General features: G+C 51.9%; 3 protein-coding genes across 6 annotated transcripts; all 3 read left to right on the top strand.

The window, feature by feature from the left end:
- The first annotated feature begins 36,984 nt into the window (after nt 1–36,984).
- ID3 (inhibitor of DNA binding 3, HLH protein) lies at nt 36,985–39,416 on the top strand. Of its 3 annotated transcripts, none has more exons than XM_007064833.4 (3): nt 36,985–37,654; nt 37,858–37,936; nt 38,634–39,416. In XM_007064833.4, exons 1-2 carry the CDS (start codon nt 37,328–37,330, stop codon nt 37,912–37,914), a joined length of 384 nt encoding a protein of 127 aa, XP_007064895.2. In that variant the 5' UTR covers nt 36,985–37,327; the 3' UTR covers nt 37,915–37,936; nt 38,634–39,416. The 3 variants fall into 3 exon arrangements, with proteins under 3 accessions (XP_007064895.2, XP_043388232.1, XP_043388231.1); XM_043532297.1 differs by having other exon boundaries at nt 37,168–37,654; nt 37,858–37,935; nt 38,630–39,416; XM_043532296.1 differs by having other exon boundaries at nt 37,168–37,654; nt 37,858–37,952; nt 38,631–39,416.
- Nucleotides 39,417–65,089: 25,673 nt separating this feature from the next.
- Nucleotides 65,090–84,445, top strand: CATSPER4 (cation channel sperm associated 4). Its single transcript, XM_027827215.3, has 11 exons — nt 65,090–65,253; nt 65,637–65,720; nt 67,608–67,751; nt 72,433–72,534; nt 74,205–74,302; nt 76,625–76,745; nt 77,685–77,818; nt 78,727–78,919; nt 80,664–80,878; nt 82,182–82,344; nt 82,652–84,445. Exons 1-11 carry the CDS (start codon nt 65,167–65,169, stop codon nt 82,766–82,768), a joined length of 1,458 nt encoding a protein of 485 aa, XP_027683016.3. The 5' UTR covers nt 65,090–65,166; the 3' UTR covers nt 82,769–84,445.
- Nucleotides 84,446–94,098: 9,653 nt separating this feature from the next.
- Nucleotides 94,099–135,399, top strand: E2F2 (E2F transcription factor 2). Of its 2 annotated transcripts, XR_006286587.1 has the most exons (9): nt 94,099–95,473; nt 109,630–109,735; nt 110,397–110,616; nt 111,829–111,987; nt 112,908–113,022; nt 116,528–116,684; nt 117,359–121,648; nt 129,955–130,064; nt 133,256–135,399. XR_006286587.1 is itself a non-coding variant. In XM_037881924.2 (7 exons), exons 1-7 carry the CDS (start codon nt 95,180–95,182, stop codon nt 117,571–117,573), a joined length of 1,266 nt encoding a protein of 421 aa, XP_037737852.1. In that variant the 5' UTR covers nt 94,099–95,179; the 3' UTR covers nt 117,574–122,673. The 2 variants fall into 2 exon arrangements, 1 of the variants encoding a protein (XP_037737852.1); XM_037881924.2 differs by lacking the exons at nt 129,955–130,064; nt 133,256–135,399 and having other exon boundaries at nt 117,359–122,673.
- The last annotated feature ends 5,221 nt before the right edge of the window (nt 135,400–140,620 follow it).

The following is a 140,620-nucleotide window of genomic DNA, read 5'->3' as shown; positions in this document are numbered from 1 at the left end:
GTGCATGTGTTCCCAGGAGTCTGGGCAGTTACAGGCGCATTCGGGGCCGGTGCATGCACTCCCCGATTTGCCTGCAGAGGCAGGACTAGGGACAGATGCATGGGCAGGCAGGCCCGTAGGGCCACGCATGACGCTCGACGATCCCAGGCTGAGGCCCTGCATTCTTCAGCTCACGTCTCTTTGAGGGTGCAGGCTGATGGGCCTTTTCAGCAATGACCCCCGCCCCCATCCCCAAGGCTGCGTTGGGGACTTCTCTGAGAGGTGTGAGGGGGGTGGAGGATGGGGGAGGACCTTCCACTGCCTTTCCTTCCCCCGCACCCTGCCCAAAAAAACCCCTTCCCTGATCTTGCACCTCAAACTGCGGCCAGCACCTCTTTTAGAAAGTGAAGCTGCCTTCTCAAATAAAAAGATGAGAGCGAGAAAACTGGCAACCCCATTTCCTGCCCCATGCTCTCTCTCTCCAAACACCTGGGGCTGCAGCTGCATGAAATTCACGGCTTGTTTTTAGAGGTAGAGTCAAAAACACCAGAGAGCAAAAAAGGTGGGAGGGGGAGGTTTGACAATCAGACGCTTCAGAAAATTATTTGAATCTCGTGCAGTTGCTGGGTGGAGATTTGGGGGGTGGGACGGTGGGGGGGACTGATTTCAATAGCACCAGCTCCAAGTGTTCAGGCCCTCAAAAATCAGGAGATTGTCTTACAAACCAGGAGATTTCTTTTTTAAATATTCTTGGGGGTTCTTTTTGTTCACGCCTGAGGGTGCCCTGGGGTCCATGTTTTCAAGCTTTTCTCTGCAGCCACAAGGGCTGGGGGAAAAAACATTTTTTTATTTTAAATAAATGAAAGCCAAGCTTGTCCCCTACTCACGTGACTCCCAGCCTGGCTATAAGAAACAAACCAAAACCAAATGTCACAAGACTTGTGATAAAATCTTGAGAGCTGTTGACACACTGCCCCACCCAGATTAAATTCACACCCCCCTCCCCCCCCACGCAACCCCCAGAAGTCTCATTTAAGCCAGGCCCCAGCTCAGCCCTTGAATCCAAAGATCTCCAAGTGCTTTCATCTCAGAACCCTGTGAGGTAGGTCAAAGGATATGAAGGGAGCTCCTCACCAACCACAGAAATGCAGCCACCTCTGAGGAGGAAAGCAGCCATTCTTTATCAGCGCATAGTAATGCTGTGCAACAGTTTAGGACAGGAAGTGAAGCAGAATCCAAGTGCCATTGCGGGGAGAAATTTTGGGAGGTGGAATGCAATTACCCAGAGTGGAATGAGGCCTACCTGCTTTGGGTAACAGTCTTGCAGTGTTGCCAACCTGCATTAGTTTTACCATGAGTCGCAATTTTTGGTGTATTTTTGAAAGCCCCAGCTCCTGGACTCCAGAGAGAGTCTGAGAATCTCAGCTTTCGTGGACAAGAAAAGGCAAGTTTCTAGCCCTCCTGGTTGCAGAGAAAAGCTTGAAACAAGTGCAACCCAAAGGTTCAAAACTAGGAGAAAATTAAAAAGAACTCCAAATATGACTTTTTTCAAAAAATATGATTTTTAAGCCAGCCTTGTGACACTTTGGGGGCCTGACTCATGAGTTTTGAAGGTGTGAAGCTAGCAACACTGGCTCTTGCTCCTGTGAAAAGTGCACTGGGACCACTCACAAGCGATCAGGATAGTTCAGGTTTCCCTCTCCTACTTTCCAGCAGCACCCCCCCCCCCAAGTACCATCATTTTACCACAGATCTCATGGTATCTGGGGCTTTTTCTTAAATCCTCAGCTCCCAGAGTCACATGAAACCCTGATAGGTTTCAGAGTAGCAGCCGTGTTAGTCTGTATTTGCAAAAAGAAAAGGAGGACTTGTGGCACCTTAGAGACTAACCAATTTATCTGAGCATAAGCTTTCGTGAGCTACAGCTCACTTCATCGGATGCATCCACTGAAGTGAGCTGTAGCTCACGAAAGCTTATGCTCAGATAAATTGGTTAGTCTCTAAGGTGCCACGAGTCCTCCTTTTCTTTTTATGAAACCCTGAGAATCTCTGCTGTCATTGTCAAACAAGCTAAGCTTCTAGTCTTTGCGGTAATAGAGAAAAGCTTGAAACTGTGACCTCTAATGGCTCCAGTGCCAGGAGGCAAAGAAACAGAACTTGCCGTGTAAAATCTCCTGACTTCTGAGGGCCTGGCACTGGTTGTGCCTCGTTGGCCCAGGGCTGACTGAGATTGAAGCGTGTTATGTACTGAATGTCCAGCCCCACTTCCCGCAGCACGTGGGGGGCTGTCCAGGCCCAGAACTGCCCACCCGACCCCTGTTGACCTGTAAGCTCCAAAAGCATCCCCACACAAGGTGATGGTAGTACCCATCCCTACAGGTGTGTTCTCCAGGGGCCCAACCTGCGTTCCAGGGGTCTTTCCACTGACTCCAGTGGAAGCTGGATCAAGCTCTGAGCCTGGGATGGCTGCCAGCCAGAGTGAGCGAGTCGGCCGGTGGAAGCTGCCGTCCTGGTCTCTCCGTCTTGGTGCCCAGGTGAAAGGTCTGTGTGGTTGGGCGTAACACAAGCCACCGTTGGTATAGTGACCCAGGGAGGGCCAGGATGAATTCAGCCCAGGGCCCCAGTGCTCTCAGTCTGTGTCCCTCTCTGCCACTCCCTTTGTTGGCCTCCTTCCCAACCCATCGCTCCCAGGGCCTCACTCCTGACGGCTCCGGCTGCATAACCCAAAGGGGGAACTAACACACACAAAACGCACGGTCAACCTGTGGAACTCCTTGCCAGCAGGTGTTGTGAAGGTCAAGACTATAAGAAGGTTCAAAAAAGAACGAGATAAGTTCATGGAGGATAGGTCCATCAATAGGTATTAGCAGAGCTGGTGTCCCTTTTTGCCAGAAGCTGGGAATGGGCGACGGGATGGATCACTTGATGATTCCCTGTTCTGTTCATTCCCTCTGGGGCACCTGGCACTGGCCACTGTCAGAAGGCAGGATACAGGGCTAGATGGACCTTTGGTCTGGCCGTTCTTATGTTAAAAATCAAGAACTAAAACAAGCAAACTGGCATCTCGGCGTCCCTCCAGGAGAGGAGCAGCTGCAGGGCTGGCCCATGTTCCACTTCTCCATTCCTTTCCTGCTCCGATGCTTTCCCTGTCAATAATCTCTGCTCAGCTAGCACCTGGTGAATGACACACCTTTTAGCTGCTTGCCCAGGTGCACGGAAATAGGCCACTCTGATGATGCCTAGAGGGCAGGGAAAGAAAAATACTGTTGTAGTCCTGAGATACCCAACCCAGATCATGAGCTGCAAAGTCACATAATGAGAGATGGTCCCTGCCTCAGAAGAGTCTCAATAGACAGGAGGTATTACTTTAGCGTGAAAGTTCTTTCAGACAGGGAATGTCTTTTTGTTGTGTCTGTACAGCGCCTAGCACAATGGGGTCCTGGGCCATGACTAGGGCTCCTAGGGGCTACCACAATTCAAACAAATCACAATTATTCTCCCCCTTTTACAGATGGGGAACCTTGGCACAGAGACTTGCCCAGAATCCCAAAGGAAATTTTTGAATCGGCGTCTCCTGGGTCCCAGCCCAGTGCGTCACCACAAGACCAGCCTCCCTTCTCCAGGAAAACACCCTCCCGGTGTAAGTAGCATAGAGCTTTGTGAAGACATCCCAGCTAACGATGTCCATGCTGGAGTCCTTTTCTGTCCGTAGAGCCTTACAATTTATTTGTCCCTCACAATGATTCGCCAAGCACTTTTGGAAAATAATTAGGAACAATGGGATCATTTGACACTGAGTCAGGACAGTAGCCCCAGACTGAATCCAGTCTCCTGACTCAGACAGTGGCCAGGACCAGCCACTTCAAAGCAAGGAGCAAGAACCCCAGCGTGGACAGTAATGGACTATGTGCGAGGTGCTGTACACACAACAATGGGGTCCCGATCCATGCCTGGATGTGATGGTAATACAAATAACAATAATATAATAACTCGTCCCTGGGGAACTTTTCCTGATGTCCGTCACTGAGTGGTTGTTTCGTGCCCTGAAGCAATGAGCCTTTATATCCCATATACATTTCCATCCAATCAAAACTCAATTGGATTTTCCCATTTGTCCATAGAAATGCCTGATCCTTTCGTGAATCCTGCTAAATTCTTGGCTTCAATGAGACGTTGTGGCAGTGAGTTCCACAGGCTACATATGCACTGTGTACAAAATAAACCATTTTCCTGGCTCATTTTTAAATGTGCTGCCTTTCAGTTTCATCCTGTGGCCTCTCGTCCTTGAAATTAGGAGAAAGTGTAATGGCAATTCCCAGTCTGGAGTGCATTCGCAATCACTCAGTATTCCCGTTGTGTTGTTTAGACATGCAGGCCTCACTGTATCATTTCTGTCCTGGGAGTGGATGAGCATAATTCTTAGGATTGGGTTTCCACTGCAAATGCTCTCATGGACGAGATGGCCCCTTGAGGTCCCTTGCTGCCCTACATTTCTGTGATTTCTGTGATTTACGAGGTTAAAAAAAAAAAATCCACGCTCCGCAGATGTTCTCTACTAGTTGCTTCAAACTTGCTGCTTCTGTGAAAATTCCTGCCTCATTTGCTAGAATATTGACCTGTAGCGAACAGTAAAATGGAGGGGCATGCAGGCGAGGGGAACGCAGTTATCTGCTCCAGGGAATATCAGTGGGCAAAGAGCTGATACAGCCCCAGCACACGGCTGATACAAACACTACAGACAGTTGCTGTTCTGTGTATTCTCATGGCCTAGCAGATAGAGCACTAGATTGTGACTCAGGAGACCTGGCTTCTGTTCTCAGTTACCTGCCGGGTGACCTAGGGCAAGTCACTGACCTGCTCTGTGCCTCAGTTTCCCCATCAGTAAAAAAGGGCTAATGATAGTGACTTCCTTTTAAAGTGCTTTGAGATTGACACTGCTCTGCTCAGGAAATAAAACCTGAGTTAACCACGTGTCCCCATCTCTGCACCAACCCCACATGCTCGTTTATTCAACAGAGATTTTTGTAGGTGATGGAGCCATGCATGGGGGCAGCTGCTCTGGGGCCCAGACTGTGGTGGGGGTTCCCAGAAGCATCAGGGCTGGCAGCATGGTGGCCCCTCCACACACAATCCTCCTGGGGGGCCTTGGCATGAGTGCAAAGGCCTCCCCATATTCCCAGCTCCAAGGAGCTCTTCCAACCCGAGTGAGGCTGCAGCTCTGGGCCGGTTCGGCTGTGGGGGCGAAAGGGGGAAGCCGCTCTGATGAGGCGGGGAGGGGCTATTGTGGCAGGGTCAGGGTGGGGGTGGGAGACGGTTTGCAAGCGGAGCCTGGCACAGACCCTCTCGGAGGGCGACATTCCGGCGGGAGCCTCTGCTGTCTTTGATACGTGTTCCAGATGGCAGGGCAGACTTGCTGGAGTCAGACGGATGCCGGAATGTCAGGGCCAGCTGGGTTCTTCATTTCCAGGTGGAAGTTCTCAACTCCTCTCTCCTGTCGGCAAAGCCTTTCCCAGCCGGCTCAGCGCAATCCCAGCCCATTCGTTCCCATCGCTGACAAACACAAAGCTGGGGCTTGATTCCCACCAGCCCCCCACCCCACCCCATTCAGTTGATTATTGGCGGAGGGTTCACGCGGGAGTGACATCACGTGGCAAGGTGAGCGCTTCACAATATCCCTCGGCACCGTGGAGCCGCAGGGCTGGGTGGGGGGGGGGCTTTTCCGCTCCAGAACCAGGGGTTTCAGATTCTGACCCAAGAACTTGTTGGCTCTCAGTCTGAACGTTCCCCTTTTGCCCCATCCAACCCCCCTGCAGAATTTGGTGTGAGTAGTGCTCTTATTTTTCAGCGAGAGCCAGGAGGAGCAGAGGGGGCTGCAGGCCAGGAATGTGGTACCTCAGCAAGGGATCAGGACTGGAGTAATGGGCTCGGGGGGCTGTGTGGGTGTCAGGCAAGAGTCTGGCAAAGGGTAGTTTGCCTTAAGAGCACAAATACAGAGGACCATGTATTCTGTATTCACACCCCACCCCGCGAGCCACACCAGTGGAAAAACGGACAGTAACATAGACACACACACGCACATCCCCGTCCAAACAGTAATACGGGCACCCACCCCTTCCCAGTGTAATACAGATGGACAACAAAATACACACATCTCCAAACAGACACACCCACACCCAGCCCTATACAAACACGCCGTCCTACAAATAGTAACACACACACGCCTATACAGACAGTAGTACCGTACGCACACCTCTCTACAGAGACATGTACACATCCCCACTTGTACACTCAGTATCACAGTCACACACACACAGACACTGAGTCAAACACACTCACAGACCCTGGTGGGGAATATGGAGTCAGAGTGAGATCGGTCATGGAACCAGAACTCCACATTTTCCCCCTTTTCAAGCATTTTTTTTAAACTATAGCGTCCTAATTGGGGCCTTATGAATTAAGTCTGTCTGTCTGTCTATCTGTCTAATTCCCACTAACACTAATGCCTCCTTAGCCTGCCAGACCAGCGTAAAGTACCTTGAAAATCAGGCCCATATTTTTGGGGGTAAGGAATCTATCTTTCTGCCTATTGATCTATGATGTTTTATTGATATTGCAGCAGCGCTAAAGGGCCCCCATCAGGGATCAGGGCCCCAGTGTGCAAGGTGCTGTACAAACACAGAACCAAAAGACCCCCAAAGAACTTCCCAACTAAGGATAGGATGAGAGATGACCGGTGGACACGGACCGACGGGAGAAGACCAAGAAACCAGTGAGTTACTTACGAAGAGCATGAGACGCAGCTGTCCCAGCACAACTCCTGGCTGTCCAGGGTTTTAAAGGCATCCCAGGTGAGGAGAGGGCCCAGGAGGGATGTGAAGGAAGATGAGATGATGGCTATCTATCTATTAAGCTATCTAGCTACATTCTTTCTGCCATTCTCTCTTTCCCAGGCTTGTTAACAGGAACAGTTTCCTTATTATTTTAAAAAAACGAGGAGGACTTGTGGCACCTTAGAGACTAACAAATTTATTTGAGCATAAGCTTTCGTGAGCTACAGCTCACTTCATCGGTCCTCCTTTTCTTTTTGCGAATACAGACTAACACGGCTGCTACTCTGAAACCTTAGGGACTACGTTCTTTTTGCTGATACAGACTAACATGGCTACCACTCTGAAACTTATTATTTTAGGCAGGCACAGGCCTGTACCTCTATTCCCCCCCCGCTTTGTCTATTTAGATTGTAAGATCTACCGGGCAGGAGCTACCTCTCGCTATGTGGATGTACGGCACAAGGAGGCTCTGGTCTCAGCTGGGATCTCCAGCGGCTGCTATCATATAAATAATAGTGTCCTAGGTACTTACACATGAAAAAGAAAGCTGAGAGCAGGGGGGTCTCAGTTTTGGAGACAAAGGCAGAACACGATCCAACGGCGGGACGTTGAAGTTAGCTGAATTCAGCCTCGAAATGAAGATGCAGTTTCCTAGCACGGAGGGTAATGAAACGTTGGAACGGCTCACCAGGGGAGGTGGGGGACGGACGCGCCCCTACGTGGAGTCTTTAAAACGAGCTTAGATCTCTTTCTACAAGGCAAGCTCTCTAGTCCGGCTTCTGGGGGAAATTCTCTGGCCTGTGCCAGACAGGAGGTCAGGCTAGATGATCACAATGGGCTCTTCTGGCTTTAGTGTCCATGAATCTATGAAATCTTACACCAGCTCCTGGCTCGGGTCCCGTGTGACTCCGGGCAAGTGGCTCCATCTCGCTGTGACTCAGTTCCCCATCTATACAAGAGGAGGAGGATACTCCTTTGCTCTGTCTCGTCTGAGGCTGTATCTGTGCAGCGCCTAGCGCAGCCGGGCCCTGATCTTCGGCTGACGCCTCTTGCCCCTGTTGGAAGAGAAGTGACACGAGAACACTCTGGGCCTGAGGCTGCTCTCGCCCATGTCAGGCAGGGGTGATGCCATTTGAAATCGCTGGCGTGACGCTAGCGAGAGGCGCTTCAGAGCCTTTGGCCTCTTTATTTCCAGGCTTCTTCCACGCCTGCAAGAGCCGGGTGCCTCTGGCCAGTTGTGCTCACATCTGCATCCCCAGCCCCTCCTTAGACTTGTCCTGCCGGGCAAATCTCCCCTGCCGAGCACGGCAGGGTGAATAGCAATGAACCGCTGGAAAGCGATGGCCTATTGTGCTTAACCCGGTGCATTAAACAATCCCTGGGCAAGCAGGGCTCCTCAGACAGTGGGGTTTCTCACCAGCCTGATTGTCCATTGACGAGTCATCTGTGTTTGCTCCTTACCAGCTCATTAAAAGCCCATTTCGCCTGGGGATTATCCCCACTGTGTGGTGCCTGTGTACGCTGGGGGTTGATTATTTGGCTGATAATGGACCCCCCCCGCCATGCTCCCCTCCTTTGCAGTCTGGCTGAGGTCTCACACACATCACCCCCTCCCTCTAGCCCCACTTGCCCTAACCCAAAGAAAATCACAGGCCAGGCCTTGTGAGGCACCTTCAGACTCCAGCTCTGGACAGGCAAAGAGGCATCTGTGCATGACTCAAAGGGCCTGCAGAATCTCACCCCCCCACACACACCTTGGCTCTCCTCCCTCTGTGGCCCCTGTCCCCATGCCCAGCGTCACGCCTGCACTCCGGGCTGCCCCCCACCCACCTTGTGCCTAAGATTACTTTCCCGCTTCCAGAGCCTGGTGTGCATCAGCAGCCGCCTGTGGGAGTCAGCGGGATGGCACCGCTGTGGGTGAGAGGAGAACCGGGCCCCTGATGCAGCAGGAGCCCAAAGCTCCCCACAAAATCTATGTCTCGCTAAGATCAAACCATTGAGCACCTGGGTGGGGCACGTCTGGGTTATCTTTATTATAGCCCATGATGATGTGCGGCTGCATACTTCTTCCCACCTGCACCTCTGTGCTCCGTGATGGGCTTTCTTCCCCTGCTGGCTCTGAAAGGCTGCCCTGGGCTTTGCCTCGTCTGGGGCAGGCTGCAGAGCCATCGGGGCAGGGTGCTTGCCCTAGCCTAGCTCTTGTTAGGGGCTTGTTTCCCTTAGAATTGCTCCTGTTAAATCACCTCCCATCCCCGTCCAAACCCTAAACCGCCTCCCTGTTAGCATTGCTAAAGTCAGGGGTGCAGATTGGCGCCAGGACACAACGTGCTGGTCCTCCGGCATCATCATCACGGCGAATCCCAAAGGGCTGCAGCCTCCTGGCAGGTCAGCCGCCACCTGGCTCAGACTCAAGCGAGGTCCTGAGGGTGGTCTGCCTGGCTATTCAGTTTATGTCCATCAGTGGCCCTCCAGTGCTTCCCATGATCCCCCAGTGGTTTATCTTGCCATTTGCCCGTTTGTTGTTCCCTGCCTGGACGTCACCTACCGCTGCCTGCAGGAGCCCTCGCCATCCCGGTCGCATGCACCTTCCCGGGCCAGTCCTGCTGCTCATCTCCGGTACGACGCTCCAACTTGCAGGCGCAGGCCCCAAGGAGCCATCCTGCCGGTGTGCCGAGGCCGACACGGGGGCCTTGCCGGAGCTTTGGCGTGAGGCTCCCATTTTCCACCTGCAGATCTCCCAGCACTCTGCAAGGGTGGGTGGGGACCATTCCTCTGTCGCACAGAGGAGTAGAGACGTGGCCAAGGTCATGCAGCAGGCCGTGGCAGAGCCAGAAATAGACTCCAGGTGGCCTGATTCCCGGTCCAGTGCCCTCCTTCCTGCCACTGCAGATTGTGAGGCTACTTCTGCCCTTTCTCTTCATCCTCTTCCTCAGCGACGGGGCAGCCCTGATGTGCACAGTGCCGCGCAGACAAGGGCACTGGTGGGTGAGGAGGCTTACGACAGCAGATACACTTGCGCGGCCAGATCCTCAGCGGGTGTTAGCTGAAATCCATGGAGCTGAGGACCTGGCCTTGAGCGGTTACAAACACAGCATGTTTCATAGGCTGCTCCCCAGGGGCGGACAGGGCGTGCCTCAGGGAGACTGGCTCTGGGGCGAGGAAGGCCGCGTCCACCGGGGTAGGGAGAGGCGCAATTGAAATGGGCAAATCTGGCAGGGTGCTGATGGAAAGAGGCGGGCACGCGTGATTCTGGCCCTCGCCCGACTCCCCTCGGGGCGGCAGCCGGGCCTGAGTCACGGTGCCAGGTGGAGCAGGGGCGGTGGGTCACTTGGGAGCCAGCACTGCCACGGAACGGGGCATTCGGGGACTGAGTGTGCCAGAGGGGAAGGGCATGGTGTGGGGCGGGAGGGCCGGGCTCCCAAGCACTGCGCACTCAGCAACGAGGGAGACTGTACTGGGGTGGTGGGGGATGATGGGTTTGGGGTGAGGAGACTGTACTGGGGTCAGGACACTATGGATGCAGGAATTGATTTGCCCAGGGGAGGAGGAGTATCTGTAATGGCCCAATATCCCAGTCTGTCCCCCCCACACCACACACAAACACAATCTCCTCCTCCCTCCCCCCCCATCCCCCCGTGCAAGCTGGGAGTTCTCATGGGCATGGCCCTGCAGAGAGACAGCTTGACCGGAACGACACCCCACCCGCCGCCGTGCCGTACGATTGCCTTCACCTGTCACCTGCTCTTGGTGAATGGAAACTTTGTGTCAGAGAGGAAGCTGAGCGGCGGGTTGGCAGCTTGCTGCAGAGGCTGCTGGCTGGGCAGCTGTGCATGGGGTGGAGGGATTGGGGATGGGGGGGCGGTGCCAGGCTGCATGGGCATTGCAGCCACACGATCTAGGTGGTTGGTTCAGCTCCAGACCAGGCTCTTGTGTGAATCCCGTCGGCACCGCTGGGTAGAGGCTGGTGTGACACTTGTTTGCTGGTCCCTGATGGACTGGAAATCTCACCTCCTCAGCAGGGCCGCTCAGAACTGAATGGGCCATGCACCCTGCCTGAAGTGTCCTTTCAGCCCCAGAGGTGCCCCTGCCCCGGGTCAGTGCTAAGGGGCATTGTCAGGGCTGTGTGTGTTTGTGTGTGTGTGTGATGAATGTCTCTGTCTGAGCTGAACCTGGATGAGGAGAGGGCTGCAGGGACAAGCTGGTGCCTTTCACTAGCACGAATGACACTTCTAACAGGAGACACTGTGGACAAAGCACAGGGCTGGGCGCCAGGAGGGGCCAGTCCCGACTGAGTCACTTTAATCACTCAGTGCCTCAGTGCCTCAGCTGTGGAATGGACCTGCGAGGCAGCCATAGCTTTGCAAAGTGGCCAGAAACATACGGCTACAAGCACATGTATGGTTTAAAAAAAACACAGTGCCACGGGGCCCTGACCCGGAGCCCTGGTTTCCAAACCCATCAAAGAGCATCCTCACTTTGTGTCTAGGTCCTAGTCAAAGGCCTCGATGCCTTTCACTTCGTTTCTAGGCACCTCCCTGCCTTCAAATCCGAAACACTCATTTCCCAGCTGGCAGCTCCATTGTCTGATGCGTTCTGAGAAAGAGGGGTTGCCTTTGAAGGCCTTCTGCTTTTTTTCGGGGCCCGGCAAAGTGACTGAGCTCGCTCGCTGTCTCTCTCTGTGTTCTTATTTATAGCGATCTCTGTATTTTAAGGGCTTTTTGACGAGTGAAATAACAATTCAGGTTAGTTTGAAAAAGCGCCTTAACCACCACAGGAAACCAAATTGTACAAATGCAGATGTGAATGGAAAATACTCTCGAGATGGCAGATTATTGGCTTTCACCTTATCTAAAAATAAAGTAGGTTATTAGAGGCTGATAAACGCTGAGATAAAGCGGCTGGCTTTCCACCGACAGAGGAGAAGAGGCTGCTACTCCTGGGCAGTAATAGCTCACGCAGGATTTGGGCGGGGGAGGAGCTCTGGCGAACGTATCGGAAAACCGTGTCTTGCAATCCCGCTGCAAAGAGGTTGTTCCCGCCATTCGCCATGTTATATTTTCAGGCGCCGGGTTTGTTCTTGTGTATTTTTTGCAAAGGGCCAGAAAAATTTGTGATGGAGGGGCCTCGCGTGCGCGCCGTACCGCCCTCTACTGGACAGCGCATGGGTTCCTTCCATTGCACAACTGCGCCTGTCGCTGGGTTCCTGAGTCTTGGGAGCTCTCGGGTGGCTGGCTGTAGGTGACGGTCCCATCAGGCCAAGTTCCTCCCGGCTGGAATGCCACTGACTTCATCTCTGGCCCAGTCAGGTCAACGATTGGCTCTGGGTCAAGATCAAGACCCACCAAGCTGTCTCATGTTGCAGATTTGGGCCAGGGCTGCGCTAGAAACATTGCCTGCTAAAGAGTGTCGGTCGGTTTCACAATGTTTCTCGGCTGGCAAAGGAGTCGCAGTTGTAAGACAGCGTTTGAAGATGCCGCTTGGTACATTTATGAAGGGACTCATTGCCCCTTCCAGGCCTAGGTAGTACCAGCAAAAAAGGGCTTATGCTGGGAAGGCCGGCTACTGGTGTGGCTATGCCTGCCAACCCGCACTAGTGTGGAATGGGCCTTCCGGTGGGTGTAGGAAACCTGAGCTGTGACTGTTGCGCTGAGTCTGGCACATTGTAGCTGGAAGCTCCTGATTCTCACTCTGGCTCCTTTGATGACCTTGAGGGGATCATGTCACTGCCCCGTGCCTCAGTTTCCCCATTTGTAAAGTAGGATTATAACCTACCTGCCCACCCCAGATGGCTCTTGAAAGCTACCGAATCTCTCTTCTGTGTTTTCAGTGCACCACATTGTGTGTAGAGCCCTGCATGGATAGCAAATTTGTATCCGCATCACAGCCGACCCACGACCCGCAAAAATGATCCCTGGATTTAAAGCGGATTTGCAGGCCACTCGCTCTGTGATACTTTGCTCTCGTCTCGTGCTGTCCACATGGGGATCTCAGAGCACACTGCGGATGTTAATGAAAGCACCGGACAAGCGCTGCTGTGTCTCATGTAGCCGCCCGCTGGCGGTGCACCCGAGGCAGAACCTGGCCCGGGCTGCGTGGGACCACGCAGAGCGCAGCTCGCTCTGCCCATGCGGCAGCAGTGAGAGCTTGTCTTTGTCAGCACATCACCCGTGGGTCTCACCCACATGCATCATGCTCTCATTTGCCCCCACCCTGCTCTGTAAGGGGGCTGCTGCCCCCTTGAGTGACTGGCCACGTGCGCTGGCCCCTGACAGGATATTGTAGGAGGGAGAACATGCTTCAGTTGCAGAGGTGTGTGCTGCCAGAGCCATCAACCCGGCGGCTTCTTTCCTCTGAGTCACCAGTAGCCCAGCACCTGTGTGTGACCTGGGGTGAGGAGCTGGAAATAGGCTCGCTGAGGCAAAGAGACACACACCTGCGGGGCGCACTTGTATGTTCTCATTCTCCTCACAACGAAACCCATGTCAGAAATAAATAAGCACAGAAAGGCCTGATTAACAGTAGATTGAAGCATCTCCCCTCCTTCATTCACTCACACAGACGCACACACTTAGACAAACGCACACAGAAACATGCACAAACACACACAAGCCACACCTGTGCATTCGTGCCCATCAGTATGCGCACACGTGTGTGTGAATGCACACAGACACATACACACAGATCCATGTGCACTAACACAGAGAGACAGGCCTACACGAACACATGGACATATTTACAAGTAATGCGTGTGCCTACACACAAACACACCCACACACGATCACAACCCTTCCTGTAGGCCTGCAGAAGCAGATGAAGAATACCACTTGCTTAGACAGGCACAAATATCCTTGCATGCACATGCAGACATACAAACACGCTCATCATGCACCAACAGTTACACATGCAAACACACATTTATAGTCCCATGCATTCTCCCCCCCACTCCCCCGCCCCCCATCGGTGCCTGCACGTCGACATCCCTGGAAACACAAACAAACTCATGTCCGTAAACACATGAACCCACATGGATGCACTCACATGCCCACATCGATGCATGCACCCACCCAAGCTCACAACTGCAAATGCACACTCAGACGCTTCCCGTAAATACCCAGGCACACCCACTGCACCCACACACAAGCACAGTTGCACACACGTGCACAAGCACAATCATCTGCATGCAAACCCACGCGTGTGCTCCCAAGTCCACGGGCCCCGGGGCACAGGCATTAGGCAAATCACTTGCCCATGCAGACGGTCTGGTGCTGAGTGTTTGGAGGCTGCTTCCCTATTGCCCTTCGTCTGTTTTCCTCCTCCTCGCTGACTTACTTTCCCAGATCTCACCTGGCCTGGCCTTTCTGTGCTCACACACTTGTGTGGCTGCACTCGCGTGCTAGTTGCCAGGAGCTAGCACCAGGACAGGGTGCAGGCGGGCTGGCCTAGTGACGACGCAGCACATTGCCGCGTGGAGATCTGAGCGCCGAGAGCAGCAGGAACTGTCTGACTTCTGCCCCGGAGCAGCATTGTCTGCACAGAACATTGATCATGGGACCATGTCAACGGGTTGGCTGGCCCTTTAAGGAAAACCAGCCTCTTCTGCCACAGATCAGCTACCCTCCTTGCTGATCCTGACCAGCTGGCGGTTAGATGGTGTGGGGCAATTATTAGACTCAGCTGGAGAGCAGATGGGCGATGGCCCCAAAAGGCTGGGAGAGCTCAGTTAGGGGGAAAGCAGCTGGAGGGAGTGGTTGGCTAGCCGGCCCACCCGCCTGCCCTGTGGGGGAAAGGGTAGCCTCAGAGGCAGGCCCTTGGAAAGGCCTAGGCAGCCCTGGCCCCAGGGAGATGAGGCTAAGGATTTGGTCTGGAAGGAGGCAGCCAAGGGGGAGGATTGTAGGGAAGAATTCTGGAGGGCCAGTGGCCCTTGAATGGCCAGAGAGGAAGCCCTGGGAGGTTAGGATGACCAGACAGCGAGTGTGAAAAATCGGGACAGGGAGTGGGGGGTAATAGGAGCCTATATAAGAAAAAGACCCCAAAATCAGGACTGTCCCTATAAAATCAGGACGTCTGGTCACCCTATGGCAGGTGCTGTTGTGTAGAGGGAGTGAAGAGGACTCTGCAGGGGACTGGGCCCAGGAAGGCGGGGTGGAGTTTGTCCTGTGGTTTGACTTGGCCTTTGGGAGAGTCAAACTGCAGAAGAGCCCAGGTGGGGAAGAAGATCTCCTGTTTGTTGGACATTATTGGTTTGGGACACTGGGCACCATAGATGGGGGCAGAACTGGAGAGCGACCTGGCTGGAGACAGCCTGCCGAGGCCCGAAGATGGAATTGGGTGCAGTCGCTTGCAATGCTGGGCCTTGCCAGGAGGGACGGTGAGTCTTCTTCCAAGCCACTTTGTTCATGCCATGCCTTCCTCCATGTAAGCATTCAGGGAGCGTTTCCATAGCTTCCTCTCCCCTCCGATCCCTATGCCTGGGTGACAAAGCACAGCCCCAGAGATAGGTGTGGGCAGCAGAACACAAAATTTCTTCAAGGTTGCATCTAGGATTCTGTTTGGCCTTCCCTTAGATAACCTCACCTCCAATTTCTGCCCTTTCCATGACGGGGGGGATCTCCGAGCACTCTGTATACACTAGTGCATTTGCCTCCCACTGCAGCCCCTCTCCCGTTTGGTATTATCCCCATTGCATAATGGGGGAAACTGAGCAAGCCCCTTCATCACTCTGTGCCTCAGTGTCCTAGTGATAGAATCCGGGTCTCCTGGCTCTCTGATCTGTGGTTCCAATCTGGCTCTCCGATTGGGGGATTTGAGCATTGGCCTGCTAAACCCAGGGTTGTGAGCTCAATCCTTGAGGGGGCCATTTAGGGATCTGGGGCAAAAATTGGGGATTGGTCCCCCTTTGAGCAGGGGGTTAGAGTAGGTGACCTCCTGAGGTCCCTTCCAACCCTGATATTCTAAGATTCCTTCTGTAGTGCACTGCAGCTTCCATACCCTGAAAGGGGAGTGAGGGCCCCGGGCTCCTGTTAAGTCAATGGAGGGCAATGGAAGTGGAAAGCCCTCTGTGCCAGGCTCTAGGTCAGCATGACATCTCTTGGTACTCAGGTTGCCTTTGCTGGGCTGGGTGATGAAGGGCACAAGCTCATGTGGCTTGTGACTGCAGCTGCTTTTGTCCCCCCAGGGCAGCAAGGGTCCCATCCCCAAGCCACTGCTTAGTTGTTGGCCTCTTAGCCTGGAGGATGGCCCTCAGACTGGCTGTTTTCCCGCCCCCCCCCCCCCCCCGGGCAGGCTGCTCGACTGTTCCCATCCCAAGCTTCCATTGCCTGTAGCAATGGTGTCCAATCTCTGAGAGCAGGTCGGCAACTGGCATCAAACCGGGGGCAACTCGTCTTTGCTCGTCTCGCCGGCTCCTTTCTCTTGGCCTTGCGCGGAACGGATTTTGCTGAGGCCTGAGTTACCGAAGATGGGACAGTCCGAGCTCCATCCGTTGTAAGATACCAAAACCTGTGTGAACCAGTAAGGGTTAACAGGCAACCCTACAATAATAAGCCAGGGTGTGCTCAGCTCTGCAGAGCAAACCAATTTGCTGCACGCTACCGTAACGAACCGGTGTGCACGTAGCCCTACGATACTGCGCTCAGCCGCTCATCAACCACCCCGACACTAACAAACCAGGGCGTGCAACTGAGTGCCTGTGAGCAACCCTACAATAACAAACAAGATGTGTGCATCATGTGACAGTAGAGGAAATTGGTAAGGAAATGCCCCGCATTAGGCTCCCAAAGGGATGGATATTAATCAGCCAGGGGGCGAATATATGAAAAGGTACCTCGCCTGTGTTCTAACGGGAGCCTGTGGTTGTCGTGTGATAAACAGCAGCCCCGGTCCTGGGAGGTCAAGGCTAAATACGGCCGTTTTCTCTTCGGGCGGCCGCTCAGGAAGATGACAAAAGGAGGATCTCAGGAAGGAGCTGGGAGTCCCTGGTTGTCTCTTTTTAGGCCGCTTCGATGTGGTGGGCCCAAGCAGTCCAGCTGTCCGTCAGGCAGGTCGTGAGAAAGGAGGCGCAGGCCAGCGTCCCGGTGCAGGAAACAGAGCGTTTAGAAGGCAGAGACTCTGGGCTGCTGGTACCACATCCTCCAAGATGAGCGCGTGAGATAGCCGGCTGCAGGAAGCAGCTGTCAGGGAGTCCCAACAACGGACTCTGGGAAAATTGGCCACCAGCTGCTAACATTTGCTTATCGCTTTCACTCTGTCTCCCCCCACACACGCCCCCCCCTCGGCCCCACCCTCTGATCTTCTGCAAAGCCTGGCTAGAGAGAGGAAAGGTTTGTAGAGAGAACCTTCTCCACGCACATGGATATGATCCCTGGTGCCTCCCGCTGCACGTTGGTAAGGGCGGCTTTTCATTGGGTTTGCATTCGGACCTGAAGATCCCAGCGAGCACATTGAGGCCTTGAGATGCAGGCTCCTCGGAGGACGCTGTGAATCACTCCCCTGGCGCCAGCCATCCCAAAGTCGATGCCCTTTCACATCCTGCTCTCTCCTCTCCTTGGCCTTTTGGTTTTGGTTTTCAGGATGCCCAGGTTTTGTTATAAAACCTTTACTTCCTTTTCAGCTGTGGTAACAACCCTCCCCACTCCAACTCCCCCTGAATGTAGGAATCGAGCTAATGAAATAACTGTCCTATGGTGTAGCACCTGGAGGCTTCAGCGGAGAGCAGACCCCAGGTACTGTGTACACAAACTCTGAGACAGCCTGCCCCAAAGAGCTTACAATCTAAGTCGGCCAGGCAGACCAAGGGAGGAAGGGGAAACTGAGGCACAGAGAAGGGCAGTGACTTGCAAAGCTTTAGCTCCTAGTCCAGTGCCCTCCCCACTGGATAACACTGCCACATTCCGCACTCTTCATCCAGAGACCTCCAAGCACTTTAGAGAGGAGAACAAGAACCAACACCCCCAGTTTTCCCCCCTTTGGAGCAGGGACTGTCTTTTATTGTATATGTGTGCCGTTCCTAGTGCAACAGGGCCCTGATCCTGGTTGGGGGCCCCCTACTGTTACAATATAATGTGTCCTTTCATTGTGAGCAGGGAGCATCCTTCTTAGTGTCTGGCAAGCAGTGCACACGTTGTACGTACATCCCTAAAGAAAGAAATAATAGATGGGGTAAACTGAGGCACAGAGCAAGCTAGCAAGCACAGCCAATAACCTGGGGGTCCTGATTCTGTCTGGTGCCTACTCTGCCCCTGTCGCTGCTTAAGTCATGGAGACCCAAGAACAGCTCCTTAGTGCAGGTTGGAAAGAGAGGCCAATCGTACGCCTTTTATTTAGCTTCCTCTCTCAAATTCCTATGATTGTATATTACATCATAGGCTATATTGATAGAAGTTCTAGTAAAACAGGGAGAGGGTGCTGAGTCCCTGGAACTGAGGGGAAGGCAATGGGAACTGCAGGGACTCAAGACCCATCAGGATCAGACCCTGAGTTACTGTGGGCCTAAGCCACAAGAATTTATGAAAATTAGCAGCAGGTCAGGGAAGCGTGGCGCATACGTTCTCCGCTGGCTCTCACCCGCTTGGTAATCTTCCCCCCCCGCCCCCCGGGCTTTGCCATGGGCAAGGGACACCTGCGTCGTTTGACAGGCCGGTGCCAGCACTGAGACTTGTTGCTGTTCTAATCACATTTGAAAAACCAAACAATTAACATACACGATGTGGCTACTGCCTAAAGAAATGGGTGAGGCCCTCCCTGGTTCCGAGCACCCCTGATCTTTAGGAGAGTTCAGAATCTAGATTCCTATTTTAAAAAACAACAGACAAACCATGGCCCCACCAGAATTGCACCCCAACAGTGGGATCAGAACTCCCCTCTTCCCATGCTCCTAAAGCAAAGACCCTGCCACTGGACCTAAATCCCTGTTAGTAGCTGTGAGGCTATGACACACAGCTGAGTGGCTCCAATTCCATCCAGTAGAGGGCAGCATGCATACACATTTGCATCCTCACTGCAGAGGATAACTGGAGTGTTTGGGTTGGTACAGCCCCACCTCCATTTCTTCTCTCCCAAATTAGATTTTCTCTCTGCTGCCATTTTTCCCCTTCCTTGTCCTTGATCTATCACTGCAAGGGGTGAGAGGCCAGGTTAATACTTGGCCTCGTGCCAGCAAGAGGGTCCGTTGCGATGGAGCTGGTCAAAAAAGGGACAAATCTGTGCCCTAGAAAGGAGACTGAGACTAGTTTCACGGAGCAGCCAGCAGAAGGTCACAAACAGTGAAAAGCTGCTGCCCTGTGCCAAACCCCACCTACGCAGCATGCCGAGGCAAGGTGCCGCCCACAGCAGATTGCGCAGCTCTTTGCAGTATGATTATCCCACACTTTTTGACAAAATAGCATTAAGTGGTCGTCATTAGCGTTCAGAGTGAACGCGGCTAAACTGGGGCGGTTCACACCACAGACCCAAGCAGACATCACTGCCTCTTTGCACCGGATTCATGGGGTGGCGACTTTCTTTGCAACCATAACGGCTAGAGACTTGTTGTTAACGAAAGCTGAAATGCTAGAGCATCCCCTACGGTGCCTGAAGCAAAAAGTGGTGACTCGCCAAGCTCATGCAAGTCAGCCCAATCCAACCCCTGGCCAGAGTATTTTTTCCTCCCTGTGTGTACAGGGTCAAAGGTGAGAAATCACTTGCCACTACAAGCCCTCCATGCAGGGAATTTCCAGTAGGAGCATGGAGGGCAGCCCAGGACTGCAGATTCAATACCCAGCCGTGAAGGGGATTATCCCACATTCTCTCTGTCTCTCATTCAACCACTCAGGCCTTGATCCTGCAAGGCCTTGCACAGCAGGGAGATGGAACTGCTGGGCTCCCATGAATGGGGCTCGCACCCAGGCACTAGTAAGGTCTCCCACCCGGAGTGGGAGGAGCTCTCTACCCAGCAGTCATCCTTGTGCTGCTGAAACCTATCCCATTCCCCTCTAGGGCTGCTTTTCTCAGGAGTCGGTTGGTAGCACTCTGGTTAAAGCAGAACTGGGGTTCCCTGTGCTCCCCTTATTCCGCTGTAATAATACAGTGCTTTGCACTGACGCAGCCCCGTTCACACCCAAAGATCCCGAAGCACCAGGGTCCATCTGCTGGCTCATCCCATGCACACCACCAGTGCATCCTGGTGCACCATTGCCAACCCCAAATGCTCAAGATCATGAGTCAGGCTCGCCAAAAATCACGAGATTGGCTTTAAAATCATGAGATTATGTAAGAATAATAGATGTGGTGCTCTTTTTATTTGCCTTCTGCTTTTTGAGCCTTTAAGACGTACCGGGGTCACATGTCGGAGCTTTCTCCCCAGCCACAAGGGCTAGAAACTTCACTTCTCTTTAAGAATGAAGGCTGAAATCCTCCCATATTCACTTGACTCCAGGAGCTGGGGCTTTATGAAACCAATAATTATCATGAGACTCATGACAAAATCACAAGAGTTGGTGGCAACGCTGCAGTGGTGTAGCCCTTTCAAAGGAAGGGGCAGTCCTGGTCTCAGATATACCCCCAGCCTTTGTTTGCGATGGAGGGGCTGCAGCAGCCCCCGAATCTCCACAGAGGGCTCCCCAGCAGCGGATTCTCTGTGGCCGAGGGGTGACGGGTGGGGGAGAGCGGAGGTTCCCGCGCTGGGCCCTGCCTCAGGAAAGGTCGGCGCACCCGGTGCTGTTCTATTTCGGGCCTTGCTAACGGATTTCCCTTCCGCGTGCCTGCGCCTCGGGTCACCCTCTGCAGGCACCAACCCATCCCGGGACTGGGATCCTCCATGACCCGCACGCATCCCCTCTGCAAATCGGGGTGCCCCGTCTGCTCCCCCAGTGTTGCCCTATGCATCAAGCGGAGCAGCCCGGCTTCTCCCCCCAGCCTCGCCCCATGCATGGCTCCGGCAGCATGGTTACGAACTGCATTCCTTCCTCTTTCCCACACACAGGCAGTCAAAGGCTCCAAAGCCACTCGTGATTTTCCCTGTGTGTCCCCCTCTCACACACACTCCCTACCCAATGACTGGAGACGCTATTTTTCACTCTGGTCTTTAATCTGTTGTTACAAAATAAAGCCTCTTTTGTTGGGGGGGCGAGAGAGCAAAGCCGCTGTGAAAGGAGCCGAGGGTCCTGATTGCTAATTATGCATGGTGAATGTTGATAGCTTGATTGTGTGTCCTGCAGCTGCACAGACAGCAGAGAGCAAGGGAGGGAGGGCGAGAGGAGAGAGGCAGACAAGCTGACGCCAGGCCTCCAACTCTCCCACCCATTTGCAAGTGCTTCTGGTATTGTTTTCAATGGCCTGGCCCCAGCACCTGGGTTCAGCTTGCAAGCACAGCAGGGACGATGTCGGAATCTGGGGGGGACAGCATTTCTGTGCAGAGAAGGAGGGGAAGGGGGAGTGTGGGGGGGGAAGGAAAAAACCCTGTTGGATTAGAGCTGTTAACCCCTTGCTTTGGAAACGGCAAGAGGATCCTGTGGCAGAGGAGGAAATGCAGAAACACCCCACATGTAGGAACCCAGACGGCATGGGCACAGCGTGGTCTCGCAGTAGCAGCAGGGAGCCTCGGTTGAGATCAGGACCCCCGCTGCGCTAGGCGCTGTACGTACATACAGCGAGGGACTGTGCCTGCCCTAAAGCGCTGACAACCTAAATAGGCAAAGGGTGGCAAACAGGAAGGATTCTTGTTCCCACTTGTAAAAAGAGGATCTGAAGCCTGGGGAAGGGAAGGGACTTTGCCCAAGGTCACGCAGCAGAGCTGGGAACAGAAGCCAAGTCTCTTGATTCTTAGCTGTAAGGGCTAGCTGCTGGGCCGTGGTGTTTTTATGCTGAGCTCACTCCTCAGAGAGTGTGGGCCTCTGTCCCCACATGCTGGCTAGTAATTGGTTCACACAAAAAGATAAGAGTCTACTACAGCTATCAGCTTGAGGAGCTGCTCCCTTTGTTCAAACAGCCTAGATTCTTGTTTTCAGCAGTGTGGGTCTGTTTCAAACCCCAATGCCAGCCGTCACAGAGTCAGTTATAAGTGCACATGCCTGTGAATACAGAGGGGATGCAGGCACAAAAATATACACACACATTCCTCCACAAATGCACACACAACAAAGACACGTATGCACACACAGCAGGGCATGTAGACTGAGAGCTAGTTAATGAACACGTGTGACCTGCACAGAGGTTCATACACAAATACACATACATCCATGCAGCCCTGTTCGTACTCACGCCCATGCAAATGCGTGTGGTCAAGAACACAGCTGCACACGGAACAAGTGCCGCTTGCGTAGAGCGGTGCGCCTGTGTGAACACACACACACACACACACACACACATGCATGCCAACACGTCCCTACACGAATGCATTTCCAGACACAGGGCTGCACACACCAATGGGGTGGCATGCACCCAGAGCAACTGCTAGCTGACAATGAGACAATCAGCTGGTGAGGAAGGATGGTTGAGTGCTTAGGGGACTAGCCCAACACTTGGGAGACTAGGTCACGTTCACTGCTCCACCAGACTTCCCGTGTGACCATGGGCAAGTCGCTTAGCCTCTCTGTCTCTCTGCTTCCCATTGGTACAATGAGGATAGCAGCCTGGCTCTACTCACAGGGGTGACAATAAACATGCTGAAGACTGTGATGTGCTCAGATACTAAGGATCCTGTTATTTGTACATATCTATCCAAGAGCCTTCTGGGATAGCGTATATGCATTTTTATAGACAGACCAGCCTTTGATGTGATCTGTTCTACTTTTCCCCTAACTCTTGCTCTTGAATCTTGAATCCCTCCTAGATAGAGAGGCAGAGGGGGAGGGCGCAAAAAGGAGGTCATTATGAGTTGTCCTGAGCGAGAGTCGTCCTAAAAAATATAGCTGTCAAGAAACAGAAAGTAAGGACGTATTTGTTTACTTCTCAGCCAGCTTGTATGGCATCTATTGATAGGTGTCATGGTAGTCAGCGAACGGACACGTGGAATCTCTGACAGCTCGTTATGATGTGGGAAGTAGATTTGAGAAAAGTGCATATGGTACCAATCTTCTGAAGAGGGAAGAAGAGTGCTCCTGGCAATTATTATTTCCTGTAAATGCAGCTTTTGTCATTAGGAAAACAATGGAACAAATATTAGGACAAGTAAAAGAACACTATGCATCTAGGTAGGGTGACCAGATAGCAACTGTGAAAGAACGGGACAGGGAGTGGGGGGTAATGGGCGTCTACAAAGAAAAAATCCCCCAAAACGGGACATCTGGTCACCCTACACTAGGCCAAGATTTTCAAAAGGGGCTAATGCTTTTGGGAGTCTCATCTTCTTTTGTGAGGGGAGGACAACTTGAGACATGCTGAAAAATGAGGCCCCCTTTAAAGGCTTCTTATGTTGAGCACCTAAAAATTAAGGATTCCCAAATCACGAATCATCTGGCCCTCCTGGATAGTAGAACCACCAGCCCGACTTTATTATAATATTACTTGGCTCTTATGAAGTGGTTTTTTAAAAATCAGTAGATCTCAAAGTGCTTTAGAAAGGAGCTCCATATAGTTAGCCTCATTTTACAGAAGGGGAAACTGAGGCACAGAGTGGTTAAAGTGACGTTAACCGGCCAACGGCAGAGCATATTTTGAACAAAATTTGCCAGACAAAGCTGATTGCCTTTCTTGGACAGATCTGCTAAACTAGTAGATGAGGAGGATGCAGCAGATGGGACACATCTGGATTTTACTCTGTCCTTTGTTCCTGTCTCCCACCAAATCTTACTCTTACAATGAATTCAGATGCGCTCGGATGGGAACACCGTTGCCAAGACTGAAACCTGGCTGAATGACCATAAGCAAAGGACAATGATAAATGGCAAGGTGTCAAACTGTAGAGAGGTATCTAGGAGATAGCACAGGAATTGGCGTGGGGTCCTGTCGTGTTTATCGTCTTCAGTCAGGATTTGGAAGAGAGGTTAAACAACACCTTGATGCAGTGTTTCCCAAAGCATGCCTATATCCTCTGGGGAGGAAGGTGCAAAGGAGTTGCTGGGAAGTGGGTTGTGGCTAGACATCTCAATTGTTCACCAGCCTCCACTTTATTCTTATTTTTTTTTGAGGAAGTCTGTAGCTCTCGTGGCTGTGAAGAAAGCCTTGAAAATGTGAAGCATGTGTTATCCATGCAAGCTATTTCTGCCTGTGTTTGCAGAGAGCCTGAAACCTATGGTGTGAATTGCCCCCTTCACTTCCATGGGTGCTAAGTCAGCTGCCTTCAACGATACTTTAAATGTCAACATTGTTAATTACTTTAAGCATGTAAGCAAGGAGAAGGGAGTGTTGTATGACGAAGACCTGTGCATTCTGCTGTGAGTGACTACTCATTATTAGGGAGACCTTTAACACCAGGTAGCAGGGCTGAAAGGGGGTGTAATTGCTTTCATTTTCCTGAAGCAACTCTTGGATTTCCAAAGCCTGGGAAACGTGGCTTTATTGAAAGCTACAGATGATGCCAAATGGCGAGGAGTTACAAACGCAAGTGCTTGACAGGGCCCTGGAGAGATGAGAAATGCAGGTACAAAGTAACAAAATGAGATTCAGTTCTTCTTTTTACTACGGATTATGTCTGTTGCGGTAGCATCTAGGGCCCGTAGTTAGGGATCACTGTGTTCGGTGCTGTACAGCCAGGTTATTGCTATTATTTTATTTCTGTTTCACAGCACCGAGGAGCTCCAGTCATGGACTAGGACCCAAATGTGGTAGGTGCTGTACATTAATATTGCTAGGTGTATTCTAGGAGCCCCAGTCATGGACCAGGGTCCAAGTGTACTAAGCACTGTGTATCATTGTTGGTATTTATTAGGTGTATTATGGTAGAACCTCAGAGCCCCAGTCACGCACCAGGATCCCACTGTGCTAGGTGCAGTACAAACACAGAACAAAAAGACTATCCCTGCCCCAGAGAATTTACATTAGACAAAATGTGACAGGCGAATAAACAGACAAAGGGGATAGAAAGATGTTAGCCAACGCAACTCACAGTTTTATCATGAGTCCTGTGCTGTTTGGTGTTTTTCTTAAAGCCCCAGCTTCTGGGGTCATGTGAGACTCTCCCTTTCCAGTTAAAAGAAAAGTCAGATTTTAGCCCTTATAACTGTGGAGAGAAGCCTGAGAACGTGACCCCCTACAGTCTGAAATACCAGAAAGTAAATTTAAAAAAAAAACAATTTTTTTATTGTTTTTTTAAAAAAAACCTCATGATGTTTTAGCCAATCTCATGATTGTCTGAGGCCTGATTCATGGTTTGTGAACCCCTGAGCTGACCTTGCTGCCTAGGGGTGACTGCAGGCAGCAATGGAAAACAGGAGGTTGCAAGGCGATTGTGGTACAGGGTGGGCTGCCAAGACATAACGGAACTGAGCAGGTCTGCCCTGTTTTTGCTGGAGGACTGGCCAGCTGGAGTGGGAGCTTTCCCAGCCCTCTGCTGAGGGGGGTGTGTGTGTGGAAACTTTCCCATAGAGTGCCTTTCTCCCTAGTGTTTACCTGGTGTTTGCCAGGCAGGTGTTCAAACAAAAACATCTTTTGAAACAATGGGACTAAAACTCCCCTCGACTGTCCAGTCTCTATCCTGTTTGCAGTAGCGCATTCCCATTCATTCTCCAGCCCATCGGCAAGAAGAGAAGAGTCCAGATTTGCCTCTCTACTGCAAACCAGCAGGACTTTCTTTGAACCCTTACGGCCTCTATAAAGAAGCAAAACCGGGCACAGACCCTTTTTCCCCTTTGTGCTTTGCAAATCACCTTTTACTAACTGGTGGTAGCACAGCGACAGATTTTGGCCAATCCCAATAGTCCTCCCCTTGCATGCCACCACCTCTGGACTGCTCCAGAATGGGTATGGAGCAGGCAGGGCTCTTACTCCGGCACCCCTCTGCATTGGCCAGCACGGTGCTGCCTCCGGCACTCTCCCCAGGAGCAGTGCTCCCGAGGATGGCCCTGATTCCAAGGAGAGTCATGTATGCCTGTCCGATCTGGCCCACAGACGCTGGAGGTGGAGAAAGGCCTGGGCGGTAAGCCATTCCATGGGGAGCATGCTTGTCCTTGCTTGCCCAGGCGGGAGCTGGCTGCGAGGTGGGACAGGATCCTGCCGCGTGAAAGGCACCAAACTGCCTTTCACTGTGCGTCGCTACTTGATCTGTCAGCATTTCCGCAGCATCTAAGCTGGGGGTAAGGTGCACGTGAGCTGGCAGCATGAGAAAAGGCGACTGGATTTCATTAATGGAGAGGAAAACCTCTAACACAAGGAGCCCGTGTGGTCTAGTGAACTGGGGCCTACTGGGAGTCAGGAGATCGGCATTCGAGTCCCAGATCTGAAAGTGACCTTGGGCAAGTCACATGACTGCTCTGTGCCTCAGTTTCCTCTTCCACCCTCTCGAGGTTCTATAGACTGGGTGCTCTTTGGAGCAGAGACTGTCTCACTATGTGACAGCACCTAGTGCTGGACTGAGATCTTGGCCGGAACTGCTAGAGGCTCCTGTAACACACCTAGTAACTGGGAGCTTTGCCACTGAACCCATAGGAGCAGACCTGGCTCCGGGATGAAGTGCACAGTCCTCGTTTTTCTCTAGCTATGGACCTGTTCTGTCCTCCTGGTTTCATTGTCCCTAGCGCTGGGTCCCAATGCCGCCCCTCTTCCACTGCTTCCCTGGGATTCTCCCCGAGGATTTTACTGGGGGCGACGATTCATGGAATTTAACAGAGGAAAGAAGCAGAGTCCGGGCTGGGTTTTCATGGCTGCAGACAGAGAGTGGCTGGTCTGGCAGAACAAGTGCCCATTCACCTGCTGGGGACAAGGTCCCCTGGCATTATCGGCCCCATGAGAGAGGTGGCCTCTTGAATTATTCAGGCCCTTGTCTCTGCTGTTCCCGGATTCCTGGCCACCGGGGGAAACAGGGTGTCTCAGATGGCGCATAACAGACATCCAGGTTAAAAATCCGCAGTCATTTGACGCTAGACCAGGCAAAGGTCTGGAGAAGACCGTGAGGAGTGATCCTGCGCAGGTCCCAGGTTTGGGCAGCATGAGAATGCACAGGGCTTTCCCCCCCACTATCTCCTAGGAACCGCCAATGATAAAATAACAATCCAGAGTCAAGAGGCTGGGGCCAGCAGACTGATTAGATCCTGCCTGTCACTTGTTCCTGGGATCAAGACTTTTGTTTGTTCTTTGTACTGCAGTAGCACCTAGTAGCTGCTGCCCTGGGCCAGGACCCCATGGTGCTAGGAGCTGCACAAGCAGAGAACAAGGAGATGGTCCTTGCCCCATAGAACCTACAAGCTAAGCTGGTAGCTGGAAGGAACCTTCTTAGGCCACCCAGTGCAGCCTTCTGCATTTTCGTTATTCTGTTCCATACTGAGCTCCTAGAACTGAGAAATAGGAGACTGCAGTGACTTTGATCCCCCCGCCCCCTACTATCACTGGGTCCCCTTCTCAGCTTCACCCCACCAGAAGGTGTTTGAGGGAAAGGGGGGAGGGGAGATGAGAGGATTTCCATGCACCTGCTGCATTTCGTCCCCCTCTGGAGACCATCCCTGGCTGATGAAGACACTTCTAAAGAGCAAAGGGACAAAGCCTGTGACACTTACTCCCAGAAGGACTCCCCTTACTCATGCAAACACTCCCTGTGAGGTTAGTGTGGCCAGTGAGTAGGGGTCTGGCCTGGAGGATTGGGCCCATGTTATTTGCCTTTGGAATGCACCAGCGTGCACCAAAGGACAGGGGTTCTCCAAAAACCCTGCCATGAGGAGGTTACCCTTTGTCCCCCCGCTTTCCTGCAAAACACTTAGGCCCAGATCTACAAAGGTATAGAATCGTAGGACTGGAAGGGACCTCGAGAGGTCATCTAGTCCGGTCCCCTGCATTCAAGGCAGGACTAAATATTATCTAGACCATCCCTGACACGTGTTTGTCTAACCTGCTCTTAAAAATCTCCAATGACAAAGATTCCACAACTTCCCTAGGCAATTTATTTCAGTGCTTAACCACCCTGACAGGAAGTTTTTCCTAATGTCCAACCTAAACCTCCCTTGCTGCAATTTAAGTCCATTGCTTCTTGTCCTATCCTCGGAGGTTAACAAGAACAAATTTTCTCCCTCTTCCTTGTAACAGCTTTTTATGTACTCGAAAACTGTGACCATGTCCCCTCTCAATCTTCTCTTCTCCAGACTAAACAAGCCCAACTTTTTCAATCTTCCCTCACAGTCATGTTTTCTAGACCTTTAATCATTTGTGTTGCTCTTCTCTGGACTTTCGCCAATTTGTCCACATCTTTCCTGAAATGTGGCGCCCAGAATTGGACACAATACTCCAGTTGAGGCCTAATCAGCGCAGAGTTGAGCGGGAGAATTACTTCTCGTGTCTTGCTGATACATCCCTGAATGATGTTTGTTTGTCTTGCAACAGTGTTACACTATTGGGCTCCTGACTTCCAGTGAAGTGACTTGCCCAAGCTCAGCCAGCAAAAGAACAGCAGAGCAACAAATTGAACCCAGGCCTCCTGAGTCCCAGTCCAGTATCCTTTCCACTAGGCCAGGCTGCCTCTTTTCTAAAGGAAGCCTCAAGCCAGGGCCAGGCTCCCATTCTGCTAGGGCTGTACAGACAAGGGAGACGGGTCCAGATCATCTACAATCATTTGTAGAAAGGATGAAGGGAGGTGGCTGGCTTCCTTTGGAAATGGGATGGGATGAGCTCTTCTGGCTGTTTTGTACAGCATCCCTGAGCCAGGTCCTGCTGTCAGCTACACAGTGTGGAGTTACTCCAGATTTACACTAAGGCAGCTGAGAGAGGAATCCATTCCTCTGTGTCCTGTATCCGCAAGACTGGTCAGCACTCACCAAATGGAGCCTGATCTGGGTGGACTTGGTGCAAACCATTAGCCAGCAGCGAGCTAAGAATACGCACTCCCCAAGTGCTGTTCCGGGCTTACTCCTTCACCCGTAAACAACTGCATTCTCCAAACAAAGGCGGCAAGATGCAACCCTCTCTAAAAAGGAGCTAATTGAAATTAATGGAAGTTAGGAGCCTGCATACCTACATCAGGTCCTGAGTCCACACACACATACAGTGTCTGAGTCTTGTATTGCTCACCCTGGGTAATGGAGGAGTCACTCCATTTTAGCCAATGGACCTGAATCTGCTCTTGCTCACCCTGGTGTAAATAAGAAGAGACGCGGGCCCCGTGGCCCTGGATCATCTGCACCTCCCAGTTCTGCTCAGGGTGCAGCATTCCTGTAGGTTGGGGGTGCTTGGGGTGGTCTCTGCTGGGGGTTAATCCTCTCTCCAAACAATCTGCTTGCTAGGGAGCACCTTTGCATTGCCGCAGGCTGGTCTGGCTGTCCCAGTGAGGGGGTGACACAGACCCTGGGGGCAGGGTGGCGGGTTGATGTGTATGGGAATAGGTGAGCCCAGATGCAGAGGAGGCTCTTCAGTGTCCTTTGTAAAGCCAAGAGACCGAAGCTGTCCATTTATTCACAACAGCAACTGAAGCTGCCGCTGTTCCCCAAATGGACCACCCCTAAGGCATCGGAGGTAGCTCTGGATGGATGCCCATTCAGTCCTCTGGCCACAACCACGGGCCAGATCTGCTGGTGTGGCACACAGCCTGATCTGCTGGCAACTAGATCTCCCCCTCCACCCCAACCCATTCCACACAGGCCACCTGACCCCAGTTTCCATCACTGCTAACCTGAGCCAGATTCCGAGGGGTGACCTCAAGGTGAAAGGCTGACCCTGTTACCAGCCACCTGAGCCTGCCTGGTGCCAGAGAGTGTTTACACTGCAGCAGGTTGCAGGGGGGACACCGGCTACTAACAGGCATCAGCACTCTTTATCCAAACCGGGTTATCTTTTATCTCATCTGTTTGTTGGCTTCTTGCAAGGTCCACATGCTGTCTGATGACAAAGAAGCTGAGTGGGGCAAAGCATCGGGGCTGCTGACAGAGGTGATGACAGCAAAGCAGGAAGGGTTTAAGGTAGGATCGTAAATCACCAAGAGGGAGAGACAGGGCCTCACTCACACAGGGGCAAGCCGGGAGGGACTCCACTGAGGCCAGGAGGGATACGCCAGTGTAAACATGCAGCGAATCGGGCCCAACATTTCCCGATTGTTCAAAAAAGGAGCTGTGGGGGGTGGGGGCGCTTGCCAAACCAAGCCAAGGGCAGGCTGCCATCAGGCAAGGGCAACCTTTGCTGTTTCATTCCAATGTATCTCTAGGGAGGAAGCAGGAAGTGAAAGAAGCATTATGTGGCTTCTTTGGTGTATGCGTCTCCTATGAGAGGCAACTGTGGTTGAATGGATAGGACACCAGTCTGGCTCTCAGGAGCCCTGGGGTTTGCTCCCAACTGGTCCACTGGCCTGCAGTGTGATCTTGGATAAACCCATTTGGCTGTCTTGTCTATTTAGATTGTAAGCTCTTTGGGGTAGGGACTGTCTCTCACAGCACCTAGCAGAATGGGGCCACAATCTTGGTTGGAATCTCTAGGTAATGTTGGGGTTTGTCATTTAAAGGACATTTGTTGGGGTCACAACACTTTGCTTGCCTAGAGCATTTTCCATGCACACTAATATTAGAACATGGGAATGGCCATACTCGGTCAGACCAAAGGTCCATCTAGCCCAGTATCCTGTCTTCCGACAGTGGCCAATGCCAGGTGTTTCAGAAGGAACGAACAGAACAGATAATCATCAAATGATCTATCCCATATCGCTCATTCCCACCTTCTGACACAGAGACTAGGGACACTGTCCTTGCCCATCCTGGCTAATAGTCACTGATGGACCTATCCTCCATGAATTTATCTAGTTCCTTTTTGAACCCTGTTATAGCCTTGGCCTTCACAATATCCTCTGGCAAGGAGTTCCACAGGTTGACTGTGAATCTTTGTGAATTAAGACTCTCAGCATCCCTGGGAGTTAGGCCATTGTTGTTATCCCTGGGGGGAAACTGAGGCACATGAATGTGTAGTGACACAGCCAGGGTCATGCAGCAAGTCAGTGATAGAAACAGAACTATTCTCAACTTGGCATCCTGTGCTTTAACCACTAGGCAAAGCTGCTTTGGGGACGACAAACAGGTTTAGAAACATAAGAAGTCTCCTTCTCCCTGCAATCTCTGGTTCATCTCTTGAACAGAACCTGAACCAAACCTTGCTGTAGGCTCTGAAATGTATGTCGGACTTTCCATTCCAGCCCTCACAAGTGTCTCCCATTGTTATGACTGTCTCTGTACCTTGGGCTACTAGCCACAGGAGTGGACCTAGGAACATAAGAATTCCCAGTGGATCAATAGCCCATCCAAATCAATATCCTATCACTGACAGTGACTGGTACCAGATGCTTTAGAGGAAGGTGAGAAATCCACATAGACAATTTTGCAACCTTCATCCCATAGGGGTAATTCCTTCATAATGCCGGTTAGGGTTGGCTTATGCCCTAACAACTGAGCATTTATACCCCTTATACATATTTATCCTAGTGTGGGTGATGTTCTTCTTGCCTATAGAAATGCTGAATGATTTCAGGAATATTTTCCAGCTTTTTCCTTGGTGATATAATGGAGTCTCAGTGAGTTCCACAGGTTAGTCAGACATTGTATTTGAAAAGCTTCATTTCCTTTAGTTAATTGTGAAGATATTTTACAAACCTCCTGATGACGGCTGCTCCCATCGGATTTCTAGTTTAATGTAGCTTTTAAATGGTTCGTATCATTAACTTAAACATCCAGACTGATGGGTGCTAATCCAGACTCAAAACCCTTTGATGGTCACCTGCCACTTGTTCCTGGGAGTGGAACCATCACTATTGTTGTTATTTGTGCTGCAGCAGAGCCTCGGAGCCTGCACCCTGGACCAGGGCCCCAGTGCGCTAGGTGCTGTACAAACACAGACCAAAAAGATGGTCCCTGCCCGAAACAGCTTACAATCTAACCTGGTAGCTGCCTATGCTATCCTAGCAATGCAGGGCTGGAAGGGACCTCGAGAGGTCATCTAGTCCAGCTCCCTCCATCTTTAATAAAGTCTGCTGTGACTTTGCTCCATCTCCCTCCCATGATTTAATCATTTAAAATAATGGGTAGAGAAGATGAAGGGAGGTGTCTGGCTTACTCTGGAAACACTACTGAGCTATATCTATAAAGCTGCCTAATGCTGCGCCAGCTGCATTGTACACCGTCCTGCTATTAGTTACACAGTGTGGAGTTACTCCAGATTTACACCCAGGCAGCTGAGAGAGAGACCATTCTTTTGAGCCCTGTATCCACAAGACTGGTTATTGAGCAGCAATCACACCACATGGAGCCTGGTCTGGGTGGACTTGGAGATATCCCATACAAATCATTAGCCAGCGAGTGAGAATAATCACTCCCCAAGCGCTGCTCCAGGCTTACTCCTTCAATCTGGTTCTCCAAACAAAGGCCGCAAGAAGCAACCGGGTCTAAATCTGAACTAAGTCCCTCTTGGCAAAAAAAGCAAAAGAGATGCTTCTCTTAAGGCTTGATCCAACAATGGGAAAAGTTCCCACAGACTGATCTGCCAGTAAGATGAGCATTGTGGGGGAAGCACCCATGCAGCATCAGCCTGCTGGAGTTGGTCATGTTTTTGGAGAAACTGGTTGAGAAGCCTGGAATTTAAGCTCCTTCAGTTGGGCTGAAAGATTCTAAAGAATCTGAGAACAATTTTGGTTAAAAAACACAGTAGTTGAAGATAGTCAACAGGCCTAACGGAGACTTTTTAATTGATAGTTTCTTCATGTTGCCCTATAGTTAGAGGAAGGAGTAGGCTGTCCTGCCAGATATCCTAAGTGATGTCAAACAACTTATTTACAGGGGTAGCATTGTCTGGTAACAGCACAGGGCTGGGTGTCAGACCACCTGGGCTCCATGCCCTGCTCAGCTACTAGTTTGCTCTCTGACCATGGGCATTTAGGCATGTGCTTCAATCCTATTGATTTCAACAGGCCATGTGCTTATGTGCTATGCTGAATAGGGACGGGCTTAAGCACGTGCATAAATGCTTTGCTGAATCGGGACCTTAACATGTGGGCATAATTACCAAATGTTGCTTGTGAAGATGCAGCCAAACCTACCAGTGTGGCATGTGAGCCTAGCTCCACATGTTGTTCCTCCTTTCTTCCCCACCCGCCCAACATATTGCATGCCAGTTGTTTTGCCTAGGGTCAGATGGGAAGGGGGTCCCATTGACAAGAGAATTCCACAATATATTTAAGAAACCACTGCTTATTTCTTAACCAGCTGCTCTAATTTTTCCTCTGGCTTTAAAATTATCCATTGATTTTAATAAATTTGTCCCAGACCCACAAGCACAGACAATTAGAAACAAAAAGTAAATTGGACATAAGCACAAACATGAAGTTAAGCATGTGCTTAAATGCCTTCCTGAATCAGAGCTCAAGTGAGTTTGCCTGGCCAGCTGTTTTTTTTTCCTAGCTCTTGTTTTGATTGTGAATAAGGGGACAGAAGTGAAGGTCCCAAAAGATTTGGGACAAGATTTGATCCAGCCGTTGTCCAGAAAGTGAATCCAGATGACCACTGTGGAAGAACTGTCTTCTTTGTAATTTCCTGGGGCATATATTCTGTTCCTCCTCCTCTCTTCTGTTCTCAATCACTTTCATGGATGCAGCGTTGCCAGGAATCCTGAAGATGCCGGAGCCCTGAGAAAATCCCCCAAAGCCTGAGTCCCTGTCCAACAGCTTGAGGTTAGGTTGGTATGATAAACTAAATGCAACTCCCATCCCTGTCTTCCAATCATCAGTCCTATCCTCACTTCCATTCTCCCACCCCAAAATACCACATTCTGGGAGCCAGAAGTCTTACTCTATTTTGTATCCTGCCACCTCTGTTTTTTTGTTCTGTTTTTAAAGGTTTGATCTTAACAGAACTTCTCAGGGGCACATTCGGTGGCAATTGATTTAAGAAATTCCTAGAGAGAAGCCTTGGAAAAATCCTCAGCATTGCAGAACTGATGCAAATTACAATAGATGTAGCAACAAATAACCGGTAAAAGGGACTTCAGGGAAGGGTTGAGGATGGGGTACATTGCCTGGCTGAGAAGTTAGTGAACATTTCGAGCTGGAGAAGAGAGAGTCTGGGAGGGGATGATGGCTGTTTGCTGACTTTCCCCCTTTACAAATGAATCCAGGTGAATCAAAGAGCCTAGGAGGCGAACACCAGTCCGTGTTGTGAGCTTTATGGGACTTGTTCTGAAAAGTTCGCTCTCAGGGCCCAGCGCAGTTCTAAAACAACCAATTTTTGTTAATAAAACACACACAGTGTGGGCCATTCTCAACATGAAATCACTGCACTCCAGAGCTTTTGGGGGTGGCGGGCGGGGTGAATACTGCTCTGAGCCAAAAAAACGGACTTTATGACTCCCCCACTGGCCTAAACTGTAAGTGATAATAATATTCTGATTCTTGGCTTGCAATGGGAATCAGTTCCCAGAAAAAGGCCAGAAATGATCCAGCCCCACCAAATTGTAGTTTTAAAAAAAAAAAAGGGGGGGGGGGGAAGCAACAGCCTCATGCAGAAATGTTTGCACGTTCCCAGAATCTAAGCTAATTTTGCACTCAAGGTTCTATTCCCCCAGCGAGGCCACGCCCCTTCGAGCGTTAAAGCACCTCCCCGGCCTCTCATTGGCTGGGCTGCGAGGTTCCAGTTCGGTGGCTATGGCGGCGGAAAGGTTGCCTTGGCCACGCATCCCTGTGTGAATGCATGACGTTCGCAAGGCTGGCGCCAGGCTGTCTGGAGCGGACAGTTAGATCAACACAGCTGGAGGGAGAGGGACACAGCTGGGCAAAGGGAGCAGATTCCTCAACAAAAAATAGGATTGTGAGAAAAGTTCTTAAACAAAAACAGTTCAAACAAAAGCCTTAATGACATCCTTTCATAAAAATAAAAAATGCAAGGAGGACGGGGGGCGGGGGGGGGGGGGGATTGGAGGGAGGGTAGGGAGCAAGAGTGGGAACAGAAAGTTCAGGGATGCTCCGGGGCTGCCTGTCCAAACAGCCAAACATGTTGCACACAGAGAATCTTTGCCACCAAAAAAAAAAGTTATTTGAAAAATCAGCCTTGGGGATATTCCAGTGCAATCGCTCAGTTCCTGGAACGAGGCAAAAATGGGGTTAAAGATGGAATGTTTTTTTTGGGGGGGCGGGTGTGAATGAAAAAAAAAAAAAGCTCAGGGCTGGGGCGCAGGGCTGGGAAACATACTCTGGGAGGCCCTAGGGCTGATGGTGACTTGTATGAGTGCTAAGAAAATTTCAAAACTTAACATAAAAAAAAAAATTGGAAAAAAAAAAGTCTTTGGACAGTCCAGGCCAATACCCCAGATTCTGAAAAACGGGTTAAAGATTTATTATTTTTCTTTAAAAACAAACAAAACCCCCCTGCCCCATCAAGTTCAGGTTTATTCTCCAGCTGCCACCATTTGAATGAAGGAGGTTTCCCAACACACTTGGAGCGAGGGTTGAAAATATCTCATTGCAATTTATTTCCTCAGGGAGAGAGGGGTTTTTTTTAAAGGCCTTAAAATGAATCCAAAATTAGGGAGTCTTCTTAAAAAGGAGTGAGGATTGGCAGGGTCAGAGGACTACAGGAGGGTGAGGGAGGAGGAGAAAATAGTGGGGTTACCAAAAAATAACTACTTTTTATAAAGATTTAGTAATGTGCAATCTAAGGTCTTGAAGGAATGAATAATTTAACTAGCTTGTCCATTACACTAAACAACCCCCGCCCCCAAATAAATATATATTTAAAAAAACCCATTGTGACATGCAGACTGCTTAAAAACATGGAAATTGACCATGGTTAGAGTTGTATACCCAAGGGGGTTGGGGAAGTGATTTTTTCCAAACTTAGCTAAATGTGAAAGCAGAAGAGAGAAAAGCCAAAAAAAAAAAAAAAAAAAATACAGTATGTTTTGTTTTGTTGGAAAAACACACACACACAACCTAGGGTTTAGGCAGATCTGGAGTAAATTGTACTTGTGGGCAGGCATAATTTACTCCAGGTGCCCTGGCCTCCCCCACAGCCCCTGAAATAATACAGTTTAAGAAATTGTATTAACAGAAATAGCAAGCAAGGGATTTGGAAAACCAGTAATGGGCTAGGGGGAAAATTAAATGGCATACCCCATTGTCATGGGCCATAAAGTAGTATTTCCATAGCAGTTGCCCACTCACAAATAATCAAAACACATTCCAAAATAAAAAGCTGGCCCTTGGAAAAATCTCCAGGCTTGGGATCAATAAATTATATCACACAGCCCATTTGAGATTGATTTTTAAAATCAAGTTAAAATATAAAGAGAACTTTTTATACCCTCTCCTCAGCCTCTGCCCCACCTTCCACCAAAACTGTTTTTTAGGGCCTCATTCGACTCTCACAGTTACTCTGGATTTACACCCAAATGTGAGTGGGATAAGGCCCCAAGCGAACTGGGTCTTGTCTGCACCCCAAAAGTTGGACCCACCCATAAAGTTTTGTCCTTTTAGTTAAACCGATACAACCATGTCACTTGAGTTTTTTACCCTGTTCCTGTTGTTTCAAAATAAAATAAACCCCTACTTATATACATTCCCCCCCAACACAATGTTTCTGCAGTCAAAGAGTTGCTGACCCAAATCTGGTTTCTCCACGGTAACCTCAGCTTTACCGCAAAGCTTTTTTATTTTTCTGGTCACAAGATCATTCCTGACGGCAGAAAGTCTGGAGGTCATATGAGCAGCAAAGTGAGGAACAAGGCGCCACTAATTCCTTACTAGAGCCCCCTGGGAAAAAAACAAACCACCCCCGGGGAAAAAAGTCCCTGCCGCGAGGGGCTTCACGGCTTCGGTGGGTGCTGGAGTTTGAGGGGCTGCACCCTGGGGCTGGGCTTTGCAAAGGCGCGCTTTGAAAGCCGGGTTTGTCTTTTCCAGCCAGGGCTGCTTTTTTTTTTTTTAAAGGGGCCGGGAGAGACAAACGCGGCAGGGGAGAAGAGCTCGACTTGGAATTTTGAGTTTTAAAAAGCAAAGGGGGTTGTGTGTGTGTGGGGGGGGGGGGGGGGGGGGTTGATAGCTAGGCCCGCCCGTTTGCAATCAGAGCTTCCTCATTCCTTTCATGCCCTGGGCTCTTTGGTGTCAGGCGAAGCCCGTGGAAGCCGGCTTCGCCATGCAACCAGCTTGTAAGCGCTCCATGCAACATTTCCCCCGGCTGCCACCAGAGAGGCAGCAGCGGGGGGGCGGGGACAGCGGCGCGGCTCGTTTGCATAGAAAGGGGCGGAGCCGGAGCGGAGCGCCCGGCGTATAAAAGGCCGGAGGGGGGCGAGGCGCCGGCAGCCCGCTGCACGGAGGAGTCGGGGTTTGCGCGCCGGGATTGCACCGCGGGAGAGACGTGCAAGCAGCCCGCCGGGGGTGGAGGGGAGGATCTGCCTTCCCGAGACACCAGCCCAGCGCTGCCAGGCGTCCGCCCGCCCAGCCCAGCCCGGTGACCATGAAAGCCATCAGCCCGGTGCGGTCCGTCAGGAGCTGCTACGAAGCCGTGTGCTGCCTGTCGGACCAGAGCCTGGCCATCGCCCGGGGCAGCCCCAGCAAGAGCCCGGCGCTGGAGGAGCCCATGAGCCTGCTCTACGACATGAACGATTGCTACTCCAAGCTGCGCGAGCTGGTGCCGGGCATCCCCCAGGGCACCAAGCTGAGCCAGGTGGAGATCCTGCAGCACGTCATCGACTACATCCTCGACCTGCAGATCGTGCTGGAGGAGCAGGCGAAGGGCCAGGGCCAGGACCCGTCCGCCGAGACCTCCCTCCTCTCCCTGAAGGTAAGGACGGGGCCCCGGCTGGTGACTCTTCATGGTAACATTGGCGCTACATCAGGGGCACCTTCCCCCCAGCCGGGTAGTGCCCTGTGCAGGCAGGAATCAGCCTGCGGGGCTGCTGCCCTTTTTCCCCAGGGAAGAAAAATCCCCCCCCACACACACACACCAGGTCCCCCCCTTGCTTACTTCCCTTCTCCTCTCTGCAGGCCTCTGAACTCGCCTCTGAACTGTGCTCGAAAGACGAGAGACGCTTGTGCCATTAATGTCTCTTCCCCCCCCCACCAGGTAAGACTTGGACCACGCGCTTCCTTGTCAGTTTCCATCCCCAGCCCGCTTCTCCGTCCCCGGGAATTCGCGTGAGTGGCTTGACACTAACCAGGGAGGGATGATTTTAAATCGCCCCCCTTCGTGCAAGCCACGCTGCTTGGCGCTGGGCATCTCTCGCGTCTCTTCCTTGCGGTTGATTGAGGTTGTGGTTTTTTTTTTTTTAAGCAGCAACTGTAGTGGAATGAGATCTGTAGCCATTGTCCCTTCTGGTGCCCGCCGTTCAGCCTCTTTCCAGCTCCTGCAAATGGGGTCATTCTTGTTACAATGTCCTTCCTTTTATAGCGAACTCTGCAGCTGCTTCAACGGCCCTGTTGAAATGGGTAGAATCAAGAGGCTTTTTTTTTTAAGGAGGGGGGTTGTTTTCAGGCAGGGAGGCACCGCCAAGCATGTGTCCCTCCCTTCTAATCTGTGTAATTTTAGATCCATCTGTAGAGAGTTAGGAACAGAAGGGCTTGTCTCTTTTTTCCTTTTGGTGCCAATTAGCAAACCTCCAGTGTGAGTGTTGGTTCCTGATTCCTTATCAGCTGGAGGTAAATAGAAGTTTCCTCTCTCTGGCGCCAGGATGTCTAGTGCAGACCTGCCTGTGATCTGCTCTGAATAACTGACATGTCTTTCTCTCTCATCCCCCGCCCCCCTCCCCTCTACCCCTATTCAGACTGCAGGTGTGGGATCACAACACTTGGCTCTCTCCAAGGGAGGTGAAGAGAGACCTTGACTTGGAAAGGATCAGACTTCAACCTCGTGAATCCAATAATGGAGGGACCTCAGCCTTTATCTTCCAGATATTGTGTCTGTGGAGCATGTGGCACAAGGCATTGGATGCTTGGCTGGTTTTTTAGTACTGTTTCTGCTTCCCACTCTGCTTCTTGCCTGAAAATAAATCTCAACAGGCCAGGAAAGACTTTTGATTCTGCTCCCTCCATCCCCCATTCAGAAATGGATCTGAACTCTTGAATATTTGAATTTAACCGCCTCATTGCACAAGGGCAAGAAAAGCTGGGAAGTCCTGACTCCTTGAGCATCATCTGCACTGTAAGATCAGTGTTTTGTGTTCGCAAAATCCCAAGTGTGCTAGACTGGCTCCCCAGTCATTATATAGATATCTTTAAAACATGGCTGGCTATAAATGAGTCCACAACATGCTTTAAAAAGACTTGCAGAGATGCAGTTGTATGTATATTTTGGATTATAGTGTGATTTAAAAAAAAAAAAAAAATCTTACAGGGGGCTGGGTAGGGGGTAATACCAACAAGAATTTCAAAAATGAGTTGTTCTGGGGCTGTGGCCCCATGTTTATTGTTGAACTCTATAATAGAGTATAATGTTTGTACCTTTTTTGCAGGAAGGTGAATTTCTGCGATCATGCATTGTACTTGCTTTATAAACTTTTTATAAAAGTTAAAAGTTTTTACATAATAAAATTAAGTTTGTTTTTTGACTAGTCCTTCTCTTCCCCTAAAATTCTGAAAGTCACATCAGTCTTCCTTCCTTGGAATGTGAAACCGCTTTGGGGAGCGAAATAACTTTATAAAAAGCAATTGCAATAAGATTGATCCATCCGTATTGAGTTCTGCCCACTTCACGTTGTCCATGAGAGGAATGACACAAAATGAGCTATATTTGAATCAAGTTGAATTTGCAGTTCAGTAATTTTCTGCTAATAGTACTATTATGGGTTAAAATGTCAAATCATGTATCCTAGTAAGGATCAACCTTGTGACTTAGTAAAACTTTAACCTCTCTTTTGCAGAACAGGACTTAGTGGGTCAGGCCCATCTTAACTATCCGTGTGAGAGCCATGTCAAATTTTGAGTTGATGGTGATTTGGGGCATAAGGTGACCATGGACAAGAGTATTTCCTACTACCTTTATTCTGTGGGTGTACTGTGTGGTGTTTGGGGTCCCCCACCCCTTTCTGGTCTCAGTAGCATAATGGTTGATGGTATCAGCAGTGTCACAGAGAAGGCCTTGAAATGGCTTATGGACCCATAATTGCTTTGCAGACAGTCCTGCCTGGGTGTGCAAAAGAAGCATAACTGGGCAGGCTTTTTTAAAAGAATTTTTCTTTGCCCTAATGTGCCAGTCCTGTTTGTCTAAATATAGAACTCTGAGTGCTATATTGCACAGCATGCAGGTAAATGAGGGCTGGGTAAAACTACAATTAAAGGCTTGGAGATGATGGATTGGTTTCTAGTAGAAACCCTACTTTTTTTTTTTTTTCCCCCCGCCCCCCCTTAAAGTTGTTTGGCCTTTACCTCCTTCAGCTTGCCCTGTTCCAGCTAGCTTCCTCCACCATCCTCCAGGTTTTCTGCCTCCTTTTCTCTGCAACAGTTGTGATCCCACAAAGGCCAGGCTAAGCAATCTGAAAAATCATAACAGGAAGAACAGGGCTCGACTGCTGTCACAAGCTATAAGTTATGGGAAGCTAGTTCCATTAATGGAACGCTCAAGAGGGATAGTAGATTTGTTACAGCCCTGGTTGATGAGCACTAGACAGATCGGCTGCTGGTGTTGTGCTGTGATCTCCCAGCTGCCATCAGACAAAATGAACCAAGTTCCCTAGTGCTGAAACTGGGGTGAATACACTCCAATAGGTGTGTACAGTTCCAGCTCCCTTGAATAGAGTGCGTAACAAGAAGGCCTAATTACCATGTCACAAGGACTATCTGCTGCTAAATAAACTTCTCTGCTGTGGGTTGTTTTTGCTTGTGCCCTGGCGGGGGTGGGGAGCATGTGAACCATCCCAAGGCGGAGGGAAGTTCTAGTGCTTTGAAGTATAGAGGTGCTGTCTTGACCCCTTCGGTCTCACCCTTCTCTAGGCAGGCCAGCGTTCCTCCATGGGAGTTTTTAATACCTCATCCTGTGTAGAAATGAGTGGTGGCCACTAGGGCTCTGCAACTGTCTAATCGGGTTAACCAGTTTGCAGGGTTGCTGCAGGTTGCATGGGCGCTCCAAATCTTATTCTTGAAGATACAGCAGGCTGGTAGAATACCCTAGCCTTTTCAAGTCTGTGAGATACAAGCTTAATTATGGGTTGCAATGCTGGAAATCTCAATAATTCCTGGACCGTCATAGGCTGCTTCCAACCAAAATGGAGGTGACAGTTGTTTGAATTAATAAGGTACCTAATGATACTGCAGTCACTTTTCTCTCAAGATCTTACCTCTGGGGCAAGGCCAGTAATAGTGTGCATAAGTCTACGGAGATGTTAAGTCACTTACCCAAGGTCATGGAGCAAGGGACAGAACTGGCTAGAGAACCCAGGAGTTCTTAACCACTTAATAGACTCTTCCGTAGATGTGAATAGAACCCAGGAATCCTGGTTTCAAATCTCACCTGCTCTCAACCCTAGATCCCCTTCCATAGCTATGAATAGAAGAACCCAGCAGTCTGGTCTTGCATATGCTGCTCTAATCCATGGACAACATGTCCTTTTTACAAAATTACCCAAAACCTCAGAATTGTCCTCCTGTGATCTACACTTTTCCATTGGCCTTGAGCAGAAATAACCTGGAGCCCACCTTGTAAATCAGCTCAGGTATGGACCCTGTCAACAGCTGCCAAGTCATTTGAATGCATAAACAGCTGTGCTGTAGCCTTGTGTCTCATTGCTCAAAGGTAGGTGACTGGCCTATCTAAAAGGGCATGAACCTAGATGCTTCATTGGAGTTGGGTTAGCCAGAAGCCTGTGTGGTTGCATAGGTCCCCACCACCCATGTCCCTGATCCACTAGCCAAAGAGCTGTCTCCTCTACCTGTATTCCTATCTCTCTGGTGCCAGTAGCCCATGGTAGAAGGAATGCTGTAGTTTCCCTCTGCTTCCTGATTGGAGAGTTCTGTTTTGGTGCCATTTCTGGCTTCCTAAGGTAAGTCCAGGGGGATTAGCTGTGGCTATGGAGACCTTACGGGGTGGGGTGGAGGTTTTGAGTTGAGGATGCAGTTAGAAAGTGGCACAGGTCTGAGGAGAGGGCAATATGGCTCGGGGGTGGATGTAGGCTGTACAGTCTTTCACCTTTAAATCAGTGGTTGAAACCCAGCCTTGACTGGTAATGAGCAAAGGCCACTACACTTGTTCCGTGGGGTATGTGAAATGAATTCCTGATCCTTCTCCAGTTCCCAAAAGCTTGGGGGGAAAGTTAGACTTTTACAGAGTGCCCTATAGGTTGCAAACTGGCAGCATAGTCTAGTGGTTTAAGGCCCTGCAACCAGGGGACTTGGTATCTGCCTGATGGTGGGCAGGTCCCTGCACCTCTCTGTGCCTGCTGCCGCCCTTTATCTGCCTTGTGTATTCAGACTAAGCTCTCGGGGACAGGGACTGCCTCAAGCCGTGTGTACAGCACCTAGCACCATGAGGCCCTGCTCCTGGCTGGAGTCTCTGGTGGTTGCTGTAATATAAATAATGGTTGTGTTGGCTCAATGGGGAAGCCAATTCCAGAGTTGATGGTCCCTTACTGAGAATGCCCTGATGTCAGTCACCCCTCTCGCCCCCAATTAACCCAGGTCAAGGGTTACCAGCTTGCCTGCCTTAGCAGCTGTGGAATCAATCATAGCAGGAGACGGTTGGTCTCTCAGATAAGACCAAACCATTTAGGGCCGTGTAACTGGAGATGTTGCTTTTCCTTACCTGACCATAGCCATGTGCATGTATGGACTTAGTGTGACTCCCTCATCCCCCATGTAACTCCACTGAAGTCAGGGTGATGCAGTGGATAGGGGATTTGGACTTGGGAGCTAGCCTTCGCTTTGCCACTAGTCATCTGGCCAGGTGCCTTTCTGTCTCAGTTTGCCCCTCTATAAAATGGGTAGAATGACACTGCCCTCTGGAAAGCACATTGCAATCCTCTGAGGAAAAGAGTGTTATGGCATCAAGGATGAGTTTGGCCTCACGATTGGTAACGCAAGCTCTGTTTTCCGGGAGAGGCCGTTTAAATTGACACGTACCATCGCCTCACATTCTAGGGAAGAGAGTGAGCTTGCTACCAGGAACATCCAGTGAAGGAAAGCGTGAGTGGAAGGGGGGTGTGGGTGTGGGTGTGTAAAACTACTGGCTGGCAGGAACCTGGAGAAAGCATAAATACAAGCCCTAATGAATAGTGGTGACGGGCTCGTTTGTGAGTGATTTATTATCACTTTAGGTTCTAGTGGGCAGCATGGATTTCCTGCAGTCAGACCAGGGACAGAGTAAGGCTTGGTCCACAGTTAAAAATTAGATCTAGCTATGTCGCTCAGGGCTGTGAAAAATGTAACCCCCCTGTGTGTTGTAGTTAGGTTGACCTAATCCCAAGTGTAGATGCAGCTAGGTGGACAGAAGAATTCCTCCATTGATCTACCTGCTGCCCCTCGGAGAGGTGGATTAACTTCGGTAGCAAAATCCCTTCTGTCGAGGCAGGAACATGGCTGCAGCGACATGCTCTAAAACTGCGGCGGGCCTGGATCAGTCAATGAAGCCGGCGCTCTACATCTGCTTGTGTGTTTCCTTTCTGCTCGAACCCAGAGTCTCCAGTCCTGATGTCCCCTTGCAGGCCTGGTTTATGCTACAAAGTTAGTCTGGCTTAACTGCCTTGCTGAGAAAAACTGCATGTCCCGTGCGATGTAAGTAAGCCCCCTGAAGCCCCAGAATTCTTCCCTCGACCTAGCTCCTGCCTCTCAGGTGGATTTACTACAGTGACAACGTGATACGTGTCTACACTGCAGCGGTGCTGCTGTAGCATTTCTAGTGTAGATGTACAGGGTGGCCCCTGTTACCAGTTCAATAAATTATTCTTATGAGCCACTCTACACATGTACAGCATGTGCTCTGCATGGGCCAGGCTGTGAACCCCTTCCCCATGTCTCTGAGTCCCTGGACTGCTCATGTGAGTAACTCCTCACAAGTGCGATTAAGAAGTTCACGCTCTGTTCCTCCATCTTTAAAACACACACTCGCGGTGCCTGGCCAAAGGGAACATCCTAATGTTCAAAATGCACTTAAGGATCACTTCATCCATCACTAAGATGCAGCCACCTCAGGGTGGAACGCAGCAGCTGCGGCAACCTCTAAGCAGCAACAGGAAGTGAAGAAACATCCAATAGAAACTGCCAGGGCAGAATTTTAGTGGGGCCTAATGTAACTCACGCGATGTTTGAATGTGGCCAGAGCACAAAAGTCTCCGGAGAACTTTAGTAAACAGGGGCCCAATCTAAAGCATCTGAGCAGTGAGCTCATTTGTTGTCTGTAACAGGGCTCCTCTATACCATGGTACTTCCCACAACCCTAGCTCTGGGCTGGGGGAATAGCTCAGTACTTCTCAGAGGGAAGAATGCCACCTACTGAATGGCCATGAGCCTTTTTTAGGAGGCGTGAGTGACTATCCTGGTGGGTTTTGCACAAATCCTGCAGCCGGTGCAAGGTCATCCCTGGGGGTGTATCACCCAGTATTCCCAGGATTTCCCTGCCATGAGCAACGTGGGAGAACATGTGTTCTTGCATCACCGTGCTCTGACACACATCTCGCCCTGCACCTCCACTTCTCTGCATCTTTCCCTCCCACGCCTTGGTTGCTATTGGCCTGAGTCACATGGGGAAGGCTGGGGGGTGGGGCTGGAAGATGCACTGTTCCCTGGGCTGTGCCGTGATGTCAAAGTCACAAGGGATGTATTTCAGAAGAGAGCTGCTCTCAGCTAACGCTAGGTTATTCTGTTGGTGGGTTATAGCAGGATTCCTGGGTTCTAGTCCCAGTTCTGCCCTGAACTTGTAGTGTGACCTTGGGCAAATTGTGTAGGTCAGATTTGGTGGTTAAATTAGGCCACTAAAGGAAGCTGCCAGGTCTCTGGAAGGGCTGAAGACCTGCAGCTCCCATTGGGGTTCTCATCTCATATTGGGGCTGAATCTGGATTCAGGCGTCTGACTTCAGGCTGAAAATTTTCTGCCATTACCTCTCTATGCAGCAGGTTTCCCCCCATCTGTAAACCAGGGACCTTCATGCTGACTGTGCCGCACAGAGGGCTGGGAGGGGGTTAATGTCATGGTTGTAAAGCCCATGGAAGGCACTAGAGACATGGAAAGTGGTGTTTACACACAAAACACCCTTGTCTTCATTCTGATCAAAGCTACTGGCTCAGACTGCTCCGGCTCCTTTAGAATGAGGTTATGGTCATGTACGTAGCATGTCTGCCTCGTGTGTCTTGGGGTGCTGGCCGAGGTCCTAGCAATATCTCAGTAGAATCAGACTCGTATCTGCTGATCTTCCATGATGTCGGTAAATGGTTGCTCTGTGATCCCTGCAGAGCTAATACAGCTATAGGAGAGCGAGGTGGGGGTCTAATCTACTGCACCAGCACAGCCATCTCCTGAGTACTGCCCGGAAGAGTCTTCATCCCCAGTGACCAAATGAGAGACAGGAAGAACCCAGATGGATTTCAGCTCCTAGCCTTGAGTTTGTGGCACCAACAGGTGGAAAATCTTTTGACCTATAAAGTTAGCAGGGCTGCCATGGAATTATTGCATGAGAAGCAATACGGAGACCCGGGTTGTCCTTTTATAGAGAGTTACTGAATACCACTGTAACTGCTTCTTTAAAAGCACTGGAGAGGGCGTGGGATGGGGTTAGGAAGGGAATGGAGGATGGGGCAGGGGAAGACGTTGGCATTTCAGTTTCTCTGGCAACTTTTTCTTTCATTTGGAGAACCGCGGGAGCCAGTCAGAATGGAGGAGTCGGAGCCACATGGTGCTAGGGCCCAACCACACTGGCGGACAAAGGTGCCTACAAGCGAATTCATGGTCATGGCCACCATAGGTTTGGCATGTGCAAGGTGGGAGCTGCTGCTGCTAACCCCCCTGTATGCCTCTCTAGGCTGCTGTATATCTGGCCTGAATGCCAAGGATCTCCTCCACTTTATTCCCTGGGTATCTTGGTTCAAGTCTATCCCCAGCATCACCCCATTGCCTTCAGAGGAGTTCCAGAAGGGTTCAATCTTGCTCTTTGGAGGGGCGCACAAGGACGTGAGTCCGAACTGCGCCCCATGTTGTTATTAATATATTTGTTATGCTAGTTGCCTAAGAGCCAACCAAGACCGGGGCCCCGTTGTGCTTGGTGATGTACAAACACAGAGTTGGAGACAGGCCCTCTCCCCAAGAGCTGACCGTCTGAACAGCCAGTCCAGACAGATGCAAACTGCTATTTACTGTTGTAACTAAACGGGCGGTGCACAGACCAGAGAAAGCAGCCGTCTCCTCAGGACAGGCTAGTGACTTCAAGGTGCCTTGAGTTTTGTGCGTCAGACACGAGACACCTTCAAGGGGGCCCGATTTTTCCCGCCCTCTGAAAATCAGGCACCTTGGAGGTGTTTCAGAGCCCCCCGCGTCCCCCTCCCCCAAGCACTGGTCACTTTTGAACATCCCCGTGACAGGAAGCAAACCCTTCAAAGAACAGCAACAAGCTCAGCAGAGCTGGGCCTGCAGATTCCAGGTCTGAATCTGCCCCCTGCAACCGACAGCGCAGTGAGCTCCTTGGTGTCTTGGGGGTCTGCTGTATTCAGCAGCGACCGTGGCCCCAGGTTTCCAAGAGCTGAGCAGTGGGGCAAATTGTGGTAGGAAAAAACCTGCATTCTGAGCATCCCCTGCCACCAGTCCCCAATATCTTGACTACAGCTAATCCCTGCTTGGGTGATTAATGTGAGCAACAAACCCTAGGTGGAGAAGAGCCTGCAAGGAACGGCAGGACGCAGGCCCTGGCACACCGGTCAGGAGGGGGTCCCTGTCGTGCAGGTAGCTCTGTGGGGTGGGCGTTCCCCTCTTCCCAGCTAATGTCAGCTCTTCTCCCTGAAAGCACCAGGGAAACCAATGCTGGGTCTAGCAGCTAAGTTGAGGGTGTGTGTGTTGGGGAGCGTACCAAGCAGAGCAGCTGAGTGGCGATGGGGTGGGAGGGCCCATCTCAAGCTTGGACGCTCAGGTGTTGCAGGAATTCACAGAACAGACTTGGCCCCAGGACCTTCCTTCATTTTCTCCCGGCTTGTTTTGCAGCTTCTTGTCTCACAGGTGGCGAGTACTTTGGGCCTGCAGAGGGAGTGACGGAAAGTGGGGTTAATTTCCAAGCTGCCTGGGCAGCAGCCTCCCTCTACAGCTAGGGGAACAGCAGCCTTGTGGGTAAGGGCTCAGCTCTCCGCTCTGACCCAGACGCTCCCTGGGTTCTGGGGCCTGGCGCTGAGCGTCTCTAGGTCTCCAGCCGCAAACCTGGGAATCCATCTCTTCTCTCTTGCCTGTTTAGGCTGTGAGGTCTTCCGGGCAGGGGCTGGATCTCACTGTGTGCTTGTACCGTGCCCAGCACAAGGGGGCCTGATCCCTGTCAGGACTTCTAGGGGGCACCGTAATGCAATTAACAATAATGTCCGGAACACAACGATCACTGTCAAATCGGTTTCTCCCCCTTGTTCTCAGGCCCGTCTGACACTGCTTGGGCCAGATCCAAGGAACCAAGTACCTGGTATTGGATTGAACTGGTGTTGCTGGCCCATGGTGGTGTTCTTAGCAGCTTGGCATGGAAAGGCTCAGAATGATAGGTGTGAATAGAGGAGGGGAGGGAATTATTGCAATAGAAAAGACCGAGTTGAAGCAAACTGAAGTTCCTATTAAATCCAGAGAAGTCTAGTAATGCAAGGTCAGGTCTGCATTCCCTGTGCACCCGTATCTCGTATTAAAGCCAGTGGGAGTTTTGGGGGTGGAAGGGATATGGAATCTGGCTGTGTCTCCATTGATAACACTAGCTACTGGATGGCCACCGAATTCTAGTAGCTTCCTCTGAGCAGTGCCTGGACAGAGACAGGAAAGCTACGAAGGAATGCATGTTACGATTCCTCAATGCTTCCCTTCTCCCTCTCGACTCCTGTTCCCATGGGCTTGGCTTCCATGTTGCTCCTGCCATAAATACAAGGAATCCAGCTTCTCCTGGACACCCCCCAAGCTCTAAGCGCTGATCTGTGTGTGTAAACTGACTGGCACAGCAGTTGCGGCGTAACCTATTCCACAACAGCTACTCTGGAATAGCTACGCATGTGGACACTCTGTTCTGGAATAATTCCTCCACTTTGGAAAGCCGAATTTAGGCCCCCCCTTTATTCCAAATGCGAGTTTCCACACGGGGCTAAATCCGGTTTAATGAATTTGGTTTAAATTCACACTTTTACTTAGTCTAGATTGCGTTACCCATGCAGACAAGCCCTAAACAAACACGGGGGAGGAATGTATCCAGGTATCTCCACCGAAGGGGAGGCTGGCCCAGGGTGGGAGCAATGAACAGGCCTGAGAGGAAGAAGCCAGAGTGCCATGTTGGAGGAAATATGAGCAACAATCTTTTCGGGGCAATAACTGATCCTGCACCTCCGTGTAAACAGTGTGTGGAGTGGCAGTGGGTTAAGCGGGTGATAGATGGCAGCCAGTGGGAATGCTCCCTTCCAACCAGCTGCCAGGTGCCGGTCTAGCCAGTTTGCCAACCCGAGCAGAAAACATTTTCAGTGCTGCCTCTCAGTGGCCGAGCAAAGGCCAACAAAAAAACCAGCCAATCAGTGATGCAAAACACCCCAAACAAACAAAAACGCAGAGGCCCGGCAGTACGGCGCTCCTGGAGGCGCAGGGGCCTGGCAGTACGGCACTCCTGGAGGCTGGTGCCCAGGGTGACCTCCCTGCATGCCGGCCACCTGGCTGGAAAGGCAAATTCCAGGGGCATCCAGGAAAAGGGGCGCAAGGTGTGAATTACCCTGGAGGGGCAGACAGAAATGGCAGGTCATGGTGGTTCTCTCTAGCCCTGATGAGCAGAGGAGGGGAAGGGAAGCCAACAAGAGAGACCTCACCATGATATTGTCCAGGCCTGCTGCTCCTTTCGCTGATGTGAACTGCCCTGACATCTATGGTGCGAGAGTGGATGCTGGCTAGGCCCTCATCACCGGGCTTGCTCCTCACTGCGCCCCTCGGAGGGCGAGGTATGCTGTTACCCCAGACTGGGGACCTGAGGCACAGGGTGGTTTAAATATCTGGCCCAATGTCAGTCAGGGAGCCAGAGCCAGACACTGACCCCAGGTCTCCTGAGTCCCCATCTCGTGCAGGATCCACCCAGGCCCACTTTATCCCATTCCTCGCCCTGCCCCAGTATGGCCACAGCTCAGCCCTAGCTCTTAGCTGATCAAGCTGCTTCTCCCCCGTCCTGCCAAGCCTCCAGGTGCTGGGGTTACCCTTCCTCCCCACACAATTCAAGGCTGGGGCAGTGTGACACCCGATGGATCCGCAGCAGGCCGGCGTGCTGGATTTTCCCTGCTAGCCTGCAGCCCCCCCAGGTCAGCCTCCTCTGGCATTATCTCAGCAGGGCGAGGCAGGACGTGACCCAGCTGCCTCCCAAACAGAGAGGAGAGGAGATTCCAGCCAGGGACAGTGGCTGAGAAGAAGCAGATCCCAGAGGCGTGAGCACAAAGAACAAAAGAAGCAGAACTTCCACTGTTTAATCCCTGCGTTTCCTCCACTGCAATCGCTCCTCCTGGGCCACATCACCCCACCCCGGGACAGAAAGTTGGGGCAGCCAGTGCTTCCAGACCAGGAACCTGGCGTTAGGGGCTGAGCCCTCCAGGCCAGGTTAGCGGAGAGCAGGCACCAGTTGGGACAGTTGCTGAATGCCTGAGGCATGAATCAGGCTGGCAGAAATGTACCAGAGAGAGCTTGGGAGGGGAGGAGAGGTCGGGGCTTTTAGGGCTAATGGGGAGTGGGGCGGGTGTTTAGCAGGATATCGGAACGCAGCTGGAAATCATTAAGCAAGGACTGGCAGAGAGGAACCAGACAGGACTGCACCGGGCTCTCCCACTGTGGAGCACAGAGTACTGTGGGGTTGGCACGCAGGGCTGTGCTGGCAGCTAGGCAGGGTCCCAGTTGCTGAGGGGCAAAGGCTGCAGCGGGCCTTGGACGTAGGTAGCAGACTCTGTGTGTTTCTGCAGCAGGAGGCAGGATTGGTAGGGCTGGGGCCCGCTCCCCCTGCGCCCCATGGGACACTGCTCCACGGGGACTCTCCCTGTGCACTGAAGAAGGGAGGGACGGGGCTAGTGGGTCCACCACAGCCTCCCACAGAGCAGGTGGTGCCAGGTCTGTGGGAGCTCACGTGACCACAGGGCTCCCTGGTCTGGAGTGAGCGGGGAGGAGTCCATCACTACCACCCCCCCAGGGCACTTCTCGGGGCTGAATACCTAAGCCTCCGTTCTGCCCCTGCCTTGGCACCCACAGATTTCTGCTGAGCCAGTGGCAGTCGGGCTACGGGCTAGCTAGAAACCAGGGCAATCTCCGCCCCATTGTTAGCTGCTGGCAAACATTCCCAGGTAAATAACCTGTTGTCCCAGGCTGGCAGAGCCTCGTCACTGGCCACACGAGGCTGTTTGGGAAAGGGGCATCGGCGATCATGCCATGGGGGCATGCTCCCTGGCTGATTCCCAAAGCACTTGGCTAACTAGGGACGTTGCTGTCAAGCGGAGGTGCCTGCCTGTGGGCACCCAAACGAGAGGCCTGAGTAGGGTGAGCAGGCAGCAAACGTGAAAAATCGGGACAAGGGGTGGGGGGTAATAGGAGTCTGTATAAGAAAAAGACCCCAAAATCGGGACTGTCCCTATAAAATCGGGACATCTGGTCACCCTAGGCCTGAGTTTGAGGACCCGAGCACCTGCTGTTCCTGAGTGACTTTGATGGCACTTGGGGGCACTCAATGCCTCTGAAGATCAGGCTACTGCTTAGGTGGCCAAAATGTGGATTTAGCTTCCTACCGTTAGGCCCCCAGGCATTGAGGAACATTGCTGTCACCTGCGAAGGAATCTGTTCCTCTACCAGTGAAGTGCAGCTGCGTCAGGGGTGGAACACGTTCTCTGTTTGGAACAGGAAGGATGCCATAACCAGTGGGAAGGGCGAGGGATTATTGATCCGCTTGTCAATGCAGGTGAGGCATTCCTAATGGACCTGGCACCACGTCTACACTGGCTTAGCTACGGTGCTCAGGGGTGTGGATTTTTCACTGCCCCGCAGGTCAACTTATTGTTAAGTGTAGTGTAGGCTGTCCAGGCCCAAGTATCTAGACACTAGATCGACTGAGCACAAAAGAGCATTTATCACCTTCCACCCCAGCCCCCAGAGGGAACCCAGCCCTCCTCTGGTGCCCTTGGAGATTCTGTTCTCGTTGGTTTTTCCATCGGTGTATGAACACTGTTTCCCCGAGTGACAGTAGCTCGGGCCACAGAAGTTGTGTCTATGCGAGGGGTTAGGTCACTGTAGCTCCATTACTCAGGATCAGATGCTTTGTCGCACCCTGGGTGATGCAGCTCGGTCGCCCTAAATTTTAAGTGTCGACTAGGCCTGGCTTACTGGGTGACCTTAGGCAAGTCACTCCATCCCCCTTGTTTGTGCCTCAGTTTCCCCATCTATAAAAAATAGTCACATACCTCACAGGCGCATTGTGAGAATTATGATTTGTAACGCACTTTGAGAGCCTCATTTGAAAGGCCCAATGCAAGAGCAGGCTGCAGAAGTGCAAAGTAGGGTTATTATTTTACATGTGAGTTTCCTGGCTTCTGCTGGTTTACAGCACTTTCCATGTCTGTAGCACCGTGAAAGATCCCAAAGTATTTTGTAAATGATATACATGCACCACTGAAATGCAGCCACCTCTGGGGTGGAGAACATTAGCCCACCAACAGTGCACAGGATGCCACACAAAGCTGGGGGTTGGGGAAGGCAAGTCCTTGTTTATGCCATGCAGAGCAGCCAGGATCTGAAATATTCAGGACGCCCAAGAATAAAAATTGGACTGCTTTTGGAACAATTTGTATAGTGGGGGTGCTGAGAGCCAATGAACCAAATTGTAAACACTTCTGTGATAGAAACCACTTGGAGCCAGGGGGTGCAGCAGCCCCCCCAGTTCTAGCACCTATGGCTTTTGGAGGGGGATATTCTGTGTCCCTGCTGCGGCCCCAGGGCTGAACGAGTTTACTCTCACCCCACAGTCCTGGGGCCGGAGGAGGTCATTCTCCCTGCCCAGGCCCTGGAGCTGGAGGAGTTCAGTGCCCCTGCCGATTTCTGGGGGAGCCCGTGCTCCTGCTTGGCCCCCTTGTGCACACCCCTCAGGAATCCTTAAAGTGTCCCCTCCCCCCACAGAGCAAATTGCATTGGGATTAAGTGCAGTCACCTCTGGGGTGGCACACGGCAGCTGCTTAACAGCGCTACACAATAATTTAGGACAGGAAACTGAAGAGGGATATTCACTTGATAGGGGATATTCCATTGAAAATACTGTGGGGATGTTATTAACCAACCTGGAATTGGGGCTCACATGGGAAGGATAGCCCAGCTAAGAGGGAACATATGTGATCGTTCAAAAATCCCCTTCGAATTGAGAAATAAACCCTAAGAGACACTTCTGGGTCTGAGCCATAAAATCAGAATCCAGATAGGGCGACCAGGCAGCAAGTGTGAAAAATTGGGACAGGGGGTGGGGGGTAATAGGAGCCTATATAAGAAAAAGCTCCAAATATCGGAACTGTCCCTATAAAACCGGGACATCTGCTCTCCCTAAATCCAGAGTGCAAATATTTGGGGGAGCCCACATCTTGGGGCAGTGGATTAAAAGACTCCCGTGTGGGAATCACGCTCTCTTTTTAAGGCCAGGCAAACTTTCCGCACACCCCGTCTCCTGACCCACACACAGGGGAAAAGTCAGACCCCCGGAAAGAGGGCGCCCCCCCAGACTTGTTCCTTTCGGGGCGGTGGGTGTGTGTCCTGAGGGGATCAAAGAGAATTCTCCAGCTAGTGAATGTTTGAAAGCTCTTTTGAACCGAGCAACACAGAGATGATCCCCCCCCCCCCCCAAAAAAAATCCCTTTGTCCCCCTCCCCTTAAAAACAGGAATTTGCCCCGGATTGCATTTCAAGCGTAATTGATGGGGCTTGGAGCAGGGCTGGAAAGTGTTACTGGGGCCGCCTTTGCTCCCGGTCCCTGGGCTTGTTTGCCGACGTGTGAATGGGAGAGGGAGGCGCTGAGCGGACTTGGAATTGGAGGCGAGCCAGAGAGCAGGAGGGGGCGGGGTGGAGGGGAAGGAGCAGGGCCGGGAGCTCAGACAGCCCGGCGCCAGCAAACACCTGCAAACAGCTAACAGGAACACAATGGCAAACACAGGTGGGGGAGTGCTGTCATCCCCAGCCGCTCCCCTCTGTTAATCACAGCTGATTGCATCAGTTTCCAGGCCCTGCCAAGACCCACCAGCAGCAGCAGGAGCCGCCGCCGCTGTAGCCAGGCCGGGGTTATTCTCTGTGTCAGGAGTTTGCTAATTTAAAGCAACTTTGCGTTACTTTTCCCCCCCTTGCAACACAAAGGGGAGTTAAAAACAGGTGGGGGGAGGCTAGAGCCAAGCCTCGCTTCAGAGTAAAAGCCAGCCCAGATTGGCCTGGTGCTTGGGGTTTGCCCAGCCCCGGCGCCTAGGAAAATGCAGCGGGAGGCAAAATGCCAGGCCAGATAAAGTCCAGGGCCTGATTCTGGTCCCATAAATCCGGAGTAGCTGTACTATTGTCAAGTCGGGCCTAGTGTAAGGGAGCGTAGAATCATGGCTCAGCATTTCTGCCGTACCAGGGTCCAGGATGCATTTTTCTGTTTTTAAACACGGGGTCCCCTGGTGTGTGCTAAGCCCCCGTCTCCCGAGGGACATGTGGGGCGGAGAAGAGCCAGGAGGGACTGGGGAGCGGAGCCACTTGTTTTCCCATCACCCAGTCTGAGGAGGAGACAGCAGACGCAAATCAAAGCTGCACATGGCTGGAAAGATTTTTCCGTTTGTTCCGGGAAACTTTCTGGAGTCCCGATGACACAGAGGAAGAAGAGAGACGGGCTTCTGCCCTGGGACGCTTAAGAGTACTTTGCACAGGATGCAGCAGGCTCCGTTCCAAAGGTTTGCTCTTCTGACCGAAGTACTGAGCCGTAGGGATCCAGCACCCCTGGCTGGGTTCAGCTAGGAGCCAAAAAGGGGTGATGTCCCTGACGCAGATTGGAGTTCATTCTACCCCAGCAGTGGGGTGGTATCACGGACCTGCTTGCTGAGCGAATGCCGTATTGGGAACTGTCGCTTTTGCCATATAGGCTCGGTTTCATCACCTAACAATCCTGCATTCATATAAGGGATGATCTTATATATGGCGGAGAGGCCCTTTCACCTACCACTGAAATGCAGCCAGCTCTGGAGTGGAGCGTGGTAGCTGTTTTAACAGCAAGACATAACAGTTCAGGACAGGAAGTGAACAGGTATGCTGTATCCACCTGAAAAAACAGCAGGAGGGAACATTGTTCTTAACCAAACTGGAATGTGGCCCCATTCTGGGGATATCACCATAACTCTTGCAAAAGGAGGCTTGTGGTTTTGGAAAGCCCCTCTGTGGTCAGGCCCTTGGTTTGATGTCTCACTGTATCCCCTGTGACCACGCTGGGGCCCTTGGTCCGATCATTTTTCAGAGGGAAGAGTAACCTCTTCTCAGCCACTGTCTGCTGCTCGATTGGTTTTTATTTCGGCACTGAGCCTGACTCAGCCCACCAATATTGCTTAAGCTTATGAGATCTGACAAGATCACAGCTGGGGGCGGTACCTGTATGGGAGCCAATAACTGTCATTATGCCCCATTTTATAACAAAGGAAAGAAGTGTCACAGACAGCCTTTCCCACCCCCCCAGTTTATACACAGGGAGTGGCTAGGGGTGTTTATAAAGCATACAATTACTCTGTTATTTATCTTGGTGCAGTCCTTCTGATTAGACACCTGGGCCCAAGGCTACATGGCTCTCCTCAATTCTAAGCAGCTCAGTCTCAGCAAGCCTGGATTTCCAAGCTCAATAATAATTCTGGCTCCTTTAATGCCTTTCACGGAGGATCTCAAAGCACTTTTAAAGTACTAATGAGTATCCCAACCACCATGTTGCGATAGATGGCGTTGCCCACTTTTAACACATGGGGAAACTGAGGCACAGAAGTGGCATGGCATGCCTGGAGACACCTATTTAGAATGGATTTTTGCGCGAGCTAGAGAAATTACCCATTGTTGAGCGGTGGTCAGCACGCCCCCTTCACCTGGTGTTCGAAGAGGTTGGGTTGCTACTGCAGACAGGCCCCAGTTGTTTTCAGTGCGATCAGAGGTCCCTTTCCTTGTGCCCTCAATGTCGAAAACGCAGCTCAGACTGCGTCGCTGCTGAGCTCCGACAATGTGTCGGTGCCCCAAGAGAGGCACACAATTATTGGATAGCGGCTCACAGGAGCTCCCAAAAGTGTCACTCAGGATCAGGTCCCCATTGGGCTGGGCACCCACATAGGAACAGCACCCTCAGTCTCTGCCCCGGAGGGCTTACAATATAACGTGCGCTCATGCTCTGTTGTGTTATGGTGACTTTTGCCCTCCTGATTCTTTTTGGTTACAGATCTACCTGCACGGCGCTTGCACACGAACGTCCCTCCCTAGGACTGTCCTTGAATCAAAGGTTGTTCCTGGGCGGACGTGCCAGCCACTCAGGATAATTAAACTGGATTCTTTAATCAGGCAAACTTAAACGCTGCCATAATGTCCGTCTCCTCCCTTCCAGCTTTCAGGGGCCATATAGCGTTGGCAGGCATGTACTGCACCCAATCACCCTCTATTCCATTATTATTATTATTTGATCCAAACCCCAAAGCTTTGACATTTTAAGGCTTGGAAAGATATTTTTGTCACCTTGCGGCAGCTTTTGCCCTCCTGCATTCTGGCCAGAACAGGCACAAGGCTGACATGTAATAATTACCTCTGATCAGCCCCCTTGCTCAAAGCAATTTACATAGGGAGGCTAGTATCTTTACAATATTCTGATTTTTGCGGATGGGGAAACTGAGGCAGTTAGGGGCAGAGAGAGCGACTTGCCCAAGGCAAGTGGCAGAGGTGGGAATGGAACCCAGGTCTCTCAACTCACAGGCCTGTGCCCCACCCACTAGACCACACTGCCTTTCAATACAGCCAGGTATGGAGGAAAAAGGCGGTCTTTTCCTGGCCCTGGCCCTCTGTGGGTTACTGTAATTCACCCTTCTGATCCTGTCACTGTGGCCGACCCCTACAGTTGCTAGACCCCACCTTAATGAGGAGCATCCCTGACTCAGCAGCTGTCAAGCCCCCTTGCTACGCATGCGTCCATGTGCCATGCAGGCTACAGATGTCCTCCCCTGGTCTCCTACATGTTGTAGTGCACAGGGTGTGTGGCCCTGGCCACCCCGTAATGCCCTTTGCATCACGTGCGGCCCGTATGCGGCCGGGCCCTGTTGTCAGCTCTGGCCCAGCGCCACACAACAACGTGCGCAGTCACTGGCCTCCTGGGTATTTCCTCTGTAACTCTAGATGAGAGCGAGTCTGAGCCCCTCATGAATTCTTCTGGGGGGCAGGGAGCAGCCTCGCTCTGCCTGGGGTTCCGGGCTAGTGAGCTGGTCCCGTCTCGCCCCCAGATCCAGTTTCCTAGCTCAGCAATGCAGGAAATGCCAAGCTGGGCTTGGGCCATTGTCAGCCGGCGGCCTTGAGGGAATCCTGGGAGACGGCCGACTCTCCCTTCTGTGCACATCCACCAACTCTGACCGGGGCTGGGGTGAGGGGGGTGATGGTTTCCATCCACTTGGCACAGACACTTAGTCAGAGCTGGCCCCCTAGACAGCATCCAGGGCAGCCCACCCGCCTGTTCTATTCGTTCGGTAGGATTACAAATCCTTTGCACCAGCCCCTTCCACCTGAAGATCACAGTGCACCCAGCAGGCGATTTGGGTGGCGTTGCCAGGTGCCCGCCACTCCCATGAACATCAGCTGGAGATGTGGGGGCTCAGCACCTTTGAAAATTAGGGTTGTCATCTGCGTAAGCGCCTTGTGGGGGTGGGGAGGGGAGTGAGAATGGGGAAACTGAGGCACAGAAAGGCAAAGTAACTTGACCAAGGTCTCACGCAACAGGACGGGGCAGAGAAGTGCCTAGAACCCAGGGAGTTCTGGCTCCCCAGTTCCCCACGCTCCACTCTGGTCCCCTAGCCTGTCCCTTTGACCCCAGTATACACCCACCTGCCACTCACTGTTAGCATCGCTGTCGGATGGAGTCATTTGTTTGCCTGCTCGTGGCTCCCTCGAGCCCTGCTCTTGGCTCCCTCGCAGGCAGAGCGGGGTGACAGGAGCCATGGGCAAAAGCACGGAGCAGATTGATCCACGCTCAGCGAATCTCGTCCCTTCCCTCTCCCCATCGCCTGAGTCCAGGCTGGGAGAACTGTCCCCGTAGAGCCAGCACTTCTGGGGCAGCCACAGCCCCTCTGTAGGCTCCTCTGCAGGGCTTGACGTTCACCTCCAGCATGCTGGGGAGGATCCTGCAGCTATACTGGCCAGCCCTGGTGGGGAGGGAGCAGGACTGGGGAGAGCTTGGCTGTGCCCAGGTGGACTGATCCCGTCTCATGGCTCTGCTGTGAGGAGACACCACTCTATGCCTCATTGCTGCTCCCCTGACTTCACCCACCACTGAGTGCCTGCTTCCCGCTGGCCTCCCTGGGCCCACCTGCTCTGCCCCCTGCAAAACCTCTCTGACTCTGTCAAGTAAGGACCAAACCCCAGCCCTGCCTCCACCCATCCAGATTTACTTACAAGCTGTCACTAAATTGCTGCTCAGCCTTGGGTACGTCCCTGCCCTTCCACGTGCCTCAGTTTCCCCCCTCAAGCAGGGAGGATGGTACTTCCCTGCCTGCCATGAGGGGCTGCCACGCTCCGCTCCTTACTGTGCATAAAGTGCTTTGAGATCCAAAGTACCAGGAGCTTGGAGGTGGAGTCTCTCTTTGGGCCCAGCTCTGATACGGATCAAGGGTAAAAAGCTGCTGAGTCTGCAGGTCACATCTCCGCTGCCCGTGGGACACTTGCCCTGTGCACAGGTCCCTGCTGATGCAGGTGGGGAATATCTGCAGGGCTCCCCAGTGGGGTAAAGGCTCTGCTACGGGCGCTCTCCCCGCTGTCCTGCACTCCCCTCACTGGCTTGATGTATCCACCTAGAGCGTAAGATCTTCGGGGCAGGGACCCTCTTTCTGCCACGTGTCTGTACAACTTCCCAGCACCATGGGCCCTGATCCTGTCAGCGTTGCCAGCTCTTGTGAGTTTTTTCCCCGCGAGACTCTCGATAGTTGCTGTTTTGGTTAAAACCCTGGTTCCCGGATGCAAAGTTACAACACCACCAGAACTGCCCCTTGTGCCGTCCTCCTCTAGCTGCCACAGATCTACTGCCATCGATATCCGCCACCTGTATCAATCTTGTAACCACGGTTACGTGGGCAAGACAATTAGTTGCCCCTTCAGTATGCAGCTGCAGGTCTTGTTAACGCAGCCGCGGCAGGGGAGGAATTAGATATAATTATATGCCTGGGTGGCATCCCAGCTGCGGTGGAGGGGCACTGCCGGAGCTAGCAGACTGTCGGCATTTCCCGGCTTGCGGGGATCAAACATTGTCTGTGAAACGTCTTTACCCTGGGCTGAAACTGGGCAAGTGTGGCTCAGTGGGGAGACTGGCTTCCTGGGGGAGCTGCAGCCGCAGCCAGGGGAGGCACAAGCCGGGCCACGGGGCACAGCAGTGAGAGGAAAGAATATTGGCTAGGTTTGGCAGACCCAAGGTCGACCAGAGCCTGATCCAAAGCGCTGGGGAGTCAATAAGGATCATTCCATTGACCTCCATGGATCAGGCCCAGAAGGATGAGTTAAGACTTGGGGATGGAGGGTGGGGGGTTCCTTTGTTGTTTGAGTAGTTTTAGGGCAGGTGAAAGGAGCTGGTTTGAAAACCCTTTGTGATTCCACAGCTCAGGTTAGACAAGGGCAATGCTGGCTTCCCGCAGAGCTCGTGTGACTCAGCCCTGCCCTCTAGAGGGGAGAGGAAGGAGTTTGATCTCCAAACCCGTTCAGTCCGTCTGCCGGGACTGCCAATAGGCCTGCAAAATAGATGCTAACAATGTGGATGTCAGGTTTACTGGGATCCTGACTGAGATCCACCAAACTCATTTCACACAGGCTGCCAATCCATCAGCAAAGAGCGAAGTCTTTCCCTGGGTTGGCTTTGACTCAGCAATCAGGCAAGGAAAGACCTTTGTCGCTAATTTCCCGAGCCATCCTCCAATCGCTATGCCTCCAAGAGGCAATTCCTGGCCAGGTGAGACTAAAGGGAAAATGACCCCAGCATCAAAAGACATTGATGGCCTTTCTCCATCCAAAGGCTTAAAATGTGTCATGGTATCTTCGTTATTGACCAGTCATACTTTAGCAGGGGAAGGACCCTGATCCCTAAAGACCTGTTATTTGTACCAGCGTAAATGTGACTCCTTCGCCCGATACAGATTGTTATGTAAAAATCTATGCGTGTGTCGAATGAAGCCAGTTCTCTCACCCCAGGGAGAACTGGCTTGTATTGGGTACAGTGAGTTCAGTCCACAGCACAAGACAAAAACCATCTGCAGCGCCTTCAGGCCGCTATATGCTCTCATTTACTGCCCCCTAGTGGAATTCTGGCATGATACGGAATGTATTTTTTAAACAAATATATACTTGATAAAGGACCATCTTTCCTAACTGAAGTGGCTGGAAATAATTGTGGACAGGGAAATATTAGGAAGGGGTTTATCAAGCCAGGACAGATTTGCCTTTTCTCTTCTCACCTCTTCCCGGTGGTGGTGTTGGGAGGTCAGAATCTCAATAAGGGAAAATAAATGATGACAGCAGGACCCAACAGAGAACAGCGTCCCAGTGTGCCAGGCGCTGTACACGTGCATAGTAAGAGACAAGACAGATAAAGGAAGGCTCTTTATCTCCATTTTACAGACTGGGAACTGTGGCATATAGAGATAAGCAACTTGTCTCAGGTCATGCATAGTCTGCGGCAGAGCCAGGAAATGAACCCAGGTCCCTGGCTAGTTGTCTAACCATGAGACCTTCCCTCCCATTTGGGAAAAATATGGCTTTGGGCTGTTGCGATGGGAAAAGATGCTTTCAAACTTGGTTATATGAGGAATAACAAGGCTCACTATGCTGCTGAAGGACTCATTGGAAGAGTCAGAGATGTGTGTTGGCGGTTCTTGCTGCCTGTAATTGCAGGGACGGGGATTATTCTTTAACAAAAGCCTGATCCTTCCAACTCTTTGACCGGCGTTGAAGTGAACTGGATGCTGAGCAAAACGCTCTGATTTCATCCAGGCAAGCCCTTCCCCCTCTCGGCTAATCAGGGTTCACATCCTGGGTCCCCGTGATGTCACAAGCCTATTAGTTGTCCAGTGCTGCATGGAGTGTTCCTGGAAGAAGAAAGGGGTAGTGTGAGAGGGCATCAGGGAGCTGGGTGTGGGAGTGTGTGTCAGAAAAGGGTGCCCACTCCTCCCTATGCTCAGCCTCACCTCTCCCCTTCCCTGGCCTCTGGGGGTTTGATGATTTGACTCTCCATGCAGGGGGTGGCTGGTTCTAGGACTCAAACAGAGTGGGCTCACTGGAGCCTAAGAATGGCCATACTGGGTCAGACCAATGGTCCGTCTATCCCGTCTCCTGACACTGGCCAGTGCTAGATGCTTGAGAGGAAATGAAGAGAGCAGGGCAATTATTGGAGGATCCATCTCCTGTTGTCCAGTTCCAGCTTTTGACTGTTAGCAGTTTAGGGACACCCAGAGCATGGGGTTTGTGTCCCTGACCATCTTGGCTAATAGCCATGGAGGGATCTATCCTCCATGAACTTCTCTAATTCTTTTTTAAACCCAGTTGTCCTTCACAACATCCTCTGGCAATGAATTCCACAGGTTGACTGTGTGTTGTGTGAAAAGGTACTTCCTTATGTTTGTTTTAAAGCTGCTGCCTGTTAATTTCATTGGGTGACCCCTGGTTCTTGTGTTATGGGAAGGGGTAAATAACACTTCCCTAGGCACTTTCTCCACACCATCTGGAGTGAGGAGGGCAGGAGCCACGCACCCCCATGTAGTGATGTAACTGAATCTAGGACCTTTGCTTCTAAAAGGTTGAGCTTCTACAACGTGAGCTCCAGCACCCATCTCGTTAGCTAGGCTGTAGCAGGCTCATCCACCTCTGTCTCTGGCCTCCTGACCACTAGAGGGGGAGAGAGCGCCACACTGAGTGGGTGTGGCTTACACCAGCCTATGACTGGCTGGGGGCGGGTGGTCTCCGAGATACATATGGGATCAGCCAGTGTCACCAGCTTAGCTGAAAGGGGGCTGCTGGCGATGGCCAGCGTGGCAGGCACTGGATGGGGACATGGGACAGGCCTTTCGCGTAGGGACGAGGTCGCTCCAAGCATTTTGTGACCCTTGGGCAAAGGATGCTACAAAACGCATCTCATTGTGTTGACTTGGTCACTAAGCATTTTATTGCACAGCCTGGGAGCCCAGGCATGGACCAGCCAGCACCCCATCGTGCTAGATCACAAATTCCCTGGGACAGAGGCTGCCTCTTGCTCTGTGTCTGTAGCTCCCAGGACAATGGGGCTGGGTTCCTGAGCCGGGCCTCCAGGTAATAATCAATAGTCTCCAAATGAGAAAACCATCAGAGAGCAGGCTTGCTGTGGCACCGAGGAATGGTCAGCTGGCCACTAGAGGGCAGCCTCACTTGCTCACTTATTCACACCAAACCAGTATGTTACCGCGAGCGAGGGAAATGGAGCAGAAATGGGTGTGGAAGCATGGCCAGGATCCATCTGGGCTTGGCGGGCCACCCCCGAAGCTGCTGCTAGGGGCCTCGCGCCCATTGATATTGTAGATTGTGAAAGGGGGGGAGGGCGGGGGGGATGAGGGCTGCCGGGCTGAGGTGACTGAGCAAATACATTGGGCGGAGTATTTAGTTAGCAGCAGAGAGTAGCTGCGTCCCCACTGCATCACGAGCTGGAGTATCAGCAGCACTTGAGCTTTAACCCCCAACAGGCCGGTTAGCTCGGGTCTAATACACCACCTGACTCGAGCTAGAGATTTGTAGGTGTGGACAGGAGTGGGGTTAAGGGCAGCACTCAAGTTCTACCTCATGCTAACACTGCAGCGAAGACCAGCCCAGCGAGAGGCCTTGTCTGAACATGCCCAGGCATTGGAAGCTGACCATGGACCGAAGCCAGGTCACCAGATACCAACCCATCTGAACGTGCAGGGCATAAAAAATCCAGGTTTGAATGTTCCAGCTGGAACTGATCTCTGATCACAAGGCTCTGAATCTGCAGGGAGCAAAGGAAATGCAGCCTATGATATGATCCAAACCCTGAGAAGGCCTCTGTTCAGTAGGGAAAGTATCCCATCTCCATTCTCCCCCACAACCAGTCACATCAATTCAGATCTTTCTTGAGAGGAGGGGGCAAATTCCAGTCTCTACCCCCTGGCGGGGACCCCATGCCAGTCCCCATTTGTCCCCCCTCCTCCCATGCAGGGTCCCCCGATTTCCTTTGGCTGGGGAGTCTCCACTCTCTCTTACCCACACAGCACATGAGCCAGTGCCACCAGGGGTCGAGTTCTTGGCAGACTCCCCCACGCTTTGCCATCCAGGACCCGACTCTTCGTCCACCAGGTCGGAGCGCCATTTGGCCCGGCTGCAACTCTGTCTGGATGGAGGGTGGCTGGGCTAAATCTGAGTGGCATTGTCAGCCCATGCACCAGGTCGCAAGACCCCTCATTGCAGTGTGGCCTGGACCCCCTCCAGCTGTATGGAGGGGTGGACGGGTGACATTTCAGTGGCATTGGGACCATGCACACAGGGCAATGCTCTGGATTACTCTGGCAGCAGCTGTACTGAGATACTACGGGACCATGGCTGAAAAGTGGTTGGACCAGGGCCTCCCCCGGCTCCATGGCCAATGGAATTTTGAGCAAGTATAAAAACCTGGGGGGGGGGGACGGGGAAGGAGGGGGATTTGCTCCCCCTAATTGGCACAACTACCTCCCACCTTCCCCTCCCTCTGCTGTTCCAGGGTCTTCCATGGTGAACACACTGGAACAGAACTAGAGAAGGTCCCCTCTTTCCATCAGGGCTGGGATGAGAACCAGCCGTGACCTGTTCCTCAGCCTTCCACTGGCCTCTGGTGGGACAAAAGCGCAACTGCAGGCCCAGCAAAAACGGGCGTGATGACAGGCAGAAAAATGAAAACAGAGGAAAATGACCTACTGAAGAGGTTCGACCACCCCAAGGAGACTGGGTCCTGGCAGGGGTGTTGGAACAATTTTTATAGTGGGGGTGCTGACTGAGAGCCATTGAACCAAACTGTAAACCCTGCATATGATGGAAACCACTTCAAGCCAGGGGGTGTGGTAGCACCCCTAGTTCCAGCACCCATGGGTCCTGGGAGCTGAGGTCTAGTCGGGCATGGGGTGAGGCGTGGATGCTGGTAGATGGGGGGCAGGTTGGAGGGGGCTGATATTGATACAAGACTTTGTTGTTAGGACAGGACACTGGCAGAAGGCAGTATCTCCAGCTGGAATTTGGCCATGGCGCCAGGGATATCCCCCTTTGTCTTGTGAAAAATGTCATGGGATCGTTAATGACAAGCAGACAAGCCCTCATCTGAAAGGGGGCTACTGGAGGGACCATCTACGCCTCACGCTGAGGCTTTGGCTCAGTACTGGGTCATCCCAATATTCCTTCCCTGTCATCCGTTACCCCCTTTTCAGTTCATTTTCAGACCCTGTCCTATGTGTCCTCCACTGAGTCTCCACCAGCCTCAGTCCCCCAAGCCTCTGTCCCCCGTTCACTCCCTCCCACCCTCAGACCCCCCCATTCTGTCTCCCCATCAGCCTCCATCCCTTTCATTCACCAGAAGGCAAATCAGAAGAACCCCAATTATTATTTCTAAAAACCTCCTGATTTTTAAGCCAATCTCATTTTTTGGGGGGAGGCCCTGACTCATGGTTTTTGAATGCTTGGTGTCAGTGTTCATAAAACCAGGTAGAAGGAACAAAATCCTCCTTAATCACCTTGTACAATCCCATCCTAGAGCCGGCGCCTTCTAGACCCTTGTAAATATCTTAGGACGTGAGATGTTGCATGAAACAGTAGCCAGAAAAGTTACTCATGGCAGGAGAAGGATGGCCCAGTGGTCTAGGACTTGGAGACCTGAGTTCAAGTCCCTGTTGTACCACAGACTTCTTGTGTGACCTTGGGCAAGTCACTTAGCTGCACTGTGCCTCAGTTTCCCCATCTGTACAATGGGGATAATGACACCGCTCTACCTTCCGGGGCGCTGTGAGAATAAATACATTTCAGATTGTGAGGCCATCAGATACTAGGGTAAGGGCAGCAGTACCTGGCAAGTTTCCCTTGTTTTAGGGACACAAATAAAAACCGGGATTGACAGCGATTCAGGCGTGGGCCTCGTTCTATCCAGTGTTAATAGCCAAAGCAGCAGCACTTCTTAAGGCCGTGTCCACACACACAAGTTGTACCGCTTGAATGAGGTCATTCTAGTGGTACAACGTCCCCTAGTGTGGACGCGGTCACGCTGGCATAAATGTGCTTCTACTAGAATCGCTATTCCTGGGTGGGAAGGGGGCTAAGCTGTACTGTCCTAAGGCATCTTTATACCAGTGGAAAGTCCGCACTAGGCCCTGCTAGTTCCTGCTCTAACTAGATCAGTAAAAGTCCCATCCCCTAACCGACAAAGTTATACCGGTCCATCCGTGTGATGTGCAGGCCTAAAATGCAGAGAGCAGGCTAGAGTCTGCGGCCTCCAAGTAGGGTGACCAGATGGCAACTGTGGAAAAAACGGGACAGGGGGTGGGGGGTAATAGGCGCCTATAGAAGGAAAAGTCCCCAAAAACGGGACTGTCCCTTTAAAAACGGGATGGACGGTCACCCTACCTCCAAAGACCCTAATTCTTCTCTCCCTTACTGTGGGGTCAATCAGGAGTGACTCCGCTGGGTCACTGAAGTTACTTCGGTTTAAAAGGGGGGGATGAGACCAGATTCCGGCTCCCCCTGCCCAGCTCCCCCCTTCTCCAGACCTGCTCCTGGTTTCTGGCTCTTTCTTTCGGTTCTTCCTTCCTCCTCTCTTTCTCTCTCCAACCCCAGCAGCCAGCTCCAGCGTTTTGCTCATCCCTCCCCTGCCGTGACGGGAGGGAGCGGTGATGGCAGAGAGAGCGGGCCGCTGATGACATGCTTGGCAGGAGGCATCCATTGGGTTAGAACCGTGATGTCATAATGCCGGTGGCTGACATCAGGCAAGGAGGTGCAGCTCCGAGGCGCCATGCTGGAGCTGAGATGGCTGCTTATCTGGGGTCCCGCCTGGTGAGAGAAAGGGGCTGGTGCCCTCAGCCTGGGGGACAGGGGGGTTTGCAGCCCGTCCCCTTGGGGACCAGCACTCTGCCCACACCCCCCATGCCATCCCTCTTGTGCCTGGAACCACAGAGACCCTGCTCCTCCAGATGTGTCTTCTTCCTGCACATTACAGATGTGCACAGCTGGAAGCCCACGCTGGACCCTGCCTCGCTGTCCCCCTCTGGCCTGTCCCCCAGTGCATGGGAAGCTCATGATGGGGTGGATGTGTAACCCCTGGGGGAGGGCAAGCTAGGATGGGCTTGTGGGTGTGAAGGATGACTGGGGCCCAAAGATGGGCTGGGGGTGAGCTGGGGGTGAGGGAAGGGTGTGTGTGACCGCATGTCTCCTACCAGTGGAGGCATCATACCATGCACCAGGAGAAGGAAGCCAAGGAAGTAGAGCTGAAGATCAACTGCAGAGACATCATATGCGTCCAGGTATGCGCTGCCCCCGTCCCCTGCGGGACTGTACCTCCGGCTGCCAGGCGGTTCTCTCGGGGCTGGATCCAAAGCCCACTGCACTGGATTGGGCCCACAGGCATGCAGGAGAGCAGGACTGGGAGATGTCCTACTCTCGCTGCTCCCCATGTTAAATGGCTCTGACAGCTCATGTTGATGATGAACCATCTGTGCTTCTAGCCCCTTTTGCCTGCAGAGCTCCATCCCCCAATAGAGGTGGGACACCCCCATTTTACAGATGGGGAAACTGAGGTCCAGAGGGGGGAAAGTGACTTGGCCGAGGTCACTTGGCATATCGGTTGCAGAGATGGGAATGGAACCCAGGATTCCCAGCCTCCGGGCCCTGCTCTAACCACTACACCAAACTGCCTCCCATTTCAGTGCTTTATGTTGGTGGCAAGTTGAGCATGTTCATAGTTTACAGGAGCTGGGATGTGCCAAGGAGCCTGTTTGCAGTGGAAGACACTGTCCGTGGGTATATCCGGGTCTTTATCCAGATCCTTTTCTCTTTAGCTGAGCATCCTGTATTGGTACTGGCAAAGGGGGCTCACTCACCATGCGGGGCTACATCTTCATGTGCCCACAGCTGGAGCCGGGTTTTCAAAGGAGCTCAGCTCCCAACATACTGAGCTCTTTGGGGAACCGGGCCATTGCCTTCCTGCTGTGACATGAGGCCCCAGGATGAGACACTGTCTGCGGGGATTGAACCCACAACCTCTGGCTCGCAGCCCCTAGTGCCTGAGCAAACAGAGGCAGCTCCGTTGAATGACACTCTTTAGCAGCCTCACAAACCTGTATGTGGTCCAGCGACTTGAGGGCAGAGAAGAGCCACAGTGTGTTAGCCCGGGGTGATACTGCAGTGGGCTGACTGCTTGAGCTGGTGGGAGAAACTTAGCAAACCATATTCCATCGGCACATGCAGGTCTGTCCACGCTGGGGCGGTTTCGCTGGAGTTTCAGACTGGGGAAGAAAACTGGGGGAGGTAGGGCGGGGCAGAGGAGGTTCTGACCTTTTCTGAACAAAGTGTTTCAATTTGTTGTTTGGAAACGAATTTTTGTTTAGAATATTTTGGTTTTTGTATCGTATTCATATAACGTGGTGAGGAGTCGTCCCTGAACTAGCGGCCTCATTGAGCCACATGTGGTGATGAGTCACTCCTGTGCGAGGCTCCAGCCAATCCGCAAGCCAGGAGCTGGTCAGGTGACTCTCAGGGGAGGTATATAAGCCCCACAGGAGAACGAGCCGCCCAGTCTGGCCAATGTCACTGCGTGGCAAGGAACCGTCTCCTGCCTGACAGTGGTGACGGACTCCACAGACCTCAGCCTGCTCTGGCACCAGCTCCAGCCTCGTTCCCAGTCCTGCCCTTGTGCCAATCCATCTCCTGGCCTTACACTTGCCTTGTTCTGACCCCACTCTTGACTCCTGGCTCTGGTTCTGACCTCTGGCTCTGGTTCCCAGACTGACCGCCAACGCACCAACTAGTAGGCCCGTCTCCCACTGCTCCAACCATAGGCCTTGCCCATCCATGTCTTGGTTTCTGACAAGGAGAGTTCTGCAAGACAACATTTTTAAAAAGGTTGAAATTGAAACGACTGGGTCACAACAATGTTTTGATCGACCCAAAAGGATTTTTCTTTTCATGTGGATTTTTCCTTTTTGGAGAATTTTGAAGTTTTCAGGTTCCGTTGCTCTTTGAAACCCTTCGTGAAATGGAATTTCCCTCCTCCACACACCCCTTTGCTCCCCTCCTGCAACACAACAGGAAAGAAGAGGAGCCCACAACTGGGGCTGAAATTTCTTCCTGCAGACGGCTGGCTCGGCCCACTTCCACCCCGGTGGTGACGCAGCTCTCTGCTTCCCCCCTAGGATAACTGGGATGTGGAGGAGTTTGTCTCAAAGGTGTGCATGGGCAGGTTTCTCAATCATCCCGCCTTTAAAATCATGCTCGCTGCACTCATCATCAGCAACGCGCTCATCATCGCTAGCCGGACGGAGCCGGAGGTCGAAGAGGTACGTTTGCGATGTCTGAATCAGTCCAGCACGCAGCAAACTCTGAGCAAAGGGAAAGCACAAGCTCAGACTCGGCCTCCTCAGGACTGAGACCGGGACCCCGTTACGCTAGGCGCTGTCCGTACGCATTGTGAGAGCTGCTGCCCGAAAGAGCTATTTTCATTTCCATGCTTCCTCTCCCCTTTTCCTTTTCTCCTATTCTTCTTCCCATGCTGGTTATATTTAGCGCTTTGCTAAAGACCTTAGGGCCATGCTAATCAGAGAGAGAAAAGACACAGTGGGCTAATCCTTGCTCAGAAAGGGGCGAGAGGGCAAAAGCAGATCAAAGGTCCCTTAATCCTGGGATAGCTGGGTGCAAAGTCAGTGTCTCAGCTTCAGGCTACTTAAGATGAAGTCAGCAGTTAACAACCCAATACAGCGGCTGGGGACCACTGGGGAAAGGAAGGCCTGGCTCTGTCCTCTTTCCCCTGGCAGCCTGGAGCGGGTGAGTGTAGAAGCTGCCACGCTGGCTCTATTCTACAAGCGGATCTCCCTACAGTGGTGTGATTTACCCATGCCAGCTGGGTGGCACTGGAGGATCTGGGCCCCATGAGTTCATTCCCCAGCTAGTGCAGGATTATTTCCTCCTAGTCATTTTCTCACGCATTGTGCTTGTTGCTTTCCAAATTCCTGACCAATACGGCTCCCATTCGTTCATTAGTCTGGAAGCACTGGTCGCTGTCCCCGAGTTAAGGCTGAGAGGGTTTTGCACGTCAAGCAAGGCCTCTGCGATGGAGGGAGAAGGCTGCGTGTTCTCCCCACTCTCTCTTTGAGGACTAGATGAATTTTCTGAGCATCTGCATGTAGATCGTTTAATTCGTTTATGAAAATGTATTTGTATTGAGGCAACACCGAGGAACCCCCAGTCCAGGGTCAGGGCCCCTTTGTGCGAGATGCTGTACAGACAAAGAAGGAAAGATGGTCTCTGCCCCAGGCTGTTTATAATCCCCCAGCAGTTGATTCCACCTCTGAGTAGATTTCACTGTCAACGTTTTTCCGCCCCCTAATATTCAAAAATACACAGTTTTGTCGTTCTAAAGTTTGTTCCACATCACCCTCTCCTATCTAATTAGCTAGAAGATCTCCGAGTCATTGTGGACATAGGCGCTGACTCTGTGGGTGCTCCAGGGCTGGAGCACCCACGGGGAAAAATTAGTGGGTGCTCTGCACCCACCGGCAGCTAAGCTCCCCGCCCCCCTGCCCCACCTCACCTCCTCCTCCGCCTCCTCCCCTGAGCGCGCCACGTCCCCGCTCCTCCCCCTCCCTCCCAGCGCTTGCTGCCGCCAAACAGCTGTAGCAAGCTTGGGGAGGGAGGGGGGAGGAGAGGGAACTTGGCACACTCAGAGGAGGAGGTGGGGAAGAGGCGGGGCTGGGATGGGGATTTGGGGAAGGAGTCAAATAGGGGCAGGGAGGGGGCAGAGTTGGGGTGGGGACTTTGGGGAAGGGGTTGGAATGGGGGCGGGGCACGGGTGGAGTTGGGGCAGGGGCAGGGAGGGTCGAGCACCCACCGGTGCCATTAGAAGTTGGTGCCTATGATTGTGGATAGTTCTCTGAAAACATCCACTCAATGTGCAGTGACAGTCAAAAAAGCAAACAGAATATTGGGAATCATTAAGAAAGGGATAGATAATAAGACAGAAAATATCATATTGCCTCTATATAAATCCATGGTACGCTCACATCTTGAATACTGCGTGCAGATGTGGTCGCCCCATCTCAAAAAAGGTATATTGGAATTGGAAAACGTTCAGAAAAGTGCAACAAAAATTATAAGGGGTATGGAATGGCTTCTGTATGAGGAGAGATTAATAAGACTGGGACTTTTCAGCTTGGAAAAGAGATGACTAAGGGGGGATATGATAGAGGTCTATAAAACCATGACTGGTGTGGAGAAAGTAAATACGGAAGTGTTAAGTATTCCTTCTCATTACACAAGAACTAGGGGTCACCAAATGAAATTAATAGGCAGCAGGTTTAAAACAAACAAAAGGAAGTATTTCTTCACACAACGCACAGTCAACCCGTGGAACTCCTTGCCAGAGGATATTGTGAAGGCCAAGACTATAACAGGGTTAAAAAAAGAACTAGATAAATTCATGGAGGATAGGTCCATCAATGGCCATTAGCCAGGCTGGGCAGGGATGGTGTCCCTAGCCTCTGTTTGCCAGAAGCTGGGAATGGGTGACAGGGGATGGATCACTTGATGATTCCCTGTTCTGTTCATTCCCTCTGGGGCACCTGGCATTGGTCACTGCCAGAAGACAGGATACTGGGCTAGATGGACCTTTGATCTGACCCAATATGGCCATTCTTATGTTCTTATCACCTGCTATTTATTCTTTTCTTCCTATCTTCCTCTTTCAATTCCCAGATGCCAGTCACGTCGCTGACTGCCCTGCTGGAAGGCACTCACAGCGAGGGGCAGCTTAGAAACCCGCAGAGAACAGGACAGAATTAGAGCTAGTTGAAAATTTCCACTGCAAATGTTTTTCACCGGAAAATAGGGTTTTTGACTAATCAATTATTTTGCAAAAAGTGTCTATTTTCTGCCAAAAAATTCATTTTTTTCTCAAAAAAACTGAACACCTGAAAACCATTTTGGGGATGAAAATTGAATTCAGTTTGGAAATACTGCAGCAGTGCCTAATGAGAGTTGTAGTTCATAGAATCATAGGACTGGAAGGGACCACGAGAGGTCATCTAGTCCAGTCCCCTGCATTCAAGGCAGGATTAAGTATTATCTAGATCATCCTGACAAGTGTTTGTCTAACCTGCTCTTAAAAATCTCCAATGATGGAGATTCCACAACCTCCCTAGGCAATTTCTTCCAATGTTTAACCACCCTGACAGTTAGGAAGTTTTTCCTAATGCCCAACCTAACCCTCAGCCTTCTCTTTTCCAGATTAAACAAACACAATTTTTTCAATCTTCCCTCAGAGGTCATGTTTTCTAGACCTTTAATAATTTTTGTTGCTCTTCTCTGGACTTTCTCCAGTTTGTCCACATCTTTCCTGAAATGTGGCACCCAGAACTGGACACAACATTCCAAGCTGAAGTCTTATCAGCACAGAGTAGAGCGAAAGAATTACTTCTTGCGTCTTGCTTACAACACTCCTGCTAATACATCCCAGATTGTTTCTTCCTAAATGGAGTACTTTGCATTTCTCCTTATTTAATTTCATCCTATTTACTTCAGACCATTTCTCCAGTTTGTCCAGATCATTTTGAATTTTAATCCTATCCTCCAAAGTGCTTGCAACCCCTCCGAGCTTGGTATCGTTCACAAACTTTATAAGTTTACTCTCTATGCCATTATCTAAATCATTGATGAAGATATTGAACAGAACCGGACCCAGCTTCCAGCTTGACTGTGAAATGCTGATAACTACTCTGTGGGAACAGTTTTCCAACCAGTTATACACCCACCTTATAGTAGTTCCATTTAGGTTGTGTTTCCCTAGTTTGTTTATGAGAAGGTCATCCGAGATAGTATCAAAAGCTTTACTAAAGTCAAGATATACGACATCTACCTCTTCCCTCCTATCCACAAGGCTTGTTACCTGTCAAAGAAAGCTATTAGGTTGGTTTGTCATGATTTGTTCTAGACAAATCCATGCTGATTGTTACTTGTCACCTTATTATCTTCTAGGTGTCTGCAAATTGATTGCTTAATTATTTGCTCCATTATCTTTCTGGTTACTGAAATTGAGCTGACTGGTCTGTAATTCCCCAGGTTGTCCTTATTTCCCTTTTTATAGATGGGCACTATCTTTGCCCTTTTCCAGTCCTCTGGAATCTCACCCGACTGCCATGAATTGCTAATGGTTCAGATATCTCCTCAGTCCGCTCCTTGAGTATTCAGTTGCCTCATATCCACATTCTCCTCTATAGGCCAAGCTCTCTCTGGCTGGACTACATCTCTCATGATGGATCATGGCCAGGCACTCCCATGATGCACTGCTTCCTCTCCCCAAGAGAGGAGACTGAGGTGCATCATGGGAGTTGTAGTCTGACCAGGGAACGTGTCTCCTGGAGGAGAAATGGGAGCATGAGACACGGAAATTACAACTCCCATGAGGCAACACAGCAGTATTTCCAGACACAAATATTTTAGTTTTCAGCCAAAATATTTCGGCATTTGAATTTCTGCCAAAAAAAATCAGTTTTTCACAGAAAAAAAAAATTGTTTTGACCCTCTTACTCGTTCTGTGATTTCTTTTCTTTTTAAAAATTGTCTTTTCTATCCCCAAAGGTTTTTCCTTACCCATATTTTTTCTTGCCCTCCTTTTACTATTACCTTTTCTTCAGTCTTTGCAGCACTTTTCTTTGTCTGTCCATTATACATTTTCTCCTTCTGTCCATCATCCCCAGCCCTCTGTCCACGTCCCTCCTCCTAGCCCTGAGTCAGCCAGCCACTTAAGCACCTAAGTAATCTCCTCCCTATTCAACAAAGCACTTACGTGTGTGCCGACCTTTAAGTATTCCCTAAGCACTTTGCTGAACTGAAACTGTCCCCTCACTCTGAGCTAGGACTGATTTTGGTTTTGACCACAGTTGAACAGTGACACAGTGTGAACAAGACACAAGCAGAGTCCCCTGGGGACATGGTTGAGTTTGTTTTTTCTTCTGTTTTCTATTGTAGAAATACTATGGGTTGTTCTCTGCTATAGATAACATTGTCCTGACTGTCCTTACCTGTGAAGTGCTTCTCAACTGGTACTATGGATTCCAGATGTACTGGAAGGTGAGTGCTGAGCACAGCTGTTTAGATCCAATATTTCCTGGGCCATTAGCCACATTCCTGTTATTCTATCGCCCTATTCCCATTATCAGGGTCCCATTGCAACTCTTCCTTGCCCCTCTCCAAAGCCTACAATGTTGTGCCTCGAACTGTATCACTTATCCTACCTGCCCTGCCAGGTTTTGCACAGGTCTTACCGTTCTGCAACATGATCATTGTTAGAGGCCAAAAATAATCATTGCCCTATATTTGATTGGATCAGGTCTATCAATCAAAGTATCGAAAGCAGGGGACATGCTGTCCAGAGGTTAAAGCAGCCAATTGGGAATGAGGACTCCTGGATTCAACTCTTGGTTATCAAATCACTCGGACCTTGGACAAGTTACTTTGCCTCTCTGTGACTCAGTTGCCCTGTCTGGGTCTAATAATCCTTACCTACAACAAAGGGGCTTAATTATGCTTTGGGATGAAAGGAACAATATAAGCACTAAGTATATGCAAGATTATTACTTGCTTATAATAGAGAGCATAGGTTTTAGACGCTTTACAGTAAAACTAATACAGATTAAGGGCCTGCTCCTTCTCTTAAAGTCAGTGGGAATGTTACCATTGATTTTTCAGTGAAATGACTAAAAGCACACTTGACAGGCTATTCATATCTGTGTGGAACTCTGAATAACATCTATGGGCCGTGCCAAGGGCCTTCTGGAATAGAATTGTCTTTAAAAGAAACAAAAACAGTCCAAAAACAATGAGGAGTCCTTGTGGCACCTTAGAGACTAACAAATTTATTTGGGCATAAGCTTTCGTGGGCTATAACCCACTTCATCAGATGCATGGGGTGAAAAAAGTAGTCAGGTATAAATACACAGCACATGAAAAGATGGGAGTTGCCTTACCAAGTGGCAGGTTTCAAAACCAGTCCAGGTTTCAGAGCTAGACACTTACTTACCTAGGGCCCAATTATCCATTGTCCAGCACCTTGTGTAGTCGTTTGTTTAGTGCAAAGTGGGTGTGGCAGCACTACCATTCGGAGTCAGTGGTGTCGCACGTCCGCTTTGCACTGATGTTAAGGACTCCATCAGGTGTAGGACAGCAGAGAAGCAGGCTCTGCATATTTTTCATCCATCAGACCTCAGAACACTGAAAGGTGGGTAAGTAGCACTAACCTCATTTAACAACTGGGGAAACTGAGGCCCAGCGAGAGTGTCTTGTCCAGCATCACGTAGTAAGACCACGACTGAGCTGGGAATAGAATGTAAAATCCTTCACATTCTTGATCTGGCGGTGAGTGAGATTTCAGAGATTTCAGATTTCAGAGATGTTTTTATGGGTCAGATCCTCATCTGGTATAAGACAGAATTGTCCCATTGATTTCAACAGAGTGATGCGGATTCACACCCGCTGAGGATCTGGCCCTTCTTATTGGCAGGTTTCAAGCCGAGATGCACCCCCTCCCTCTGTTCTTTCATTATTACCATGTATTATATGTATTATGGTAGCTCCTAGAGGCCCCAATCTGGGATCAGGGCCCCGTTTTGCGAAGTGCTGTGCAAAAATACAGTCCCTGCCCCAGAAGCTTACAGTGTCATTGCTCCTAGGGCCTGTGCTGACCAGCCCTGCTGTGAAAGCTTGTCCTCTGCTTCTCAGGGTGGGGTTTTCTCTTCCCGCAGGATGGCTGGAACGTCATCAATTTTTTTATCGTGGCGTATCTCTGTGTGGGGCCTTTCATCTCTGTGCTGAACAACCAAAAGATTTTCTGGGTCCTCAGGTAGGGAAAGGGCTACTTTGTCTTAAAGCTTGTCAGGCTGTTATTATTTGTTTGTTGGCAAGATCTTGGTAAAACACAGATCAGGCCCCATTCTGCGAAGTCCACATATTCCTAGGGTGTGTCTACCCTGCAGTTAGCGGTATAGCTGCAGCATGTGTGGACGTACCTATTGGCTCAAAGGTGGACCCAATTGTTTGACTACAGACGTGTTTTGTTCTTAAAAATTTTCAAGAGTCCAAATAACCAAACATAGCCAAATTTATTGTCCCAAGAAAAACAGTACAATATGGAAAGGAGACACAGATGCCCTCCTTCCGGAAAGCAAATTCTTGCAGCATGTCCACCTTACACAGCCGGCGTGCTTCCAAGATTTGCATTTCAGCTAATAGTATTTAAAGGATGATTTTCCAAGTTACAAAACTTTTCACACATCACTCAAATCCAACCCACCCTGTTCCTTAACTTGCTGTTCTGAACTTTCTTTCTCTTCGTTTTGGATACCGGCATTCCAGGTACTGCTCCGTGAAAGTACCTCCCCAGCTCGAACCAGGCAGAACACTCATGTATTTTGCCTTTGACAGGTTCCCTATTTTCTAATGCCAAAGCACACTTTAGCTTTGCAAAGTGCTGTGAGATACCTGACGTCGGTGAACAGAATTGTGGGAAGAGCAGAATACTTAACATAACTTCCCAACACTTATATTCATTCCGTGCACATAATATTTATAAGCCTGGTGTATACTACGCCTAACATACATACATTGGCTAACATGCCCCAGCTAGCTTTGATCTGGCTACCTCCAATAAAAACAGCAGCGATGCTGCAGCAACATGGGTTGTACGATGCCACTCAGGACCCTGAAGATGTAGTCGAATGACTAGCCCATGCTATCACCTATGCTGTTGCCAATCCACTGATATTGTTACTGAAGCTAGCTAAATCAAAGCTAGCTCAGGTATATCTACTATGCTGCAGTCACACCTCTGACTGCAGTGAAGACATACTCTAGTAAGAGACAGTCCCTGCCCCAAAGAGCTTACAGTCTCGATAAGTCAGACAAAAGGTGGGAGGGGAAACTGTGGCATGCAGTGAGGCAGTGACTTGCCCAGAGTTGCACCGCCAGTCAGTGGCAGAACTGAGAGCTCCTGAGGGTATTGCTGGTTGGGACTTGTTCGACAAATTGTTTTTGAAAAATTGAAAAAATGCCAATTTGTCAAGACAGAAACTGTTTGCAAAGCAGGGTTGGGTCTGGCGAATCTCCCGACTCGATAAAAATGTTCAGGAAATGTTTTAGAACCATCAAAATGTTTCGTTTCAACGCTTTCGGAAAGAAAACACCCAGTTTTCTGGTTCAGAACAGCATTTCATTTCAGAATTTAAGCTAATGAGACCGAAAAAAAGTTTCAAAAGAGAGGAGGTGAAAAAAAGGTTGGAATCAAAACCAAAATATTTCAGAATGATTGGGAAAAAACGGTTTCAGTTGACCCACTGTGGGGAAAAAAAGGTTTCGATTGACCCAACGTGGGGAAAAAATATTGCTTCATTTAGCAAATGTTGGTGAATTTTCAAGGTTTCATCCCGATCTGAGATGGGACAAAGTTTGGGACTTTTGAGAGGGAACAACGTTTCCTGCCCAGCTCTGGCTGAGTCCCAGTGTTGGAGCCTGTGCTCCCTCCAGACCGAAGTGGGTCTCTAAGAAAGAAAATGATCCCGGGCAGAGCAACCCCAGCACTGCACTGCGAGTCCCGGTGTCTGCAGCAAACTTGGAGTCCACTCGTGGGAATGTCGGCCTCATTGACGTGTCCCCGCTCCCACAGTAAATTTGGGTGAGGTTACGCTTGAAATGCTGCAACGGCACAGCTGCGATGCTTCAGCACAGCCACTCGTTACCGCGACCAGAGGATTAATTACTGTCACTGTAATTAATCCCCCTGCCTGAGGCAGTCACTAGGTCAAGGGAAGAATTCTTCCATCGACCTAGCGCTGTCGACACCAGGGGTTAGGTCGGCTTAACTGCATTGCTCGGGGGTGTGGATTTTTCACACCCCTGAGTGCCGTAGCAGGTTGACTTAACTTTTGCGTGTTGACTGGGCCACAGTGGCAGAGCTGGGTGTGGAACCCAGAAAATCCTGGCTAGCAGATTTCTGCTCTCGTTCCTGTGTTGAGCTATGCTGTCCTTGCTGGCCTGAGCCGTGGGAGGAGCTGCTTGGAGTCTGGAAGCCCCGAAAGATTCTTCCAATGGTTTTTCTTCTAAGTCACGTGGACCTGGCATCATCTTCCTCCCGGCACACGCTGCTCACGACTCCTCTGTCTCCTCTCAGGGTGATGAGGCTGATGCATGTCTGCACGCTGGTCAAGGGGCTGGCCAGGATCATCCGGGTGATCCTACAGTCCATCCCAGACATGACCAACATCATGGTCCTGCTCTTTGCCATCATGCTGGTGAGCTAGTCAAGCCCTTTGGGTGGGGCCCAGTATAAAACTGGAGTTCTCCCTCCTTCCTTCCCTTTCCACTTCCCTTCTTCTCCTCTATGTCTTTCCTCTTCTCCTTTCGTTCCACTTCCTCCTGTTCCCCTTCCCCTCCACCGTGGGCCTTCTGGTTGGAAGGCAGCGCCCGTGGAGGCTCCACACAGTGCTGTGCCGGGGGTCCGCAAACAGCGGTGGGAGCTGGCCTGTTTGTGAATGGCATCAAAGAGCCTTCATCTTAACCTGGTGGAGTAAACGGGAGATCCACAGGCGCCGCCTTCCTCCTTGCCCCAGGGGTGCTCAACCCCGGCCCTGCCCCCAGGCCCCACCCCTGCTCCACCCCTTCCCCCAAGCCCCCCACCCTGCCTCTTCCCCCTCACTTCCGTCCCGTTCCTGCTCCCACCCTTGCCTCCCAGCACCTCCTGCATGCCCCAGAACAGCTGATCGCGGCAGGCGGGAGGTGCCAGGAGGGAGGGGGAGGAGTTGATTGGTGGGTGGCGGGCGGGAGGCACTGGAGGGGAGTGGGGAAGGGGGAGCTGGCTGCCGGTGGGTGCTAAGCACCCACTAATTTTTTTCCATGGGTGCTCCAGCCTTGGAGCTCCCCCAGAGTCGGCGCCTATGAGGAGATCTGGTTAGGGATCTCTGAGCTGCCTGTGGACTCTACCAGGGGTAGATTAAGGTAGCAGCTGGATGGTGAAAGGGTGTGGATCAGCCTAGAACAAGCACAGAGTTCAAGGAGAGAGAGAGAGAAACCTAGTTCCGGAAACGCCCACCTGCCTCCGAGCTCTAGTCTGTGAGGGGTTTGTTTTATGGTAGATTTGTGGGAGGTGGCTGCTCATTTTAGCTGTCTGAGGCTGACCATGGGTCTCGGGCTGGAGCTGGCCAGAGCTTCCGGCCAGCGCTGTCTCTCTGCAGGTCTTCTCAGTGTTTGGAGTGACTCTCTTTGGAAATCTGGTCCCGATGCACTTTGGAAATCTAGGGGCGGCTTTGTATTCGCTCTTCACCTGCCTCACGCAGGACGGATGGATGAACATATACGAGACCTTTGTGTGAGTGAACACGTTAGGTTTCAGATGCACCCCCACATCCACCATAGGGAAACAAGCCCCCCCCCCCACAGCATACTCTTGCAAGAGGAGTGCACCCCCACTGACACACACACGCACAAGCAAACAGCACAATGCTCTCCTCCTCTCTGCAATGCACAGACACACCCAGAGATAGCTAATGCGTGCACACGGACACACCCACAAGCAGGTAATGTAATCCATACTAGGAGAGTGAGTGTGGGTCTTTGGGCTCCTTCCATCTCGGAGGATAAGAGCCTACTACAAGTACCACCTAACAACTTCCCTCCTTTAGCTCAGGTGGTAGAAACTGATGCCACTGGTGCTAAAGATTTGGGGTTCAAGCTCTGCTGGTGACCCATGGCGGTGGATTGTTACGTAGATACAAGCAAGCCTCTGCGGTCAAACCCTTTCCTTTGTCCTAATTATTTCAAGCCAATTTGAGAGGGTCTTTAATTGTGATCTGAGCAGGGGGCAAAGCCTGGGGTGTTTGGGCAGAAGTTAGGGTGACCTGATAGCAAGTGTAAAAAATGGGGACGGCGGTGGGTGGTAATAGGTGCCTATATAAAAAAAGCCCCCAAAATTGGGACTGTCCCTATAAAATCAGGACATCTGGTCACGCTAGCAGAAGTGGGAAGTCTGACCCCCATGTGGGACCTTGGATGGCCTGCTTTTCCTTTCACATGGGGGGCGAGAGGGAAATGCGGGAGGTTCCCCCTAGTTGGGGCTTAGAGGAAGATTGGCAGGACTGTTTCCCTTCTCCTGATTTGGGAAACAGAGGGGGGATGGGTGGGGCTCCCCTCTGCATAAGTCTCTGAAGGCTTTACAGGAAGGTTTTGCAGAGTATCCCTGCTGCTCACCCCCACAGAAATTCCTTCTGTCCCCATCAGGGAAGAGGGGATCGCCCTGAAAATAGGGGGTGCCCTTTACTTTTTCATCTTCATCACGGGCGGGGCCTTTATCTGCACCAACCTGCTGGTGGCCGTGGTGACGTCAAATCTTGAGCAGACAATGCTCGCCTACGCCGAGGAGAAGAAGAAAAGAGACCAGCTCCTCTACCCCGACAAGTATGTGGACCAGGAGGTGAGTGCCGGGCGCAGCCAGTGTGATGGTTGAATCCTGAGGCTTTTGCTCACGTTTTGCTCCCACTAGGAGTTATACCTGAGTAAGGACTGCGTGAACATTGATGAAGGAAGAACCTCAAGATCTGGCCCTAGAGTATTAAAGCAAAGCACTGTAGCTTGAAAAAATTCAAAGATCCTGTATTTTAGGGTGAGCTACAGACCAAAACACAAATGCCCCCAAATCAAAATTTGGAAATGCTGCCGTGGTGCCTCATGGGAGTTGTAGTTCAGTTGCTGTATGTTCCCATTCACTTCTATGGGTTGGGCTCCCCAGCCAGACTACATCTCCCATGATGCACTGCCTTGTCTCTCCAAAAGGGGAGCCTGTGGTGCATCGTGAGAGGTGTAGTCTGACCAGGGAGCCCCTTTTTTGACCAGCTGTACTACAGTCTCCTATTGGGGATCGCATTCCTGTGCTGAGAGCCAGCACAAGGTCTGGGCACTCCACTGAAAATCAGTGTTGGAGGCTTGAGGGTACGTCTACACTACAAGAAAAAGCAACCGGCAGCAGCGAGTCTCAGAGCCCGGGTCACCTGGCTCAGGCTCCCGGAGCTTGTGCCATGGGGCTAAACATAGCAGTGTAGGTGACTGGGTTTGGGTTTGAAACCCTCCCACTGCACTGGGTTTCAGAGCCTGAGGTCCAGCCCGGGTGGGAAAAGCCGCACTGCTGGTTTTAGCCCTGCAGCGCAAGCTCGAGTCAGTTGACCCAGGCTCTGAGACTTGCTCCCCCGAGTCTTCTTGTTGCAGCGTGGACATACCCTCCAGCACATTCCTATGGTGCCTGGAACCTGCACACGGGTTAACTTCACCAGGGAAGAGCCATTATGCCTGCACAGCATGGCAGTGGTTGAGCGCGACCCAGCCCCTTCTCTGAGCTCGTCAAGAAAGGTACCAACCGGAGCTGAGCAAAGTTCCAGAATTTCTGTCCCAGGGGAAATCCCAATACGCCAACATTTGCTTGAGTCCCAAATTGTGAGGACATGTCAAAACCCTGACGCTTTGCTCAGGGTGAAATATTCTGAAACATTTCAGTTTGACATTTTCAAACAAAATTAAACACTTCAGCTGTCTGAAAGAGAAATGTCTCATTTTGGTTCTTTGAACTAACTCAAAACCCTTTATTTCGAGCCAGTTTGACATTAAACTGCTGTGTGCCCTATTGTGACGCATTGCTTTGTGATATTTATATTTCGGAAGCCTGATACACCCATTCTTCACGACTGGCCAGATCCCTGGTTGAACTAAATGTCTTACGATGCACTATGTGATTCCTGGGAAGCACCACACAGCTGGTTTAGAGGGGAGTTCATAATATCGTCCCTCAAAGAGCCCAGTCCGTTGGAGAGAATACGCCACAATAGGGAGGTGCAGTTTAGTGTTGCAACTGGCTCGAAAAGAAAAATTTGGGGTCAGTTCCATAAAATGAAATACTCTGATTGGGGTTGAACCAACTTGGATCGTTCCTGACAAAATCAAAAAAATGTCAGCAAAATTGACATTTTCCTGTGGAAAATTTTGATGTTTGTGGAAACTGCATTTTCTATTGGAAAATTCCATGGGCGACAGGGGATGGATCACTTGGTGATTCCCTGTTCTGTTCATTCCCTCTGGGGCACCTGGCATTGGCCGCTGTTGGAAGACAGGATACTGGGCTGGATGGACCTTTGGTATGACCCAGTATGGCCATTCTTATATTCCTTCAGTCCAATGTTGGGGATGACGACTCATCTCCGGAGCTGAACCTGGTGCATTTGAAAGCAGTGATGCAGGATACCGCCATGACACATCGCCAGATGCCACTTATCTACGGCAACCTGGGCAACCTGACTGAAGCTACCTGTGATGATTTCTGTCTCATCTTGGAAGGGATCCAAGAGAACCTGAAACGATACAAAGAGATCCGGGATGAGCTTAGCACGTAGGTCCTTCCGCGCACGCCCCTCTCCTGTGCCGGGTTTGGGATCTCCCTGGTGGGCAGGGTCAGAGTCAACTTAGTTATATTTCACTTCATCAAAGCAACACAGGGCAGATGCAGCCACCCAGACTCCAGAGAGGGAGACCTATGTGCCGTGAGGGGAGAGCTAAGTCCATGATCGTGTGAGTGGCTGGGTGGGGATTATGGCTCTCAGTTGACAGATCTTCCGGTATTAACATTACATCTTTGAAAGTGCCATGTCTTGGGTTCTGTGGCAGGAGAGTACTGTTGGAAGAGCATGACTTTGAAACCCAGGGAGGAGAGTTGGTGGGTAAAGGGCAAAGCTCAGAGCCTTGGCCCTAGGACCATTAGAGAATTGGAGGATGATGTACTCAGTGGTGGCAGAAGATCGTGGTTCCGCTGTCTGTGTAAGAACGGGCTATCAGCATTGGGGTACGGGCTATCGTAACCTCGGGGCAAGACTATAGTAACAGAGCAGGCACAGCTTCCTCAAGCTGCCCCCCATCATCATGCCTCAGCCTTACCTTGGGGATCACCTCTAGGGCATTCAGCCTCCACGGTCCATCAAGTCCTAGGCTCCTTCACTGAAACCGCCAACAGGGCCCATAGCATGCTCATCGCTGTTCGTTTTGGACACTTCTCTACTAACCCTGTGTTGAGACCACCAAGGTCATGTCCTACAGGCATCCCTGTCACTCCTCATCTAGGACGGATGCAGACCTGCAAGGTAGAGGCGGTGAGCCCCACTGCTATCTCCTGAGCTATCTAGTCCTCTGGCTGACTAGTACTTGATGAGGGGAGCTTCTAGGCTTGGGGCCTCTGGAGCAGAACTTCTTGGGTGACAATTCTTGATCTCAATAGCATGGAGGGGACAGTATGTCAGCGTCTAGCCTGGGAGATGAAGTTTGGAAGGAGATGGCCTGCCCCAAAGCCCAGTGGAAAGACGCCCAGCAGTGTCAGTGGGCTGTGATGCAGGACCATACTGCTTTAATGGTTGAACCTTACTGTCATGGGGTCCAGGAAAGAGAGCTTGGGGCATGTGGTGGTGAAGTTTCCTGGGGAAGGAGAATCTGAAGTGGTGATCTGAAGATCTCATTCCCTACTGCCTTGAGGATGGGAGAGTGGAAGACTAGGCCATTTGGGGAGTGGAAGCCCTGCAGTGGAGACTTGGAGATGAGTGTGTTTGGTGGTGGAAGTGGATTTTCTCAGAGCTGCAGAAGAACTGGGGGTGAATGTACTTGCTGGCAGAAGCTCACTGCTTACTTACCCGGCTTGGTCCCCACAGAATAGTCAAGGAGGTAAGGTCCATTGCATTCAATAAAGAACAGGAGGAGGAGAGGGTGCTGAGAAACATCCAGAACACCAACATCTCTGATGGCCTGCTTTGCAACGAGGTGGCTGCTGGGAGGTCTGGAGATATCCTGTCCACGCTGATGACTCTGGAGAAGGTACAGTATAGAGCCAGATCTTCAGATGGTGTCAGTGGAGGTCAGTGGTGCCTACGCCTCGTGCTCTATCTCTCTGCCCCGGGGTGAATTTCACTCCCTGTGCAGGGCTATGCGCCCTCCGCGCTGACTGATTTCAGCTGCAGTTGAAAGTACCGTGACCCCTTTGCATGAAATGTGCAGCTAGCATAAGATCCCAAACCTCTTGGAGGAGGGCAAGGGACTGCAGGGGTAAAGGCAGCAGTCTGGTTTCTGCGCTGGGGTAGAACTGGCCTTTGCTTATCAGCCTTGTTCTTTTTCCCTTCGGTAGGCGAACATGATTGACGCAGAGGATGTCACGGCATCAGGGTACCACAGGGGGGCAGTGAAGATGGCCTTCCTGAAAGCTCGGCGCCATTCTCTTCTCAGCCAGTCAGTCCCTCCTTAGCCGTGCTGGAGTGGGACCACAGAGCTGGGAGTGGGAATCGCCCCCCGGACCGTGCAACCGAGGAGCTGTTAGTGGAGCTGCGGCGTAAATGCTTCCTTTGTAACAAGGGGGGATTTATTTGCTTTGCTGAGGAGACGCTTCTGTCTTTGGGATGCCGAGGAGCGAGTGTGGACAAGGGGTCAGCGCTCCAAGGAGCATGCATCATGAAATACCAGCTTCTAGGTGGGCAAAGCCAGACCTGGAGGAGTGGCAGGAGATTGGATTAATGCCAGGTCTGTCAGGTTTGCTGAGTCCATTTGGATGACTTTGATCTGGCCTGGAGTGTCTCTTGGATGGAGACCATGTCCAGAGTATTCATGGTCTGGTGCCTCCAAAGCACAAAGCAAAGAACATCAGGGAGAGAAAAGTTGCTGCAGAGCCCGTGCCTGTGGTCAGAGCATCGGCTCCCACCCTCTTTCCCAGAGCACCTGGGCATGTGTCTGTGTAAGTCTCTGGGGAATTCACCTTTGGGTACCTTTGTATAGGTGAGAACAGAGCCCTCCAGGTGGTAAGAGCAGGGATGCAGGATGAAGCATTGGGTGTTCATGCTTGTGCCTGTAAAAGGGGGCTTCTCTTGCAGCATCAGGAGCGGACGCAATGTCTAAATCTGGGAAATGTGTGGTGGAGCAGAAGATGTATCCATCCCGTTGTCCTGGCTGATGTCTCCTTGAGACTCTACCGACAGGCAGCTACAGGGAAGTCCAGGGCTAGTTTGCGCAGGCCCTGCCCTGTGCAGTGAGTGGAAAAGGGCTGATGAAATTATTTTCCACTTTTAATACCCACTATCAAGTTCTGGACCATGTTCCCTGCCTTGGCTGCTCATGATGGTGAATGACACAACCCAGTGAGGTGCTGACATGTCTCCTGGATGGGATTGTTTGACTTTCCAAAGCCAGGAGGTGCTCCGTCTCACATCTGCATTTCCCACCCAGTGCTCTGCAAACTCCAGGCGCAGAAGGAGATTGCTCTGCTTCAGCTGTGTCTGCCCCTATGTTCGCTGGACTGGATGCACTCTAGCACTCATGTAGCCATGCATTAAAATGAGCAGTGTCTGGGGAAAGTAGCTGGTGCCAGCATATTTGAGACTAATACTTGTCAAGAAATGCATGGCTCGTGTCGATCAGCTGTGATGCTTGTGCTGGTCTTGGATGAATGATCATAATAAAGAGCATTGAGCTGTGTTTCTGTGGCCGTTATGTTCCCGTTTCACCTTGTTCAGTGTTTTGAGTCTAAAGGAGTCTACCCTGTGACTGCAGTGTATGTGTGACATTCTGTACCTTGGGGGAGCATCCTGTAACCCCCATATTCCTCATTTTTATATAATTGTGATCTTCGTATAAAGCAGGCCACGTGAGGTATCAGCGTAAAGGCTTTGATCTGCTGAAAATAATTTCTCTATCCATATATGTGTATCATTAATGCATATGAAGTTATGAGAATTGTGTTGGATGGTTTTCACTAAAACATGCTGTAAGTTGGGTAAGCAGCCAGATATTAGCTCCCCAGAGGCAACAGCAAGGGAAGTAACCAACACCCGGGCAGGGTGACAAACAACCCATCGACAACCATTGTCCACCAAGGGAGCTACAATTCAATGACCCACCTACATGAGGCCACACCAGGGGAACTGCTCAGCCTTGCCTGGAGACTCAGCAATGCTCCCCAAGCACATGGGACTGAGGCTATAAAACAGAACACAGTGGCCACATGCTGGGCCTTTCTCCTTCACCCACCTATGCTGCAAGCAACAAGGACACTGAACAAGACTTGGGACTACAACAGAGGAGACTGGCCCAGATTTGAGGGACAAATCTGTATAGTAAGGACTGCAGTATCCAGTGGGGTGAGAAAAACTGCTTAATCTACATGTTGCCCAGTCTAATAGGGTTCAGAGTTTAGGCTGCATGCTTATATTTTCTTTTCTTTTGGTAACTAACTCTGACTTTTTTCCTAACAGTTATAGTCACTTAAAATCTATCTTTTGTAGTCAATAAATTTGTTTAACTGTTTATCTTTACCAGTCAGTTTATATGAAGTGTGGGGCAAATCTTCTCAGGTTTTGCAAAGACTGGTGTATATCCACTTTCCATTGATGAAGTGGTGAACCAATTAATAGATCTGCATTGCTCACCTTGAGTAGTGCAAGGTGGTATATTACTAGGGTACAGTGCTGGGACCTGGGGGGATTTGGCTCTGGTGCCTTTTCCTGTGTGATTCATGAGTGGCTCTGAGAGCATTCATGTAATCCAGCTGGGTGTTGGGCTCCACATGCTGTTGTGCTGAGTGATCACAGCGCCTGGAGGGGTTTGCTGCTTTCACTAGCAAAGCATTGTGAGAGACAACCCAGGCTGGAAAGAGTTTAGGGGGCACAGCGATCCTACAGTCCCAGGCTGCACCCTAGGGATCCCATCACAGTGGCACAGCGAGCAGGGTGAAATACACAGCTTGTTGTACTGAGCAAAATTTGCACTTCATACACTGGTGTAAAGATTTTAAGTAGGGCTTTCAGTATGGTGGCTAAGGACAGTCAGGAGGAGGCCACCGGTTTGTTATTTTCTGTTTGCTTGTTTCAGGAAAGGGAAGTAGGGACAGAAAAGCAGGAAAATGACTGAAAGCAGTGAACGGTTTCAGAGTAGCAGCCGTGTTAGTCTGTAGTCGCAAAAAGAAAAGGAGTACTTGTGGCACCTTAGAGACAAACCAATTTATTTGAGCATAAGCTTTTGTGAGCTACAGCTCACTTCATCGGATGCATAAAAGTGGAAAATGCAGTGAGGATGTTTTTGTACACACAGACCATGAAAAAATGGGTGTTTATCACTTCAAAAGGTTTTCTCCCCCCACCCCACTCTCCTGCTGGTAATAGCTCATCCAAAGTGATCACTCTCCTTACAATGTGCATGATAATCAAGGTGGGCCATTTCCAGCACAAATCCAGGTTTTCTCTCCCCCGACCCCACTCTCCTGCTGGTAATAGCTTATCTAAAGTGATCACTCTCCTTACAATGTGTATGATAATCAAGGTGGGCCATTTCCAGCACAAATCCAGGGTTTAACAAGAACGTCTGAGGAATGAGTGGGGGGGGGGCTAGGGGGTAGGAAAAAACAAGGGGAAATAGGTTACCTTGCATAATGACTTAGCCACTCCCAGTCACTATTCAAGCCTAAGTTAATTGTATCCAATTTGCAAATGAATTCCAATTCAGCAGTCTCTCGCTGGAGTCTGGTTTTGAAGTTTTTCTGTTGTAATATCGCAACTTTCATGTCTGTAATCGCATGACCAGAGAGATTCAAGTGTTCTCCGACTGGTTTATGAATGTTATAATTCTTGACATCTGATTTGTGTCCATTTATTCTTTTACGTAGAGACTGTCCAGTTTGACCAATGTACATGGCAGAGGGGCATTGCTGGCACATGATGGCATATATCACATTGGTGGATGTGCAGGTGAACGAGCCTCTGATAGTGTGGCTGATGTTATTAGGCCCTGTGACGGTGTCCCCTGAATAGATATGTGGGCACAGTTGGCAACGGGCTTTGTTACAAGGATAGGTTCCTGGGTTAGTGGTTCTGTTGCGTGGTATGTGGTTGCTGGTGAGTATTTGCTTCAGGCTGGGGGGCTGTCTGTAGGCAAGGACTGGCCTGTCTCCCAAGATCTGTGAGAGTGATGGGTCGTCCTTCAGGATAGGTTGTAGATCCTTGGTGATGTGTTGGAGGGGTTTTAGTTGGGGGCTGAAGGTGATGGCTAGTGGCGTTCTGTTATTTTCTTTGTTAGGCCTGTCCTGTAGTAGGTGACTTCTGGGAACTCTTCTGGCTCTGTCAATCTGTTTCTTCACTTCAGCAGGTGGGTATTGTCTGTTTTGACCTGCTTCTTGGTAATGATTTTTTCTGTGTAGCTCGGGTCACAGTATGACCGCAGCTTGTGTAGGCATATCTAAGACAGCTGTACTCTAGCTAGCTTGGGTTCTGGAGGAGCAGAACCGTGGCAACACAGGCTTCCATGTGGGCTAGCCCCGTGAGTAATTATCCAGGGCTTCGGGTGGGTTTCGGACACGGCGTCACAGCTACTGGGGCTCATGCTAGCTAGATTAAAGCTAGTTTCTGTATGTCTAAATGAGCTGCAATCAAGCACAGTAGCCAGGCCCTTAAGTGAAACAGAGTTGTTCCAGGTGGGAGATTAGAGACATTGATCACTCCAGCCCCAGACCCTGAAAAGTTGAGAGGGCTCTGAACCTTGCAGGCCTCTGTGTGAGGCAGCCATCGACAGACGGCCGATCTGCTAGCCTGCTTTGCACAGGTGTGGTGTGAGGAAGTCAGTGCTGACGTTACACTGAAATACCCCGAGATCCACAACGAATGGCAGCGCACATGAATGTCTAACAAAGCGCTTAACCCCTAGGCCACCCGTCTTTCAAGGTCTATTGCATGGGATGGAAATCTTCTCCTCATTTGTCCTGTAGCACTGCAGTGGGGAAAACAATGAACAGAATCATAACAAGCCTATGCACATGCATTCTAGCACACCCCAGACCTGGATGCCGATCGGAGGCTAATGGTCCCAAATGTGTAAGCTTTCCCGCCACATCAAACCATTCTCTACTTGCTTGGAGATGGACTGCCAGAGTGGGAGGGGTTAGTGAAGGATGAGAGAAGAGCTATCACATCTCGATGTAAAACCAGATGGACATTTGTCAGATTGACATGTGGGTATTAGAATTTTTACTTACATTTAATTAGTGTTATTCTGTAAGATGCCAATGGAGGAGGGAGGTCTCCAGCCCAAAGACAATCACAGACCTCACGGAAGCCAGTGGGGGTACCCTTTCTTTCAGGCTCCACAGAAGAAGCAATCAAACCCCTTTGTGTAGTAAAAATAGCTAGGAGCTAAGGGGCTACTGCCAAGGCAATAGGCCACATGTTGGCAGGTCAGAGCTAAGCCATGTGGGCTGAAGGGTTTCCCTGGCTAGGGTATTGGTTGCAGGCTTGCATGTGTATTGGCAGGGAAAGCCAGGAGAAGGAGATGAGAGCATGATAATGAGAAGAAACTGAGCAGGGATGGAAAATCTTGGGCACAGAACTCGCTGGAGCGGTAGACCTGGGGATTTCTGAGCAAGGAAACTGCCTGCAGTTCTTGGATTCAGGGGAACAAGGCTCTGGTTACAGTTTGTTGTAAACAGACAAGATCACACCAAGAATAGACCTGATGCTTGTCAGCCATTTCTCATCCTATTGGGAATGACCCTGCAAGGCCCCGAACTTTTGACTCACCGCGTGGGCCAAAGGGGCAACGTTATTATCCCGAGTCTCGGCCCAGACTTGCAGTCTCAGGTGACTGGTGGCAGGGGCATTTTAACGTAGTTTAAAGTGGGGACAAAATTAAGGTTGAGATTTTCAAACAAACGTGGGGGAGTTAGACACTCAAATCCCCTGTTCCTTTGAAAATCTTGGCCTAAACACATAAGAGCAGTTCAGAATCAGAGAGACAAGGTGGGGGAAGGAATCTCTTTTATTGGACGGACATCTGTTGGTGAGAGAGACAAGCTTTTGAGCTAACACCCAGTTCTTCTTCTGTCCTGGGAAATGTACTCAGAAATACAAGGTGTTTCCCACCGATCTTGTCTCTCTGATATCCTGGGACCAACCCGGTTACAACAACACTGCAAAGAGTTCAGAATCAGACCCACTGAAAACTAGAGAGTCAAAATGAGACACCCTGGCACAAAGCAATCAAGCAGGCTACAGATAATACCTTTAGACAATCACAGCAGCAACACGATTATTATTTCTGTTACACTAGTATCTAGTGACAGTGTTTTGTCCCCTATAAGGGATCGTGGGGATCTTCTGAAACCTAGGAAATGGCAAAAGCAGATGCTGGGAGAGAGAAAGTGGTCCCAGGATAGTAGTGTCTGGGGGAAAATCCAAGTTACTATTTCTTTAAGGGCCTGGGACCAGTAGACTTGTGCTGTAGGCTGGGACAAAGCTCCACTCTCTCTCAACCAACAGGACAAGTTCTGGGAAAGAGAACAGATATAATCTGCCTCTTCCTTCATAGCGAGAGAGTTGTTAGCAGGAGAAGGACTTCTTACCTCTGCCAGCCCAGGGGGAAAAGGCCTGAGCTGGTTTGACTTTGGTCTCCAAGTGGTGAGGATGGTTGGAAGACATCAGGGTGGAAAGGACTTGGTTATGAAGAAACAGACCCGCTCCGAAGGGGACTGTTGCTCTAACTACTCTGGACTGTGCAAAAGTTGGTGGGACACCCAGGAGGGAATTGAGGGTTAGGGGCCATAAGAGGGTATGCTCTGAAGATGGCGTCCTGCCACAGGCCTCATTGCACTGGGTGCTCTACACACACAAAGGGCTTGTCTACACTTCAAACACTACAAGGGGCACAGCTGGGCCACTGTAGTGCTTCATTTTAGACATGACCTCTGGTGATGGGAGGGGTTCTGCCGTTGGTGTACGGAATCCATCTCCCCGAGAGCCAGGAGCTAGGATGATGGATAAATTTTTCCAATGACTCAGTACTGTCTGTATGAAGACTTCGGTTTTTCATAGTTATGAGTAACACAGTTATGCTGACCTAATTTTCTTGTGTAGACCAGGCCAAAGAGACAGGCTGTGCCACAAAGAGCTTACAATCCAGGCAGGAGCAAAGAAGACCGCAGTCTGAAACGTGGGACAATCATGTCACCTCGTAAGATAGCCACATTTGAAATCTAGCTGCCTGTGGAAAAGTGGTCCATTCCCCCTACCTGACTGGGAATGAGAGTAATGGCATTTGGCTTGATCACAGACAGAGGGGAGAGAGGATGTTCCATTCACTGGCCTGGCTCGGGGAGGGGACACAAGTCTTTTCTCTTCGAACTAACCAAGACTCTCCATTTGCTACACTAGTTTATGGCCAAATTTGTCAAATCTAGCTGTCTCATAATGGGCACCTAAACAGAAGCTTTGATGGTGATTTCCTGACCTCACTGGGGGGCTGGGACCTGTACAAATCAGTCTTCTGTTTAGGATTTAGGAGACCGGTTTTAGGCACCTGTGTTTGAAATGTTTGCCTTCTGGCCCAGCCAGTGCAGGGTGAAATGACTTCAAACGGCAGATTTTTGCGTTTCAGCCAGTAGAGGGCAGTGGTGAGACATTGCTCCATACCTCAGTCACAACTGATCCAGCTGCCCAGGTGAAACATGGCCCAACAGCCGGATGTTGAGGAATTGGTGTCTCTAGAGGCTAGGGCACGGGCTTAGGCAGCAAGAGACTTGGGATCTATTCCACCATCTGCTGCTGACCTCAGGAAAGTCCTTTCTCCTTCTGTTTATGCTCCAAACACTTTAAGGCAGGGACTTTTTTTTTTAGCACGTCTGTAGAGCTCCCAGTACACTAGGGCGCAGATGTCAGTTTGGGTCTCTAGATGTTACTGCAATAGAAATAATATTTATTACATATTTACTGAAATGATACATAATACAGGCTTTGTAGACACACACTTTGCCAAACCTTTGTGTTCCCTTGAAGCTAAAACAACCCTAACAATCCTTCCTGAAAGTTTTAAATAACAAAGACTCCCCGAAGAAACAATCAATCAGACAGAAAACAGTGAATAGGAAAGATACAAACCAAAATATCACTTACGTCACTCATGACCAGGGACAATTCCTAGCCTGCTCACTTGGGCACCCACAAGTAATTAGGAATCATCTCCTGTGGGGGGATAGAATATTTTATTCCTATGTTGTTTCCAGTAAAAATTAAAAGATCCATATGACTTGTGTTTGCATGGGGAAGTGTATTAGCCAGACAGCCTAGGAGACCTAGTACCTAGTACCCCATTGTACTAGGAGTTGTACAAGCACAGAACAAAGAGGCTAAAAGGGAGAGGATTGTGTATGCGTGGGTGTCCCTGGGCAGAAAAGGGGAGCACAGTGCAGGGGTGCTGGAACAATTTGTATAGTGCGGGTGTGGAGAGCCAATGAACCAAACTGTAACCCCTGTATATCATGGAAACCACTTCAAGCCAGGGGATGTGGTAGCACCTCCAGCACCCCGAGTTCCAGCTAGGGTGACCAGAGAGCAAGGGTGAAAAATTGGGACAGGATGTGGCGGGTAATTGGCACCTATATAAGACAATGCTCCAAATATCGGGACTGTCCTTATAAAATTGGGACATCTGATCACCCTAGTTCCAGCACTTATGGCCCAGTATGGATATGATGGGTTGGATCACAGAAACCCCCTTGGAGGCTGCCACCTGATGTGCCAAGACTACTTCTGCTCCTGCTTTCCTGCCCTGGCAGTTTAGGACTCCAGCCCAACTCCCAATGGGGTCCAAACCCGAAATAAATCCATTTTACCCTGTATAAAGCTTATACAGGGTAAACTCATAAATTGTTGGCCCTCTATAACACTGATAGAGAGACATGCACAGCTGTTTGCCCTCCCAAGTATTAATACATACTCTGGGTTAATTAATAAGTAAAAAGTGATTTTATTAAATACAGAAAGTAGGATTTAAGTGGTTCCAAGTAGTCACAGACAGAACAAAGTGAATTACCAAGCAAAATAAAATAAAACCTGCAAGTCTACGTCTAATAAAACTGAATACAGACAAAACCTCACCAGTTCCAGTAAGCTTCCTTTTACAGACTAATCTCCTTCTAGTCCGGGTCCAGCAATCACTCACACCCCCTGTAGTTACTGTCTTTCAGGTATCCTTGGGGGTGGAGAGGCTATCTCCTTAGCCAGCTGAAGACCAAATGGAGGGGTCTCCCACAGGCTTAAATAGACTCTCTCTTGTGGGTGGAGACCCCCCTCCTCTCTCCTATGCACAGTCCAGCTCCAAGGTGGAGTTCTGGAGTCACCTGGGCAAGTCACATGTCCATGCAGGACTCTGTTTTTACAGTCAGAAGCCACTGCCCACATGGTAACCTGAATGTCTCCAGGAAGACTTCTTATGTGGATTGGACCCTTCCAAGATGCACTGTTCCTTAAGTGCTTCTTAATTGGGCACTTAACTTCGCGAATTCCTTTTTCCAGGAACTGACCAAATGCTCTACTAGGGTTATTTAGAAATCAAGCCAGTACACAGCCAATATTCATAACTTCAAATACAAAAATGATACATGCATACAAATAGGATTAATAGATTCAGTAGATCATAACCTTTACATAGATATGTTACATGGCATACGTAGCTGTGACGAAGTGGGTCTGTTCTTAATGTTTTCTCAGAATACTGTAGGGGTGCCTCAGTTTCCCCTATGCATTTCTTAAGTCTCTAAGTAGTGGGATAAGGGGGTGTAATTGTTGCAGAGCAAAGGGCCAGTGTACATAAATGGCCGACACTCTGTCTCTTGGCAACTGATGGCCTGGGCCCTTCCCCCCTGCAAGGTGATAGCTAACGGGGTTGGAGAACAAAGGAATCAGGTGACCTCCTGGCCCGGGAAAGGGACAAAGCCCATAGGAGGAGGGGCTGGAGGATGAGTCAGTTTGGGGCTGTTTGGGGCTGTGGAGTGAAGTGCAGACGTCGTTGTCTGGCTCACTGCTCCCCAAAATGGACCCGGCTGAGGGGTCCTGTTCTCTGTACCTACAAGCTCTGTTTTAGAAAGTGTTCCTGTCATCTAATAAACCTGTTTTACTGGCTGTCTAAGAGTCATGTCTGACTGCGGAGTTGGGGGGCAGGACCCTCTGGCTTCCCCAGGACCCCGCCTGGGCGGACTCGCTGTGGGAAGCACACGGAGGGGCAGAGGATGCTGAACGCTCCAAGGTCAGACCCAGGAAGGTGGAATTGAGCTTTTGAGCTTTTTGCCCTGAAGACAGTCTGCTCACAGAGAGGAGACTTCACCAGAGTCCTGACTGGCTTCGTAGGGAGCAGTTCCAGAGCATCGCCCGGGGACTCCGTGAAAGTAGCAAAGAACATATTCCAGTTATGTCATAAATATTCATGAACATATTTCCATAAAGCCTTATGGGGGGCACCGTCACAATGGAAAAGATTGAGAACCACTAATTTAAACTAGCCCACAACCAGGGCAATCCCTCGGGGAGTGCAAGGCCCGGGGTGGAAGTGACGGATTCGTCTCTTCTGGAGCCGACCGCGCTGGCCAATCGCACTGGCCTACGGGGGGCCCCCAAAGCGTGGGGCCTGGAGCACTTGCCCCGATTCGCCCTACCCCTGGGATGGCTCTGCCCGCAACCCCTCCCCACATATACGACTGCAAAGGGTAGGGCTGGGCAGCATATTCATCCCAGAATAACAATGAATAGGTGTTCGGGTCAAACCCAGTTGCCTTCCTTACCACATAAGGCCACATTAATCTGCTCTCTAGGGTTTCTGCTTTATGTTCTTGAGACGTATGAGCTCACCGTGGCATGCAACTGATTATTAGTTCCTATTTGCAGAGGCTACTCAACACACTCTGCTGCTCTAGGCAACTTTTCAGTGGGCTGTCCCCGACTCACTCAGCTTTGGCCCGGCTGCCCCTCCGTCACAAAGGGGTGGCCGGGCCAAATTTTGAGCCAGCAGCATTGTGACCTGGTGCAGGGGGTTGCACTGCCGCTCAAAATTTGGTCTGGGTACCCTAGACAGCCGCCCAGAAATTGGCCAACCTAGGCAGCTATATAGCATGCCTATCACTAGAGCAGCCTCTGTCGATTTGCATTGCAGTAGTTTCCTGAGATCAGGAACAGGGTGCCATCGTGCTAGGTGCTGTACAAGCAAGACAATCCCTACCCCAAAGAGTCTTGAAAGGGCACATTTTCCCATAGGGGCTGGAACTAAGGGTGCTGCACCCCCCTGGCACGATGTGGTTTCCATCCTACCCAGGGTGTACAGTTTGGTTCAATGGCTCTCAGCACCCCCATCCCATACATTGTTCCAGCACTCCGGCATTTGCCAGTGGGATCCCAGTCCTGTTGGCCCTGCAGCCGGCCATTATGAAACCCAGCTATCGGTTGCTTTCTCCGGCTGACTGCCTCAGGGCTTTGTTTGCAACAACAGCAAGTCCCAGCGGGGTGCATGGGCGGAGCAACCTTTGCATAAGAGCCCCCCCCGCTAGGCTCCCCCCAGCCACAGCTCTGACAGCTGGTCCAGCCCAGGTCACTTTAACTCTTGGGGGGGGGTCTGCAGACGGCCCCTAGCTCTGTTTGCATGGACACGCCCCTTCCCGCCACTGCCACGCCCACTCGGCGCGTGGGGAGGGGGAGAGCCCGGGGCGGAGCCAGCCCCCGGGAGGAGGGCGCGCGCTGAGCGCTGCCCCTTTAAGAGCGGCCGCCTCCCGCCCCGCATAAAGTATCGAATCCGGTGGGCGGGGCCCCGGCCGGGTTGCAGCGACCAATCAGGGCGCGGCCTTTGCCGCGGGAGATCCGAATTTCGCGGCACGTCGTTTGGCGCTTAAAAAAAAAAAAAAAAAAAAAAGAAAAGAAAAGAAAGAAACCAGCGAGCGGCGCCGAGAGCCGCGGGAGACGGGGCGAGAACCGGGGCCGCTCCGCAGCCATCGCCCCCGCTGCAATCCGGCCCCATCCCGGCCCCGGCCCGCTGCAGCCCCGCCGGGAGGGAGCCGAGCCGCGGCCGCCAGCTTTGCAAGGGGGAGCCGCTCCATGAGAGACAGTGGCGGGGCCTCGGCCGGATCCAGGGCCCGGGCTGGGGGCGCAGCTCCCCCTGGCTTGATGCTGCTCAGCCCCCCCGCGCTGGGGGCCTCGGGCGAAGGGGCCGCCAAAGCAGAGATTTAGGGGGGTGATTTTATGATTATTATTATTATTATTATTTTTAAATGCAACACGCTCGGGTGGGGGTCGATCCGCTCTCTGGGAGCGGAAAGTCACCAGCCCCTGCAATAACCTGCACGTTACCCGGCTCCTGCAAGCTGAGGCTCGGGTCAGTGACCTGGCATCTGAGCCCTGCAAAGCCCCGGTCCCCTTAGGACAGACAGTAACTTTTAATTGTCTGTGTTTTTATAAAACAGCCGGCTGCAAATTCTGGCCGGCCGGGTAAAGGATCTTCCACGAAGAAAGGAGGGGGTTCGAGCTTTCTGTCTGAATGAGGAGAGAGAAAGGAAACAGTCATTTTTATTCTGGGGCTGGTTTAGTGATTTTCCCCTCCCTTCCCCCCAAATGCATTTTAGCAAAAATTCCAGCTTGATTTTTTTTTTTTTTGAGACAGCCTCAGACTGGAAAGTGGGGGCCATTCACTGATCCTGCATGCTATGCCCTGTGTTAAATGGCTGGGCAATGCTAGGATCAGCCTCCGACCCCTCCGTCTACCCTCCATGTCTCAACTGCAGCTTGGTTTTTAAGCACCCCCCTTAAAGCTGTGCAAGTGCAACATTTCTGCCCTCCCTTCCCTGCCAGCTGGGCTTCTCGGAAAGGACTTTGCAATGCTGAGAGTCAAGGGAGTGTCTTCAGCCCCAGAAAGGGGGGGCTGTTCCCTTGCCTCTCTCCCCCAGCAGCAGCAGCAGCAAAAGAAAGTCATGCCTGTGATGAGCTCTGCAGACTTGGTGACTTCCAGCCTCAGCAGCCCTCAGATGCACTCCATCCCGGCCAGCTACTTCACGCAGCTGTACCCTCAGAGTGTGGCTACTGCCCCTGCACCCAGGGGCAGTTGTCTCTACGCTACCCCTCATGGACCTGAAATCAGAACCATCCGATCTGCCTCTGCAGGAAGGCTGCCGGTAAAGTGTCTGACCCCTGTGCACCCTTGTGCTTTCCCCCTGTCTGTCTGCCCTTTTCAAACCCTCTGTGTGTTGGGTCTGCTGTCACTTGTATGTAGCAGAGTATGAACCCAGGCGAAATGTGTGATCCAATAATCTCTTCCTGGCGAGGTGCTCTGATGCTACTGTGATGGGTGACATTATTAAAACCAAACACTAGCTAGTGTATTGAGGGATTGGGATTTCTTTAATATGCAAAATGTTAATGGCTTGGTACTAGACCATAAGTCCCAGCACAGTGGCTCATGTATTTCTCAACTTCCCTTCAACTCCAGTTTACCCCACAAAAAGCTGCTGTCCTCTTCCTCTTTTCGGTTCTTGCAAGTAGCTATTACGGCCCATCAGAAACTCCAGCCCTGACATCCAAGGCCGTAGAAAATCTCTTGCATTAAGGAAATGAATCGTACCTCACACAGTTTCCTGCAGAGTGCCTTTTGCCATCTGTTCCCTAGGCTCTGACCCCAAATCAGCCCTGGCACAAGTGAGTGTCTTTCCATTGACTTCAGTGGAAGTTAGCTCGCTCAGGGTAGGGCCCTCGCTCTGTGGCTGGCGGGTGGAGCCCTGTACAGAACGCTGCTGAGTTGAACAGGGCTCTGTGGTGATAAGATCCGAGCCTAGGGTTGTAGTGGGGTGAAGTCCATAGCGGGGTGTAACTTTCTTTTGTGTGTGTGTGTGTGTGTGCGCGTGTGTGGGGAGACTGAATTTGAATAGGATTCCATATGAATAGCAGGGACGCCCTGAAATATTACAGCTTAGGAAATCTGTACGAGAGGGACTGCAAGGATTTGGACATTAGTGGACAAGAAAGACCCGTGGAGGGAGGAACGGCTGAGTTTGCTGGTGCCCTGCTGCCGCACTGCTGTGCCAGGGTCAAAATCCGTCTAAAGGGCAAATCCAACCTTAGTAACTAGTGTTTGTCATCTATAGATCTTAAAGCGCGTCGTAAGAGTGTGTGTAGAAATATTATTATTCCTATTTCACAGAGGGAGAAACTGAGGCACAGATAGGTGATGTGACTTGTTTGAAGTTGCACAGTCAGCAAAGCTAGGAATAAAACCCAGGCATCCTGATTCCAGTCCTTACTTGATCACGTTGCCTCCAGGAGTCACATGGGGTTGTATAAATAAGGCCTAGAGAATAGAGTTTCCTCTCCATCATGGGGGAGGAAAGGGGTTACGGTTTACTTTTTTGAAGCATGTGACGCTGGCCTCTGTCAGTCAGGATATTGGACTATGGACCACTGGTCTAATGCGGTATGGCCTGTAGGAATTTAAAGTGCTCGTGCCCCCGATGATGAGTGGAGCTATATATGACAGCCCTGCCATCACAGGGATGTGTGGCTTGCACTGTAAACCAGAAGTAGGGAAAGCTCCAGAGGAAGAGCAGTCATTGCTCAGGGCCAGATCCTAGAGGCGCTGAGTGTCTTTGGCCCTGGCTAACCTGGGATGAGTCAAGGGCGTTGAGTGGCTGTGGGATCCAGGCCCTCTGGCCCTGCTGGCTTATCATTCGCTTCCTCTGGGAGCTGTGCTCCCCAGGCTCTGGCTCTGTGAAAGTGGAGCTCAGACGCTGGGTCGGGCAGGCAGTTTTAACCAGCTTTACCTCCCCTTCTGTAGGCCCCTGCCGAGTGTCTGTTGAAGGCCTCTGCCAGCCCTGCTAATTGGCAGAGAGGGCTGGCGTGTAACTGCTGCTCCTGAGGCAGGCCTGGGAGCGATTCCCTCTCTCCCTGCCTGTCTGTGTTCTCCCCCAGAGCTGGTGATGCCTCCCGACAGGCGTGGGCTCTGCCACGCTCCTCTCTGAGGGCAGCCTGCGAGCGTGTCTCTTGGTTTCCCTTCCTCCGCTTGATCCATAACGTTCCTGCTCTGCTGGGGCAGTGGGTGCCGATCTGGCTCAGGGTCCACTCTCTGCACAGCCCCCATGCCTGCAGGCTGCAGCGGGCTCTGGTGGCACCTGTCTCGTCGTCTTCGCTGCGTGTGTCTGGCTGCGTTTATATTCTAAACGCAGAGCTTAACGTGAAATGTATCCTCCCCAATGCCTGGTGTAGCTTCGAGGGCTGTTGTGTGCCGCGAGAGAGACCCATGCTGCTAAAACCCTTCCCCAGGCTGAAGGCAGACCGTAGCCTTCGCAGAGGTGGTTTTACAGCCACCCGCTAAGGGCCTGATCCTGCAACCTATGTGTGGGTCAACTGGGATCCATGCAGGTGCAGGGTCTACCCACCCCAAAGTGCATGCATGGCAGTGGCCTAAAGAACAAATTTTCCTTTCAGAAACACCCCTCTTTCCCCGCCCCCGGTCACCTGAGGATTTTAAAGCTCTTTACCAACTCCTAGTGATGAAGACACACAATAGTCATGTAAGCCCTGGGCTGTTGTCCCCCTGTGACAGATGGGCAGGAGCCAGGGTACAGAGAGGGTAAGTGACTTGGCCTAGGTCATGTTGTGAATCGGTGGCAGAAGTGGGAAGCGACCCCTTAAGGCTGACTGGCTGCTCTGACCACTGGACTACACTGCCCCTTGTTAATCAAAGCATGCTTGGAGCTCATCGAAACATCACTTGATGCCCCTGGCTAATGAGCGATATAGCTGCCTTGCAGTGAAGTCACAGTGTTGTAAAAGAGAGAGATTGGGCCCTGGAGTGGTCTAAGTAAGACTGTTCGTGCTAAAGCCCTAAATCAGCTGACATGCCCTCTCCCCACCCCCTGCCCTGCACACCTTGGTGCTGTAGATGGACTCCTTAGGAGGCTGTCTATTGTTTGGCATGGTGGAAGGTGCTGGCTTTCTAATGGCTAATACCTCTGTTTTAGGGGAGAAACATCAGGCAATGAACTGGTGGGTGGACAATCCGTGTGGAAATCTAAGGAGATCAGGAGGGTTTGATGCTCTGCATCCCTTGTGCATTTATCCCTCCCCTTGGTGGGGCCCCACTGTTCCCAAAAGTCGTCTTGCTTTCCCCATCTGACGTTTTTTCCATGCTTTAACTCCCCCCTTCCTTGGGGTCACGGCCTTGCTGTGCAGCCACTCAGGCAAAGACTAGGACAGGGCTGCCGGCAAGGTGGCTTCTTGGACTGGGTAGGTCCATCTGCAGTCCCATCCCTCAACTCCGACCCGGCCTGGGGAAGGGGGTGTCTCCTGGCTGTAGAAGCAGGAGGAGGAGGAGAAAAGGCCTTCATGGGCTTTCTCTCTCACACTGACCCATGAGTGTCTCCAAAAGGGGCATTGGCCTCCGGGGCATCAGGCTGCCTAGCCAGTCCGCGCAGAATCCCCTCGCCTGCCTTCTCGTTCCTTACGGCCGTGTCAGTTCCATGGGCCCCATCCTTGTGCGTGTGATGCCTGCACCCTCCATCCTGCTGTCACATGGGGTGCTGCTGCCGGGGTCCTGGCTAAAATGCCCCCTTTCGCAAGACCAGGTTTTAGTCCCCTCTACCTTGCTCCAGTCCCTGGGGAAATCCTGAATGCGTCTCCCACATCCTGTTTCCGGCCACCCCGAGGGTGCCATGCAGGGCAGCCAGCCCTTGGATTTTGTCTCCTGGTGGCAGCTCCGCAGCAAGAGGAGGAGGGCTGCTCCGGTGGCTGTGGTGCTAGCCTGCACCTTTGGAGGCTTTGGTTCAATCTCCTACTCTGCCCCGGTGTCACTCTGGGCATATCACTCAAGGTATGGCTACATGTCAAGCTGGGGGTGCTGTTCCCAGCTCCAGGAGACCTGCTCATGCTAACCCTGATGGAGCCTGTGTGCTGCGAACAGTGTGCGAGCAGCTAGCTGCCCAGGGTGTGATCCTGTCGAAGGTGCTAGGCCCATACTCCACGCCGCTAGCCCTTCCGGCTGCTACGCTACATTTCTAGCACACTAGCTTGATCAGAGTCAGCCCAGGTATTTCTCCTTGGGCTGGGAATCACACCCCCAGCTTGAAGTGTAGACATTCCTCTAGTCTCGCTCCGCCTCTGTCACCCATGTGTAGCACCCGCCGTCCTTACAGGAGTTTGATGAGAGCATGTGGTGTCTGACTCCTCTTGCAACAATCTGCCTTTGAACTCCAAGATGAAGGCAGGCAAGCAGATTCAGAGATTTTTGGGATCAGTTGCATGGAATGGCCAAACTGGCTGGGTGGTGCTCTCTAGAACCTTTGAGCTCGATTCCTCTTCAGCACAAAGACTCTTAAGAAGATCAGGATATATCCTTTAAACAAATGCATCCGAGCCTCTCTGCATGTTTGTTTCACTGCTTTTTTTTTTTTTTTTTTTTTAACACCATAATCCTTGTTTCACGTGTCCTTCCAGACCTGTGCATGATCATAATGGGATTCTTGTAGGTTTGGATGCATTGAACACTCTTTGTAAGTGACCTCAAAGGAATTACAGCGTAGCTTCCCTTCTGCCTATTAAAATTCTTATCTTGACTCTTCTCTGTGGCTCCCCGAATCTAGCGGCTTGTCCCAGGCTGCTCTTGAGACGGCTGATTCAGAAGACTGGGAGTGCAGAGTCCATGGGAGAAGCTGTTTGGATTTGAACGTGAAATGCTGACCAACCTTTTCCTTTGTACAAAGGGCAATTGGTATGGTGAGTGTGCAGGGTGATGGGTAGGAGCACAGCCCTCTGGATTTCCTCCTATAAGGTTGATTGCGCTTTCTCCAATTGGCCAAGGGATTGGAACATGACCTGTTAAGTGCCACACCTGTAAATACCTATGAGGCAGGTAGTCTGGGCAGAGGGATTCAGTTACCTATCTGAAGTGTTGGTCTGGTTGCTTCCTGGGTCTTGTTACAGAGTGGGCTACTAAGGGGCAATGTGGAAGGCTTGCAAATTAATCAAAGGTGGTCTAGGGATTCCTGGTACTATTCCTGGCTTTGTGACCTAGGGCAAATCTTTTTTTATCTAGTCCTTGGTCTTCCCATCTTTAAAATGCTTAATTCTGTAGTGTTCATAACGTGCTTGGAGATCCTCCAGGAGCTGGAGATGGGCTGTTGTGTGGGAGATGGAGAGCCTCTTGTGTGTGCTCTAGTCACATCTCCAGCTTTGCCGAGCTCGGTGCATTGCAAAGAGCTGCTTCTGTTTGCCCGGCTGCTGGGTATGGCCAGCGTGTGTCTTGCTTGACCAGTGTGTGATATCGTGGCCGTGACTCCATACGCTGAATTCAGGAGGTTCTCTCCCCACTGGCTTTACTTCTATGGATGAACCCATTAGGGTCCCATCAGGGACTCTGGGTGGGTTGGTACCACCCATTCTGCAGGGCTGTATCAGGCCAGTGTGTCTCAAACTTGCATGTCACCTGAGATACAAGGCGATACTACACGCTGCATGTGGCCGACCTGTGGAGCTCACTGCTTCAGGAGGAGGTTTTGAAATCGAGTATTGCAGCAGGCTTTAGGGTGGTTGGTATGTCCAATCGGCAGGAATCCTACAGCTGCGCAGGCCCCAAGAGAAGGATAATGCAGTCTCATGCTTCTGGGTGTAAGCTGATGGCTGGAGGGCTCAGGAGGGTACACCTCCTCCTCGCTCAATATCCAGCAAGAGACAAACAGGCGGAGGGGCAGTCCTGTCCTGCTCTGCGGGATCGGTTACTGGTGGGCTCGGGAGACCAGACCAGAAGAGCAGCGGTCTGATCTAACTTTGCAGAACCTCTCTTTGCAAAGTGAAGATCAAAGGTCAGGAGGGAAAGCGCCGGCTTTGCCTAAACTAAGCTTATATAAAGGGAAAAGCCAGCACAGAGGTCTATTCCTTCTCTTCCAGCCTCCCTGGGCTAAGGGGCATCTGCACAGCTGCTGTGGCTAAAGACCTCTCTGCCTTGGCCTCCTTTAATCTTGTTAATTTGATTGGGCAGGGGACCCCCTTCTTGCCTGGCCCCTGGAGCCAGGCTCTGTGGCGTGGCACAGAACTGGGTTTCTGACTGTGCAATGGGGCTGGGGGTGTCCTTGGGGGCAGGGGTTTGAATGTTCAGCTGGGAATTTTTTTCCCCTTGTTGCATGGAGGGAGAATTTTAAGCCCTGGCCACTGGGGCTCCATCCCTTGGGCTTGAGCCAAGCTTTGCCCCTTGATGGGGTGGAGAGCGTAAAGCTGATTTTGCTTTGAGGACTTTAAATATGGCTGGGGTGAGTGGTGCCAGGCTCCCGGGCACTGCTCCAGGAAAGGCTCTGGCTTCTCTTCCAGGATGTGTCTGTGACTCACGGGTGGGGCCAGAAGAGTGTGTGCGATTGCTGGAGAGTTGTGGTGAATGAGCATGGGGTGTGGGTGAACGTCTCTGGGAATGGGAAATCCCTACCATGCTATGCTAACCCAGATTTCTCAGCTGATCCTCTCTACCTGGGGCTGCTACAGATGCAGTCCTGGGCTACAATTCTGGGCAAGCTTAAACTGCACCCTAAACCCCCTTCCCCACCCTGCTGGAGCCGAGAGATGAAGGCAGGATCCTTGGCAGCTGGAGCCAGGACAGAGCAGCGAGTTCGAGTCACTTGTGCATGCAGCTGACTGCTAGTCCGTTGCTGCCCCAGGAGTGGCGTCTGGGAGGAAACTCTTCTGGGGGCCAGAGGCACTAGTTATGGATCTGGTCCCAGCGTGGAGGGAGGTTCATGGTACCTGTCAGGCCGGCATCCAAGCTGATCTACACCCAGAGCATCAGCTGTGCCCCACCCACAATGGGCAGAGCCTGCCTTGTCCGTGCAGAGCCCTGCTGTGCCCAGCCTCTGGGAGCAGCACCCGGCAGGGAGGGGGGCAACAAACTGCATAGCCCAGGCCAAACCAGAGACCAGGCAGCGAACCCCAGACCCTCGTGAGCTTGTGAAGACAGACAGGTGCAGCTAGCAACAGATGGGACCTCGTCCAACTGGGGCCTTTCGCCAGCACTCAGTTGTTGTCATTTACTGTCAGTTATTGCTGCCACCACGATCCTTCCTCTTGGGTCACGGCTGGATGCCCCGACTTTCCCTGCGAGCCTGGCAGCGCTGCTCCTGTCTGTCCTGCTCTAGCGGTTCTGATGGCCCCTCCCCAGTGGGCTGCCTCCCTCCCTTCTAGCCCTTGCTCCCTGGGGAGGGAGGATCTGAACTCGCATCTTACCTCTGGTGCAGGTGGATTTGTCTTGTCTTTCATTTCTTTGCAACTAACTCTCTCCCCTCCACCATGAGCCCAGCTGCTGCTTTGCCCCTGGAGGAGAAATGCTGAACGAGGCCACTGAAGATGGCTTTTCTGCTGACCCCCCCGGGACTGGTGGGGGCGAGGCGGGGGGGGAGGGGGTGGAAGGCTGCAGCACACAGGGGGTTCCAGGAAGTGGCGGGGGAGGATTGGAGGAGGCGAGCTGGTCTTCCCCTTCATGCACAGACTCGCTGCCAGCTCTCCCTCCCTGGTGTGTGCGTGGAGGGTGTGTGCTCTGGTGCTGTGGGACTCTGTGATAACCCAGTGGCAGTGTTCCCACGCCCTGCGGTGCAAGGGTGTGGGGGGGTGAGGGCAGGCCTCGGAGCTGCCCAGACGGGCCTGGCGAGCCCAGCCCAGTGCAGTTGAGACGAAGCACCCCCAGAAATAAAGGGCAAAGGCGCCGGGGCTGCAGTGGGTGGGCCTAGGTGCGGCAGGCTCCCATACACCTGTGTCCCATCCTTGCAGCAGCCTTCTAGCCGCTGCCTCCCAGGCTGTGACGTTCCCCTCCCTCAGCTGCGTGGGGCTCTGTGACCTGTAGTGATCCCCCCGCTGCTTAGCCACAGGCAGGTGGGGGTGCAGGGGAAGCTGGCAAGGAGCAGCCAGGCTGAGAGGAGTTGGAGGATGCAGGCTTCCTATGCTGGTTTCTCTTCAGAGCAGTGTGGCCTAGAGCACTGGACTGGGGTTCATGGGACCTGGCTTCTCTCCCCAGCTCTGCCACTGGCCTGCTGGGTGACCTTGGGCAAGTCATGTCATCAACCGGTGCCTCAGTTTCACCATCTGTAAAATCGGGGAGAGCGACGCTGCCCTCCTTTTGTAAAGTGCTTGGAGATCTAGAGAAGAGCCGGGTATTATAATTATTAAATGCCCTCAGCAGAAATACAGGGGTGGGTTGAGGAAGTTTCCCCAGGCATCCTCTCCATCCCCCTTCTCCTCCCAAATTCCCGTGGCCTGGAAGCCAGGCTGCTGAGCAAAAGCAGTGTCCTGGGGCAGACAGGGGCTGGAGTCCTACAGGGCACAATGGGGCCCTTGGGCTTTTGTCTGCCCCGGAGCCCCAGCCTCGCTGCTCCCCACCCCGTGTGCCGTGGCTATGTAGGAGTATGAGCTCTACCCTGCAGCTGGGTTGGCCAGCTGTTGTGTGGCTAATCCAGCCCCTGCTGGGGCGGGGAAACTGTGCCAGCTCTGGGCCAGGCCAACAGCTGGCAAATCATCTGCCTTGGGCTTCCCTTTGTCCTTTCCCGCCATCTCCACAACCCTGGGGCCCCTCAAGCATCCCTCAGTTACCACACACTTGGCCTGGGGATGGCAGGGGATGACTGTCGCCCTCCGACCCCAACACAAGAGTTGACAGGGAGGGTGTGACCCTGCCCCACATGCCGAATGGGAGGCACTGTAAACCCCACCCTGCTCCGACCGCCTGCTCCCAGCAGGGACTGCAAATCCGCCTCCTCTCTGTCCCATTCCCTGCTGTTCGGAAAGAAGCTATGTTCCCCGCATGCTCGCTCTCAGCATGGCAGGGTGGGGTGCACACGTGACCCAGAGATCTGGGAACTTGCTCACTAGCAGAGAAAGCATCTGCTCCTGTTCTTCCCGGACTGGAGCGCCTGCCTTTCGAAGCCTTTCAGGAGCTGGGCAACAGCTCCCAGCCCAGCTCTTATCTCCCAGTTCAGTTGCATCCTCGGACCTGGCGGACCCCAAATGCTCTATGCATTGCAGTGTCTACTGGGGCGGGCTTCCCCCAGTGCTGAAATGCAGCCACTTCTGGAGTGGAATGTGACTGCTGTGTAACAGGGCTGGTCAGGCAGCAGAATGCAGGGAGGGGGGCTAAGGAGGAGAAACATTGTTCCTGGAGTGTGGATTTGGGCAGGGCCCCCTGGCCAAAGGATCTTTGCTGGTACCAAGTGCCTCAGCCAGAGGGTGGGCCCCCTTCCATCAATACAGCACCCCCAATGGCGTTAGTTAGGCACAGTACTGCCATGGGAACAACTCCCCCCCCCCCCCGCCCCCGCCCCTCTGATACCACTTCGGCAGCAGCGAGATTGCCCTGGGCGTCTCCTTTCCACGTCTTAACCAGTCCCCATCCCTGCAAGATCTTTCTAGAGGCCAGGGTGCAGCACTGGTATATCGCTAGAGGGATTTGTTTGTCCACGTGCCCTAGATGGGGCACGTTTGTGTGAGGGGAGCAACCAATCTCCTCCGTTCTCAGGAGCTCTCTTCATCTGCTGTAGCGCGGAGTCTCATCTGCCTTCAGCAGTTGCTTCACAGTGGCTCTTGTTTGAGGAGGATGCAGGTACACAGCCAGGAATGGGCCTGGCCCAAGACAAAGGGGTGCTAGGGACAGTGCCTTGGGGAGCAGAAGTGGATTCTGAGCTCCTTCTCCCATCACATCTCATCTGGGAGCCTCTTTGCAGTGTGGCCGAGTGGCTAGAACCCTGGACTGGGATTTGAGAGTCCTTGGGTCTATTTCCAGCTCTGCCACTGGCCTGCTGGGTGACCTTGGGCAAGTCACATTTCCTGACCCGTGCCTCAGTTTCCCCATCTGTAAAATGGTGCTAGTGATACTGCCCTCCTTTGTAAAGTGCTTTGAGATCTGTTGATGAGCCATGCAAGATACGAGCGAGGAGTTACCATCTGAATGTACCCTGTGCTCTCCCCTTCCCAGTCATCCAGGCTGGCCACAGAACCACCTTTGCTCTCCCTTTCTTGGGCATAGGGGCGAGGCAGCATCCCAGCCAGTCTTCTTAGCGCAAGGGGAGTATCTCTAGACAGGGAGGTAGGGAATTTAGCCCTTAAACATCTTGACCTTGAGACCATCTTGACCTCCCTGGCGTGGGCCCCTCCCCATATAACTTGGAAACCAGCTGCGCGGCAGCATCCTAAACTCCCAAGCCTCGTCTGTGCTGGGCAGCCGAGCGTCCAGGGGAGGGCGTGGGGACCGTGATGCCATCAGTGCATTGGTAGCCTGCAGTGGTGACGGCCTTTAAGGGGGCAACTTTGGGTACGCTGCTGTTAGTGAAGAGTAAGCACTGGCCAGCTCCCAAAATCCTCCTTCCCTACACCTGGGGCACGGGGGGCTGGCCCTGCTGGCTGCTGAGCCCCTCCCTGTCTGGCCGCTCCAGCCATGCACTGTCACAGCCACCTGGTGCTGGCCCTCGCGAACTCATTTGTTGCCAACAGATGCCCTGTGGGGAGGGGGAGAAACCAAGAAGACCCTCCCCCACTGCTGTCTCTGGTTTCTGGGCCTAAATGCAGGGCAGCCTGGCGCAGCAGATGTGCTTGTGGTATTACTACTTTGGCAGGTGTTTCCCATGTGCTTGAGTTTAACCATTCGGCTGCCAGGGGCTTCTGTGGGTAGAGCTTGACTGGGGGGGAGAGGTTAGGGTGAGACTGTGGAAGCAACGCCCACAGGAATGAAGGAGCGTCCCGGACCACCCCGCCTTCCACACCCAGGGCTGGACCCATTTCTTTGACTTGCCTTCTCTGTTCTAATGGCAGAGCAGCGTGGGCGTAGAACTGCTCCACCCGCCCCCCACAAAAAAGACAGCCCTGCAAGACCCCTCCACGTGCAGTTCTCCCCAGGGAGAGGGTGAACCACCCGGGACGGATGTTACGTGCTTAATGCATGACTAGGAGGCGCTCAGATACTAGAGGCGTGACAGGGACATAGATAGAATAGACTGGCCTGAGAGCAGCCAGTGCAGAAAAGAGGGGATGGGCATTCACAGGGTGAGGATTGCTGCCAGCTTGCTCTGATTCTGGGGGACCCCTCCTCCCATGGCTTTCTGATCGGCTGCTCCAACGCTCTTGTGGTAGGGTTCTGTTAACCACTCAGTTGCTCTGTCTGGGGATGGGGACCTTCCCCCAGTGTGGGATTGATCCAGCTGACTTCATGTGCCCGTGACTCCCTCTACTCACCTCAATTTCCGCTCCTTGTCTCGCGCCAGCCTCCTTCATGAGCCCGTCGCACCATCTTGCCCCTGCTGGTTCAAAAGCCGTCTCCTCCGCAGCTCCTGCCCTCTGGAGCAGCCTCCCCAGACCTCTCCTGTCACTCTCAGATCTTGTCTCTCCGGCACGGCTTCACTTCCCTCTCCCTCGGCATCTATCTGAGCTGGGCTGAACCTTCAGTGTTTCCGGCCGGGCTTGGCTACCAATTCCCTGATCCGAACTTGCCACTGGATGTTTTCGTTACCGAGCCAAAACTTGAACGGAGCCTTGTGTGCCAGCTCAGATGAGGCGGGGACGTTTCGCTGACAGCTGATGTCAGCATGGTCCAACCCTAGCCCAGCTTCAACACCCTCCCCTGAGCCTAAGGCTAGACACAATCCAGATCCAAGGACTCCTCGCTTGGTCCATCTCTAGTTGTTTCCTCTCTGTAGAGTTTTGGGGAGGGGAAAAGATCAACCATGTATGGAAGATGCTGCTCTGGAGGCAATAGCTCCTAGAGAACAAAGAGCCCAGCAGAGCTTTGCTCAAAGCCCGAAGCTGGGATTTCACCTATTGCAGGTGTGCGTGATCGCTAAGAGATGGAGAGGGGAGAGGAGTGTGTGTTTTGGGGGGTGATGGGCGGAGGATGGGGTAGGGTGTTGTCTGTCTCTGGCTTCTTACATTCCCCTGTGGCCGTTCCTGGTGGGAGCAGAGCTGGTGTGTGATTCCAGATATGACTGAGCAGAGTTGGGGTGATCTCAGGCAAGGCATTTCACAGCATGGTGCTGGAAGTGGCCCTCCCCCAAGAGACACAGTTGGACTCTCCCGGTTGGGTTGCCCCTGGCTAGCCTGTGGGCTTGGAGGCTCACGGATGGTGAGGCTGTCTCTGAGAGCCGGGTCCCAAGGACCAGGGCTCCTGGCGATGAATGGGGAGCTGGTGGAGTCGCTGGAGGGCTAGTGTGACGTGCTCCTGTCAACCTCTCTAGCTTCAGGTTTCAGAGTAGCAGCCGTGTTAGTCTGTATCCGCAAAAAGAACAGGAGGACTTGTGGCACCTTAGAGACTAACAAATTTATTTGAGCATAAGCGTTCGATGAAGTGAGCTGTAGCTCATGAAAGCTTATGCTCAAATAAATTTGTTAGTCTCTAAGCTGCCACAAGTCCTCCTTTTCTCTAGCTTTAGCGTGCTGGGTGCGTTGTAGCATCGTCGCAGGGACCAGCCGGGAGGGGATGAAGGTGTGGATGGCGGATCACAGCGTCTGGTCCCCTTGCCAGCTGGCCGCGCAGGAGCCCTGCCCACCAACACTATCTGCTGCCTTGATTGGTGTCAGTAGCCTGGTGTCAGTAGCCTGGCAAGTGCTAGCCCGGCCCTGGCCTTGCATGGGTTCAGACTGTGCCAGCTGCTCTCTGGGCATCAGGGGGAGGGAGCCCTCCTCATCTTCCTCCTTTCTGGCTTGGTGCGATGCCTGGTAATACAGCTCCAAGGGTCTGCAACCCGGCCTGGAGGAGCCGGTGCCAAAAGGGAAGCACTTGTGGGAATGGCAGGCAGTGCCTGGGCCAGCCTCCAGTGCCGCTCAGGAAGTGGGCAGGAAGCGACCTGGCAGCTGCTGGGAGCTGGCCGCCCGGCCTTGCCGCGTGCTGCTTCCCCTTCCCAACCCGCCGGGGGTCGCTCGCCCCTTCTGTTGTGCAATGGAAAGGGCTCAGGGCCAGCCTTTTTCCAGGGCTGCCCCCAAGCTCCTCATGGGACGGGGCAACGCCCCCTGCCGAGCCCCTCTGCCCTCACCCAGGGCTGAGCTGCAGCTGGTTCCCAGAATCTGCTGTTGTAACCGGACACGTCTCACGCAAGTGCTTTCCTGTGGCTGGGGGCTCTGATGGCGCGCTTGGCGCCAGGGAAAGGCCTCCGGGCACAGAGCAGCGGCAGGGCTCAGATCTGTGCACTGTGGCCCTGGGGGTTGAGCGCTAGGGACTGGGCTCCGTCGGTTCTCTGCTGCCCTGCGTCTGCCAGCAGTGGGGCCCAGTCGTGATGGAGGTTCGGTGACACGGACGCCTGGGCGTCAGCGTGTGGGACTGTGACCCAGCAGCGAATGCCCCATAGGCCGCGGAGCAGCCGTCCCTGGTAACTTCCTGCGGCTGCTCCCAGAGGGCCACCTGTGCTGGGTTTGTACCAGGGCCCCAAACAGCGCCAGGCTTTGCCCAGCTCTGAGCCTGGTGGTGAGCTCCTGGTTCATGGGGTGGGGGGTTGTGGCTGGCTCAGCACAGCTCCCCCTACTGGTGCCATCACCGCAGGGCTGGAGGCTGCTCACTGCGCGTGTTGGGTTAAGCAGGGGGTCCAGGGCAGGGGCTGGGCTGGCGTTGCCAGAAGAGCATTAATATACAATCTGGACTCCTGTTCCTGGGGCTGGATCCTGTTGTGTTGAAAGGGTCTGTTCTAATCAGCCCCCTCTCTGGGGGTGGGGGTGAAGCAAGGCTGGGCTGTCTTCCGAGGTACATGTGCCCCTCCAGGCTTCTGCACTGGCAGCCGGCTTAATGTCCCTACCGATTTGGCCTCAAAGACAGCTCCAGCTCCCCGTTTCCCTGCCGCCGGTGCCAAGGACCTGGCAGGATCAGGCCCCTGTTGCTCATCTTGCCCTCTGCAGAGCAGCTGGGCCATGATGGAGTTCCTGGTGGGAGGGGGAAGGGAACTGCAGGGATCTGACCTGGTGGGGTAAACGCTTCCTGGGGATTTGAGGCCCCCCCTGTGCGCGCCCCCCCCCCGCCCCCCCACCTCCCGGTGCTGCTGTGCTGATGCAATCCCCTGCTGTAGACTGGGCCCAAGCTCTGGTTACGATTTCGTTTATTTGCCTTACAGTAGCGCCAGCCAAGATCAGGGCCCCATTGGGCTAGGAGCTGTACAAAGGCTCCCTGCCCCAGAGAGCTTATGGTCCTAGATGCCGAGGCCAGAAGGGTCTAGTGTGATCAAAGGGCGGTTGATGAGACGGTTGTGGGTGCTGCGTGGGCCTCCAGCGGGCAAACTGGGGTCGTGGGTGCTGTTGGTGGTGGTCAGTCTCTTGAAGTAACTGCACAATTCTCTCTCCTGCCCATCAGGCCAAAAGGAAGCTGGATCTGGAAGGGACCGGCCAGCCGGGCATCCCAGAATTCCGGACGCCCAAGGGGAAGAGCAGGACAGTCGCTCGAATCCCCAGCCCCAAGAGTAAGTGGTGCTGAGCTGGCAGAATGTGAGGGAGGGGAGATGTATGCCTGGGTGGGGGGGCTCCCAGGCAAAGGACCTGCATTGCCCCACGGCTCTTCTGTCCGGAGCAGCTGGGTCCTGGGGACGTTTGTCACCATGAAAGTGACGCTGGGATATTCCATACAGGGGTGGGGGAAGCCAGCCCTGTCGGGGTGGGGCTGCCATGTGGCCTTCAGGCAGCAGTTCCAACACCTGTTGTAGTTAGGAGCAGCCTGTGACATCCTCCTGTGGGGAAGGACAGGCCTGGAGCGAACAGGCATCCATGAGCATCTGCTTCCAGTATACCCCCACCCGGCTGAGTGCTGCCATAAATATAGGAGCACCTGTAACTGACCCTGCTTGGGCCTGCTGTGGGGTTTGAACCCAGGTCCCTCAACACAGAAAGCACGAGTCTCTGCTGCTTGAGCTAAAGGGGAGGGACCCAGCCTCCCTCTGCGCTAGGCTGTTGAAACCCATTGCAGGCTGCGCTCACGGCACCCCCCATGGGTGGGGCCCTGCGTGCTTCTAGCCAGCAGCTGTTGAATCAGCCTGGCCCATTCTCTGGGCGGCATCGTGACTTTTCTCAGCTCCTCTCCCCGGCTCAGCCAACCTGACCCATCTCCTCTCTCCCCGCCCACGACAGCCCCCAAGTCGCCTGGGGAGAAGACACGGTACGACACCTCCCTGGGGCTGCTGACCAAGAAGTTCATCCACCTGCTGAGCGAGTCGGAGGATGGGGTGCTGGACCTGAACCGGGCAGCCGAGGTGCTGGAGGTGCAGAAGCGCCGGATCTACGACATCACCAACGTGCTGGAAGGGATTCAGCTCATCCGGAAGAAATCCAAGAACAACATCCAGTGGATGTAAGGGGCTCTGTGCGGAGGAGACAGTGCGGGCAGAGATCCGGGCTCCCAGCAGGGCTCCAGGGCTGGTATCAGTTATGCTGGGACCGTCCGCTCTAAAGGGCCTTGTTTGTTCAAGTGCAGAGTCTTGTCTTGGGGGGGGGAGTGACCTTCCCTGTGTCTATTCTGGGGGGTTGCACAGATCTGGGTCTTTGTCCCCAAGCCAGCACAAGAAGGAGCACAAGTTAGGATCCAGGGTCAAACATGATGCCAACTAGGCTGGTTTCTAATGTGGTTTGGCCCGTGATTCTGGATGGGAAGGGCCCCCAGGAGAACAGAATTTAAACCCAGCACCGTAGGTGAGGCCAGAACGTAGCTCTTCCAGTGATGTGGCATTTAAGCTGTCTGGCTGAACAGTCCTGAAATAGCTTGTCAGCCCTGCTCCCACCCCAGCCTGGATCAGGCAGCAGGACAGAGCAGAGTTTGGACTCTTATCACACATTAAGCACAATGGTCTTGTTCTCTCCCCACACACACTACCACAAGGGAGAATACAGTGAATACTTTTACATGGTCCACAAGATCACACTGAGGTCAACAGCTCAGCAGGATCCAATGCCCCCGGCTGTTACAAACCCTGATGCTTCACGGCATAAGCAAAGCACTGACCGCCTGGGGTTAGGAGACACTTCTTCTATGGCAGGCCGCTCTGTAATTGTCCACCGTCGGAGTCTTGCACCGTGCTCTGCTGCGTCAGCTGCTAGCTGTTGTCAGAGACGTGTGGTGAGCGGGCAGGAGAACGGGATCTGATCCAATGGAGAGTCCTGTGTTCCCAGCCTCGCTGGCAGAGAGGGGGGGTACATGTGCCAGGTTATTTTACGATGGAATGAACACACTTGGAGGCAGCTGTCACCGAATCCAGTTTGCAGAGAGCGGCCCAAGCCCCCCCGAGCATGGCTCTGTCTTTGAACGGTTTTAAAATCCTGGCTCTGGGGGCTCTGCTTTCCGGCCGATCTCGGGCTCTGCTTGTTTCCTTTCACAGAGCCGTTTATCTGCAAGTGTTTACGACGCTGCTTCGCAGAGCGCTCGGAGCTGCGCGTCTTGTGAAAGCGACATGCTCCCTCACAGGAGACCTTGCGCTGTCCCTGCTGAGGCAGATGACGCTCCCCTCCCTCCTCCGCAGTGCGCTGCTTTCCACTGATCCTCAGTGACCGGCTCTGCTTGTCTTCCCAGGGGCACAGGAATTTTCGAGGACACCTCTGTGACGGTGAAGCATCAGTCCCTGTGCCAAGAGCTGGCGGAGCTGGCCAAGACCGAGAGAACTTTAGACGAGCGCATCCAGGACTGCACCCTCCAGCTGAAGCACCTGACAGAGGACGAGACTAACCAGAGATATCCTTCATGGGGAGGCAAAGGGTTATGGAGAAAGGGGGTTGGGGTGGAGGGGGGAGTCTCTGAATCACGAGCAAACCCAGTCTGAAAATGACCTTCAGAGGGATATTGGGTCTGAGGGAGTATCTAGGGTGAGGGCTGAGTAGCCCGGAGGGAGGAGCCTGGGAGCAGCCCAACCTGGGGAAGAGACTTGGGCTGAACTCCTAGCTCTTTGTTGATAAAACCGCCGCTGAGTTTTGACTGGTCAACATGTGGGCTCTGTTTGAGCCGTCTGGGGAAAGCGCCTGCTCCCGGTGGGCCTTGCCTTCCTGTCTGAGCACAGTTTGGCTTGGATTCCGTCTCCTCTCCTCGGCCAGCGAGCCCCACGGCTTGGGTTCTGCAGCCAAGAAAGCTTTACCTCCAGCAGCTGTCTTATCCAGGGCCTTTCCCAGCTGTGCTGCCCATGGGGGGAGGGACGGGGGATGGAGCAGACGCGGAGATGGCCGCATGCCAATCCTCACAGGCCCAGGGCTCTGGGGTCGGTTCAGTAACAAACAGGGAGCCAGCGGCATTCTTGGAGCCATGGGATGATGGCCTGGCACCAGCCTGTGGACTCGGGCAGGGGCGTTCAGCTCCGTATACCACAGTGCCTTGCTGCCTGCCCTGGGGGGAGTGGAAGTGGTAAGTGTGGTGGCCAAGGCCTTGTGGTGGGGAGAGGCAGGTCCCTGTGTCCCTCTCAGGACAGAAGAAGAGGTTTTTAATCTGTGCCTGGCAGGGAGGATACCTTCGTGGGCTGGGGTGGGAACCCGGCTGGTTTTGGGGGAAGATAGGAGCTGGGGAGGGTCCGGCACATGAGATCTGCAGAGAACCAACTCTGTTGTCATTTGTGGGCTGAGAAGATTCAGTCTGTGGCTGGTATTTCCTTAATTCCACCCCCCCACATTAGCATATGTCACCTACCAGGACATCCGCTCCATCAGCAACTTCCAGGAGCAGACGGTGATAGCGGTCAAGGCCCCCCCGGAAACCAAGCTGGAGGTGCCGGACTTCAATGAGGTGAGTGCGCCAGAGGAGGGCTCTGCGTGCAGGGAAAACCCATCCTCCTGGGACACAGCGGAGACCCCAGTTGAGCTCCAGATCCCATTGTGTGAGCCTAGATAGACAGGAAGGGCAACTATCCCCATTTTACAGATGGGCAAACTGAGGCCTAGAGAGATGCAGTGACTTCCCCGAGATCACACAGGAAATCAGTGGCTGGGTGTTGACCCCAGGTCTCCTGAGTCTCACCCTGGTGCCTTAGCTCCAGGACCATTGAATTCTAAGCATGTCCCGTGGGGCTAGGGACACCACCTGAGGAGCCAACCTTGGCTCAGCTGCCCCTTAGCATAGGTGCCCAGACGGGCTAGAAGTGGCTGCTTGGCAGGGAGAACATCAGAACGGCCACACTGGGTCAGACCAACGGTTCATCTAGCCCAGTGTCCTGTCTTCCGACAGTGGCCAGTGCCAGGTGCCCCAGAGGGAATGAACAGGTAATCATCAAATGATCCATTCTTTGTTGCCCATTCCCAGCTTCTGGCAAACAGAGGTTGGGGACACCATCCCTGCCCATCAATAGCCATTGATGGACCTATCCTCCATGAATTTATCTAGTTCTTTTTTGAACCCTGTTATAGTCTTGGCCTTCACAACCTCCTCTGGCAAGGAGTTCCACAGATTGACTTTGTGTTGTGTGAAGAAATACTTCCTTTTGTTTGTTTTAAACCTGCTGCCTATTAATTTCATTTGGTGACCCTTAGTTCTTGTGTAATGACAAGGAATAATTAACACTTCCTTATTTACTTTCTCCATACCAGTCATGGTTTTATAGACCTCTATCATATCCCCCCTTAGTTGTCTCTTTTCCAAGCTGAAAAGTCCCAGTCTTATTAATCTCTCCTCATATGGCAGCTGTTCCATACCCCTAATAGTTTTTGTTACCCTTTTCTGAATGTTTTCCAAGTCCAATATATCTTTTTTGAGATGGGGCAACCACATCTGCATGCAGTATTCCAGATGTGGGCGTACCATGGATTTGTATAGAGGCAATATGATATTTTCTGTCCTATTATCTCTCCCTTTCTTAATGATTCCCAACATTCTGTTTGCTTTTTTGACTGTTGCTGTCCATTGAGTGGATATTTACAAAGAACTATCCACAATGACTCCAAGATCTCCTTCTTGAGTGGTGACAGTTAATTCAGACCCCATCATTTTACATGTATAGTTGGGATTCTGTTTTCCAAAGTGCATTACTTTGCATTATCAACACTGAATTTCATTTGCCATTTTGTTGCCCAGTCACCCAATTTTGTGAGATCCTTTTGTAGCTCTTCCCAGTCTGCCTGGGACTTAACTATCTTGAGTAGTTTTGTATCGTGCAAATTTTGCCACCTCACTGTTTACCCCTTTTTCCAGATCATTTATGAATATATTGAATAGGACTGGGCCCAGTATAGACCCCTGGGGGACACCACAATTTACCTCTCTCTGTTCTGAAAACTGGCCATTTATTCCTACCCTTCGTTTCCTATCTTTTAACCAGTTACCAATCCATGAGAGGACTTTCCCTCTTATCCCATGACAGCTTTCTTTGCTTAAGAGCCTTTGGTGAGGGACCTCGTTAAAGGCTTTCTGAAAATCTAAGTACACTGTATCCACTGGATCCCCCTTGTCCACATGTTTGTTGACTCCCTCAAAGAATTCTAGTAGATTGGCGAGGCATGATTTCCCTTTACAAAAACCATGTTGACTCTTCCCCAACAAATTTTGTTCATCTATATGTTTGACAATTTTGTTCTTTACTATAGTTTCAATCAGTTTGCCTGGTACTGAAGTCAGGCTTACTGGCCTGTAATTGCCGGGGGTCTCCTCTGGAGCCCTTTTTAAAAATTGGCATCACATTAGCTATCCTCCAGTCATTTGGTACAGAAGCTGATTTAAATGGTAGGTTACAGACTACAGAGCTCTGCAGTTTCACATTTGAGTTCCTTCAGAACTCTTGGGTGAATTCCATCTGTTCCTGGTGACTTATTACTGTTGAGTTTATCAGTTTGTTCCCAAACCTCCTCTAACGACACCACAATTTGGGACAGTTCCTCAGATTTGTCACCTAAAAAGAATAGCTCAGGTTTGGGAATCTCCCTCACATCCTCAACCGTGAAGACCAATGCAAGGAATTCATTTAGTTTCTCTGCAATGGCCTTATCGTCCTTGAGTGCTCCTTTAGCATCTCGATCGTCCAGTGGCCCCACTGGTTGTTTAGCAGGCTTCCTGCCTCTGATGCACTTAAACATTTTTTTGCTCTTACTTTTTGAGTCTTTGGCTAGCTGTTCTTCAAATTCTTTTTTGGCCTTCCTAATTATATTTTTACCCTTCATTTGCCAGAGTTTATGCTCCTTTCTATTTTCCTCACTAGATTTAACTTCCACTTTTTAAAGGATCCCTTTTTGCCTCTCACTGCTTCTTTTACTTTGTTGTTCAGCCACGGTGGCTCTTTTTTGGTTCTCTTACTATGTTTTTTTAATTTGGGGTATACATTTAACTTGAGCCTCTATTATGGTGTCTTTAAAAAGTTTCCATGCAGCTTGCAGGGATTTCATTTTGTGTGTGTGTGTGTGTGTGTTTGTGTGTGGGGGGGCGGAGGGTGAGAAAACCTGGATTTGTGCTGGAAATGGCCCAACTTGATTATCATACACATTGTAAGGAGAGTGATCACTTTAGATAAGCTATTACCAGCAGGAGAGTGGGGTGGGAGGAGGTATTGTTCCACGGTCTCTGTGTATATAATGTCTTCTGCAGTTTCCACAGTATGCATCCGATGAAGTGAGCTGTAGCTCACGAAAGCTCATGCTCAAATAAATTGGTTAGTCTCTAAGGTGCCACAAGTACTCCTTTTCTTTTTGCAAATACAGACTAACACGGCTGTTACTCTGAAACCTGTCATTTTTTGTGCTGTACCTTTTAATTTCTGTTTAACTAACCTCTTCATTTTTGTGTAGTCTCCCTTTCTGAAATTAAATGCTACAGTGTTGGGCTACTGTGATGTTTTCCCCGCCACAGGGATGTTAAATTTAATTATATTATGGTCACTATTACCAAGCGGTCCAGCTATATACACCTCTTGGACCTGATCCTGGGCTCCATTTAGGACTAAATCAAGAATGGCCTCTCCTCTTGTGGGTTCCAGGACTAGCTGCTCCAAGAAGCAGTCATTTAAGGCATCAAGAAACTTTATCTCTTCATCCCGTCCTGAGGTGACTTTAGGGCTCACGGGATGGGGCTGGGCCCCCGGCTGGGAGCTCTGTTTCCTGTGCACTTGTCTTTGCTTCTCCTCCACCCATCTTGAGGGCAAGGCCCTGCTGCGAGAGGCTTCCCCACGGAGTCATCCCTGCTGCAGGGGGGCTGGTAAGCCCCCTCTGCTGGCCAAGCTGCTGCTCTGTGCAGGGAGGGATGGGAGAGGGGATCCCCTGTGTGATGGATCCTGCTGGACTAGTCCCCGCTGACTCCTCCCCTCTCCGGGCAGGAGAACGTGCAGCTCCACCTGAAGAGCACCAACGGCCCCATCGAGGTGTACCTGTGCCCCGAGGAGATCCTGGAGGACAGCCCTGCCAAGGAGAGCAGCTTCCCCACCCCCTCCCTTCAGGACAGCAGCGACGGCACCGACCCCTCCCCAGGGAAAGGTAACGCCCAGCTGGGGCTGCAGGGATCTCCTCCCCCCAGTCTGACGCTGTCGTGTTTAACTTTCTCTTTCGTGGCAGCCACTGAGCTCTCGCCAGGTGGCTGCCATACCTGCCTCTGGCTCTGTGCCAAGATCCAGCCCTCAAAGCCTCCAGGTCTGCTAATTGCCAAGTGGCCTTTGGTAAGGCCCGGCTTCCCTTATGGCGTCCTGGAACCCCGGCCCGCTCTCTCCCAGTTGCACAGACTGGGAGTGAGGGGCATTAGCAAAGCAGGGCGGGGTCTGAGGGCTGGAATTGCAGGGGGGCTGAGGGTTGGGATGGAGGGGCACAGGCAGAGCTATGGGTGGGAATCCCAGGGCTAGAATAGCAGGGGGGCTGCGGGTTGGGGTGGAGGGGCATTGGCAGAGCTGTGGGAAGGGTGAGGATCCCCGGGCTGGAACAGCGGGAGATAATAATGAGCTAGAGGCTGGGTTTCAGGGGCATCGATAGGGCCGGGTGGTAGAATCCTACCCACTGTCTGCTCTCACCAGGCTCCTCCCATGCCGTGGGGAATGGGGGGGCTTGTGGGGCACCTGGCCCATGGTGCAAGGAGGTGCCGGGGGCTCTGCTGGCCCGGGGCAGGCTGCACTCTCCAAGCTCGTTCCAAGCTCTCCCTTCCGTCTTTCTGATTTCCCCAGCTGAGCCCCTGATGGAGGTGGAGGATGGACTCCTGGACATGCCCCATCACCTGCTGCAGCAGACGGAGGACCAGCTGCCCTATGGTGACCCCGCCCCCTTTGTCAGCTTCTCCCCACCCCTCGACCAGGACGACTACCTGTGGGGGCTGGAGGGGGGCGAGGGAGTGAGCGACCTCTTTGAGGCCTATGACCTTGGTGACCTACTGAAGAACTGAGCCGGCAAGGGGGCCCCTCTCCCTCCTTGCTATGGTGCTAACGGCCTTGCTGGAGTCCGGGGCTCTGACTTGAAGCGTGGACTCCGAGCCCCTGCCCTCCTGGCCACCAGAGCAGGGGCATGGAGACCTCCTGTGGGGCAGGGCTTCCTCCCGCTCTTCCCTACCCATGCGTGATCTCCACAGCTCCTCCTCCACTCTTCCTTGCTGCTGGGGCCAGCACAGACTGGGCGTAGCAGTCAGTGCAATGCAAGACCCTAGAGGGCAACCTGGGGAAGAGTCTCCCACCACGTGCCCTAAGAACCTACTGCAGGAATGGAGCGCCTTTGCCCATTTATCTTTTTCCCTGCCCCACGCACACGCCGGTAACACGTTCCTGGCCTGTCCAGGAATGCTGGGGCTGGGCAAGGAGCCCCTGGGAGACTGGGTCTCTGTCATGGAGAGCGAATCTTCTCATCCTGCCCCCGAAGCGACCCATCTGCAGAACACACAGGGCGGCTATGTCTGGGGGGCGGAGGGGGAGTGGAATGCTCTGTGGTCTGCCAGGGGATTTGCGTGACGGGGCAAGAGATCCCGTTCCCTGAAATCTGGGCAGGGTGGGGGATGCGTGCGCTTGTGTGAATGAAGAAATCCTTCAGCTCCTGCAGCTGCTTGGGGGCCCCGAAGGGATCTGTGACGGCAGCGCAGCTGCGGGACACTTGTCTGTTTCGCTCTGCCAGGCCCGGGCAGCCCCTTTGGATCTGACCCAGATGGGTCTTGCTTCCCCCTCCCTGAATGTTTTGCTTGGAGCGTACGGGGTCCGAGCCAACCCAGAAACCCCGAGTGAAACCTGGTTTGTAATTGCAGCCATCAGGTGGCTTTTGATGTGAACAGTCAGCGGAGAATGCCTCCTTAGGGCCATGGCCTCTAGGGGGACTTACCAGGGACCTGCTCTGACATCTTCTAATGAAACTTGAAACAAAGCGAGTCCGGGGTGGAGGGCGTGGTGAGACAGGGACTCGCCTGCCCACTCACCTGTGATGGGAGGGATTCCAACTGCATCTCCTCCTTCCCCTTCGACTGACCCTAGGCCCCACCCTCTCCCCTCCGTCCTCTCACTGAAATGCCTGGCTGCCTTCGCTCTCCGTGGGTCACTTGGATCTGCTCCATCTAGACTGGTGCCAAGCGACCTGCTCCGTTGCAGGCTGCTGTGAGGGTCACATGTATCCAGTAAATGGGCTGTTGTTCCCATGTGAGCCCCTGAGTCCTTCCCGATTGGATCAGCCCTTCTCTAAATTCTTTGTTGGCTTAGCGTGGGATCCGTTTCATAGAGTGGGAGGAACCCCAAGTGCCACAAGCTGGGCTGGGTCCCCTAGGAGACCAACTGCCCCGACCCCTTCTCCTTCCATGGTAGATTCTGGGAACAGGGTGGATTAAATTTGGGATTGCCGGGGTAGCGTAAGAGAGGTCTGAATGACCCGTGCACATGCGCTGTGCCTTGTAAAAACCAGGCCGTTAACCTTCACTGTGCGTCCTGTGAGGCGGGACTAATACCCACGTCCATGTCGTGCTTTGGGATCCTCAGGGACAGGGTCTCAGCGGCGAGATCTGGACCATTATCCAAGCCCCCTGAAACAGAATGGCGTTTGGCTTGCAGACCACTCTGGTTCACCAAGGTCCTGGTGCTGGTTGCTTATTGACTTGCTGCTTTCTGATTGGCTTGGTGCATGTCATGCTTCGGCCAATCAGAGACCAATCATCTGCACACCATGAAACGCACACCTGATCAGCTGCAATTTAAACTTAAATCTGCTAGTGGGGCATTTAGTGTGAAAATGGTCAAATATGGGGGCCGAGCGCTATGCGCCTACATGAATATTTATGCAGCTCATTGTGGCTTGATTTTTTTTATTTGAGGTGCTGAGCGAGCACCGCTCCCTCTTTAAAATCAAGCCACTCAGAGGTGCCTAACAATGTGGATTTGGGTGGCGAACCTGAGCTACCGGAGTTCAGAAATTTTGATCTAATCTTACTTTATTTTCACTCATTGCCAGATTTTGAGAATCTCACTAGGTGCTTCTCTGCATTTTTAGGGACCTAAATTCCTCTGAAAATTTGGCCTGTAATGACGAGTGGCTCCACCATGTCGCAACCTTGTTAGCCGCAGATTCCATTGTCAGTAGTTTTTTGCAAAATTCCAGAGGGGAAGGGGAAGGTAGCTTTTTATTTCACTCTGTCCAAAATTCATCCCTCCAGAAAGGCTGGTTTGGATTTCCAGGTTTTCAATATTTGCACAATAGCTATTGGTTCACGGGTGGGGAATTTTGTCATGTGACATCCCATTAAATTCTGTCTTAAAAATGGAAACAAGCACATTTTCTTAACCCCTTCTTGAATGCAGCTTCTCCCTGCCTGGGGAGAATGCCAGACAGAGCCTGCAATGGATGCTGGGTGGGTCGCATCCCATTCATATCTGCCCAGTGGCTCTCCCTGCAGGACTGGGGCCTGAGGTATTGTAGCCAAAATGTCCACTGAAGCTAACATTAAACACTTGGTTGGCTTTTAATCTAGCAAAGGGGTTTAATGCTGCCCGGATACTATGGTGATGGGTGGCACCTTCCACATAAAATCAATAGCTAAGTCCTCATGGAGTCTCTGACACGTCTCCCTGTTTGGGGGTGAAACCTCTGCTTGGGGGAAGGGTTTTGATTTTGTTAATTTGCCCCCCTTTGTGTGTGTGTTTGGGCATTGGGATGGAAGGGGGATGTCAGTGCAGAGTCATTCTCATGGTCAGATGCTGGATTCAGCTGATCTCTGTTCTTACCGACCCCGCCTTGGAGCTCCCCCATCTAGTGTCCCCGTCTAGAGAATGGGAACTCCCCAAAATGGGGTGTGAAGAGCTGTGGGTGGCTGTGCTTGAGATGGAGAAAGGGAGGGCTGGCTCATTCAAGCCTCTTCTGGACAGGCATCTGATCGAACCAAAGGATGTTTTCTGGCATCTCAAGACACAACTGTCCCGGGGAGCTAGGTCTCCATCTGGAGGTGGCTGTCGTGTACCTAAACGAAAGGCCACTGTTGCTCTGGCAGGGGCTCTGTAGCTCTTGGTTTTTCAGGGAGAATCTGCAGAGACGAGACTCTGAGCAGCATTAGTGTGTCCTCGAGAACTGGAGATGGGGAAAACAGTTAGTTTTCCTAATGCAACCATGTGCTATGGGGATCTCTCCTCCCCCCCTCCCCCCCCCCCCGAATAATCACTGCTGTAAAAGTGACAGTCAAACCAGCACTGGAAGTGGCATGGCTGTGTCTCGAATGTGCTCCATGGACGAGTAAAGATATGGCTCTTTGAACTGCAACTCCCCCTGGCATTGGAGAGTCCAACTGGGTTCTCTCCTTGCACGTCCTCCCCAGTAAGAAAGGTTCTGCTGGCCAGGCAAGGGCCACACCACCCCGTTATCCCGTGGGTTTGTACGGGTGTCACTGAAGGGCTGAGCTGCCTTGTTTGCAGTGGGGGGTTTGCCCCAATTCCAGCCACCTGTGGCTACCAATTGGTGTAGCAGCACCAGGCACTTGCCCTTGCTGGAGGCTGGGGTGGGGTGTACTAGTGCCAATGGAAGCTGGTAGCAGTTGGCCTGTCTACAAGAGGAATTTGCAGGCAGTGCAGATGAACTGGGGGCAAATCTAGTGTGCACAGGTCCTTCGTTAACTGCTCTGATGCACAAGGGAGACTAGAATCCAGCTTCCCCCCCCTCCCCCCCCCCCCCGGCAGCACTGGTGGTCAGATCCAACCTGGGTCACAAGGTGTTGTGTGGGTTGAATTGACAGAGGTGAGGTAAATTGGATCAAGCCAGCGACCAGCTGCCAATACTCTAGACAAGGCCAGCTGTATATTAGTGTGTGCTAAGTGGGCAGAGTTAAGGGTAGATTGAGCTAGTTAACACCATCTAAAAACCAGATTGCTAAATCCTCATCTAGACAAAGCCAAAATGGAAGAAGCAAGACTCCGGTCAGGTCTATGCTAAGTACTTCTGCTGGCTTAGCTTTGCCACGAGAAACCTCAAGCGTTGAAGCAGTGATAATAACAAAGTAGTCGCTTTCACCGGTATAGTATGTTTCACTCAGGGTGATGTGTTGGTTGGGGTGGTTTCACAATACCAGCTTTACCAGTGTAGCTGTATCCACTTTAGGAGCCCTTTGCTCATATGGTAATGCTAGTTTGCTGTAAAGCACGCTTAGCGTAGACATGTGCCCAAGGAGCAAATTGGCTGGCTAAAAGGCATCACTGGAAAATAGTTCATTTTCAGGGCAGAGCTGCCCACTGAAATCGACCTGAGGGGGGTGTGTCTGTACCCATTGAGAATAAGCTTTTTTGGAAATAGTCAGGGGTATTTTGTTCTTGTTTTGTCTTAAAGTCTGATCCTGAACTTGCTTTGTACATAAACCTGAAGTGTCTGTGGGCTGAGACTGGTATATGGCTCCTTGTTAATACCTGCTTTCTATAGAGTTAAACATTAACTTAATCATTTGGGTTTGGAATCCTGTCTGTTGTAGAACAATTCTCATGCCAGTTGCTGGCTTGACCTGGCTTTCCAGGTGAGGCTTTTAACTGGAGATGGGTCTAGGCCAAAAATCTCAGATCTGTACTTTGCAGCTCAGTCTTGTTGTGAGTCTTAACAGGGCATGTCTACGTGGGGAAGCTATTCTGGAGTAAGCTAGGATCTGAATTTAATGCACTCAAGCTGTTGTGGGATAGCTACTCTGGTCAGTTTCCCCACATAGACAAGCCCTAAGAGAAGTGCCTGGGAGGCCGTCTTCAAATCTCTTTTGTGAATGGCATATGAAATCCTTCAAAGATCCTGGCTCGGGGTGTGCCGCTGGCTTTTGTCTGAACCTTGTAAAATTGTACAGAATTATTGCACTGTATTTATAATGGGAGCCACCTTTTTACACTTTTTTTTTTTAAGTGAGTGTATTTAAATCATTCCTGGGGTGGTTCTCCTGAAGTCCAGCGTGGCAGTGTTGTGGGTGTGAATGTGTTTCTTTTGTAAACTTACGGCACTTGAAGGTTTGTGAGCAAAAAGAAATGAATAAAAATGCTTTTTTGAGCCTCTGTTCTCTGTAAAGGAACCAAGACAGTTGCAATAGGGTTTGGGTTTTTTTCTCCTACCGTTCTTGATGTGAAACTCCTCTGTTTCCAGTCCCCCAGGCTGGCAGAGAGAGAGGATGCTGCGGATTCAGTGTGGTCTTCAGGTGAGGGTGGAGAGAGAAGGTAGGGCTACTGGTGGCTTTCGAAGGATGCTGCTAAGAAGTGGAGTTGAGTTCAAAGGCCCACCTGTTTCAACCCAGCCAGAGAGAAGGCCTGACAATGAATAGATGGTGGTGGGAGAGGGGAATAGAAATGGGCAGAGTTGGGGGTGACTATGTCCCTTCTCTTCCTAGATTCAGTCGTTCACGATTCCAGGGTGATCTGTGCTTGTTGGTAGCCATGCACTTCATACAAAGCACCATATAAGCTCCTTCATTGACAGGAGAGATCTGGCTCATGGAGAGTGAGCTTTTCCCACTTCTGACAGTCTGGGCGGGGAGGGCACCCCATTGTTTCCCTGGGCTAGGACTCCACTGCAGTGTGGTGATTCTGGCTCCCCCTGGGTTGAAGCAATGGCCAGAGCTGAGGTGGAGAAGGAATCGTCTCCTTCCAGTTCCTTGCCTGGGCTGGTGGCAGGGTTCGCAACCACCTTCCGCCTGGAGGATTGTGGGGTGGAGAATAACCAACGCTCTTCATCACCAGAGATTGCAGAGAAACATTGGCCTTAAAGACAGGTTTCAGAGTAGCAGCCGTGTTAATCTGTATCCCCAAAAAGAAAAGGAGGACTTGTGGCACCTTAGAGACTAACAAATTTATTTGAGCATAAGTTTTCGTGAGCTACAGCTCACTTCATCAGATGCCTTAAAGCCATCCGTCCTTCCTCCCTGACTCTGTTCATGCCTTGCTCGTGGTGGGACCTGGTATCCTGAGTTGCTAGGCTTAGGGACATAGGAATGGTTTAGATCTCGCTCTAGCAGTGGCTGATATCAGTTGCTCCAGAGGACGGTGCCATAGCACTTCTGGTAGCAGTTATGGGATAACCTCCCCCCAGGGAAGCTTTTTCCTGATCCCAAAAGTTAGAGCTTGCCTCTCCCAGAAGGCTGAAAGGAAAAGATCCCTTCCAGAAGTCTTTTGTGATACCTCTGGATGTTCTTGTTTATCCATCTAAATTCCTTTTTTGAACCGCAGCGGTTTTCATCGGTTGATCGCCAAGTGCTTTTTAAAGGCGGTTAGTAGCATTACCCTGGTTTTAAAGATGGGGAAACTGAGGCACGGAGGTGCCGTGACTTGCAGAAGGCCACCCAGCTGGCCAGTGGTGGAGCTGGGTGTAGAGCCCAGGCAGTCAGATGGGCCATGGCAGCTTCTAACCACATGGTGTGGATTCTGTGACAAACTGCCCCACGTGTCTCTGCAGTAAGCTGCGTGTAGAGGGCTGTGATAGTTGGACTATGAATTGGTGGTGGGGGTGCAGCAGCTCTAAGGAACCTGGCTCTGTACCAGTCTCGGGGCTGGGGCGAGGGTGGGACGGCTGAGCCCTTGGACTGCCGTAGGACCTGCCCCTAGCTCGGGGAGCCCTGCGCCTAGGAACCCTGGCCGTAGGGCGGGTAGGCTACCAATAGGAACCCATTCCTATGGGTATGGCTCCCCGCCCCAGGGCTAGGGTTCCTATGAGTAGGGTGCTTGGAGGTTGCTCAGTACCTCCAGAAATCCGGCTACTGCTCTAGGGGCTAAGGGCTTAACTTTAGGCTCCAATAAAGTTTGTATCAGGGCTTTTTTTTTTTGCTTTGGTGGTTTAGCCCGTAGCGCCACCTAGTGCCCAGCTGCTGAAATTGCCAGGTGCGTGTGCGTGCAGAGCAACAAACTAGATTGAGCCCTAGCAGGCTGTTGGCGTTTGGAGCTGAGTTTCTCCAACTCTTCAAACAACCCCCCCCCCCCCCCCCCCCCCCCCCCAGACAGGGAGAGAAACACGTGCCCCTGGCAGCTCAGCATCTAGCACCTGCTCATGCCTGCTCCTTTCTGGCGGAAAGGCCTGGAAGCTACCTTTTTAAGGCCCTAGTCTTTACGCTTTCAGCAGAGACCTGGCGTCGGAGCTGGGCCAGCCTGGGCAACCGCTGGGCAACCTTCCTCCGCCCTGCCTGGCTGCCAGGCAGCCTGACCTCTCTGCTCAAGTGCCCCCCCACTGACCTGAGAGGGGTGCTGGATCTCCATGCCCCATCCGTCTGCCGAGAGCCCCGGTAGAGGGCATCCAGTGGCAGGAAGGGTAGGGCTTAATTTGTGCCAGGGCTAAGCCCTGGCACCTCTGGGCTTCCTGCATCCGTTATGAATGGAAAATAATTGCTTGAGCCTTGGCATCTTTTTCATTACAAATTAAGCCCTGAGTAAGGGTCTCTCTTCCCATAGAGCACCCCACACCCACCCGCCCCAACGGAGAGTTAAGACGGGTGAGTGACTTAGAGGGGAAAGGCAAAATGCTGCATTCTCAGTCCATTTCCCAGCACAGTTAACCCCATGAAGCCTGCAATGTTCTCTAACTGGACACCCTGATGTCTTATTGCTGGGCGGAGGAGCCTAGGGCCCATTTATTCAATGTCAGGGGCCAAACTCCCTTCCAGGCAACTTAAACATGCAAAGGTAATGAGGTGGTCAAACCACTACCTCTGTTGTGCATGGGATTGCAGCTCTGAAAACTCGGGGGGGGGGAATTGTACTTCTTTCCTCCCTCCGCCCAACCGCTCCTGGTGAATGGGCTGGGCCTGTTTGGGGGGGGTCCTGGCTTTTTGCCCGAGATCCCTCGTAGGATATGTTTGCCTGAGACCATCTTGAGAGAGCCCTGCCTGTTGTAAAGGACATGCACTGGGAGGGCAGCTCCAGCTGAATTGCTGTAGCCGCAGCAGGGGTAGGTCCTAGCAGGAACTGCTACAAACTCTGATTTGTACCGGTGGAGCCAGCCATAGTTTTAAGGAAGGTTCCTTTGCTCTGGGGTGCAAATCACAGCTGTATCTGTGCCGGGAGTTTGCATCCATGCAGATGGCTGGATGCTCTAGTGTGGCTGCGGCATCTGGGGTCCTTATGCTGTGGATGGGACTACTAGAAAGAATCCAACAGTAGAGGAAATGGCTCATTAACATAGTACTTAGATAACCCTTCCCATGAGGCTATCTCCATTTTACAGATGGGAAAACTGAGACCCAAGATGAAATGAGTCAGCCCGCGTGTCTCAGAGAGTCAGCAGCAGTGCTGGGAATAGAGTCCTGACTCCCAGTCCAGTGCTCTCTCCACTAGACTCTCATTGCTCCAATTTATTTTGAATCTTGCCATTCTATGGCAAGCATTGGATCCCAGAGCAAGTCAGTAACAGAATCCAGGGCTCCAATGCCTCGCCTAAAGCTCCACTGTGGAGGCGATACCTTGCTCTTATCAATAGTTCGCAAAGCCCTTTACAAAGAGGGTCGGTGTCATGATCCTTGTTTTACAGATGGGGAAACTGAGGCACGGAGAAGGGAAATGGCTCGCCCAGGGTCACCTGCAGGCCAATGGCAGAGCTGGGACTAGAACCCATGTCTTCTGAGTCCCAGGCCAGTCCACTATCCATTAGGCAATACTGCCTCCCCAATTGGCTCCTGTCTTACTAATGATGGCACCTGGGGGTGGAGATCCCTGTGCTTTAGTAGAGCAAGAGGCATTTGGTGCATGTGGGGGAGGGTGGACATGAAACACTCCCCCCTCCCTGCCCCTGCCATTCCTGCACTGATTGCCTCTGCCTGGTGGAGGGCTGCTGGGCAGCATGCAACATTCCCCGGGGGACAGTGCTCAGCATTTGGGTACCTCCCCTCCAGGCTGTTTTGAGGTAATTTTATGCATGAATACATGAGAGCCCTTGACCACTTCTAACCTTCCCCCCCACCCCTCAGTTTCAAATACTACCTGGAAGGGCCCTGCCATAGGGGGTGGGAGGGCAGCGTTGCCTAGAGGTTAGGCACCTCTGATCTGCTGCTCCCTGTGTCTCATTTACCCATCAGCAAATTGGTGCGATGACAGAGCGTGTAAGCAGGGGAAGGGGGCGTGTGCTGCGAGGTGTAATACATGCCTGTGAAGTGCTCATGGTCCAGGTGCGATTTGGGTTCCACCGCTGCCGGCCCTGGCACTGGCTGGAGAGCTCAGTCCCCTGCCTGTGGGCGCAGGCCATGGCAGAGCGAGAAGCTGTGTGCTGGTGTCCAGAGACCAAGGACAAAGTCTGGTAAGAGCCAATGCTGGGAAAGCCTGGGGCATTGGGCGGGGAGGCCGGGGCTGGAATAACCAGGGGGTGGAGGGGCTGCAGGGCCGCCATGAGGGGCATTGGCAGACTTTGATTGCAGGCTCTGGGTCCGGAAGAACAGGGAATGCAAATACGGCTTAGCAGAGCTTTGTTGTGCGAGGAGCCTGGGGATGGGAGTGGGAATTGCGGGACATCAGCAGATCCGTGCGCGCTTGGGGATGTGGTGGGGCAGAACAGGAATATCAGGAGAGGCTACTGGCTGGGGTGGACAGAGCCCTGGGTGGGCCCCAAGTCTGGAAGAGCAGGGAGCGCTACAGATTGGGATTGAGGGGCGTGCTGGAAAACCCCTCAAACTCTTCAACTCTGCTGGTCCTGGTTCCAGAATCGAAGGCTGGCGCTCAAACAGCCCCCAACCCTCACTGCTCTTTCCCCTGCGTGCTCCGTTGCAGGAAACCTGCCAGGGGAGCTGGGTGGGAACCGGTTTTCTCCTCCTGTGAAAACTGAGACTTTGAACAATTATCCCATCTTGCATCCGGCCGGGAAGTGGAAAGACTCCGGCTAATTTCAGATCATTCCATTAAGCTGGCCAGTTTCAGGGGGGAAAAAATTCAAAAATTGTCGAGTCAAGAAATCTGTGGAATCTCTCCCGGGGATAGGTTTGGTTTTGACAAATCAGCTTTTTTTTTTTTTTTTTTGGATGGAAACACCTTTAGTGGACAAGCTCCCAACCAGCTCTACGCTGGGCCTTCTTCGGGCCTGGCCTGGGGTGGAGACCACCGGTGAGCCTTGCTCCTGGGTGATGCAAGGGGAGTGGCCTACTGCTCCCTGTGTGTTATTGCGATCCCTCTGGCAATTGACAGCTCTGAGCGACTCCCACCCTGTCGCCTCCCTGTCCTGCCCCAGAGAGCTTGTAGGGGAAAAATCGAGTCCCCTAATTGCCTGTGCTGGGCCTTGCTGAGTAATGGCAACTGCAGGAGGAAATACCTTGTCAGATGGCCCTTGCAGGGGGTAAAAGGGAAGCAGGAGGGCAGCCATGACCCTTAAATAGCTGTAACACCAACCCACCCGAGGGAGAAGCCTGCCTGCACCCAACCACAAGCTGGCTCCACCAAGCCAGATGTGCTCTCAGCACCAGCTGTTCCCCCATTCCATTAAGATCGGGGATCTTTTTCTAATGGGGCAGCATTAGCTGCCCCATCATCAAAGTTATAGAGTTCAGCTTTAACTCTTTCTTCTGTATAAATGACAGGTTTCAGAGTAACAGCCGTGTTAGTCTGTATTCGCAAAAAGAAAAGGAGTACTTGGGGCACCTTAGAGACTAACCAATTTATTTGAGCATAAGCTTTTGTGAGCTACAGCATCCGATGAAGTGAGCTGTAGCTCATGAAAGCTTATGCTCAAGTAAATTGGTTAGTCTCTAAGGTGCCACAAGTACTCCTTTTCTTTCTGTATAAATCTCACTGAAACGGCAAAACCCAAGGCACAGACCATAAACTCTGAGGATAGTTTGAAGTGCTTACGGCACGGGGGTTCGATGGGACACAGGCTGATGGTCGCCAGCACTTTGGAGGACAGGGTTAGACATTGAAATGACCTTGACATGCTGGAGAATTGGTCTGAATTCCACAAGATGCAGTTCAGTAAAGGCAAGTGCCAAGTAAAATGCCAATGCACAGTTACACAATGGGGACTAACTGGCTGCGGGTGCTACTGCTGAAAGGGATCTGGCATATGAGTCAACAATGGGACGCAGTTGCAAAAAAGGCTAATATCGTTCCGGGGTGTATTAACAGCAGCGTCCTGCATAAGACGTGGGAGGTATTTGTCCCGCTCCACTCGGCACTCAGCCCTGGGGTACTGTGTCCAAGTCTGAGTGCCACGCTTTGGGAAGGATGTGGACAAGTCAGAGAGAGGCCAGAGGAGAGCAACACACATGACACATGGTTTAGAAAACCTGAGCTATGAAGAAAGGTTAAAATAACTGGGCATATTTAGTCTGCAAAAAAAAAAGACCGAGGACCTGATCAGTCTTCACATGGGATAAGGGCTGTTATAAAGAGAACAGGGATCAATTGTTCTCCATGTGCCCTGAAGGCAGGACAGGAAGTAATGCGCTTAATCTGCAGCAAGGGAGATTTAGGTTAGATATTAGGGAAAACTTTCTAACCATAAGGGGAGTTAAGCTGTGGAACATGCTTCCAAAGGAGGTTAGAGAATTCCTGTCACTGGAGGTTTTCAAGAGTCGGTTGGACAAACACCTGCCAGGGCTGGTCTAGGTTTACTTGGTCCTGCCTCAGTGCAGGGGGCTGGACTAGATGACCACTCAAGGTCCCTTCCAGCCCAGCATTTCCCTAATTTTGTGATGCATAGGGTGACCGTGCATCCCATTTTGGCCAGAACACTCCCTTTTTTAAGCCCTGTCCTGGCCATCCCACCCTTTTTGGCAAAGTGGGCATTTGTCCCATTTGCCTGACTTGATCAGGTTTTTTTCCCTGAGGAAAGTGCAGATTTGGCAACAGTGAAACGTTTTGAAAATTCGTGTCCATGTCGCTGAATTGTTTCTGTCAAAAAAACAAACTTAAAAAAAAAAATAGTTCCCACCCCCCCATCAATGGTTTGTTTAGACATTTTTGAAATGAAACCTTTTGATTGTTTTGGTTTGAAGGGACTCCTTGTTTCAAAACCCCCTTTCATGGTCTTTGTTTTTAAAGTTTTAAAATGGTCACAGTGGAAATGAAATGTTTCAGTTTGGTCCAAATGTTTCAATTTTTAAAATTTTCTTTGAATTGCAGAAAACTCGAAATGTGTTATTCACCCAGCTCTAACCATGAGTTCAAATCTAACCTCTTCAAAGCACTGTTTCAATTCCCGCGTCATTCGCAGTTCCTATGAACTAAGACCATGAACCCCACCTCGAAGTCTGTTAGGGAACAGCTGCTGACCAATCCCCTCCTTCCGTTTTTTAAATAAGCTAGCAGAAGGTTTATGCAAGGTCATGGCAGGCCCACAACCAAATGCTCTAAGAGGAGACCCCCAATCTTATCTGCTGCACCATGCTGTCTTTCAGAGTGTTGGTTGCCCTATCTCTACCCACACGTCTCCCCCTAAGCCAAGAATAGAACCAGGATTCCTGAGCACCAGAAGTCAACTGCTGCCTACGAAATGATGGTGTAACCCGTGAGTAATATGTGGGTTAAATAAATCCTCCTCCAGCGGCTGGTCTGGAAAGGGGCTAGCTGCTACTTCTATAGCTCAAGTGGTAAGGGTCAAAGCCAGGGAGCTGTCGGGCAAGGGGGTTAAATCCTGCTGCAGCTGCTGATCGGCAGGCCGGGGGACGATGGCTGTATCTGACACAGCTTAAAAACAGACTTTACACTGAAAAATTGCGATCTGTAAATTACGGGGCGCACCACTCTCAGACACACGTTTCAGTTCATTTTTCCCACATTTTCCTTGTGTGATCCACTGGGTTGGTGGGTAGGTGTGGGTCGGATGATTATCTGCAGAGGATGTGAGTCTAGGACACCTCTCGGCTTGAGAGCCTGGCTCTTTTGTACAAGTGGTGCAGACTCGTGCTGTTCGCTCAGGAGGTCACTGGTTTGTTCCCTGCTGCTGGTCAAGAAGGCAGCTGCCTGTGTCCTACTGGGACGTGGCTGAAGGTGCAGGGAGCTGGCTTGCACGGGTAGGGAAGGAGGAGAATTATAGGGTTAGCTGCTGCTGTATTACACAGGCATATGCATCTGCTCCTGCCTGGCTCCAATTTCCTGAAGTCCAGGTGAGGCCGTGGCGTATTTTGGAAGGTGAGTGCTGACACGGGCTCCTTCAGGATGTTTCCTCCAGCAGATGTTCTCCCTGCTAGCCGTGAAGGGCTGGTCTTCCTTCCAGTCATTTTTAAATGGGGCTCACACGTTAGAGATGCACAGATCAGTCACGAGCAGCTGCAACAGGGCTGTTTCACCCGCTAATTCCCAGGCCGGTGCAGCTCCCCGTTCTCCTGGCCTCACGGGAGCCGTGCACAGAGGGACACCAAAGCAGGATAAAAAAATTGGACATTCACTGACGATGACTGTGTTTAGTGATGATGCCGCTGGCAGGGACACGCCCTACTTGCCCCCTTACCTTTAAAGAACGGAAATAAGAAGTTAAAGTCTCATGTACTTCCCCCCGCCCCCCTTCCTCCTGGCTCCAGTGCTGGTGCCAGTCAGCTCCAACCCTCCATCTCCAACAGCCATCCAAAATATACCCCCCCAGCTTTGCAATCTTGCATTCTTAATGCAAAGCCCTAATGCCTTGGGTAAGGCGGACTAGCCACCCAACTGCATGGAGTGTGGGAGGAGCAGCTGTGCTGAGCTGGCAATGTAATTGACGGACAAGCCTATGCGGAAAGACGCCTACCTAGCAGTTTGCCTCCTGCTAAGGTGATTACTCAGTTCCCTAGCCAGCAGGTGGCAGTTAGAAATCAGGAGTTAGAAATCAGGAGTTCCTGGGTCCCAGTCCTCTGCTCAGTCCACTAGACTTTGCTGCATTTTTAGCCCGCAGAGTGATCAGTTGAACAGGATCCACCTGGTTAGTTGTTCTGAAGGTGCTGGGGTGGTGGGGTCCTATAGTGGGTGCTTCCTCTCCACCTCCACCCATGCTCCTTCCACCTTGGTCTCAATCCACTTCCGCTAATGGACCCTGGCAGAACAGGCCAGACTGGCAGTGCGGGTACCTATCCAGCCCAGGGCTGGGGCTGCCGGGCTGGATTCCATGTGGCGACGACTTATAGCAATTACAGCGCAAAGCTGGTCTGAAAACCCTCGATTCATCACATTCTTCTGGTAGCAGCGAAGGGGCTGGAAACCCCAGTGTGGCGGGAGAAGAATCCCTTCCCCAAACGCATTCCTGCCAGAGAGGGAGCCCGTTAACCCCGTGGCTGCCAGGCTGCACTGCAGGGCTGGGTGGAAGGCAGGGGCTGGGGGAGGGGGGTTCATCAGAAGTGCCAGTGGGCCAGTGCCATCCCAGTGTTTCCAGGTGCCTGTAGGTGGCATGTGGCGGAGGCCCTGGGGATTCATTATGAACTCCTGGACCATCTCCATTAGGCAGCACCCAAAGGGTTAACTCGAGGGTCCTGACATCCCTAAACTGTAATAGGGAGACTTCCCTCTCCAGCAAATTAGAAGGAAAATGTGGTTTGATTTTTCCAGCTGCTGGGCTAACCCCCTAGCCTAATCGCTAGCAGGCCCAGGGACCCTGCCTTGACTTCCTCCTCTCTGTGCAGCAGTGAGTGTTTGGGGAGGGGTTTGTTCAGACTCAGGGCCCTGATCCGAAGTCACTAGGTGTCCGTCCGTTGACTCTGGAGGGCTTTGGCTAGAGCCCCGCACACGGGCTTGGAAGTTGCAAGGGTTAGAAAGCTGGTGGGGCACGGCAGGAGAAAGCAGACGCAAGGGCAGCTGTATTTCACACTCCGAGAACTAAACACAGGAATTAACGCTGCCGATTAAAAGCCACAACTGTGGGTCCTATAAACAGGATAGAGTTAGTCATCTCCACGCACGAGAAAGAGAGCAGATGGGACAGGGGCTGGGGACCAGAGTGGGAGGAGATGGTGCTCTGCTGGGGGATTCGTTCTGCTTTTAAAGTGGAAACAATTTGGCTGTTTGAGGCTGAAAGAGCTAAGACTTAGGCCAAATCTCTGAAACCTAAAAGCCAGCAGTTTGGCTAAGGCTCAAATTTTCAAAAGCACCTAAGTCCCACTTACTTTCAATGGGAAGTGGGCTGCTGGGGCCAAATTTTGGTAGGTATTTAGATGCCTAAAGATGCAACTCACCACCTTGCGGGCAGGGGATTCACAAAGGTATTTAGGTGCCCAACTCCCACTGAGTTCAGAGTTAGGCAGCCAGCCACTTCTGAAAATCCCATTAGGTTCATAGCTGCATCTTCAGGTCCCTAAATACCTTGGAAAAATCTGGCCCTAGGCTACCAATTCACTTAGGGTAATTTTTTCAAAAGTTCCTAAGTGCAGGGTTTGGCAGCCAAATCGGCACCTTGATTTTCCGAGATGTTGGCCCCACCACTCCCAGGGCTTTGCTTTGAAAATCAAGTTGTTATTTAGGTGCCTAAATATGAATTATGGGGCTTAATTTAAGACAGAGACCTTGCTGTGCTGCGTGTAAGAGACAGTCCTGGCCACAGAGCACTCCCTGGCTAACTAGATGAGACGAAAAAGGGTTGGAGAAAGGAAGTTTAACCATCCCCATTTTACAGATTGGGAAACTGAGGCAAAAAGTGACCGGCCCGACGGAATTTGTGACCAAAGCAAAACTTGACCCCATCTATCCTTAGTGCTAGGCGAATACCTGAATCACACAACTGTCTTTCTGTTTTAGGTGCCCAGCTTTGAAAATCTGCAGCTGTCGGTGAGGAGACCTACCTGTGCCAGGCCATGGCGTAACATCCTTCCAGCACGAGGCAACTGATACTCTGGGGTGGCAGTTGTTTTGTTTTAACCGATCCCGTGACTTTAAGAATGGCCCAGTCAAAATCAGGGCATTGGCAGCTTTGCCAACTCTTCCAATTCGTTTTTGGGCTTGCCGAAAAGAAAACATGGCTGGAATCCATGTTCTGGTCTGGTGCCGCTGCCATTTAAGCCTATATTAAAACCGGTGCATGAATGTAACCTGACAAGCTCACCCGGCACTCGTGGGGGAAGAACCCCCATGCCGCCGGGGTAATAGACAAGCTTCGCCAGGGTGTGAGAGGATCCAGGAAAAGCACCTGCTCCCACTTGTGCGACTGAGCCTAACTCAGGGGCCTGGCCCGCGGTTGTGACGATCCCGGCTGGGTCTGATGCGTGCCCTTTGGCTGCTGTGGTTTATCAGGCTTACGACTCTGTGTTGAAGGAAGAGACTCAAAGTGTCTAGCGAGTGACTCAACTCAGAGGAGGGCTAGGAGCACGGAAAACGGGCAGGAGGAAAACTTTGCTGGGGGTGTGGGCTGGGCTCGCTGCTTTGACTGATGTTTCTCCAGGGATCCTATGGGAGGTAGGCGGGGGCCTGATTCTAACAGAGGTGGCCTCTGATTTGCAAATGAAGCATGCAGGGCATCTGCCCCAGGCGGAGGCAATGGGGGCCAGGTTTGTACTGCGGCACGTGGCTTCAGTCTGGTTGAAATTCATTGCACCGGGCCGACAGCTGGGCGGTTGGGCTCTATGCAGGTGACGCAGGGAGCTCTTCCTTCTCTGCTCCAAAGGTGCATGCTACCCTCAGTCCCCATGGGGCTGCAGACAGCTGCCTTGTAAGTGTCAGTCGCTGGGCCCCCAACATGACAGAGGAAGGCTTCCATTGGCTGACGGGAGCAGTCAGGATCCGCATTGGCCCTAATGCCCCATGGGCAAGGCTATATTTACGTAGAGCTTCCCCCACCCTGGAGCTCTGCATGGGCAGGGTGTGGCTGTGGATACCCCCAGGGGGCTTTGTCTCAGCGACTCCCTTGAGCTCCCAGAAGCTGTCTGGCCACAGCCGGGCGCCCCCCTTCTCCTTAGCATGCAGCACGGGTCCCTTGGCATGGTCCTGCTCCTTTGGTCCCTTGGGGCAGGTTGCTGCGCACACTGCAGGATTTTCTACAGCTAGGCGATGGGATGCAGACGTTGCTGAGCAGCCCCATGGATCTGAGCAGCCAGGAATCCGGGCAGGGGAGAACAACAGCCAGGGACTCAGCAGGGCTGGAAGGAAGAGGCAGTGCTGGGTGGGGAAGAGAAGAGCTGTGATTTTGATTTTGTTGTGGAAGGCTTGGAAGATCTGGGCCCTGCTTGGTCTAAATGGGCCCTGCCCATCCTCCGGTGCAAATGACCAGGCAGTGCTGGGTGAATGATGTCGGCCCACCTCTCTAATGATCCTCAGGGCGGCCGGGCAGAAAATACCAACGGGCGTGACCATGTGACTTCAGAATCCTTGGACACTTCTGCTGCCTGCAAGGGCCATGTCAGTCACACCAAACCTGGATGTTCACTTCCTTGGTGGGCAAGGATGGAAAGAGGAACCTACTGGAGAACCTAGAGCGAGGGCTGGGGGCACTTTCTCTGCATGGTCTTAGCTCCATGGTCCAATGGCCGGCCATGTCGTCTCTTGAGTTACGCTGGTGGAACACCGTGAATTGTACTGGTGTAGCTGAGATCAGATTCTGGCCCGAAGGGAGGAGACCTGCTGCTTTGCATTTTCTAAGCATCCTACAGCAAAGGACACTGGCTGGACCCCCAAGTCAAGGAGAAGATGGGTGGAGCTTAGTGATTATGTGCTGCATGCCAGACATCAGACTAGCTCTCAGCCTGCAAGTGTCCTGTGGATACTGCATGGAACTGAGACCTGGGTTCTAATTATGTGTCTGCTACTGACTTGCTTGTGACCTGGGGCCAGTCACTTCCCCACTCTGAGCCTCAGTTTCCCCACCCTCGTGCATTTATCTTATTACACTGTGTGCTTTTCAGGGTGTATGCCCTGCGGCCTGAAACCCTAGCGTATAGGGAGCTCGGTGTTGCCACCTGTTGGTAGGGTGACCAGACAGCAAGTGTAAAAAATCGGGACAGGGGGTGGGGGGTAATAGGTGCCTATATGAGAAAAAGCCCCCAAAATCGGGACTGTCCCTATAAAATCGGGACATCCGGTCTCCCTAGCTGTTGGTGAACAGGCAGAAGAGCGGCTCAGAGCTGCTTGAGAGCTCCAGGTGGACAGAGGCGCCAGTGGGGAGGGTGCTCTCTGCTGCCATCTGTTGGTGAGCAAGGGGAAATGTAACTGGGCGAGGCTTCATTTGCATTTGTTATGTGGCAGAATGGGGCATTTTGGTCAAAATCCCGTTAAGTGTTGAGTTTGGGGCCACACGATGTTATTGTCCGTGTTTGGGAATGACAGGACGAACAAATGGCACTGAATGTGCCTGGTGTGAGAGGTCACCCCGAGAGAGAGCGTGGTTTAACACAAATGGATAGCCGCGCCTAGCCAAAGCACGAGTAGGTAGAGAGAGAACGGGGCCGTATCTCTTCCTGGGAGTGCCTCTGCCTCCCTAGGGACAAGGACTCTGTTAAGCATTCTGCAAGCCACTGAGTTCTCTCCAAAGACTTTGCAGCGGTAGCTCTAAGGCAGCGTGTGGCGTGGAAGCTGGAGGCAGAGCTCAGGCAGGTGATGGGGCTCAGGAAGCCGGAGAGAGCAGCAGGAGCTTAGCTGAAGGACACTGGCGTGGGCCTCCCAACCCCGCTAGCACAGCTGCAACCATGTCCCTGGTGCAAGGTGGGAGAGCTCTCAAAGCAGCCAGAGTTCTTGGGCCTGGCCGACCAAACCCTGAGTGTGGGATCTGGTGAGGAGGGAAGTGGCTGAAAGGCCGTAGCCACTCCAAACTGCCAGAGGAGGACTCGGATTGAGGCTATTGCAAAGATACCCAGGGGTAGGGGTGCGTGCATGTGCATGCGCGGGGGGAGTCTTACCTAATAGGTGTTGCTCATTTATTAATCGCTGCCTTTCCCAAATTTATCCTGGGTCCTTCCTCTTCCCTCCTCCCCAGTAAAGTTCTTTGTTTTTAAACCCCTTGCGAGTGGGGAGGTATTGCCGGGCAAGCTCCCAGTGTGGAATAGATAGCTTCCCAGGTTTCTGGGTGTTTAAGTTTTCAGTAGAAACACCTAGGAAATTCAACCCGGCCCTTTTTGCTGCCGGCAGCACCTGGGGGAGGAAGGGTTCCAGGGGCAGGGACTATCTCTTGGAAACGTGCAGGGACTGGTCCAAAGGGACCCTGTTCTCAGTTGGGGTTTCTAGGCGTTGCCATAATACAAATAGTTACTGAAGCAGGATGAGAAAGCAAGGAGAGAAGGGGCAAGAGAGCACTGGAAGCCCACGGGCAAGTGGAGAAAAGCAGAAGAGGGAGCAAAACCCCTTCTTCAAACACGAACATGCTCAGGGAAAGCAGAGAAACCACAGGGAAAGCAATCCAGCCCTCGTCAGTTTCTTGCTGTATAAACATTCTCTCCTTCCAAGTTTGCTTCTCTCAGAGTAGCCTGCCCTGCTTGCCCGGACAGGGAGCCGAGTGAGGCCTGGTCATTTGAAACGGGAGGGATAAACACCTGGGCTTGGGACAGATTGGGCTGATTACCGTCAGGCACCCGCCTCCCCCATTTCACAACCCTTCCCGTCCTATGATCCCTTCCCAGAAAGCTGGTGAGTCAGGGCGAGAAGGCTGCAGGCAGTTGCCAGTTCAGCTAGAAAGTGATTCAGCAGGATCTGCCGTGGACAGTGTCTTCCCCCCACCCTCCCGTGCAGTATGGAGCTCGCTGGCAGGGAGCCCAGTTCTCCTGTGGGCTGCAGCAGGGACATTTGGTTCATTAACAAACAAATGTCAGAGCTCTGACTCCTTCCTCCTTGGCTCCGCTGGGCGGGAGGAACGCACGCTACACAGCTCCCTCATGGCCTCTGATCCTGCCAAACGACTCCCCGACGCCGGGTCCCTCCACCCCCTTTGGATAGCGTCAGGGGGCATCAGGCTCCTCGAAACGGGGCAGGCAGGTGGGAAGCCACTGCTCATTAATAACGCCACCCGGGCTGGATCCACAGCAGGTGGGGCCCAAGATGAAGGACAGAAGCAGGACCTTCCACCTGGCTCTATCTTGCAGTTGTTTTTATTAAGGGGTGGGGCTCCTTTGTTCCAAACTGGGGGTCCTCTTTGGGTGCACAGGGCCCCATTAATTCATGCATTCGGTCTCGCCACATACATCTCTGGGATTAACCTGACAACCATCCAATGAAGTGGGCTTTAGGCCACGAAAGCTTATGCCCAAATAAATGTGTTCGTCTCCAAGGTGCCACAAGGACTCCTCGTTCTTTTTGCTGACTTTAGAAGCTTTGTAGAGGGGAATGGGGCAAATTCAGCCTCGGTGCAACTCCATTGGTTTCAAGGGGAGCTACCCCAGAGGTGAATTTGGTCATCTGCCCTCCCCTCCCCTCCCCTCCCTCCGGCCCACCAACATTCCTGTGCTGCTGATCAGGATCAACAACCTGTTTGCTTTCTGATGACAGCATTGCAGCCCCGTCTCCACGGCTGGGGTCCAGAGAGGTCACCGTGAAAAGAACAAAAAGTCACAGCAAAGGGCAGAGAGAACCCATTTAACCATCAGCTATTGCTCAACACGACACGGGCTACCCAGACCACTCGGCACTTCCAGGCAGCAGTGGGGTAAGAACTCCCGTCCTCCTGCTCTAAAACCAGAGTGTGTTTCTACTTGAGCTAAAGGCGAATCCTCACTCGCCAGCTCGGGTCTTTGATGCACCCGTAAGCAGCCCTGATTCTCCCCAGTAGAGGGCAGTGGTGTATCTACAGCCTAACCAGCTCATCATCCTGTTATTGTTATTGTCATTGCCATGTTGCAGGTGAGGGAATGCAGGCAGACGGGAGAAATGACTTCCAGAGGGAGCTGGAATCCGCCTTAGAATTCGCACTTAGGACTTCCTGGCTCCTTGCCCTGGGCTCAGACCATGTGGCCTTTCTCATATACACCAGGACATCACTGCTCACTCTCCGAAGGCTGGGCACAGATGGGAACTACCCTGAGAACAGAGGTCAGCAGGGTCCCATGGCTTTTGGGTCCCACACTACAAGAAGGATGTGGAAAAATTGGAAAGCGTCCAGCGGAGGGCAACAAAAATGATTAGGGGACTGGAACACATGACTTATGAGGAGAGGCTGAGGGAACTGAGATTGTTTAGTCTGCGGAAGAGAAGAATGAGGGGGGATTTGATAGCTGCTTTCAACTACCTGAAAGGGGGTTCCAAAGAGGATGGATCTAGACTGTTCTCAGTGGTAGCAGATGACAGAACGAGGAGTAATGGTCTCAAGTTGCAGTGGGGGAGGTTTAGGATGTTAGGAAAAACATTTTCACTAGGAGGGTGGTGAAACACTGGAATGCGTTACCTAGGGAGGTGGTGGAATCTCCTTCCTTAGATATTTTTAAGGTCAGGCTTGACAAAGCTCTGGCTGGGATGATTTAGTTGGGGATTGGTCCTGCTTTGAGCAGGGGGTTGGACGAGATGACCTCCTGAGGTCCCTTCCAACCCTGATATTCTATGATTCTTTACTGTCCCCTACCACATAGCTTGGCAGCATGATCTAGCAAAGGGCTTGCTGCTCCCCTGCTAATGGTCACGATCCATGTCGGGTTCAAGTCTTTGGAAATGTTTTCTATTGATTTTAAACTTCCTGAACAGCGCACGTCTCCCCACACCCCTGGTTTTCTGACTGTACGGAGTTGGGGGGAGAGATGTGGTATCGGAATGACTTTTTGATCAGTACTAACAACTCTGACTCCCATTATAAAACAAAGGTTCTGTCCATTCACGGCCACTGAAGCACTTTTCCAAGGAGCAAAGGTGTTAACCCTGGTGTCTCACCCGATACCAACCTGCGTAATTACATCTCGATGCCCTGATTGCTCTATGCAGTTTCTTCTGGAGATGGGCTCCTCCTTCATTTCCTGACCCAAAATGCTGTGTAGCCCTGGAGCAGGCTGTTAAACGGCTGCCGTGCTCCACTCCAGAGATGGCTGCATTTTTGCAAAGTTCCGTATTTCTAAAGCATTTATGTGGGGCCATATCCCTCCCCCTGCCCCCAGCAGGGTATTGTGAGGCTTGATTAGTTAACCGCTGCCCACGCTGGGGCAGTGCAAAGTATTATCGGGGCTGTCAAAGTGCTAGGGCCTTCAAGGCCCATTTCTGCGGTCAAGGGGACCTGTGAGACCCAAGGCTGAAGAGTCTGAAGCAGCCCGTCCTTCTGGAACCACAGCTGCTGCCACCACTGTGTGATTCCACAACTTGGTTTGATTTCCACAGCGGGAGTCCATGTTGTGACATTGTGGCTTGTAACGAGCTCTGGCTATAAGGTGGCTCCTATTCGCCTCGGCCCTGATCCATAAAGGGAGTTAGGCTCAGTGGAAGTTAGGAGCCTAAATAGCTTTGGATCTGGGCCCTCCTGCCGTTTCTTTCCCAACTCTGCTGAAGTCCTTTATAAACTTCTTCTTTATATGATGGCAGGTTACGTAGCGATGGTTTAGAAGGGCAGCATGACCGGGGCACGGCACTGGGACTCCTCAGACTTGGGGTCTAGTGCTGGCTCTGCCACTGACTTACTGTGTCATCTTGGGGGGGGTGGGGATGCTCTCTGCCTCAGTTTCCCCCTCTGTACATTGGGGATAATGATATTGACCTTCCTTTATAAGAGCTTAGCTACACAAGGAAGTTACTCTGAAATAAGGTAGGAAGTGAATTTAAAGTGCTAGAGTTATTTCAGAATAAGTGTCCATAGAGGGTGCTTCTCTGGTCAATTTCCCTGTGTAGCTAAGCCCTTCAAAAGAAGGGTTATTACTCCTCTCCCCCTGCTGTTGTCTTCATGCCTGTCTCATGCTGTCCCTTGTGGTCGGGGCTCCCTTCCCCTTTTTATACCCCAAGCAACCCCTGCTTTCGTCATTCAAATCCCTCCTTGAATCTCACTTCTCCTGTGGCTCTTTTCAAAGTTAAACCGCCAAGTATAGCATTAAAAGACACAACACAGCCATAAAGAGCTGCTTTCGCTTTGGGCCTTCAGCATGTGTATCCTATAAAGCAGATCGCTGCCATCTGTATTTGATTTAGACTCTGAACTCCAGGGGCAGAGAGTGCCTGAGTACAGAGCCGAGCATAAAGTCATTGCTTATCATATCCCAAGGAGAGGAAGGACCAGCTGGTGGT

Source organism: Chelonia mydas, chromosome 19 (genome assembly GCF_015237465.2).
Source record: "Chelonia mydas isolate rCheMyd1 chromosome 19, rCheMyd1.pri.v2, whole genome shotgun sequence".
Taxonomy (NCBI): Eukaryota; Metazoa; Chordata; order Testudines; family Cheloniidae; genus Chelonia; species Chelonia mydas.
Note: the sequence above shows the minus strand (reverse complement) of the source record. Positions and strands in the feature narration are given on the sequence as shown.

Coding starts and splice junctions, on each gene's coding strand:
- ID3 (XM_007064833.4), top strand. CDS start 37,328: ATGAAAGCCATCAGCCCGGTGCGGTCCGTCAGGAGCTGCTACGAAGCC. Junction 37,655..37,857: donor CCTCCCTCCTCTCCCTGAAG/GTAAGGACGGGG, acceptor TCCTCTCTGCAG/GCCTCTGAACTCGCCTCTGA.
- CATSPER4 (XM_027827215.3), top strand. CDS start 65,167: ATGCCGGTGGCTGACATCAGGCAAGGAGGTGCAGCTCCGAGGCGCCAT. Junction 77,819..78,726: donor AACATATACGAGACCTTTGT/GTGAGTGAACAC, acceptor TGTCCCCATCAG/GGAAGAGGGGATCGCCCTGA. Junction 82,345..82,651: donor CGCTGATGACTCTGGAGAAG/GTACAGTATAGA, acceptor TCCCTTCGGTAG/GCGAACATGATTGACGCAGA.
- E2F2 (XM_037881924.2), top strand. CDS start 95,180: ATGCTGAGAGTCAAGGGAGTGTCTTCAGCCCCAGAAAGGGGGGGCTGT. Junction 109,736..110,396: donor TCGAATCCCCAGCCCCAAGA/GTAAGTGGTGCT, acceptor CGCCCACGACAG/CCCCCAAGTCGCCTGGGGAG. Junction 113,023..116,527: donor AGGTGCCGGACTTCAATGAG/GTGAGTGCGCCA, acceptor CTCTCCGGGCAG/GAGAACGTGCAGCTCCACCT.